Raw genomic sequence first — 144179 nt, 5'->3', positions numbered from 1 at the left:
CCAGCCTTTCCTGAGTCTGGCCTCTACAAAGGCCTGGGAAAGAGATCTTGCAGGATTGTCCAAGTAGGGCAAGGACCCGGAAGTTCTTGGAGGTGAGACAGAAGCAGCTGGCTGGCCCTGGAGAAGGGGAGAGAGTGCTGAAACAGGCACTTAAAGGACACTTAAGAAAGAAAAGTACCTGCTCTTGCCCACGTCCCTGGGACAAAGAATGTTTTGGGGGTTTCTCTTGGGGATGGATCCCAAGCCCCTGGGACAAAGAATGTTTTGGGGGTTTCTCTTGGGGATGGATCCCAAGCCCCTGGGCTCCAGCCTGGCAAAGATACCTGGTGTTCAACACTGATGCAGATGCATGTTAGACGTCTTCTGAGGCAACCTGAGGAATTCAGAAGGAGAAGTACAAAGGAACCATAAGAGCAGAGGCTGGGGGCTGGGGCTCTTGCTCATCAGAGAATAAGACCCAGCTCCATTGTTGGTGATCTTTAGGATGGAGGAAGCATTTTACAATCTGAATGAAGTTGAATGTCTCTCCATCATTGAAGACAGAGTTTCAGAGTCAAAAATAAGTTTACTTAGAAAGTTTAAGTAATATATATATGTTTTTTGCACCCAAATGCGGTAAATTAATGTCCACATCCATCACATAGGTTTAGAATTCAAATAAAAACAACAAGGAAATACATACACAGGTCTGGTTTAGGGTCACAGATTAACTGAAATAATGGTTCCTGGTTGTCAGTTGGGTGCCGATTATGATTATTTTCTTTAGTTCAAATCTCACAGACCCATTTTGGGTTTTGTGCAGGGTGCGAGGATTATAAAGCTAAATATATTCCTATTAAGGCACGTTCAGACTAGAGAGGAAGACAGATAATGTAAATAGAAGATTTGAATGTGATGTTATAAGCACAGAAGTAAGACTTCAGAGCTGAGCATTTATCCTTTTTTATTTTAGTTTCTATGGACATCTGAGTTTAAAATTCTCCTATGTGTTAAGTACGTTTGCCCGTTTCCTAGGGATTAGATTCCAGTGTTGTGCTATTTTAAAATAATATTTTTATACCTTTATAAAATATATATTGAAATACTTTCTTTTTGTAAGTTCATCCTACGAAAGCGTATATTAGTTTGCTAGGGCTGCTATAACAAAGTTCCACACACTGGGTGGTTTAAACAACAGAAACCTATGTGTCCCTGTTTTGGAGGCTAGAAGTCCATGATTGGGGCATCAGGAAGACCATGCTGCCTCTGAAGGTTCTAGAAATGGATTTGTCCAGGCTTCTTCCCTAACTTCTGATAATTCCTTGGCTTGTGGCAGCGTATCTCCAATCCTCACAGGGCATTCTCCCTTATTGTGTCTAGATTTCTCCTTTTAATAAAGACACCAGACATATTAGGTTAGGCATTCTGCTCTAGGATGACCCCATTTAACTAATTACATCATCAATGACACTATTTCTAAATAAGGTCATATTCTGACATACTGGGGATTAGGATTTCAACATATGATTTTGGGGGAGGGTGCAATTAAACCCCTAGCATAGGGTATCATTTCTTTTCTGTTTTATTGACAATCTTTTATTCCTCTAGAGAACTCTTATTTGAATTGGTTCACCATTGTCTTAAGCGGGTCCAATATTTATGCTATCTTTCTCTATGAAATGCCTAAGTAGCATGATTTACAACACACTGTGATGCCTATTCTAGAAAAGGTCTATAGGTAAAAAGAGGGTCTATATTTTCCATTTTCTTGCTAGTGACTTCCAAGATACTCATCTACATTTCCTGCAACAACTATGGAGAACTATATGAGATTTGACTAAGTGGTTTTCTTTTCTCTGAGTCTTGTAAATAGTTAAAATTGACTGCTTCCCTCTTGGGGCACTTCCATTGGTTGCTGGTGATGGTCATTGTTGGTGGAGTGTGTCTCTACTCTAGTGGTTCCTCTTGTTCTTTCAATAGCTCTTGGAAATGTGACATATAGGTCCAGTTATTTAACATATGCTTCCTGCCCCCTGTCCCTCTAAGTGCTCCTATTTTAAGCAAAAGCAGACCATTTAGTATTTCTCTCCTTCATGGTGAGCGTACATCTGTTCATTGCAAGCACCTGTCCATCTTTTTAGCTAAATTCAATTCAGACATCTCTATCTTCTTCCACAGCCAGCTTTAGTTTTCTTAGGTTTAAGCCAGGCACGAGATTCTGTGATTCTCCTGAAAGCAGTGAACACATTCACATTAGTCTGGATGTTCTTCTTAACCCGGCCAGAGGTAATGGAGATTGTGAGCCCCATTAACATTGGAGCAGTGGGAGGAAGACTCACAGCAAAGCAAAATCTCTTTCCAATGATAGTCATCTCCACAAATTCTCACTTTCTGACATCTTTTTACAATATGTGCACTTTTTTTGGTATGTTAGCTGTATTGCAATAACAAACATGAAAGCCTTACATAATTGCTACCATTACATATTCTTTATTCACAAAGTATCTTAAAAGTTGTCATATTTTTGAATCTCAATAACTTTATCGATTACATAAGAAGGAAGATAAAAGTATCCACATTTGACAGATGAGGAAGTTGAGGTCCAGAGAGAATAGGTAAGCTTGCCCAAGTATAGATGACAGCTAAGCTAACATGGGCCTGGAAATAGAAATTTGATTTTCTGATCACATGCACACAATAAATGGTTTTCAATAAGAAATACACAGCCCTGGGAAGATGTGGTAGATGTGGGGGAGATTGATAGATTGGAGGAAGGGAAATATGAATTTAAAAAAAGTTCCAATAAGTTGATTTGCTTTTTGTTGCATTCATGATATTTCATGAAATAAGGGGGTTTATGAGATTTTTTTATTTTTCAAAAAAGGGCATGGACAGAAAAAAAGAGTAAGGAAGACAACACTCAAATGCTCTCTTTCACTAGACTCATACTCTTCCTCAGCTCACGTAGCCTGCCAGGGTTGACACACATTTATGGTATGCAATCCACTTTGCCATGATGACATTTATACGGAGATAAAATTTCTTTTTTTTTAAGAGTAAATTTCTTATTATGGTTTAGCTTTTTAAAAACTTATCAGCATGAAAGGTACTTTAAAATTAGAGCTAATAAAGACTTTAAGAATTAAAACCCCATAGACGTTTCCTATTCAAAAAGCTAAAGAGCTAACCAAACAAAAATAAACCATAAACATGAACTCTTCCTCCTCCTGCCCTCCCCCACCTAAGCCCCTCTGATTTTTCTGGTTTATTTTAAGCCCATGGAGAACAAAACCCTTGCTGTTCCTTAACAAGTGAGAATGACTTGCCCAGACACACAATAAAACATTTGTGACAAGCGAGCATGCACGCCCTTAATCCAGATTTTGCTCAGCACAAGGTACTCTGGCTGCCTGATTCAACAAAGGGCCTTCTGTCCCCACTCCTTGCCAAGGCTGAATGCCAGTTGTCTTAAATCTGATTGCTCCTTGAACCCCACTCCTCTCGTGGATGGATGAGAGTACCACCCAGAATACCAGGACCCATTGGACCGAATAAGTGAGGATATTGTTTTAAATCAGGTTTCCTTTGTCCTTCACTCTTTGAAAATGTTAGGTGTGCCCTTGCTTTGCTTCTCTTCCAGAAGTGTTTACTCAACCTCACCCTCCAGCCCCCTTCCCTAAAACAGCTGCTTTTCCATTACCACCTGGTGGGTAATGTTACCTTTGACAAAGATGTCAAGAGGCCAATGCAGACTTGATTCTGTTAGGTATCTTTCCCAGATTCATATTATTGTAGGGTGCAATAAGAAGTGTAGTCAATATGAAATAAGATACCCAGATATCAGCAAATTGAAGGATGCTATGGAGAGAAGGAAGGAAAATAAATCGAGAGAGTAATATGGAGAGGAGTTCCCTTAGAAGAGAGGACATTATATGGCCTTTTGGTAACTGCTTGATATGAAATTCCTCCCAAATCTGAAAATCTGCCTGGGTCATCCACTATTCTTGTCACTCGATTTTTAGAAAACTAGAATAACTTATGCCTAATTATGAAAACAATGTTATTATAATTTTTATTTTTTTATTATTATAATTTTTAAAAAAGACTACACAGGAGAAAAATAAAAACCGGGATCCCCGGGTGGCACAGCGGTTTGGCGCCTGCCTTTGGCCCGGGGCGTGATCCTGGAGACCCGGGATCGAATCCCATATCGGGCTCCCGGTGCATGGAGCCTGCTTCTCCCTCTGCCTGTGTCTCTGCCTCTCTGTCTCTCTCTGTGTGACTATCATGAATAAATAAATAAAATATTTTTAAAAAAAAAACAAAAACCTCCACAATTGGGGGGTATATAATGCAAGATTTCTCTCTCTCTGTCTTACATAGACACAGACACGGACACACAGACACACAGACACACACACAATACAGTTGATTTGGTAAAGTATGTATTTTTAAATAATAATATACAATGGAAATATTTTTTTGAAACAAATACTAATTTAATATCTGGCTGGAATTTTATACCATATATCATACTTTAAACAATTCCCTACAGTTGATCTTTTTTGTCAAACTTTTTTGATACTCTAAATAATATTGCAGCAGAAATCCTTGGAGCTACACTTAATTTTATGGGGGAAATAAGTAGAAGAGAAATTTTCTAAGTAAAAGACAAGATAGCTTTCAAAATTCCATGATGTTTATTGTGATCCAGGAAAATTATTCCTCCTGCATCATATCTCTTTTGAAAACACCCCAACCTCATGTTCTTCATGGAGACTACTTCGAATGGGCAGAGCTGGCCTTATATCCAATTAGCCTTGATGCTTTACTGACCTACCTTTAATTTAAACTATCATGCATAGAATACAAATAAAACATTTGTATTTCATGTGCTTTCATGTGCTTATGCTGGCATATGTCTGTGTATTCAACATGTTTCTGCCTCTGTTTTGTTTCATGGTTAGTTCAGTGTTAAAGTGGGGAGTCTATACCTTATCTGTTGTGAATCCCTACTCATTTGGGAAACAATGTCTAAACTGCTCATGAAGAAAGTCTTGGGCACATTATTTCATTTGAAATTCCTGGTGTTCTGCTTGGAAATGTTTATCTTAAAAGAAGCTAGACATTGTTATCTCCACAGCAATATAACAACAGTTATCATTCTGCTGGGAATGGGTGAAATTGTCTGGTTATTTGTAAGAGAGTACTTGAAATTATATTTTAAGTTATTTAGCTTTAGGGGACCAATGGCCATTTGAAAATTAAGTTTTTCTTTTTTTCGGAGATTTTTTTCCCTGCCAGACACTGTGTTTTGTCATATAATAATCGTCATTGATTTCTTAATTGTGTTCATGATTCTTTCTTAGCAAAATATGGTGGCAAATTTGATTGAAATCATTAGAGCTAGGTTGTCTGTAGGGTTAATGTCAATAGAAGCATTTTCTTCCTTTCCAGTTTGCAGCCCAAGGACAAATAATTCAGCCTCCTGAGATTGTCATTCACAGCTCCTCTCCAACAGGCACATGTATGCACACACACACACAGCATCATAAGGCCTTATCAGGAATGCCTAGCCAATCTTTTGTCTTTTCCTAGTTCAAATAGCTATTTATTTTTCAGTGTATAAAGAAAGAACTGTAGGTAAATATTGTTGTAGATCTGAAACAGATGTCTTAAAGTAATGTTTCTTAGCTTTTACGCCAAATAAACCAAAAAACATAAAGGTAGAGCTTGAAGTTAACTATTAGCTAAGTTTATGTACCAGAAAGCAGGTGTTTTGATTGACTATCAAAAGCATCTGACCCTCAATACTCAACTGCTGCATTAAATAAACACATTTATCAAATTTATTAAACATTTGCACAGTAGTTTGCTAGTTACCCTTGGATTAAGGCATCCAATATGGCAGGATATTGTGGGATCTCACCATAAATGGGACCAAGACAACATGTAACAGCATCATTTGTACCTTTATTTATTTATTTATTTATTTATTTATTTATTTATGATTTTATACACATGACGACATATACCCATGAAAAGAGGATCAGTTCTCACCTCAAAAACCTCAGTTTCAGATTAACCCCAGAATAATGCTAGCATTTTCAGTTTTACTCTTTGTGAACAACTCTGAATCCAAGCCTTTCACCGTTGCTTTATTTTCAAGAAGGAATGGGTTGTTCATGGAGACATTCATTGAGATGTAGCCAAGCCTCTTACTTCTCTACTAAAACAAGTTCTGATCTTTCTTCACTACTTCCCCTACAGGTTGGTAAATATATACACAAAAATCAATCCGGTTTTACGTGATTTACCTTATTTTCAGAAGGTAAAGTGATGCTTTGGTACCTTACTTGTAAATTTTAAATAATAGAAAATTCTGTGTATCCCTGGGGGCTCAACTAAGGAAGCAGAATTACTATGAGTCATGTGCTATAAGAGATTTATTTTAGATCTTACATGATATTGGGAGCTAGTGAAGAAGTGTTATGGAAAGCTGTTGCCTCTGCCCTGGTAGTGGGAATGACATTGCCATAGGTCAGTGGGGCCGGCAGTGGGAGAAAAGCTGGGGTAGATGAAGGATGAACTAGTAAATTTATAAATCTTAAATTTATATAAGAAACTAGACCCTGGGTGTGCATCTCACTGCATCCAATCTTGACAATAAAAGATGCACTTTGCACAAGGAGGGGTAAGTGGGGCTGTGGGAGGGAGCTGCAGACAGAGAGGCTGCCCCAGGCTGATCAGATAGTCAAACAAATCAACAACTTTGTGCTTGAGCTGTAGCAGCTGCCCTGACCTAACCCAACTTCAGAATCTGATGTCCTCCCCTCACTTTGCATTCCAAATCTGCTTATATTTCTCCTGGGTCACCTAAACTCCAGAGAGGGGAATTCCAGCAAATGCTGTTAGTCTCATTCAGCTGATGTAGCATAAAACCACTACAGGCTATGATGATGCTTTGAGACTCATTTCCCACCTTGTCTGAAACTTACTGAGAAGTCACCATCTTGCTTGTTATTCATGCCAATTCATACATTTTTCATATTAACATTTCTTTATAGTTTTGATGACTGCTAATTCAAATGTCCTTCCCTATGTCTTTTCACCTGGTAAATTTCTATTTCTAATATTCTATTTGTTTTAGTTTCACAAAAGCTCAGAGCCAAATTTGGTACTATATTTCAATAATTAACTTAGTTCTGGTTCCTAGAACAGTTACCTCCTTTCTTTTTCATATAACTTTATTTCATTTTATATATTTTATAAACTCATCTCTCTGTATTAATCTGAACTCTGAAATTTCTATATTTTTAAGGAGAAAATATTCTGATATAAAGTCATACAGTAAAGTATTGGCAGTTTCATATAGGAACCATATTGATGGCCATCTTGATTCCCTCTGTAGGCACCAGTCATAAGTTTTAAGAATAGATAGTGACCTTATTGATTTTACTTGTTGTAAACTAGTGTGTGGTACATTGGAATAGAGAAGGACATGATTTTGCGGAAACAAGACAAATAAATAACAAATTTGTTATGAAAACTTTTTTTATTAAAAAAACATGCAATTGATGTAGTCAATTCAAAGAATTCTTTGGCATCCTTGGTTATTAAGTGGAATAAGAAAGATGAAAGCTCATTCACCCTTAGATTTTAATAAAGTTAACAAAGAAAAATGCATTTTTCTCTTTAATTTTGATTTCCTTCTGATGAAACTTGCCATTGTTGCTACCAAAATGCATTTTTCTTCTTGTCAAAGATACAATAACCACACAATGTATATGGGATGCGGTTGTTGAGGTGCCAGAAAGTAAGGAACCATAGCTCACTGGTGTGGTGCAAGCATAAACAATATTAATACCATGCCCCATTACTATTTTTAAAGTATGAAAGGACTAACTTGGTTTCTACCAATGGAAATACCATACATGTTTAAAAAGATGAAGGTGAGCTTAACAGTGTTAAATTGCTGACAAGTTTAGCAAGACTTATTGACTATTTTGGGGTTAATATCTGAATAAGAATTTAATTAAGGAAAAAGTATGCAATTTATGATTAAAATAGAACATTATAGACACCGTGTGATTCTTGGCATGTGAATGACAATATAAGGATAAATATAAGAGTAATGGAATATATTCCATAGCAATATAGGGAATATGGGAGGGCACAATATTATAGAGATGACTGTTTGTATAAATTCCTGGAGTGATTGAATGTAATGTCAATAAATATGCCAGGATTATTTTCTGGAGACAGAAAAGGTAATTGTAAAATTTACCTGGAAGAGCAAACATGCAAATATATCTAAGGGAACCTTTAAAAAGTCGAGCTAAGGGTGGGAGGGGTACTTAGACCTACCAGAGATTAAAACACACAATAAAAAATTTCATATTGGTGCAGGAATAAAGAGGGAAATTATCAGATCAGAATAGAAAATCTAAGTAGCCCTGTTTGTATATGAAATGTAGTATCTTGATTTATAAGTTATATGCTACAGTAAATTCAAAGAAACCAGTGCTTCTTAAAGAAAAGGCTCATTCCAAGGCTGGGACAGAAATGATAGAACATGAGTCGAATATTTAGCATGCCAGAAAGTTTTTTATAATACTCTATTTACTTTGGTGTATGTTTGAAATTTTTAGTAATAAAACATTCTTACAAAGGATGGTCTCAGAAAAAATGATTAAACCTTCTAATAGTTTACTTGGTTTAGCTCTAAAATTATGAATGATTAATATTATTTTGAGATATAGCTTTTCAAGGTTGGCCTTTTGGTAGGAAAAGTTTTTGAGACAAAGATAAAGAATAATAGATTAGCTATGCTCCAAAAATCAGATCCTTTTGATACCCTAAATACAATATTTGATTAAGTGGAAGATTCTAAGGGATTTTCTTCTGATATCGAAGAATACATGCATCTGTAAGAAATTATAGAACTCGATAATGCTCTTTATTTACTATATACTTTTTATAACTTGATTTATAAATATGCTGCAAATTAAAACGATTATGATTTTAACATAGGACTACACTGGTGGAACAGACTAGAATTTAGGAACAGATATTCAACTGTTAAAAATTATGCTGTTCTTTGTAGAATAAAATGCTAATAACACAATATAAGGAGAATATGTATTGTAAATTTATTTTGTGGTAACAGGCATAAGTTTGTGTTGTGTCACCTATTTTTTTTTAATGACATTGTTTGCCAGGGTTTTCAGTGAAGATTTATAAATAATGGAAAGAGATCCACTGATCTCAGAGAATCAAACCCATTTAAAATGCTCTGACATTTCACAGAAACTTATGGTTTCTTTTCACAGAAACTCATGGTTTCTTTACCATAATTGCGGGAAAAAATAATATATTAAGAGAAACACAAGCCATTTTTGAATGTTATAGACAATGACCAAATGTAATCACAGTTATCAGAGTAACTAGGCAAAAAAGAGGCAGATGTTAAATATTTACCTATTCATGGAATTCCTTAAACCATAATAGATGAAGTGACTTAGTCAAACACACACACACACACACACCCATACACACATTCACAAAGTCTTGAGGGGAAAAACTCTGTAAAATTCTTTAAAAACACATTTTGCTAACTAGAGCTTAATTTTTTTGGTAGTGACTTCCATAAAAAAAGGCATCTTTCAGACATGGATGATCACATATCATAAAACTGTTAAAATACTCTACAAGAAAAAGTTTCAGTAACAGAGGAGATACAATGATGCCTTTTTAAGGCTTCCATGCTCAGACTCCTACATTTTTTCTTTTAGCCCTGCCACTGCCTTGTCACTTCTAGCTTGCAATTTGAAGATTTTTAAGCAAGCAGCCTCAGCTAAATAGTAGAATGACAGCTGAACGTGATTGATATGCAGAGAATCCCTGAACTAGATTTTACCTCTGCACATTCCCTCAAGTGACTGCTTGCCTCATAATGGTACAATTCTGCTACTTCCTGAGCTCCTGGTCTGATTGGAATCCCAAATCCCTGGTAATGAAACAACATGGCAATCCCTCAGCAAACAGTCCGTGTTGCAGAATTCAGCACTTCCTCCATATATGCTAAGTCAGTTAAAAGCTGCTCTTTTCAATAGTGGTTCCTTTTTTTCAATGACTTTTCTAAGTTAAGATCCCAGAAAGTAGGTGAAATTAAAACAAGAACAAAGCTGCACAAGATGATTTCCAAAGTGTATTTTATCTCCCAAAGTATTTTCCTTAAGAAATCCAGCTTGCTCAGAGAAACAGGAAGTCTCGTAGTTTTAGTATTTCTCTTTTGTATAATTGGAGGATTTATACCACTTCTTTAGAGTCCTGGACCAGGTAAATAAAAGATCCTAAATTTATATCTGCTTTTGAAGATGCAAATTTATACCTCAGGTAAGAAATCTTACCCCATGAATCTCGGTCCTAGCTCTAAAGATACCTCGAGGCATGGGGTAATAATTCAATTTGTGGAAGTATCAGAATGGGAGCAAAAGGAAACAGTAGTGAATAAGCAAAATTAATAGGAAATAAAGGGAAGTCCGTATGAAAGTGATAGGGAAAAATAGAGGGGAAAGGAGTGCTATCATCAAACATAACATAAGCAAGTATGTCTTGAGGGATGTGGGTAATTTTGTGGATCACATGTAACAGGTTATTTCCTGACTCTGATCCCTGAGAGCCCATCCCCCACAAATATAGCCTGATGAGCTTTGAGAATACTAGGTGTATTGCAGGTGATTGTTACCACATGGCTGTATGTATTGGTTGCCTGGGGCTTCTTGCATGCTGTCCCAACGTAATTACTAATAGCATACATGTCACTCTTAGGAGTGTCTTGATACCAAGTTATATGATTAGACTGTGTATGTGGCTCTGCTTTTTATGTTGTTGAGTGTGTCTGTATGTATGTATAAAAAAACAAATAGAACTTTCTTAACAAATCTCTTAAAATATTGTTTTACCTTATTACTCAATTTCATGGGGTTTCTCATGGTTTCTCATGGTTTTTTCACCCTTTTGTACCTTCAAAAGAAATGATCCAGGTAGGAAAGGGGCTTGAGCCTGTAGAGCCAGCATAACTTTATCTCACCTTGCCTTTTCTTTTTTTCTTTTAACCATCTACCTGGGCTCTGGAGCTGCCCAAGTTTCATCGTGTTCTAGCATGTTAGCAACCATAGGCACATTTTGATCTATTCCCAACCTTGGCTCCAATATAGATACACTTTATCTTTCTCCTTCACAAATGTCTAAGTTAATTTAACAAATATTTATTGACCACCTTGATGATACAGAAGGAACATTTTTCTTTGTAAAGAAACGAACACAAACAAAGCAAATTCAAGCAAGTTACATACCAAATAGGATGGTGGGTAAACCTGAGAGGTAATAATATAGATCCTTGTAACGGTTTTCTGTTATGAATCACAGAAGACTGATCACGAGAGGTATGCATATGGTCATGCTCTTGCATCTGGGTCAGTGGTCAGGGAAATCAAGAGCACATTTAGAATGGAAGCACTGTGTTAGGATGAGTATAAGCAAGAAAGGCAACAATGAAGGATGCCATCAAAGACAAAGAATGCAAAGACTGTGACTACTACCACATCCTCATTGGACCTCACCAATTTGTCTTGAGCAGAATGCACAGCTCTTGGGAGAATTCTAGGGTATTGTTTTAAACTTAAACCATGACTCCAATTCCAGTTGCTAGAAGATCTAGTTTCTTTACTGGAGCAAAGGAATACACCTTGATACCTGGTAGCCAATTATTGATTAGTTGGATTTTTAAATATTTTAGTAAAAGACCACAAAGAACATATTGCTTTCAGTTTACAGAGCCAGAGATATATTTTTTTGCCATTTTATCTTGGGGCTCTCATTACTCCAGCCCTCTGTTATAATCTCATTCACTGGAACATTAATCACCTCTCCATTCAAGAAGACTTCATATGAGGCCCTCCACTCAGGGGCAAGAAGTAGCAGCTACCTTGTATATTTTGGAAGGAAAGAAATGTGTATGCCAGAGGTTGAGAAATACATTCTACTAATATTCAAGGGCCTGGCAGCTTACTGAAATACCTAGAGCATGTTTTAATATCCCTTGCAAGGTCAAGAAAAAGTAACTACAGTTGATCCTCCTAATTACCAAGAAAGAAATATAACACCTAAGGGGCCTTCTTGGGTTTTGAAAGTCACATATACTCATTTTTGGAACAATATGAAAGAACATGAGTTTTAAATGTGACTAGAAGCAAGAGAAGGCTTTGTAATAGGCCCTACTTGCTGTGTAAGATGCTCTGTCACTTGGGCCATATGACCCAGCTAGCTCCATGGCTCCCAGTGTGTCTATTACAGATGGATATGCTTTATGGAGCTTTTATAAAGCCCATCTAGCTGAATCACTTTATAGGCTTCAGGTTTTAGAATAAAATCATATCATTTTCAGCATATAATAATTCTCCTTTTGATAAACAGCTTCTGGCTTATCACCAGGACCTAGAAGAGGAGGAACCCTTGTCCATAGGCTCCTAAGTTTCTCAGTAACACAGCCATTCACAGCAAACTGGGTGTTATATGGGCCCACCAAGCTATAGAGTATAGTTGGGTGTACATAGTAGTTTTCTATCTACTTGAAGTGGCAAATGTGAAACGACTCAAGCAGTCACCAAAGGCACCTACCCATAAGTTGCATGGGAAGTGGCTCAGAGTCTCATGGTACCTAGACTTGCAACTTTGCTTTTTCTCTCTCTCCCAGCAGTCTATATAGTCTCATGGATCATTGTCTGGAATGAGTTGACTGAAAAAGAAAAAAAAAAAGATCCTGATTTAATATGATTTTACATGTTATGCTGGATCCATCCAAAGTAGGCATTTGAAGCAATTTAGCCATTATCCCAGGGAGGCCCTGAAACATGATAAAGAAGATAAGTCCTTCTGATGACAAAATTTTTAGCATTGCATATGTTTTTGGTTTTGTTTTTGACTTTATTTGTAATGGGAGACATCCAGATATACAAATGTACATGAATTCATGGGCATTAGTTGACAATTTGGCTGAATGGTAAAAATGAGGAAGGAAATGATTGGAAAATCAGTAACAAGGAGGTCTAGAAAGGAAGTATTCGACTCTATCTCTTCACATGGGCACTGAGTGTGAAGATATTTGTGTCCACTGTAATTGCTCATAACTAGAAACATCAATAAGAGATGTTTGGACATCTGGAATAAGATGGCTCATTCTGTGGATGTAATCATCCTCCTTCCCCAGTTATTCCTCACCTTGCACAATGAGCTTTGTGAAGACAAGCAGCCATGGAAGCAGGCATGGGGATTATACATGAACTCCACAACATAAACATCCATTCACCAATGCTGTGCTGGCTACAGGCAGTGATGAATTTCCACACTGCCAACAGCAGAGATCCACCCTGATTCCCCAGTATGGCACACAGAGGGTGAGCCCGCCATCTGTTTGCAAGTTGGTTATGTTGGATGATTTCCATCATGGAAGGAGCAGCATTTCTTCTAACTGGAATAGATCCATACTGTGGCTAAGGATTTGCCTTTCCTGTTCAAAATACTGCTTCTAAAGAAACCACCTGTAGACTTATAGAATATCTCATTTTCTGTCATGATATTCCACACAGATTGATTTGGAGCAGCTGCAGCCTTACAATTCCGCAACGGGTCATGCTGATGGAATGTGTCGGTGTTACCACATATTCCATCACCTGCATCAGCTGAATAGTTATAGTGTCAGCTGTTTGGGGGTAATGTCTTCAACACTGCAGGGCATACTCTGAATCAACAGCCTATTCATGCTGCCGTTTCTGCCATAGCCAGTAGGCAGAGGTGTGGGAATCAAGAAATGGAATGTAAGCAACCACTTCCACTATTACTCTTCTTAATCATCCACCAGCAACATTTTGACTCTTGTTTCCATGGTTTAGAGCTTTGCTTAGGCCTCTGTTTTGAGGTTTTTGTTTTCAAGGAAGAAAAGCTTTCACCAGGGTGCACATGCTACTTCCATTAAGCTAGATGCTGAATCTGCCACCTGGCAATTTTGGGGTTCCTCATAACACTAAACCATGAGGCATAAGGCTGGGATAGTTGATCTCATTAAGGGGGTTTCAGTTGCTACTACATTGTAGAAATAGGGAGGGATGTGTTGGCAACAAAGGACAGTAAGTAATAAGAGGTATGCCTCTTACTGCCCTGCCCTGTTTTGTGACAAAAGTTCATTCTAAACTACAATCCAGTTCAGTCAGGACTGCAGATGGGGAGATACTTTAGGAGTCAAGGTTTAGATCATCTCACCCAGCAAGAAAACATGACCAGCTAAGTTGCTTTCTGAGGCCAATGAGAATAGGAATTGGCTATTGGAGGAAGAATATCATATATACTAAATCTCATCGCATGAGCAACTGTAGAAATGATGTCTAAGATATCTTAGCCATTAATATATATTTCATTATGTACTTTACAAGATAGCAAAATTGGCGTGTGACTCAGCTAGAAGACAAATGAACATCACCCAAATAGGGCTAGCCTGTTGTTGTCTATCCTCTTTTGGGTGGAAGGTAAATATGGTTTGGTTGTAGCTAGAGTGGTATATGTCAGATTGATTTTGCTATTCTTTTTATTTGTAAGGTAAATATGATGAAAAAAAGTGTGTATGGCTGTCAGGCTGACAGGAATGGACTGTCCAATTGTGGTATGTCAATGTGGCTAAGCTGCAAACTACATTTTCCAGAATCCTTTTCCCTGCATGGTTAGAAGTGGAAAGGGAATGTTACACAATGTTTGGGAGCAGCAGTTGCTCCAATGAAGCCATTTCACTGAGCTACCATGGTGAGCAGGGGGATGATAGCCAGCTGACGACAGTTTGCCCTTGGACTCCCTGCCTCACATCCAAACCATCCTCCCATCTGCAGGTCCTGGAGTGTCATAGGAGGCCCAAGCCCGAGGCTCACCACTGGATACCTTCTGGATGATCCATACAAATGGAGCCACTGAGCAGGAAAAGCTTTACGTAGATCGTTCTGTGAAACTTCTTTCATGATTTCATTTGGCTATTAGCTAGGCTTCTCTGCTTTCCCCACAAGCTCCACGTTGCTTCACGGATGCGCACACGTACAACCAGATTCTCCGACTTCCAGGTGTTTCCATGAATAGGGCAGTTTCAGGACGTGCCTAGAGCTGAGGTCTTTAGGCTTGACCCCTGGTAGTTCATTCATCTCTACTTCTTGTCATTGCTCATGCCCTCCCTAGCCAGGTCTGGGAGCCACATGGCCAAGAACCTCAAAATTGTTGCTGGGTTGGTTTCTGTTTTAGGGGGTGAGTTGAGGGGCAGCTAAATACCTCTAAAAATCCTCATCATTTTTGTTTCAAAGTCCAACCTTTTCTTTAGCTGTCTGCCGGCTGTTTCCAGCTTGAGACTCACTCTCAGATTTCTGTTCCTTGACCTCAGCAATCAGGTTGAAGCGATGTAACCAATGTCGTCTTGTTCTCCAGCATGCTTCCTGAAGCTTCCTCACTGTGCTCCCAAGGTTGAGATGAATGCTTCACAGAGACTGAATAAAATGGTCATAGTTTATAATATTTAAATATTAAGCATGTCAAATGATTTCTTCTTGAAGAAGATAGAGAGATCATTCTGTCAAAGCTTTTCTTTTCCTTTGGAAAGCACCCATAGTCCATATTTTATATAAGCACAGACAAGCCATGTATTTTGCAAATAGAGAAACCAGAGCTTCTCAGATTGGAGCAGGCTATAGGTACAAATAGGCTAAAATTAATAACGAAATGATAACAGAAATTGCTCTGTCTTTGAGCCCCTCTAGAGTAATTGTTAGAACCAGAAGCCTACCCTCCTGAGAGAATCCTATTGCGACTAGGCCCTTTGTACCAGGTCTCTGACACTTTCTCTCTTACTACTTGAGTTTCCCCTAAGGTTTCTCCAGGCTTTGTGTTGATTGAACTTTCACAGTCCTGGAGGCTGCCCTGTCTTACTGCTTTGAAATTCCACCTTCTGTTCTGTGTGCTATCAGTCTGATGACAGGTAGCCCTGCCCAGCCCCCAGTGATGGTGTCGCTGAAATGCAGAAAGGCCCTCTCCCGTCATTCATGATCAAGTGCTTTGTCAGCCCCTAAACAGATGCCTTTTACCTTGATTGCTGCAGAACTCCAACTAGTTGACGAGCTCTGTCATTTGACTCATTTTTAATCTTATTGCATATGTCCTTCTTAGCATCTTGGTACAAAATTCCCCTGGGACTAATTTGGAAAATGATTTTCATCTTGATAATCTACTCTCCGTCCCCATCTTTTCCCACTGATACCTAATTAGTATCCCCAAGTAGAATCAGCACATCCTACCAGTTTTCTCAGAGTGAATGTTTTCTCCATTCAGTCTGTTGTTTAGAAGGGCAGATGCCCTTAACTTGCTCTAGATTTTTAGAACCAGCTCTTCAAAAGGGGCTATCTTTATTCCATCTCATCAAGAAAGTCTTTTTAATTCTTCAAAGATATATCCTCACTTTCTTAGCATGCCCTGCCATATCCTGAAGTGCCAGTGTGCTAATAATGGGCCCAGATTGAGTCCTTCCCGTGTCCTAAATATATATGCTCATCAAACTGTAAGCCCTAACATTACTAGCATCTAACCATGGCCGTAGAAAGCAACCAGACCCTGTGTTCCCAGATACTTTACAAAGTACTTGATAGCATATAAAGAGAGAAAGACTGTACCTGGCTGCTTATAGGAAATGCATACTTAGACGATAAAATTATTTTATAATTTCATGTATTGAAAATATCAGTCCTTGGATTTCATTTTTCCTGACAGAACAGAAGAATATCAAAACAGATATTTTATTTATATAAATATTCCTGTTACATAGAGTTATACACCACTATGGAATAAATGGCACCCAAGACATGTTGCACAAATAGCTTTCCTCCCTCTGCCTTATTATTACTGTTTGGAATGCTGACATTCAAGTTTTTCTCCAAGGTCTGGGGGTAAAAAAAAAAAAAAAAAAAAAAAGAATTGTTGCCTAGCTTTAAAAATAGGGCTTTCTTCTTCTTTCTGAGGCCCACAAAAAAACTTCCTTCTTTCAGGACTCGTTGAAATAATCTATCAGTTACTATTAAAATTCTTCTCCATTCATTGAGCTTAGAAGCACAGTCATAAGAGCTGAAACCTCCCAGTTCCCCCCTGATTCTCTAAATGCTAGGGAACTGTGGGTGCAAGTAGATTAAAAGTGGCATTATCTTAAAAGTTTCAGTAAATAATGGATCTTAAATGAAGAGTCCAGACAGAGTCACAGTGGCCCAGATGAGTCAGCCGGCGATGGGAAGCCGCCTGGGCGCAGCGGGTGGGTGAGAGCTCCAAGGCTCGTCTCCTTTGTACGGTCCAGGTGTTCTCTGAGTGGAAGAAGGACCTTTTTGTCCATCTTTCTTTCAGAGCGTTCTCCCCCTCCCCCTCCCGTCGAACCGTGGGTCAGACCCTCCAAATTGAGAAAGAAAACCACTTTTCTATGGGATCATAGAATTTGCTGCACAATAGGAATACACTCGCTGAAGGGGTCAAGCCAGAACTGAAAACCCCAATGAAGGGCTTCAGAAGCATAGACTAGAAGTTGCGGTGCTTTGTCACCTGCTGCCGCTCGTCCATCTAATAATAGAGTAATTGCTAATTCATGACGGTAAGCCGAGAGGAGGACGATTATGCATGTGCCTGCACAATCGTAAGAAGTGGCACTTTGTTTCCTGTGGCTGCCACCCAACAAAGGCAGCAGTGAGCAGCGGGTCTGGTTACCCGGGTAGCCGTGGTGCTGAAGCCGGTCATCCTGGCATCGCTCTGACTGGTTGCCTTTGTACTCACAGGCTGCCAGGGCCCTCCCCGTTGAAAGGATGAATATGTGGGCCTTCACACAACATCGAGGCTTAAATTAGTTGGATACATGGGGCCTCTTGGAGCACCTGCTCTCCTACTCAAATTCCAGCCCTGTTGGGATCTATTATCTGTCTCCCTTCTCTCACCCTCCCCCTTCGTAATTATGTTTAATCCCACAGACACCTGCCTTGGCTTTGGGGGACTCCTGATAAAAAGAGATGAAAAGACACCCCCACCCCATGTGTATCCAAATCCACCCAAACCCCCCGCCCTCCACTTCTGTGGGGTCGTCTTCACCTGGCTCCAAATTCAGAGAAATACCTAAACCATATTTTAAACCTTCCATCCCTGAAGCTTCCGCTGGTGGTTCTACTGAGATATTCCACCATGTCTGTATTTGCAGTCCAGTTTCATTCCAAAAGCATTATATTCTTCGCTTTCCTGCCTGGAAGTAAGACAAGTCAATGACAGGCTAGATGGTTTGTTACTGAAACACTGAAGCGAAAAGTTTCGCATCTCACTGTAGGAGAGTTTTCTCTGAACATGTCTTCCACCTCCTTTGTCACCCAGATTTAAAACTAATTTTACTAAAATTACTTTACAATCCCTTTTTTTTGTTACACATTACTTTTACTTTTAAAATGCAGCATACATCTTGGCCTGTCATCCCCTGAACTACCCGTGTTTGAAACATTTAGGAATATTTTAGAGAGCTGCTTAGTTTGTTCTGGATTTTTGTCAGCATGCGGTAGAGGAACAAATAATGGTTTCATTTTTAAACACTTATGAAAGGAAAGTTTCCTGGGACTAGGGGCTTTGGTGAAATTTAACTCAAAAGTTTGAGGGTGAAAAAGGTCTCAAGAGACTGGTTGGGAATGGGAAAAGATTGTAAATGATTTTAAAAAGTATCTTAGTATACAAAATAATTACCTAACAATAGAAATTTCCTTTCTCTTTCTACCTGGAGGATTAATGTAATCAATGTAACCTGACAGAAGTCTGAAGCATGACACTAAGTTGCAGGGTCTGTGGCTCTCTTTTGTATTAAAAGTTTTCCTGGTAACCGGTAGAAGCTGGCTTTTTTTAGTCTCCAAAATGTGTGGACAGAAGCGGGTAGAAAAGAGGATCAGTTTGGATCATCCTCTTGTGTGGCTGAAAGGACATATTTTTTCTTGTTTAGGACCAGAGGCAAAGGAAGAACAATCTGAATATGGAAACAAGTTTTCAGGAAAAAAAATTGTAGGGGCTGAAACCTGTATGGTCATGCTTAAAGAACAAAGATGCTATTGAGGTCCCCTGGTGTATAACCAGTAATTGTCATGTAATTTTTTGAGCTCAAACATAGGTTGAAAAAAGCTTACAAACATATGCAATTTATGAATTGACCTTTCCCTTTTTTGTATGTGGCCAAAATCTTAGTCTACATACATTTACAAAAATACATAAATGGTCAAAATCTACATAAATCAGCCATAACATTGCTCATGCTTTCCTGGAGGCATGTGGTTTCTAATCTGTACAAACTACTTCAGCAAAATGTAATTCAACATTGCGTGAAATTTTGGATTATTTTGGGAGGGGAACTGGAACATGTTGACAAACAAGAATATTTTATTGGAATAGGCAGAGCGTCAGACATGGGGCATTGTATTAAGGACTGTGGATGATGCTTTGAAATAGTTTTATGTCCCATGGTGATATCTTTAAAGTTGAGTGTGAGGGAGAAAAAAAAATAGAACTTTTATGTATATTTATTTTTACCTAAAAATAAGAAATGAATAATATGCGACAAGGGAAATGTATCCAATATATGAACGACTTTTACTCTGGAAGCACTATGCCCCCCATCTGCTGAGCGCGGAGAGTAAGTGAGGTATCAGGAGGAAGGGTCCACCCCACAGTGTCTTCACACATGTGTCGGCTTTCAAAATTACATCATGTATTGTTAATTTGTATGCTCCTAGTTAACTGAGATTTTCAAGGATATTAGCCTGTTTTATAAAATGGGAAAGTGTCTTAAAAAGAGTCCTGAGGAGAAGTCTAGGTCAAAAATAATACAGATCATGTAATTGCAGCAAAGAAGAGGTAGCAGAGCTGACACTTATCTGCTTCATATGAGCTCTTCATCAACTGCTTCAGGAGGCAAAAAGAATGATATAATCAGATCTGACGAGAAATCAGTGCCCTAGAATTAATATTACACAGAAGATTATCTGAAATAGAGATATGTGTCCGTGGTTAATGATGAGACTTGTTTTAACTGTGCATTCTGCCTTGAGATTTTAGCTGAGAATAGTGAAGCTATCAAACTTAGCAAGATATTTTAAAATATCATTCATTTCATTTTTATCTCACCCTTTAAATTTTGATATTCTTGTACATATAATACTACATAAATGTAATAGTACATTACTAGGTATATATGCTATATAATAGTACATAAATGTATGAATACATTATTAGGTCTATACCCTAAATATGTGCATTATTACATTATGTGGTCTATGAGGCTTGCATTTGAGAGTTGGTTCTATTCAATGCTTAGTGTGTTAGGGAATTCCCTGAGTTATATAACCTTCTTGAATATCATTGCTTCAACTAGAAAATATTCCTCAGTTATTATGTCCACGTTAATTGTTTGGGTTGGTGAAAACTTAATGATGCCTAGCCTCAGGAATCTTTTGCCAGGGTTTTAACGAAAAATGAGAAAGTCCCATATGCCCTTTTCCAGAATCCTTAACCAGTAGCCTATCTGTTTGACTTTGCTTTACAAGAATAAATCAATTGGTTGAGAACTTAAAACTTCAAGGAAGCCTGAAGTTATCTCTGGGCTCTGGGTGAAAAAAATATTACATGTATGATTTTCAAGGTAGTGTTGCTACCAAAAACATATGTATATTTAGGAAATCTGCCTGAACTTTGAGTGACCTGAAATCTACCAGCACACATTGTAGGCTGGGACATCTGGTGGTCAATAAACTTATTTATTTATTTATTTATTTTACATGAAGCAGCTGCATTTAAGCAGATGACCAGGGGCTGTGCAATCAGAGTGTGAATAGCTGAATTAGTAAATCATATTAGGCTTCTTAGGCACTTGTTTAAGGGCTACATGTGCCTTTTTAATTTTCCTTTATTAAGGTTGGCCCCAAACATAGCAGTGTTAGCAGTAGGGTTATTAGTGACTTATTTGCTTCATTAAAATTTATGGCACATTTTATATCCACCATCTGGGGCAATGTCTCCCCACCTCACTGTTAAAATGTAACTTAAAACCATGCCTGGCACTGATAATTCCTGAAAAAAAAAAAACACTCTATAGGTGGAATTCCTTTTTTTTTTCTAATGCCATAGTTATCCTGCCAGGAATTCAATACACAAACACCGTAACAGCAAAGTCAGTATTTCCAGTCCAACTACACTCAATCACTGCTGGAACACAAAGTCCTATGTCCAAGTGTTTTGCTGTAAGTTTCTTGTTTATAGGTAAAGGGGAAAAAAAGAAGGGGAGTTATTATTTTAAAAGTTGTGAACCCTGCAGAAAAATGGAAAAAAACTTAAGATGCCTTTGGCAGAATACTGCATATCTTGACCTCCCATGGTTTAATTCAGGGGTATTTGGGTTTAGGAGGCTGCATATATATTAATAACAGGATGGATTTAAAGTAAAACTCTGACATATTTATGAGCTTATGGACTTTTAGGGCCTGTCTGATCCACAAAAATGGTTTAAGTTTTGAGAAAAATATTAGCAATGTGGGAATGTCCACTTCTAAGCTTAACCTCTTGTCTCTTATTCAAACGCCTGAGATGGAAATCTATGAGATTAGAAGAGAAGACTCTTGAATATAAAATCTGAGACATTTCATAGTGGAGTCCATGAGATGGAAAGAAAGATATTTGGTATAGCACTTTGTGAATACACATTCACTTGGGGTATAAATTCTGTCTAGTAAACAGTATTTCTTTTGTTTAACACACTCACACACACATACATACAATTAGAATTCTTCAACTAGATAATAATTTTCTTTGGTTTTCAAAATTTAGCATCAAACTATTAAAGTACTATGGTAAAGAATTGACTCGGTATTGTAGTTTTGTAGTGACCAGCATATTTTGGTCCCATTTGTACCACTTAATGGCTGTGCAATCTCTGTGTTTGTGTTAGTGTATCTGTGAATAGAGAAAAGGAATATCTTCTAAACCTCTTCTGTAGAGTTTGTAATAATCAAATAAGATCATGGATGTTAAAATTTTTGGAATAAGCTAAAAACATCATTAAAAAGCAAGCCATGTGTTATTTTTTACCCTGTAAGTAAATAAAATATTTGAATAGGAAAGATCTTATAATGTTAACTTCCACCTCCCTGGACAATATTTTAAAAAAATTCAAACAGATGAGATATTTTGTTAGTGTTAAAAACTCCAGAAATTGGATTCAAATCTTCTTTGGAGATTCACTGAAAGGTATATAGTAGCCCTTACTGCCAGATTTTTCTTCCTTTTCTTCTTCTTCTCCTTCTCCTTTCCCTACCCCTTCCCCCCTTCTTCTTCTTTCTCCTTCTTTTTTCTCTTCCTTCTCCTCCTCTTCTTCCTCCTTCTCCTTCTTCTTTAAGATTTACTTATTTATTTTAGAGAGAAAGAGAGAGTGGGGGCAGAGAGGGACAGAGGGAGAGGGAGAAAGAAAATCTTAAGCAGATTTCCCGCTGAGCACAGAGCCTGATACTGGGTTTCATCTCATGACCCCAAGATCATGACCTGAGCTGAAATCAAGAGTCTGATGCTTAACTGACTGAGCCAATCAGGTGCCCCTTTCTTACATCTGACCTTAATTTCAGATCCTTTATTGGGAGTCTATTTTATCTTTCCTTAAAGTAAAGTCTCCTTACTGGAAATGGGATGAGTACCGATCCTTCTGATCCTGAAGTGACTTTTACTAAGTCTCACCTCAGTTTTCTCTTTTCCAAATAAAATCATAAATTTAAAATTAAAAATCTCCCCAAAGTACTATTTTTACTACAATTAATGAAATTACTAAACTTAAATAAATCAACTTCTAAGTCTATATCCAGATAAAATATGTTTCATAAGTTAAGATAAAATAAAAAAAAATTTCTAGAGAACAGAGGCTGGAAGAGTTATTGCCAGCAGTCTTGATGTACCAAAAAATGTTAAATAAAGTTACTCAATAGAAAGAAAAATGATATCCAGATAAAAATTTGTGTATAACCAGATAATTGAAGTATACTAGAAATAGTAAAAATGTGGGTAAAAATAAAGGAATTGGTTAGAATTTTCAATCTTTTAAAAAATACAGTAATTCAAAGTAAAATGAGTAACAATGGAATTTTATAAGATATATAGAAATAAGATGTGACAACAATCTCGTAAAGAATGGAAGCCAGTAATGGTTCTGCTTTTATATGTGAAATAATATAAAATAATGTTACTTGAAGATAGATGGTTAAGAAAAAATAAAAGGATATATTGTACACGTCTAGAGCAACTACTGAAGAGAATTAAACAAATTATAATATAGTTTATAAACAAGTAGTAGAGAAAAATAGACTCATAAAAATTCTGTATCCAAGAAGGCATGAAGAGGGGCACAAGGATATAGAGTAAGTGGGACAAAAGAAAAGAGCATATGCTAGATTTAATTCAACTATATTTGTAATTACATTAACTATAAGTGTCCTAAAAAACATAATTAAAGGCAGGAATAGGTGAATAGTAAGGAAAGAATTTACTCTATATTACCTAAACCCAGTTAAAAAAGATAGACTACAAGTAAAATGAAAGAAGACAGACCTTGTATATTGCATTCTTGTGGCTGCTATAGCAAATTACCACAAATTTGGTGGCTTGAAACAATAGAAATTCATTTTCTCATAGTTCTGGAGGCCACGTGTTTGAGGTCAGTATCCCTGAACCAAATTCAATGTCAGCCTGGAGGCCATCCCTCCAGAGGCCCTAGAGGAGAATCTGTTCTCTGCCTTATTCAGCTTTTGGTAATTTACAGTATTTATTGATTTGTTGCTGCATCTCTGTAATCCTTCTCTCTGGATTATAACGCCTTTACCTCTTCTCTCTGTGTCAAATCACCTTCTGTCTCTCTCTCATAAGGACAATTGTGCTGGCATTTAGGACTGACCCAGATAATCCAGGATGATCTTGTTCTCTCAATATTCTTAACTTACTTAAATCTACAAAGTCTTTGTCATATAAAGTGACATTTTTGCTTCCAGAGATTAGTTCATGGTATCTGTGGAAGCTTGTCTTGGGATATCATGTAATTGCAAATAAAAATAAAAACTGGAATGGCTATATTAATATCAGAAAAAGTAGATGTAATAAAAAGGAAAAGCACCATGGTTAATAAAGGACATTAGTTAACGATAAAGAAGTCAATATCAAAAAAAGAAGTCAATATCAAGAAGGTATAATAATTCAAAATGTGTATGCCTCTATTAAAGTGCTTAAAATACACAGAACAAAAACCTAACAAAAATGAAATGAGAGATAGAAAACTATACAAGCACTGTAAGAAATTTCAACAAACTTATCTCAGTAAGTGATAGAATAAATAGTCAGAAAGTCAGCAAGGATATAAACCTTGAAACACTATCAACAAACTTGACCAATTATAAAATACTCTACCCAAAAATAGGTGAATAGGTGAATACAAATTCATTTTTAATACGACGGAATATTTACCAAGTAGCATCATTTTGTTGGAAATAAAATTAATCTCAATAAATTAAAAAAGATTGAGATCATACAAATATATTTTCTGACCCCAGAGAAATAAAGCTAAAGAGCAAAACCATAAGATGTCAAAGCAGTCCATAGGCTACACACACACACACACACACACACACACAATAGAAAACACTTTGAACTAAAAGACAATGAAACATATTCAAATTTGTGAAATGTCACTAAACTTGTGATTAGAGGAAAAAATTTAAGATTAAATGCTTAACTGAGAAAACAAGAAGGATTTTGAACAATTACATAAGGTAATACCTTTAGAAATTAGTGAAGGAAGAGCAATTAAATTCAAATTAAGCAGAAGGAAATCAGTAATAAAAGTAAGAGTTAAAAAAATCAGTGATAAAAAAGTCAATGAAATGGAATACAGAAAAATAATAGAGAAAAATCAAAGCAAATATCAGTTGAAATCCCTTTTAGAGACTAATCAAGAAAAAAGGGAAGAAGACAAAAATATCCAATATCAAGAAAGAAAGGAATAATTACAGAAATTACAAATATTAAAATTGGTGCTGGAGTTTTATAAATAATCTTTTGCCAATACATTGCCCAATTTTGACAGGACAAATTAATTGAAAGACATATACTGTAAGAGTTTACTTATGAAGAAATACATACCTCAAAGAGCCCTGTATCAATTTTATAAACTTGACTTTGTGATTTAACTTACTCATAAAGAAAATTTTAGCCCTATATAATTTCACAATTGAATTCTACATGATATTTAAAGAATAAAGAATTATATTTCTACACAAATTTTTCCACAATATAAAAGATAATGATAGAATTTCCAATTTATTTTATGACTCTAGAATTACCCAGATACCAAGACATTACAAGAAAACTACAGACTACTATCAGAAAAATAAAAAGGTAAAAAAAAAAAGCTATCAAATCATAATGAGCACATATAAAATAATAGCCTTTTATGTCCATGCACATTTACTTCAGAAATGTAAAGTTAGCATAACATGTGAATATCAGTTTAATTCATCCTATTCATAGACTAAAAGAGGAAAAAAATACTTTTTTAAAAATACTTTTAGCAATAGAGCCAAAAAAGTATTTTTAAAAATTTAATATACATCTGTGACTTTAAAAGTAATAACTCTCAGCATACAAGAAATAGAAGGAAATTCCTTAACCTCATAAAGTGCATCTGTGAAAAATATAGAGCTGAGCACCTGACTGGCTTATTGGTTGAGCATCTGCTTTTGGCTCAGGTGGATCCCAGGGTCCTGGGATCCAGTCCTGCGTCAGGCTCCCTCCAGGAAGCCTGCTTCTCCCTCTGCCTATGTATCTGTCTCTCTCTCTCTTATCTCTCAAATAACTAAATAAAATCTTTTTTAAAAAAGAAAGAGAAATCTAGAGCTAACATTATATTTAACAGTAAAAGACAGATGCCTTCATCCTCATACCAGGAACAAAGCAAGAATATTCCACTCACCACTTTCCTTCAACATTGTATTGGAGATACTACCTAGTTCTATAGAGCAAGAAAAAAAAAATAATAAAAGAGGCATCCAATTTGGAAAGAAGAAATAAAAAATTTTGTTTGTACAATATTATTCTCTACTTAGAAAAATCAAAAGAATCTACAAAAAACTTGCCAGAGGTAATATGTGATTTTAGCAAGGTGACAGGATACCAGTTGAGCACGTAAAAGTTAATCATATGTTGATATGCTAGTATGTCCAATTGGAAGTTGAAATGAAAATGAAGACATTTAAATATATAAAAAATATGACATATTTAGGACTACATTTAACAAAACACAGAAAATATCTATACACTGAAAACTGCCGAGGAAAAAGAAAAAAAATCGGAATTAATGAAATTAAGTACTTTTTTCATGCCCTGAGAGTTTCAAAATTGTTATAGTCTCAGTCTTCTGTAAAAATTCAAAGTAACTCCAATCAAAATCAAGGCAATTTTTTAAGATAGAAGTTGATAGAATTATTTTAAATGTTATTTGAAAATCCAACAGTTTGACCATAAAGTGTCCAAGAGAGATTTTCTTGTGTTAATTCTGATTGGTGTTTACTGAGCTTTTTTAATCTGTAATTTTGTGTTTTTCATTAAATTTGGTAAATTTCCAGCCACTATTTCTTCTAATGTATTTTTTTCTCCATCATTTCTCTTATCCTCCGGCACTCCAATTACATCCTTAGTAGATCTCATGAGTCATTTCACAAGTTCGTGAGGGGTTGCTCATTCTTAGACTTTTTTTTACGTTCGTCATTTCCACTGAACAGTTCAAACTCATGAAATTTTTCCTATGTCATCTCCTTTTTGCTGTTAATCACATCCACTGAATTTTTTTATTTTAAATATTTCTCAGTTCTATAATTTTTATTAGATCTTTTTTTTAAAAGTTTCTATTTTTATGCTGAGATTTTCTCAATAGGAGCTGATTTTCTTTTACAATCTTGAGCATACAATAATAGCTGCTTATGTGCTAATTCCAATATCTCTCAATAGAGTTGGTCTCTACTCATTGCTTTTTCTATATAGAAGAGTGTATGTTTTTCCATTTCTTTTTTTTTTTTTTAAGATTTTATTAGCGAGAGAGAGAAAGGAAAAAAAACAAGTGGGGGGAGGGGAGAGGGAGAGGGAGAAGCTAAGCAGGGAGCTGAGCAGGGAGACTGACATGGGGCTCGATCCCAGGACCCGGGGATCATAACCTGATCTGAAGGCAGACACTTAACTGACTGAGCCACCCAGGTGCCCCTGTTTTCCTTTTATTATTATTATTATTTCTCAGCTTACTATTGAGTCATTTTGTATTGTATCCTCAACATTGTAAATGACATTTCACAAAATTCTGGGCCAGTTATGTGCCTCCAAGGAGTTCTGTGTTTGTTTTTGTAGGCTGTTAAGTGGGCTTAATTCAAACTGAAAATTCTATTTTTTTTTCCTTGCAGTTCAGTTGTTTTAGTCTTTCTAGGGATGCTTGTTGTTTGCATAATGCATGTATTTGAATCATACATATGTCATAGAAGGGTCAGCCAGAGACTTAGGGAGAGTGTATACATGAAATCCAAGGCTCCCTTCTCTGATTCTTCTGTTTCTGGAATCCCACTTTCCAAGGGATGTGATTGTCCCAAATTCTGTTCTGACTTATCAATCCAGTAATGTTGAGGTTTTTCTACTGAAGTTATAATTCTCCTGCACCGAATATTGGGGCATTCTCAGGGTAAAAGCTGTGAAGTGGGAAACTCAGTGACATTGCTGTGCTTGTTTCCTAGTATTGCCATACAAAATTACCTTAAAGATGTGGCTTAAAAAATAAACTTATTCTTTCACAGTTTTAGTGGTTGGCAGTCCAAAATTTAGGGCTAGCAGGGCCTTACTCTCTGTGAAGGCTTTAGGGGAGGATACTTCTTTGCCTTTTCCTAGCTTCTGGTGGTTACCAGCAATCCTTGATGCCCTTTGGTGTATAGACCTATCATTCCAATCTCTGTCTCCATCATCACATGCCATTCTCCCTTTGTGTCTTCATGTCCAATATCCCTCTTCATTCAAGGAACTTAATCATGCAGTACAATCGCATCTTAACTCAATTACATCTGCAAAGACCTTATTTCCAAATAAGGTCACATTTGCAAGTATGGAGATTGGAACTTGCACATATCTTTTGGGAAATATAATTCTACTCACTACAGTTCTCTTCTTGCAAATGTTCCTTCTGAAAGAGAGTGTTTGTCTCTTTCCATTCACTCTCTGGTACCTTCATGCAGTTGCTTTCTGTTTTTTTTTTTTTTTTTTCCAGAATTTATATTTGTTCTCTCCAGCAGGATTGGTTTTATAGGAGCTACTGTGCCATACTTGAAGTAGAACTTCCTTCCCTCGTAGCTATTTCTGTTTATCTATGTTTCTCTATCTATCTATCATCTATCTGTTATCTATATATCATCTATCTATCTATGTTATCATCTATTTATCTATGATTCTATCATTCTTTTTTTCTATCTCAGTTCCTCTGTAAGTGTGTCTTTCCACCATACAGATACAAAACCCAGCCCTGGAAGCTTTAGATAGAAGATTTGAGATCCCAGAGGAATTAAGTCCTCCAAATTGTTAGCTGCCTATTAAATACTTCCTCCTCAATCACAATTTCGCTTCATTCCTCATTTCTTTAAAAAAACTAAATTTAAAAAGTGGTCAAAAGATAAAGAGAAGTAGGAGACTTTCCTGTTTGTCTTACATATTTTTTGCATCACTTTTACTTCGAATTTTAAAGAGGACAGGATATAATTTAAAAACATGCATATTTCTTAATGACCACATGCCCTGACCACATGATACCCCTTCCCCTAAAATCTCCAAACTCTGAAAGCTTCATGTTTGGTTTGGAAGATAGAAAGAAACTGGGTAAAAACCTTCTTCGTATACAAATACTCATGATTTCCATGGAATTATCTATTTGAACCTCAATTTCTATCACTACATGAGGGTTATTGTAAGGATAAAAATACATCATTTGAGTTTCAGTGTGTGGCACATCCAAGCAAAAATAGACCCTGTTTACCGGAATATGGCCGTATATTGTCTTTCATGTCTTTTTCATACTTTCACTTTCCCTTAATACATATTGATGGGACTTTTAAAATGACAACCTATATACAATAAAATAACTAGTTGAGGTAAATGGAATTCATACCATACATAACTTGAAAGATCCATTGGTTTTGATTGGGTTTTTCCCTGAAAGCTGTGTTCACAATTGCCCTTAGATCTTTTGCTACATATAGCAAGCCAGTGCCATGTCCATGATTCTACACAGTTGTCCCAAAAACTGTCTTTTCTCTTTTCCTTTCTAAGATCTCAGATTTTGTGCAACTACTTTCTCTGTAAACTCTGCCTTATTAAAAGCATAGCAAGTCTTTTTCTTAATTTGAGTATTCAAGCTTTATAAGTATAGGTTCACTCATTTTTTTTTAATCCCTAGGCACTCAACTTTGCTGTGCCTACAATGTAGATAATAACATATACCTTATTCATGCTTCTGAGAAATGCAAGGAAAGTTAATTAGAAAATGTCAAGAAAGCTCTCCCAGATCCTTAGAGGAAAGAGCATCATGTGACTACGATGTATCATTAGTATAAAAATAAGACCATTCCCAATCCCATAGCTCTTAAAGGGTCTTTACACATTGCTAGTGCATTTAAGAAATAAAATTATAGACTCAATGAACTGGAAAGAATCTCAAGTAGTCATATGGTCCATTCTCTGCTTCAAGAGAGACCACGGTTCTACCTTCCCATATGACTTCCTAACCTATTTTTAAGACTTCTAAAGAAAAACTTCTGAAGTTCCAAAACTCCATTTGATAATTTGTTTCTACTCTTTAATATCTCTCAGCTGTATAAAATACTTTTTAACCTACTTTTTTAGGAAACGTCCTGCAATCTAATATTATTCAAGATACAGACTGGAATTTCTTGGTCAAGAATTACTGACCTTGGGGGCGTCTGGATGGCTCAGTGCTTGAGGGTCTGCCTTTGGCTCAGGTCATGATCCTGGGATCCTGGGGTTGGGACCCACATCAGGCTCCTCGCAGGAAGCCTGCTTTTCCCTCTGCCTATGTCTTTGCCTCTCTCTCTCTGCCTCTCTCATGAATAAATAAAATAAAATAAAATGAAATAAAATAAAATAAAATAAAATAAAAAAGAATTACTGACCTCAACTATTTTACACAGCCAACTAAAGTAAGCACAGGATGTAAGAGAGAGGGCAGAGATGGGATTTGATCCTGAAGTCAGGTCAATGTCTTGATTATGAATCTTTTATTTAAAAGAATATTCCTACAACAAATTTTAAGAATCTACTTGATACATGAATTTGCAAAAGATGACCATTTCCTCCATTCAGTATAATTTATTTATTTATTATTTGTTGAAAATCAGATTTTAAAAGGAAGTCATAATTGGACTTCATTTAAAATATTAGGAAAAAACACTTGAGAGAGAACCTAATATAATTACAACTTCCTCAATATTTTCCTTAGTATAATCAGAGTTACCATATAATCAGAAATATTTATAGAAGGCTCCTTAGGCCATGCTATATTGTAGCTTGGGATTCAAAATAATATAGGCAGTTAAAAATGGATTTATTAAAAAATGGATTTATTTAAGGAAAGGACAGGTTAACGCAGAGCTTAACTTAGAGGTATACGATGTTTCAGTTGACGTATATCTGTGAACCATTTACGATTTGCATATTTTTAATTTCCGTATATTTGGAAGAAATCAGTGTTGTTCAGTAATCCAGGAACTTATTTGAACATTTCTACCAAGCAGATAATGACCTTCTTCCCTTTATAAGAGTCTTGATATTCCCTTGCACTATGTATGACCAGCTCTCTTGGATCTGGTCCTTATCCTACCACTTTGTATTTCTCTTTTCTTTGGCCAGTTTCACAGAATGCCTCCGAATTCTGTTTGCCCTTAGATCTGTTGAGCTTGAGAGGTCCATAATTTAAACAAGGAGAGATGTGAAGCAGATAGTTGCAAAGCTCTTCAAAATTCATTCAACCAAATTTAATTCAACTAAAATTATGGACTCACTTGCAGTCTTATGCCAGTAATTTGCACTTTGGGCTCTCAGAATCTGGTTATAAAAAAATGCCATCATATGTACTTATACAACAAACTATATTCAAGACTTAGTAATAGCTATTGCTTTTGGATAATTTGATATAAAAAACTACAATGCTACAATAGTCTGCAAAAGAGAGAAGATTCTTGGAGTTTACATTAACATTTATATCACATATTAAATAGAACATGTGATCCCAACTCTTTAGTTCTACATCTACTTTGGATTATAAGGGCATTTAGTTAGAGGATCTGGATATTTATTTGATCATTTCCATGCCTCCTGATCCTTTGGACGAAGCACACATTGCAGAAAAAAGAAGTCAAATAATTAAAAGTAGGAGAGCAACAGTAATGAGTGTGATTTCTTTTTGACAATCTGGAACTAAATTTTTGCTCAAAAGGACATCAAAACTCAGGTCAAGCTTTTTCCAGTAGCAGTGACTTAAACAAACATGTGCTGGAACTTATTTTTAGACATAAAGGTACACAGCCAGAGGTTTTATTCAGGATTGCTATTAAATAAACTCCCCTCAGGGCCTTGTAAAAGATGGTATTTGAATTAAAAGTAGACACATCCCATTTTCCACATTCTGCAAGTCCCTGAAGATTTCTCATTGCCCGGATTGTGGCAAGGGGAGTGCCCTCTTCGAAATCTCCATTGAGCCCTGTCTCTATAGTAATTATGAGTTTGGAGATCATTAAAAGTCTTAAAATTTTGGGAGGGTACATAAGACGGCTTTTGAAGCTCTGTGGCTGATCAACAACATGTTCTAAAAAGCTTTTGATATATACATGGCTCATTAAGTAAAGGTCAAAATTGGACAATGTCCTGTTAATTTCCTTTTGCCAGACAAATCAATATCTGCATCAACATTCATTAAATTTGACAGAAGCTAAGAAAGTTAGATGTGAAATGTAAATCAATACTTATTCCTGATAGGATTAACTTGCTGTACAGAGAGTATAAAACATCAATTCTTTATACATATTGTTCAACCCAATACTCCACTTTAGCCTTAGGGAAGCTGCTTCCCACTCCCCCCCTTTATAGCCTTCACCTCTAATCTGGCTTTGGGTTTTTGTTGGCTAGAGCTGAGTATTCCATCCTTGAGCAAATTTTATATCTTGTGCATATATATGCAATGTAATATTTCCTTTTGTGTTATTACGTTTGCAACTCTTTAAGACCAAATCATGCCCCACCAGCACCACCCCAAAAATCTAGACATTTGAAAGTTTCAGAACATATTTCATTTCCCTATGAAATGTGCAAATTAAAGAGTTTCATTTTCTCCCCCTTGCAGTTATCAGCACAGCTTGTGATATCCTATGAATCCCAGAAGGTTAAGTTTGGAAAAGTTCAGTTTATTGATACAAATATCTAGGAGTTGTTTGGTTCCTTGTTGGTATTGCTATCTCTGAGACTCTAAACTCTGCAACTATGTAATTTCATGAACCTAGGCTTATTTTAGTTGACATTGATGCTTATTGCTCTTGCTATTGCAAGATTCTAGAACAACTTTTCAACTGAAGAATATTAAATAATGTACATTATAGTTGTGATGCTCAGTGGATCTTGTTACATTTTTGTTTTTTAGGAGATTTTACTTATTTATTTGAGAGAGAGAAAGAAAGAGAAGAGGGGAAGGAGCAGAGGGAGAGGGACAAGCAAACTTTGGGCTGAGCATGGAGCCCGATGTGGGGCTCAATCTCATGACCCTGAAATCATAACCTGAGCTGAAATCAAGAGTTAAATGCTTAACCAACTGAGCCCAGAATGGGGCCTATTGGCAATAGGAAAGAATCCAAACCAGAGAGAACTGGACTCCATGGGCTGAGTGGCTTCATCAGGAGGTGATGAAAGAGGTCGTCCAGAAGGATCATAACAGAAACCAAGGAGAAACACCCAGAAATGGAAATAGAGAGAGGGATGTTGATGTTTTTCATGTGGAAATGAGAGCAATCATCTTGCAGAATAAATAGGTTTCCATCACTTTCCTGCTTTAATACAATCAATAACTTTCTGGACAATTAAAATAAAGTACCTCCTTCTTAACTTGGTCTCTAAAGTTCTAGGTAATTGGAGGCCGCCTCCTTCTCTATATTTTTCTTCTGTCACTTTGCACATCATTCTCCATATAGTTAAGTCTTCTTTTTGTTGCTGAACATGCCAAGGGCCACAGGTTTTGTATTCATTGTTTCTGCTAACACTCTCTCCCCCTAGACTGCCCCTCTCATTACTCTGGTCTTCGCTTGTATGACACCTCCTCATGGGCATCTTTCCTGATCATCCCTAGAGAAAGTGACTCCCCCACTGGACATGTGCCTTATGCTGTTGGTGTTATTTTTTCCATAGCATATTTAGTCTATTCATATTTCTATGCCTTTTCACTAGATTATACACTCCACGTGTTGGGGATTCTGTAACTAGAACAGAGCCTGGTGTAACCAGCATTTAAATACATCTGTACTGATCAATGAATAAATTCACAGAAAAAAAGGCACAATCCTTGTCTGGTGGAGCTGTGGAAATGGAATGCTAGCTACCTGGGCCGCTAAGGCGGAGTCGTGGACTTGAGGGCCTCAAATAGGGAGCTAGTGACCAAACTTGGGGTAAAATTGGTTCATTCGCTTGTAATTCCAGTTCTACTCACAGGTCCTACCTACTTGTCTTGAGAGGAAATTCTTTGGGGACCAGAGGTCACACTTGTTTCCTGATTCCAATTCTTTGTTCTCCTAGGAGACTCACCTGACTCCATGCTCTGTTGTGCTACCCAAACACTGACAACTCACTCACAGACCCTCTCAGACCTCCTGATGCCAGTCCAGCTTCCAGAACTTCTGCCTACTGGTACCTTCTCAGTGCTAGCGAGCCCCCACCAGCAAGCAATGCCTCCTCTGTACCTCTTGCTTGACTTTCCCACAAGATACCCCAGAAGATCTATCTACTTTTAATGGTTACAGGTCAGTTTGGTTTTGTCCATGTGGTAAGTCAGATACACGCTTCCCAAGTTCCCCAATAGGTTGGAACTGGCCTGATAAATCCATTTCTTTTAGAGCATTGGCATCATTTCAATTTTTGAGATGAGAAATAAGCACTTATCAACAAGACTGCCTGGCATACTAGAAAAGTCAGCAGATCTGTCACATTTGGATTACAGTTTCTGGAATGACCTTAGTAGAGAAGTTCCAAGTATATGATAAAATAAGAAGAAATCTGCTATAAAATTAAGAAGCTTAAACTTTGGGTCCTTCTCTTAAGGCCCTTCCGTGGCCTTAAGAAGGAGCCTGCAAGTTTAACCTAGTCACGCATTCATATGAAACTTGACAAAGTATAATATTCCATTCTGAACCCCCTTCCATCCCATTATCTCCCATATTGGCTGGTGTTGGGGTAGCTATAGGATTTCCAGGGTAAACTAACTAAGGAGGAGTTAATTTAGGGATATATTTATAAAGGTGAATTTATTGGGATATATTCCTGTGGTTTGCCATCATTTTCATGTATGCTGAAGTTATTACTAGCCATCCTGACATAGCCACTGGGTTTATTTCACACAATATACTCTTGTTGGTAACTAAATACTAAACCAATGCTTTTCACTCTAAGGAAACAACGGTGATGCCAAATCTGGTATTGTTTTGGAAAGATGGCTGCTGCTGCTGCTGTGTATGGATTTGCTGGTGGCATGATCCACACTGTAGTGGATTGATGATCAGTGTTTGACTTCTCAGTGACATTCCATGGAAATTCAGAGGTAGAGGTATGAGATGAAGGGCTTTTAATACATTTTCTGTAAAAATTAATCATTTTTCATAGACTATGGCCCAATGTGTGAACTAAGAAACCATTGGGACTTGGTTTTTTAAATAATCTTTGCAAAATCATATCATTTATAGAGAAAACTGTCTCCTTCAAAAACTAAATTTGAACTATGAAGTAAAAGAGGATAAGAAGTTTTATTTTCTTTTCTTTTTTTTTTTTTTTTCTTTTTTTGCTTGATCAAAACAGCATACTGGGCAGACCTGATTTGTGGTTTCATTATTGATGTTGGGCAAAGAGATGACAAAGAAGGAAGTAATGTGCTGCTGGGTGGATCTTTGATTGGAGCTTGATTAGGGAGGTAGCACACAGAGATTTTTGGCCTGATGGCACTTTGTGGCAGCAGGCTGGGGGTTCGGCTCAGCTTTGAGTTGGAGCATCTCTCCATCAAGAGGCCAGCCCTCACAGCTGGTCCTAATTGGGGCTGTTCTGCTTAGGCTCCGCAGATGGTGATGAGACAGACCGCATTTTCCCTTGGCCAGCTTGCCCCTAGCCAAAAGTCAGGCTGGTGTCCTGCTGCTGACCCATGCCTTGCTCACCCTTTGGCTAATCAGAATATCTCTGTCTGTTGAGCTGTCAGGCTCACCTCTCCCAAGACCATTATTTCATTAAAAACATTCTACAAGAAAACATTGTGAGTTTTTCTTTCTACTGCACTGCCTGGCTTAAATGGCTTTGAGCCTTCAGCAAGACATTGACATTCTCAACTCAGTAAGAAAGAGGATCACTCAGAATGAAGGATTTTACAAAATGAAAGTCTTTGTTCTTGATGCTCAGAAATCTTTGACTTCCAGTTGTGCAACACTCCAGAAAAGAAGATTTTATTCTTTAAAGTAAAATAATGGCCTTGTATCTTGGAGGAGAAGTTGGATACAGAGGGAAAAAAGCAAGTGGTGGAGAGAAAGACATTCTATAAAATGAGAGGATGCAAAAGGGCGCACAAGGCTGAAGGGCATTGGGCCAATAGCAGGAGTGGACGGGATTACAGAGTGTTTTTATTACTCAAGTACAGTTGAAACGAAGGTGGAAAGATTACTGACTTTTGCTAACTCCTATGCATATTTAACAGAAACATTGATATCTGGACCATCATTAGGAGATACATCTTTTTAAACAAAATGAAAGAACATCCTTGAAAACATTAAGTGGTTCTGCAGTTGAAATATAAACTGAATGAAACAGAGATCCACGTTCCAGTCCCATTACTGTATGGCTCTTATTTTATTTCCAATGGAAAAACAAAGCATAACTTTTCCCTCTTCTACCTTCTCACCTGATCCTGGGGGTAAAAAAAATGCTTGCAGATTAATGAGTTCTTAATGACCTGGGTAACTCTTAATTATTGAGATAACGTGTGTTAATAATCATCAGCCCTTTTGAATGAACATTTCAAACTTGCACCAAGCAAATATGCATCTTATTCACTGTAACTAATATGGTACCAGCATTAAATAAATGGCGACAATAGAATGTGGCACAACAACTGTAGTGTGCCTGTATTAGAAGGCTTCAAGAAACATGTCTTGTTCCTTTTTGGAAAATTTAGAACACCCAGGGCCAACAGAGTGGATTTTCTCCAACAATTGTGTGTCGTAGGGCTGTGTGTTCCATGGGACAAAGAATAAAATACTATGCATGTTAAAAATGGCAGCACATTAATACACACTGGTTGTGCAGTAACTAACAGTGACCCCCAGAATGATCGTGCTTTTGACATTGAAAAGATAGCGTATACCTTTTTGTGTTTCCAACTTCCAATTCTTTGCTGTAGGGCATCTGAAATTGGATTTGGAGGGGGGAAGTCTTGATGTTCTTTCCATTATTGTAAAATGAATTCTTGGAAAAGCTGGAGGGGTTCTATGAGCAATTGTTAATGAGGCTTTATTAACCTAGGACACCCCCTTATGGAATAATAGCTTAGTAAAATAGATGTTCTCACAGGACCCACTTGTTTTATTAATAGTGCAGCAGGGAAGTATGCAAGGCTCTGGGGAATGAAAACGGCCAGGTGAATGGAGTACATGGCTTTCCCTTCAAGATCAGCAATTCACCTCTTGTTCAAGTCAGACATGGTCTCAATCGTACATCACAGTTATCAGGTCCATTCTCATAGACTGTTTTGTGCCAGAACTGGCAACCTTTCTTTATAACTTACTTAGTTAACTTTAATTCTGTATCTATATATTTATTCATAGATTTTTCATTTGGGAAAAAATGTAGTTTCTACCTCTAGGAACTCAATATTTACAAAAAGGGGGGAGAGGGGCAAATAAGTGCCCATCATGATATGTTTAATCAGTTTTTGTGGGTTTCAATCAGAGACATGGTTTTGTTTGTTATATTATGTCTTTGGAAATGTGTTAAGTTCAGAGAACGTCCAGGGAAAGAGACACGAGTACTAAAAAGTGTTTGAGTGCTGGGGTGAAGACTAGACTCATGCTGGAAGCAAGGAGAGGAAAGTAAACTTGCAGGATGCAGGTAAGTAGAGGTAGGTAGACACCGCTGGGTGGAGAGGTACAGCCATGTGGGGGAGCCAACACAGGGTGCAGGTGCATACTCTCAGTATTGTTGGAGTCCTCATGAGAAAGGTATCAGATCTGGTTTGAAGGTTTCAAGGAAAAGAGACCGCCCCTCCAACCTCTCCCTTGCCACCTCAAAACAGCTAAACTGAAAATGACAAAAATGGCAAGCAGACAGCAACCACTCTGACTCTGTACTGTGTGCTTCTAGACTGAATATTCCATGTGGCTCCATATTGCTGGTGTTCTGCCCTTTTTGGGGTCTGGCTTGGCCTTTGATGACTTGGGTCTTAAAATACAGCTGGTGGCTGTTCTGAGAAGGCAGAGAACCCACTAACTCACAAGTGCTCACTGGTAAACAAACAGACAATGGAGGCGCGTCTAATGACTTGAAGCCACTGCCATCTAGTATGAATTTGAATTGGTGACCAATTTGGATGCAGGGATTTTTTTTTTCTGTGTGTTTAAATATCATTTATCCTGAGAAGCGCACATTACTGCAACGAACAGGAGACCCCATTGGGACTTAATTAGGGAAGGCTGAACTGGGAAGTGATAGTTTCCATGTTGTTTTGGAGCTGTGCTCCCAGTCCTTGTTTCTATCTCCTGTAGTAATACAATTAATATCCTGTATCTAGTTTTAATAGAGGCAGTAACTCTAGTAAGACACATTATTGCTTCTTGGCCCAAAGAGAAATGTTCATATATTTCTCTTCTTGCTGTTACCTGTCAAGCCGACTGGCTTCATCTGTACCCTGAGACATTACACATTCAGGAAAGCAGTTGTTTCCATATGTCTTGGGGGAAAGCTATCATTTTTCAGCAAGGCATGAGGTGCATGGAACATTTTTCGTACTTGCTTTCCCTCTGCATGTATCAGGTGGTAGCCATTATAGCATTCCCAGTACATACCACTGATGTGAGAACTGGAACTTCTATAGCCTACAGTTTGTATTTATTTCATTGGGAGACAGAGTTTTAAAGCTGCTTCCTGATATAGGGCAACAGCTGGGAAGCATCTGTTCACCGTCTTATGAAAGAATTCAATGGGAGCAAGAAAATATTGGTTAAGGACTGCTACTAGGACACTAAACAATCATCTGGGAAGTAAATCAATGACAATATTTTCAGTATCCTGTCATTAATTTATTTACCAAGAGTAGAGAATAAGGATTATATCACACTTATTTTTAACCAATTTTTAAATTTTACTTGTTCTCTATAGACTACTTCCACATCTATCATTCATGATCCTGGCTCAATATGCTACTAATTTATGAGGCCGTATTTATTTCACTTGTTTTTGTTTTGGGGGGATTTTTTCTGTTTGTTTTGTTTTTTGGTTATTTCTGTTTGTTTCTGTTTTTGTTTTGTTTTGTTTTTGAGAGAGAGAGAGAGAGAGAGAGAGAGAACACGATCACCTATGATTGGGGGAAGGGAGGGGCACAGGAGTAGGGAGAGAGAGAATCCCAAGCAGGTTCCATGCCCAGTGCAGAGCCCAATATGGGGCTTGATTTCACTACCCTGAAATCAAGACCTATACTGAAATCAAGAGTCAGACACTTAACCTACTGAACCACCCAGGGGCCCCAAGGCCCACTTGGCGTACAATGATCTTGGTGCTAAGGGGTAAAGAATTTCTTTGTTTTATCCTATGTTAACAACAGACTAAAAATATGAGTGTTTCCTGCATCTTTTTTAATAGGAAACTTTTTTAGAAATTTTAGGTTTATAGAAAAACTGAGCCAGGAATGGAAAGTCCTGTATACCTTCTCACTACCACCCCAACCCATGCTTTCTCTTATAATTAATATCTAGATGGTACATTTATTGCAACTGATGAGTAAATACTGATAAGTTATTGTTAACTAAAGTTCATAATTTACACAACGGTTTATTCAGTGCTGTACATTTTGTAGGTTTTTGACAAATGTATAATGGCAAATATCTACAATTACAATATCATACAGAATAATTTCACCACCCTAAAATCCCCCTTCACCTCTCCTATGCTTTATTCCTCTTCCTATTCCTGAGAACCCCAGTGACCACTGTTTTTTTTTTTTTTTACTGTCTGCATGGCTTTATCTTTGTTAAGATGTTATATAATTGTAATCATACAGTACAAAGCTTTTCTAGATTGGCTTCTTTCACATAGCGATATGTATTTATGTTTCCTCCATTTCTTTCTGTGGCTTGATTGCTTATTTGTTTGTATCACTGTATAATATTCCATTTCACAGATGTACCACAATTTGCTTATCCATTCACTGATTGAAGTTTTCCAACTTTTGGCAATCATGAGTAAATCCACACTAAACTTTTGTGTGCAGGTTTTTGTGTGGACATAAGTTTTCAGCTTATTTGAGTAAATACCAACTAGCAAAATTGCTGGATTATGTGATTAAAAAAAATCTAGTTTCATAAAAAATTGCCAAACTGTCTTCCAAAGTGGCTGTGCCATTTGCATTTTTAACAGCGATGAAATGGGGGAGTTCTTATCATAACTCATCTTTGTCTGTGTTTGCGGTGTCAGTGTTTTCGATTTTGGCCAATGGGTATGTAGCAGTATCTCATTGCTTGTTTTAATTTGCAATCCCCTGAGGACATATGATGTACAGCATCTTTTTATATGCTTATTTTCTATAATACATCTCTCTTGGTGAGGTGTCTGTTCAGATATTTTGCCCATTTTTAAATTAGATTGTTCATTTTCTTACTGTTGGGTTTGAAGACTTCTTTCTATATTATAGATACCAGGCCTTTATTAAGTGTTTTACAAATATTTTTCTCCCAGTGTATGGTTTGTCTTTTGATTCTCTTAGTGATTTACTCTTTCATTTAACTTATGCAATACTGCATCTTCTAAGAATATCATGGACATAAATACTTATGCTTATAATGTTGATTTTAACCTGTAAGTTCTAAGGAAACATATTTATTTATTTATTTATTTATTTAGTTAGTTAGTTAGTTAGTTAGTTATTTTTTAATTTTCTGGAGATAGCATAGAAAAAAACACCCAGGAGTTCCAGACTCTAAATGTGTAAAAAACTAAGAAACATGAAATTTTTGAGAAACAGAAGAAAGATTAGTGTGACTGGAACACAAAATAATACAAAGAGGCACAAGAAAAGACTGTTGAAGTTATTGAAGGGATTTGTGTGTGTATGTGTGTGTGTGTGTGTGTGTGGTCAGTGAGCAGGAGCAGGGAAAATATTCCCATTTGAAAAAATATCAGGGTAGGACTATCTTGATGACTCAGTGGGTTAAGCACTTGATTCTTGGTTTTGGCTCAGGCCATGATATCAGGGTTCTGAGACTGAGTCCTGCATTGGGTTCTGTGCTGGACAGGGAGTCTGCTTAAGATTCTCTCTCTCCCTCTCCTTCTGCACACCACCCCCCATTCATATGTTTGTGTTCTCTCTCAAGAAAGAAAGAAAGAAAGAAAGAAGAAAGAAAGAAAGAAAGAAAGAAAGAAAGAAAGAAAGAAAGAAAGAAAGAAAAATATAAGGGTAAATTATTGATTTGAGTTTAATGGGACAAAGTTCATGTGGGGTTAAATAGTCAGGAAGTTATTGTTATAATGCAGACAAAAGGTGTTGGTAGTTTCCATGTGTGTCTGGAGATTTTAAAAAAGATATTTTAGGGTTAAAATGGATGTAAGTTGTTGACTAACTATATTTTCTTGGGGGTAGTTAAGGAAAAGAAGGTGTTAAAGATACTCCTAGTTGACTGTTGACTGGATCATACAATTTGGTGAATGATGGTGCTATTCATTGAGGTAGAGAATCATGAAGGAAGATGAAATCTGACAAGGAAGATGATGAATTTTGAATATGTTAATGTCGAAGTAGCTGAAAAACTAACTGAAGATGTCAAGTAGACAGCTGTATGTATAGCTCAAGAGTTAGGAAATTCTGAGCTGATGATATAAATATTGAGAGTCACCAGCCATAAATATATGACTAATATAGAAGATTAGATCACTGTTCACAAAACACCTACTTCCTCCCCTGTCTGCTACCATGAAAGACATTTACTTCCCTTTCTCCAGGCCTAGAGCTTGCCATGTGACTTGCTTTGGCCAACGGCATGTTAACAAATATGATATAGTCAGTGGCTTGAAATGTGCTTATGGAACTGGGCTGTCTATATCGTGTTCTAGCCGTTCACCAGCCTTGGTGAGCTCCTGATCTGGGAAGTACAGAAGACATGAGCAGATCTGGGCCTAACCTGCAGCCTGAAGACAAACCAAGTCAAGTTCAGTCCAAATTGGCTGGAGACTAACTGAGCCACAGAGGTATTGGGGAGATGTAGGTCATGGATATTTCATTATGTTTTGTGCCACAGTAGCTATCTGAGACAATGAGCTCATTTAAGGGGTTACTGAAAAGTCAAATGGGGAAGGGACCAGGGTCAGATCTGGAGGAATGCCAACACTAAAGGTTGGGTAGTGAGGAGTGGCCAGAGGAAAAGGGAAAGGTCAAGGATGCTTAATTAGCGCAGAAGTCAAAGAGGTGGAGATTAGTCAACAGGGAAAAATAAAACCTACTGTAAATTCAAAGAGTATTCAACAGCATTGAAATGTAAGAGCCTCCCAGTGGTGGACAATATGCAGGCGAGCTACAGAGTCTTGTGAAATGAAAATATAGAAGCAGGTGGAGAGAGAGAAAAAACAAGAGCACAGGAAGAAAGGGCTTAATCACCAGCACAAAGCATCTGAGGATTTTGTAGAGGATGAGATGCGGACCACAGGCTGCAAAATTGGCCTTATGTAGTTGGAAGAACTCCCCTTTATTAAGCAGGTGGGAAAAAGGTTTAACTACACGAAGGTGAAGAAATTCCAGTTGGTAGCCTCAATTTTTACTTTAGAAGTGCTATGTAGAATTGAGTCCACCTTCTGAGAGGGAGTATGGAAATAGGGGATTCAGAGGCTTTGGAGTGAGTGGGAAGACAGAAGCCCCCTCACATTGTGCAAGAGGGTTAACTTGCAATGACTAAGAAAACCCCATTTGTACTGTATAGTTTTCTCTTGAAGTCTTGACAGTTTTTGTTTTGTTTGTGTGTGTTTTAATCAAAGAAGCATGATAAGCACACTTTTGTATGAGTGAAAAATACCTGTATTAAATCTAAACGGAATACTTTTGTTTTTCTCGTCATTTCTCTGTCTTCCATTATCAGTTATTTTGCATTGCAAATAAGCACATACTCAACCTTGAGTCGAAAACTTGGCTCCTCTTCCCCTTTCATTATGGAGTACTCATTCCAAATTCCAAAATTCAAACTCACAGAACAGACATATGAAGCTTACTTAGATTTGCAAAGAATAAAAGGTGATGGAAGAGGAAGAAGGAAATTCCACCATTAATACTCTGGGTCATCTTTGTAGCACTGAGTTTTAACCTTGAAACTCTTCCAAGATTTCCTTTTCATGAGCTTTATGGCCAATTGCCTCCAGATAGGCACACTTCTTTCTACAAATATCCTTTTAAATTTGACACCCGGGCCATATGTTATGCTGTTTCGCTCTGATTTTCAGGCAGAATTCTTCCCAATCTACATTTAATTATGTGGAGCATTTGGCTTTGCTAAAGTCTAACAAGTCTACTAGAATCCCCTGGAATTCATTCTGTCTCCCAGATCAGAGGAAGCATGGATGTTAATTAAGTGGGACTGCAGTCTACCAGGTAGTTACTCATAGTGTATAAAGACATGTTCAGGAACATTGTTGGGAGGTAATTTACCCCATTCTGACTCCAATTACTATGGAAGAACTTTGCTACAGAAGAAAATACGCCCTGCTCTGGCAAGTTATTGGCAACTTTTCTTCTTTGAGAAGGTGAAGGTCAAGGCAGCTCTGCCTGATTGATTGGCTAAGAGGGATGTCATCCAGGATTTGCGTGTGAAAGTTATTTTGGGCTACAGCCATCTGAGGCACAGAGCAGATTACCTGGTTTTTGATGTGGGAAACAAAGGCAGAAGAAATATTATTAAATTTTCTTACTACCTACAGACCATTGACAAGTCCTTGAAACAGGCAGAGTGACATTCCTCCAGGGACTCAACTGCTTCGATATTAATAATATTCTAAGGGCAACAGGCAATCTTAGCCCAATCCCCAGGATCCTATAAGCCTACTTTAATGTATAAAAATTCCTTTTTTTATCTCTACCCTGCAAGATACGTGTTGGCAATCATCCCCCAAGCATATGGCCTATTGATATACACCTGAAGGGTCTCATGACTAAGGTTTTATTAGATGGTAATAAATGACCTTTTCCCAACAAAAGCTAGCACCCTCAAGGTCCTGGTAACCTTGCTTCCAGATTCCTTATAGGCTTACGCTCTTCCTAACTCCCTCCCAATTTGAAAGTATATAATGCGTCACTCCTCATGATTCCAGTGCAGCTCTTTCTACCCATGGGTCCTATCCTTGTGCTTTAATAAAATCACCTTTTTGCACCAAAGATGTCTCAAGAATTCTTTTTTGGTCATGGGCTTTGAACCCTAATGTTTTTCCCTACATCAGTTTTCTTTATTGCTAGATGTTTCCTGTTGCTTTGATATCATAGTGGATACTCTGCTGTGCTACCAAGATCCACTTTTGAGATATGAGGTAATCATTTCCCCAGTGGCTGAAGAATGGTGCCTGTTGACAGTTCATAGCTGACTCCTACCCCCAAGAATTTCCCTCAGCCAAAATAAGCAGTTTTGCCTAATATTATACCCTCACTCAGGACACAGGCCACATTCAATAACTGGTCAATTTAGGACTATAATTCTGGGCCCCCTTGTCTCTATTAGGAACATCTCTGTGGGACCATCCCCACTTCAGAGCTTCCTGTGAGATCACCTGAGGCCTCTGTTATAAGTACACCTAAGTGCAACTCCTCTCCCTGGGCAATCCAGCTTCCCTCTTTTTGTTACAAGTGTTTCTGAGAGCATACCCTAGTAAGCCATCTAAACGTAAATCTCCATTTTAGTGTTTGTTTCTCAAGAAACCAATGTAAGGCACTTAGTGCTAGGGGTGGTCCTAAGAAACAGACTCTAAAAGACATCTTGGAGCTGGATCATTTGCCAGCCCCCCTACACCAGGGACTGCATTGCTCTAGGTCAACAAAATACTGATAACTCCTGGAAAGTAGTGTCATATTACAAGAATTTCCACCCATGGGGAACTGGGGAACTGGAATGAGGTAGCAGTGGAAGGGATGTATGAACATGTAAAGTACCCCAGGCATTTGAGAGGTTCCAGAAAAATAGAAATGATAAGATCAGATGGCTGTGATGGGTGGCTAGCAATGCAGTGGAGAAGCAAAGATGAGGGAGATTAGTTAGTTTAAAGCAAAGAGTGATACACACTGATGTGTGTGTGTATATGTCTGTGTGTGTGTATGACACTCCCTAAAATTGACTTCTATGAGAAAAGAAATAAAGCAAAAAAGTAATAGCTAGAGTACTTCCTTGCAAATATAAAAAAAATTATCATCTTATGAAGAAAGAGGAAGGGAAATCTAGAATGCAGTTGTAAAAGTGTGTCCTAGAGAAAGTTGAATTCTAAGTCCCAAAAAGACTTCTGTGCTAAGGTGAGGGCCCTGATGGAAGGAAGAGCAATCTGAGGGAGACTGGGGATAGGATATATGGGTCAATGCACTCAAACTCCTGAATCTTTAGATCCTTCTGAATCCTCTGGGCTGGCAAAAGTGGTCCATTCCTTCTCACTCAAGACTAGTCCCTCTCCTTCTTTGCTTTACGACATTGCAAAGATCTCCTCTTCAAGACAAAGTGTGCCCCACTCAGGATATGCCCACACAGCTCTTCCTGGACAACAGACCATTAACTAGGGTTAAGTGAAACATTATCTGTCTGACGAAATGCTGACCTGCTGTGTTCTATACTCTGAAGGAACTATAAGATGGAAGCAGCACATACCAATATGAGCTAGGAAAAAGTATATGGGATTCTAATATGAGAATACTTGGTCAAAGTGAGCACTATCCCTTGAGATAGGAGTCCCAGAGGCAGTGCTAACATGCTGCCAGAATGGCTTTGGGACATTTTAGGAAAGTGATGGCCTAAGGAAGTAAAATGAAAGTACAGAACTGCAATGGCAGGGAATAGAAAAAATCAAAAGGCCACTCAGTAGAAGGCATTCCAGAATGTGCATACCACAATATAGACCAGAAATCCCATTGGCTGACTATGTTCCATGGAATTCTCCATGATATACTCCATTTCCACAGCAACAGGCAATGAGCTTCTTGAGAGAAGCATCAACATCATTGAGAAGCCCAATGGTGGCTGTCCAAGGGGCTGATATAATAGGAGGTATTGTTCAAAAACTAAGGTTCCCTGATAGCAATGGAGATGGGAAGGTCCTGCAGTGAGAACCCAGGTGGCAACATTTAACTGTTATAAGTGAGGCGGGCACAATTATCATAAAGAGCAATGAGGTTGGAATGACAGCCATGGGAAATTGACCTGCAGAAAACTACAGAGATGTTGGTTGAACATAGGCTTTCTGAGGGCAAAATAGATGGTCAGCCAGCCTGAGTATTGTTCAGCAGACACAGAAGAAATTTTAAAAGGGTGGTCAGGAGATGGAGGGCAACCATCTGGTAAGAAGCCAAGCTCCCTTGCCTTCTGTAACTTAGCCAGCTTCTAAACCCAGAGTTCATAGACTGAAGCAGAGACAAGATTCCCAGGAGGAGAGAGCCCCATAAAAATCTCAGTTTGTAAATATAGCACTGGTTGCTCCAGATCTTCCCCTAAGGGTACCTGTGGCCATATCCTCAAGTAACCATACACTGAGGAAAGGAAAATACCTCAACATTTTGAGAAATGGCAGACTTTGAGTGGGGTTAGATAATGAGTGGAGTCCTTGGTTCCAGTTCCGGTTCAGGTCACAGGAAGTTCATTGTCCCATGTTTATGTTCCCAGCACCCAAATTTATAATAGGCATGTTCATATTTGGGAACCATCATGTTGATTTCTTGGTCTATGGGGTTAGAGCTGCCACAGTGGGGAAGCCAAGCTGAAGTTCTAAAACCATCCTTTCATGCCTACCCAAGTCAAGGTAGTAAATATAAAACTGCATTGCACATTGACAGAGTTTTGCCACACTTACTGACCTAAGGGATTGGAAGGTTGTTGCTTCCCTTACATTCACATTTAATACTCTACTCTGGTCTTTACAAAAATCCAAAAGATCTTGGAAGATCACAGTCAACTACCACCATTCAAACAGTTGGCCCATTTGCAGCTGGCCAGATATAAGTATATTTATTAGCTGTGTATTACACCTGTTACCACCAGGAAGGAAAGGTAATGCTTGATAGGCCTCTTCAAGACCTTTCAACTTTAGGTGACTTCTCCAACCAATTTACCAAATGGCACAGAAGGTTCCCAACTTGTGTGGACCCTTGAGTAGGATAAGGTTCTGTATCAGGCCCAAGCTGTGGTATAGAGAGCCTTCCGTGTGGGCAATAGAACCCAGGAAACCTCATTGCATTAGAGATATCTTTGCTGGGAAGAATAGAAAAACATGTGGAGTTTATATCCAAACACGTAGAGTTTCCAAAAAGCCCATTTAGGAAAATCACAATGTGGACCTCTAGATCTACCAAATCATAAGATTAAATGGGCCCAGCAGCAATCTGTCTTCACATGGGAGATGTTAAGCTCTCCTCACACTGATATCTCTAATTCAAGACTGGGCATAAGCAAACAAAGGGGGATAGGTAAGCTGTACCAGCAGGTAACACATACTCCCTGTCATGCCCCAGGATCTTGTGGGCACCCCCCCCTCAGCTAGGGCCACATGTACAGTCCCTGACACATCATCCTATTTTCAAGTCTGAGGAAGCCAACCTAAAACAAATACTGAATCTTCATAGGTCACTAATGATTCATTTATTCTGGTTGCTCTTTTTATCTTGTGATTTATACTGTGGTTTTCCTATAATAATCGTTTGCTCTGGATGGGTAAAGACACAGTTTTTTTTTTTACAGCCTTTTTTTCAGTAAATATTTCTTTTTAAAAAAGATTTTATTTATTTATTCATGAGACACACACACACACAGAGAGAGAGAGAGAGAGAGAGAGAGAGAGAGAGAGGCACAGACACAGGCAGAGGGAGAAGCAGGGAGCCTGATGTGGGACTCGATCCTGGGACTCCAGGATCATGCCCTGGGCCAAAGGCCAGCACTAAACCACTGAGCGACACAGGGGTACCCAGTAAATATTTCTAATAATAATTTCTATTGGTTGAGTGCTAGTGTATAACTCTTGAAATAGAGATCTTTTCATATAGTTCTTGTTATTTCTTCCTGAAAATCTGTACCTAAAGTTTGGAAACCATCACGAGGTAGTATTGGTAGCAGGGGCTTCAGCAAAGTGGGGAATTAACTAAGAAGCAAATAACCGGGGGGATAGAGATAAAAAGAAATTAACAAAATCCAAACCATAAAAATTTTGAAAAAAAAATCTCACAACCCATTTCTACACATCAATTTTGTTTTTGATTTTGCTCAACACTATGCTGCCAAAGGCTAATAGAAATATTAGAACACTTCTCTGGATTGCTTACCGCAGTGAAGAAAAGACTGATTAGCTCCCTGCTAATGAAGAGCTATAAAATAATACATTAACAAGGCACCAAATAAATACCATTTATTTCCCTTGTCATCAATTACCATTTGAGTCAATTTAATCCTGATTTTCATTTTCATATCTAAATAGTTTGTTTCTAAGCTTGAAGAGCTAGGACAATTCTGTTAAGTCAGTTTTTTGGTAGCTCTGTGATTTTAAATATTAGCCTTTCTAAATGTCTTCAGCACTTTGCATCAAAACTGACAACTGAAAGCTGGCTAAACACACCGAGATTGTGTCTTTTCTATCTTAGAGTGTCTTTTCTAGGGAGTTCAATATTCAACATTTCTTTTTCCTTGTTTGATGATCAGAAGGGGAAAATAGCAGATATTTTGGAGGCCAACATCATATTTTTTTCGCCCTGCTCTGTTCTGTCCAGTACTGGTCAGACAGGACCTCAGCAACCCATTTCCACAATGTTCTCAGAGGGCCTAAATTGTGAGCCTAACAAATGGCTTTGTGTTCAAACTTCTTTTTCCTTTTCTATTTCTTATATCACTCACTACTGTGCTTTTTTTTTTATAAAGAGCTAATAAATGTTCTTCCCATTGCATATGTGAAGGGTATATTTAAACACCTATGAGCATCTTCTTCTTAAGTCAGTTAAACCTTTCTCTTCTTTAAATTTATATTTTTAATATTTTTTTTTCCATGGATTTCTAAAATGAGATTTTCAGATTTGTTATTTCCCGTGGCAGGAGAAAACCTGGTGTGCAGAATGAAGTCATGACAGATGGAACGGGGCCAGGCTATAGTAAGCATGTATGATGTGAAGAGCCTTTCAGTGAGTTGACCTTTGGTTCTTGGGCGTCAGGGTCACCTAGCCATTGTTCCCTATTTTAGTAATGGCAGCTTACTTTATTTACGAAGGCAGACTGTTGTTTTGATGTGAATGGCTCCTGTTCTGTGCTCATATGCTCCTCTACTCATAAACTCAATAGTTAGAAATTAAAATAAAAAAAAAAATAAGACAAAAGCCACAGTGTGCCTGGCCATCTATAAAGGGTATAATTTATTCTTACCAGGATTGACCCCTTCTTTGGTGTAAATCATCCATTTCTCTGCCCCCATCATCCTTACTCTTTGGGGTGGTATTAATTAAGAGCCATTGATTTTCTCCTGATGTCAACCCACCCATTCTTCCAGCTACCCTGCTAATCCGCTCATTCGTATTTAGCAAAGGCATTCACTGCAGATGCTACTTCTTTCTATTCATCTCTCTTCCTCTTCCCGAGTCTTTCTTCTCCATTCAGAAGAGTCTGTCCTTGACCCCTTGGCTTCCTTCCTTCTCCCCACATCTCTTTGTGGCCTCTTTTGGCTGAATGCGTTAGTGACAATGACTACATTGACAATTCTGAAACTTCTCTGTCTACCTCTAACCTCTGTCCCAATATATAGCTTCTCTGTCAATCAGAGGCCTCCTCTGGGCATTCACATGCATGCCCAATCTATTTGAGAATGAAAGAATCTTTCATTTTGTCCCTCTTCCATTCCATCATTTAGAATCACCTCAGGCACATGCTTCTAAAGCCTGAATATGCATTTTGATGCATGTCAAGATCAAGATGTATCTTTACAGACAGACAGTTCTGTGGTCAGAGGCTCTTGGCTGAGAGGCATTGCAGCTCATAGATGTCAAATTGTAGGAGGGAGCCTGGATGCATGGCGACAAGGCCTGGGAGGTGACATAGGAGGGAAGCTTCCTCTCCATGAGCCCAGAATCTCCACTGAGCAGCTCCCTGAGAGGTGATTAGACTTTGGAGCACAAATTCAGGCCAAAGGAACTCACCAAAGTGGATTTGGAAACCAGAATATCAGGGAGTGAATTTAAAGTGGATGACAGGTCTCTCAAGTGAGCCAGATCAGTAATTTCCTCTGGTTGAGAAGAAACTACTGGGTATGTGAGTTCAGGAGAAATCAAGTCAAAGCTCTGAAGGTTACCTGATTGAATGAGGACTCGAAGACTGCCTCTTGGTATATAGTTTCTCCCTGGGAAGAACTTAGATCCACCCGGAGTTGGGTTTGAATCCGGGTCTCACGCTGCAAGCTTACCCCTTATAGCAAGTCATTCTCCAGGTGGTCATTTATGTAGATTTTGTTCTAATTTCCATTTTGGGGAGTGCTATTGCCTTCACTTTGGTCCCTTTTCATGAAATAGAGAGCAACATACTGTAAACTCCTCGCACTAATCACGGTGGGTTTCTTTCATTCTGGCCCAGAGAACTTTTGGATAATCTACCTTCCGCTGAAGAAGAGGATCGATTGTATGGGAAAAGCACCTACAACAAGTAGTTACACTCTCCTATTGAAATGAGACCCTTGATACTGAGGTATTTTGATGACTGTGGTGACCAAGATCATTGTGGGTTTAACTGATACAACCCAGGAGGAGTTAATGCTTCAGAACACCAGACATTAGCTAAAAAGTAATATTAGCTCATGTAAAATATACTTAAAGCTAAAACTTAAAAAAATGCAATCAGTTCTAAATGAAGGAAAAGATCAGTCAGGTTTAGGGAAATGCAGCTTAGAAACAATATAATTATTTTTTTTATTTTTTTCAAGTTTTTATCTAAATTTTAGTTTACATATAGTGTAATATTAGTTTCAGAAGTAGAATTAAGTGATTCATCATTTACATATTAAAAGCAATATTATTTTAATTTCCACTTTGTGTGTGCATCTTTAAGAATTATTTTTTATTTCTTTTCTTTATACATGGCACATACCTTGTGAGGCATCATAGCATACAGGTGAAGAATTTGGTTTCTGGGGGCACTTGGGTGGCATAGTCCGTTGAGCAACTAACTCTTGGTTTCAAGTCCAGTCATGATCTTGGGCACGGTGGGATTGAGCCCCACGAGGGCTCCATGCTCAGCGTGGAGTCTGCTTGAAATATTCTTTTTCCTCCTCTGCTTCTCCCCACTGCACTCAAGCTCACACTTTCTCTCTCTCTCTCTCTCTTAAATGAATAAATAAATCTTTAAAAAAAGAGAAAAGAATATGGTCTCTGGAGCCAGATTGTCTGGATTCAAATTCAAACCATTACTTTCCAGCTGTGTGACTTGACTTTAGCTTGTCCTTAATTTCCCTGTGTCTCAGTTTCATTGTCTGTGAAAAGGGGGTTTCTGATAGTAACTACCTCATATTGCTGGTGGAAGATTAAATGATTTAGTCTATTTGACAGTAAAACAATACTGGGCATAAAGTAAGAACCATCTGAGTGCTTGCTATTATTTATATAGAAATGGATGAATGTGAAAATTTATGTGCTTTTTAAGAAGTAGTCTTTTTTGAAAGAGAGAAGACTTGGTTTCCATCTTTCTCTCTCCCCTTCCACTAACATCAATACCACTCTTCTCACTTCTATCCATACTCAGGGCACACATGCATCAATATTTACATCTCATAAGGATTTATCTGTATTTGTCTCTGTACTCATGTGTTCTTTTTTTAAAAAGATTTTTTTTACTTATTTGACAGAGAGAAAGCGCACACATGCAGGTAGAGGGACAGAGAGAGAGGGAGAAGCAGACTCTCCACTGAGCAGGGAGCCCAATATGGGGCTCAATCCCAGGACCCCACAATCATGACCTGAGCCAAAGGCAGACACTTAACAGACTGAGCCACCCAGGCACCCCCCTGTACTCATGTAATTCTACAAAGAATATGCATATATATATGGAAAAGTTGGTAATTGTTTCATTTTATAGTGATATCATCATATGCAAGCTTTTCTACAGTCTGCTTCTCTCATTCAAGAATCCCTTCAGTAATCTGCTGTTGCATGAATTCACGGTTGCATTATGATGAGGATACACATTGTTTATTAAATCGTTTGTCCTTTATTTGCATCTATTTCCAGTTTTCTAAACTATTATAAGCAATCCAGTAATAAATGGCCTTTTATATAGAAATTGCCTCTTTTTTTTTTTTTCCCTATGGTAGAGATTCTCACAGTTGAACCTCTGGTTTGAGAGTCTGTGTATTTTAATTGGTGCTGTCAGATTGTTTTCCAGAGCTGTAACACTATGCATTTCCACCAGCAATGCAAGCAAACACCCACTTCCTGACATCACCAGTAGCAACAGGTGCTATACTTCCTAATTATTTCCAGTCTTATTGACAGAGCAACAGCATTTAAAGGAGTTAGAGGACCTCTCAGGTTGAAGCTGTCTATCTGAACAGAGGAAACAAAAGTAGAAGTGAAATGAGGAAGGAAAATCAGCCAAAAGCTAACAGATGCCTAGTGAAATGCAGGATGGGTGCTTCTTTCCCTTAGGAGCAGGTTGAAAACAGAAGCAAAATTCAAACAGAAATACGGCAGATTTACTTTAGTCCACTCACTTCTTTATTTACTCATTTAAAACTACCTGTTTAGCATCTCCGAATGCAGAGATGCAAAGCAGATAGAGCCATAAATAAGATAGACAAGTTCCATGTGCTTAGGGTACATGCAGCTGGAGGTTCAGTTGTGTATAGATATCCACAATCAAAGGGATCCAGTCTGGGGAAATACTGAGCAAACCTAGAACCAGTGAGGCAATCAGTGCCATGCTGCTGCATGTAGCAGTGGAATCCACTTAACATGAAAGAGGAGAAGGAGAGTAGAACCCAGTTCCACAGCAAACAGGGGCAACAGAAACAAAGCAGGAAGCAGACCCAAGTAGCAAGGATACAAGATGGAGGGCTTACGACCCAACATCAGGGTTTGTAGGATAGGAGCAGAGAACTCCAAGCACCCTAAAGATTCAAAATGGAAGAGTCAATTAGATCAATCTTCACCACAGCGCTATTTAATTAGAAATGGGAAAGTTGCTGCCCATAGAGTTTCATTCAAGTACCTGACATTTGTCCTTTGGGGTATAATGGCAGAAAAGAACTATTTCCAACTTCCAGGGATTTATGGGACAAATAGTTTTGATACACTGATTAACTAGATTCATAGCTATCTCTCTGCTGAGCAGGGACCTTGATGTGGGGCTTGATCCCAGGACCCTGAGGTCATGACCTGAGCTGAAGGCAGATGCTTTACCCACTGAGCCACCCAGGTGCCCCTACACCACAATATTGATAGTGGTCACTTCGGGGGAGTCAGTTTCATTCAGTAAATATTTAATGCCTGCTCATGTCAGGTGCTGTCGAGTCCAGTGCTGAGAATATAACTGTAAACAAGTCCTAGCCCTTGTAGAATTCATCTTCTAGGAAGGAGGCAAAGAAAATACAGTATCTGTAATGAATACTATTAGGAAAACATTACAGATGATAAGAGAATCTGGAGGGACAGGGACTGCTATTTTAGATAAGCTGGCCTCCAAGCAGGGATCTGAATGCAGAGGAGGACAAGCAAGTATCTGGGGAAAGTCTCCCAGGTAAGGTGTCAGCCAGGGCAGATTCTGGCCAGGAGGGTGTCTGGGAACTCGAGGAGTAGTGAGTGTGAAGGGAGGAAGGCAAGAAAGGAGACAGCTGTTTACATGGGGATTGGTTGGCAAAAAGAAGAACTTCAGAGTCCATCTCAAGGCAGGGGAAGCCACCAGAATGTTGCAAGCATCAAAGGAGCATAGTCTGACCTGGCTTTGATGGCTATGGCCTGAGAAACAGAAAGCTCACATCTGAGAAGGCAGGGAGAGGGCAGGAAGCTATGCCGCAGTCCCTGGGCAAGATGGAGGTATTGCTAGTAGGGGTGAAAAGGATTCAAGTCAGCATAGCTAAGATTTGCTGTTTGTGAGGCAGGTAGAAAAGGGAAATGTTGGGGCACTGTAGGAGAAACAAAAGATGGGGAACTGATCCTGACAACTGAGTAAACCCTGTCATGGTCCTGCGGAGTCTTATGGCCATAAGCATCCGGTTGCTGCTCAAGCCCATGAAACACATGAGCACCAAGACCCAGTTATTTTGCAAGCGACTGGAAACGGCCCCTCCACTGGGGGGGGCGCTAGAGGCACCCAAAAGATCTTGATTGTACATGGGGTATTCTCAAGGCAAAAGTCAGACTGCGCCTGGACATAGCAGCTAGCATAGAGCATGAGCAATATCTTGCAGAGTTATTGGAAATCCCTGCCTATTCCTAGAACTTGACACAAATATTCTGTGTCCAATTATAACCACCCAGAAGAGTCAGAGCCCCACATCCACTGGCACACCTGAGATCCTCCTTCTGAATGCGCCCACACTCTCTCCTTGAGTGTGCACTTTCACTTTGCAATAAAGCTCCTGCTGCTACATTTTCTCCTCTGATTGGTCCTTGAATTCTTCCTCGCACTGAAATAAAAAACCTGGCACTGGCTTGGGGCTGAGTCTCTCAGGGAGGGCCTAAGAATTCCATTCGGTTTCCAGTTATCAATTGGGGGTTTGACTTTTCTGTATGGTTAGATTATTTTCTGCACAATGGGAATGTATTGTTTTTATAATTCAGATCATGAAACCTAAGCAGTATCATAACATGGCTAAACCAAACAGACCACTAGCGAAGTCAGGTGAAGAGCATGGTAACAACAGAGCAACAAAAACAAGGAAGCCAAAACACAATGCTATTAATGAAATGATGGGAAAAGGTAAAGTGCTCTTCATTAGAATTCAAACTGAAAGTTCAGTCAAATTCTAGCAACTATCCTGGTCTCAGGATAAGAAAGCTGTTTTCATTGTAATTCTCCCAAAGTGTTACATTGCATTTAGGGCTATATTTTCCAGAGAACCTGCATCCAGGCCCATGAATCTTAAGGAAATTAGGTGGGTAGCTACAAAGTTATCTTTATGCAAACAATTATGGGCAAATCACTTGGGTTGTTCTCCAATTTTGAAGTCATTGGAATCAACATCTGGGTAGTCATTGCTAGTGATTTTCCTGGGGTCCAAACGTACATTTAGTTTCCCTGTTTTTGGCATATTTTGAGACCAGGGAGAGAGAAAAGGCACATTAAAAAAACATGAAATGTCTAATGTTACTGACATGGAGAAAAAAGTTACGTGGTCAACAAAACAAACAAAGCTGTCTGCTGACCAATCAGGAAAAAAAAAAAAAAAAAGGCAAAACAAATTTACTTTTTTTTTTTTTTTTTGTCCTGACTTAAACTTTTGCACTTGAAGATTCCTAAGGGATTGATTTTCTCCTTGCTTGCGAGATGAAACCAGGGAGTGTTCACCCTTGACAGGCCAACTGCTGCTTCAACTGCAGTCTGACCTTTGGCTTGCTGGTGGAATAATATTTCCCTGACACGGCTTTGTCAAACTGTCCTTTCGCTTTTGCAAACCTCAAGATAGGACATAGCGGGCCAGCAAACTCTTCCAGAAATCTTGCAGAGAATAAGCTGGCAACTTTTCTAGTAATTTGTGGTTGTGAAAGATGAATTGTAGACATTTCAGGGGCAGGCAGCTTCCCAGGGAATTGGGTTGTGTAGATATTCACTTCTGAAATGGAAATCTCTTTCTTGAGGTGTGTGAGGATTTTGTTCAAATCTTAGTTTGATGACTTGAGCTCAGAAATTAGTAATTTAAGGTGGAATGGTTTAGATGCCTTTCATACTTCTGTTTATAGCATGAAAAATGGATATTCTTATGCCCCATGCCAATGATAGAGATGTGTGCTATCATTAATTACTTATCTGAATCTGCCACCAAATAAGAATGCTAATACTACAGCTAAACCTTAAGATGACTTTAAAAATATCTGTCTTTACCACTGTCAGTCCACACTCCTTCCCCTAACTTTAAAGAAAAAAAAATCATTTTATGGTTAGGACTTCTTTTTGCATTTCCCAATGCATTTTATAGAGTCTGGACCTACATTTATTTTTAAACAGCAGGGACTATGCTGCCTTGCATGTCAGAGATGAGCGTGGCTCACACTCCACCCTCTTGTAAATGGGGATATTTTAATTCTGGGCTTTTTCCAGTATCTTCCTGTCCTCTCTGTTCTTTCTTTTCTTTGACCCTGTCTTGGCAATTAGCATTACCGAATGTGTTTATATGATCCAGACGGTGAAAATGGCATTATTTGCATCATCTTATTTAAACCTTACAACAACCTGAGGACAGCTCGTGGAGGTATAATTATCCTCAGTTTATCAGTAAAGAAATTGAAGAGATGCTGGTGAGCTAGCAGGGTAGGAATTTACTCTCAACCTGTTTCTAATGCTACTTTTCCATTACTCAACACATCCACTTGGATTCAGCACATTTTTTTCCTCAGAGTTAATTTTGTTAGGTTATTCTAAGGGGGTGATCTCCTGATCTCCCCGATGAGATTTTTGTTTTGTTTTGTTTTTTGTTATTCTGTCATTTAAAAGATAATCAAGCAGTTTGAGCAATTATCCTATTTTCCTTTATGTGTTTCATTGAACATACTAAAGTCCTGTTATGTCATTTATACCACTCTACTTAAACTTGAAATTGCAGTTTAATCTCTGACCCAACATATATGAAAGGATAATGGCTCTCCAAACCACACCTCTAATTTTATCTCCCTCCCATGTAATTTTCGTTACATTTGGTTTGACCAAAACAAAAACAAAAACAAAAACAAAAACAAAAACGAAAACAAAAAAACATTCATCTTTCGTTGGACACCGAGGCTCCTTCCACAGTTTGGCTATTGTGGACATTGCTGCTATAAACATCGGGGTGCAGGTGTCCCGGCGTTTCACTGCATCTGTATCTTTGGGGTAAATCCCCAGCAGTGCAATTGCTGGGTCGTAGGGCAGGTCTATTTTTAACTCTTTGAGGAACCTCCACACAGTTTTCCAGAGTGGCTGCACCAGTTCACATTCCCACCAACAGTGTAAGAGGGTTCCCTTTTCTCCGCATCCTCTCCAACATTGGTTGTTTCCTGCCTTGTTAATTTGCCCCATTCTCACTGGTGTGAGGTGGTATCTCATTGTGGTTTTGATTTGTATTTCCCTGATGGCAAGTGATGCAGAGCATTTTCTCATGTGCATGTTGGCCATGTTTATGTCTTCCTCTGTGAGATTTCTGTTCATGTCTTTTGCCCATTTCATGATTGGATTGTTTGTTTCTTTGGTGTTGAGTTTAATAATTTCTTTATAGAACTTGGAAACTAGCCCTTTATCTGATATGTCATTTGCAAATATCTTCTCCCATTCTGTAGGTTGTCTTTTAGTTTTGTTGACTGTAAATAAAAGAGAGAGAGAGAGAGAGAGAGAGAGAGAGAGAGAGAAAGAAAGAAAGAAAGAAAGAAAGAAAGAAAGAAAGAAAGAAAGAAAGAAAGAAAAGAAAGAAAAAAGAAACTGGTAATGAAATCTATGTAACAATGTAGAATGTTTGATATGGAAGCTATTACTCAGTGGAAGGGGTGGACAGTGTGCATGCATAAGCAAACACACTCCCCCCCCCCCCACACACACACTTACACACGCCTTCTTTTCCTGTCTAGTCTGGGGGATCATGAAGTGCTATTTAATGGGCTGCTGTGTTTTTCTAGCCTCCTGTACAAGGTGATCAACCTTGAGGAGGGGTAGAGACAACTTTGCATACTCTGAAGTATTCTGTAAGCTCAGTATTTATATTCAGATAAATAAAAATGTCAACAGAGATGCATAATAATAATGTGCACCATCTAAAAAGGAATTAATGAAGTATGTCAGGACTTTAGTTTCTGAGATTTTAAAATATATGTCCATAGGACATATTTAATGAATTTTAGTTTAATTCTAAATGGTTTGCTATAAAAACTCTTTCTGGGCTCTACTGTAATAAAAATAATTATAGAAGACTGGTCAGATGTTCATGGTGTAGCCTCTTATGCAATCAGAAAGATTCCAACCTTACTGACTTGGTCAGACAATAGTTAAGCCATATTTAAAATGATATGCTGTTCTACAACAGAAAGGAGACATTTCCAACTTTGTGGCAATCTGGTTTAACATTACTCTTTCCTTATAACTAGTCATATTTCTGTCTCTTTTCTGGTATAATTCTTCATTCTTTCTTTCTGACAACCATTGTTCTATGAATTTCAGATCATGTGAGTTGGTTCCTAGATTCAACCTTCCATATTTAGATCCCATAATCTTCCAAGATTGTGGGAAGTCTGCCATTCTCCATTTCATTAGGTAAGTGGAGATATTTTTACACTTTGAATCAATAAGTGCATAAAAAACTGGCTTTGGGGCTTTTCAAAATATCATAATTTCATAAAGAAGATTTAATTTAAGTTGGTAGGGATGCCTAGGTGACTCAGCGGTTGGGGGACTGGCTGCCCTCAGCTCAGGTCATGATCCTGGGATCCAGGATCGAGTCCCACATCAGGCTCCTGTGAAAAGCCTGCTTTTCCCTCTGCCTATTTCTCTGCCTCTCTCTCTTTCTGTGTCTCTCACAAATAAATTAATATTTAAAAATAATTTAAGTTGGCATTTGTCTGATATTATAGACTATAAACCATATGCCATTAGTGAAATGTTATGTTTTTTTTAGTCAATAAATATTGCAGGGACAGAACTATGTCCCCAGTACCATTCTAGATATCCAGGGAATAAAAAAGAGTAATATTCTAGATACCATTCTAGATATCCGGGGGCCTGCCTTCCAGGAGCACAATATGTATGTATATAATGGAAATGTTCAGGGTTCTGGTTCCAGGTAAGATGGAGTAAACACACTTTTTTCTGCCTGAGTACAGCTACGAAACATGGACAACATGCATGGAACAGCTGTTTGAAGACTGTGCCAAGTAAATGGCAACAGGCAAATTGAGAAAAACATCAGAATTTGAAGGTAAAACCAATTTTTTTTTCCTTCTGGCATCTCCTGACCTACAGGTAAAACAATTAGGAAAGCAGAAATTAATAGTGGTGTAGACAGAGCTCAAGGAGAAACCTCTAGCTGTGGCTTAAGAAATGAGAAGATTCCTTTTTAGAGAGTCAAGAAATGCACTTCTTTATTCTTTCCTCTGTTATGTGTGTCAGAAATGGCAGGGATAGTTACAGGATGCCCTAAGAGTCAGAACGCTGGGGAAAGTGAGCCCTCCTTTCTGTTGGGTCAAGTTGTGGCTTCAAGAGGGTGAGGTTGTGTCCACTTATACTTCTCCCACTCTACTACCAGAGCTAAAGGGAGAAATTGTACCATACACAGCTGGAGACTTCAACAGTCCTTTCTCTGGAGCATACAGAACCAGTAGATAGAAAATCGTCAAAGATTTAGAACAACTAAATACGATCAACCTATTGGATATAACGGACGTTTACAAACACTACTTAGGACTATCAGAATACACATTTTTTGTGTGTGTGTATGTAAAGCATACACCAGCATAGACCATAACTTAGGTCACAAAATAAAACTTAAGAAATGTGAGAAAAATTTAGATCAGGCTAACTATCTTCTTGACTCAAATGGAATTAAAACTAGAAAGCAATACAGAAAGGTAACAGAGAAATGTCAAAACATGAAAATTAAGTAATATACCAGAATAATCCAAGGATGAAAGAAATCTCAAGGGAAAATTATAGAACTTTGTAAACAGAATTAAAATGAAAATACTGAGCACCTGGGTGGCTCAGTCAGCAAAGCATCTCACTCTTGATTTCGGCTCAGGTCATGATCGCAGGGTCCTGAGGTCGGTCCCCATGTTGGACTCTGTGCACGGTGTGGAGCCTGCTTGGGTTTCTGTCTTTCCTTCTGCCCCTCCCTCTCAACCCTACTTGTGCTCTGTTTCTCTCTCTCTTAAAAAAAAAAAAGTACTGAAATCTGTGGGATGTAGCTAAAACAGTGCTGAAGGGAAATTTTAGAACATTAAAGTTGAGAACACCAAAGAAAGAAGAATGAATTAAATACAAAAATATTTTTCATAGTTCTAAATGATTCTAAAATTCATAAGGAAAGGCAAACAATTGTGAAAAAGGAGAGTTTAGTTGTAGAATCCTATCTCCCAATTTCAACTCTTACTACGAGGCTACTGTAGTGAAGATAGGATGGTATTGCTGAAAGTACAGACACAACTGATGGTAGGGAATAGAATTCAGGTACAAACCCACGCAAATACAACTTCTGGTTTTTGACAAAAGTGCAAAGGAATTTCAATAGAGAAAGCATAGTCATTTTAATAAAATAATGTTGGAATTGGGCAGCCATATGCCCAAAAATTAGCTTAGCCTTATACCTTATAAAAATACCTAGAAGAGATTCATAGATCTAAATGTAGAATGTAACACTAAATGGTTCTAGATAAAAACATAAGAGAAAACCTTTGTGACCTGGGATAAGTCAGCCAAACACTAATTCATGAAAAAAAAGGTGATAAATTGGACTACATTAGAATTAAATAATTTTTCCTTTTAAAAGACACTCCTAGGAGAATTAAGGACAACAAGTTACAGATGGGGAGAAAATATTTCCAAATAGCATTTCTGACAAAGGACTAATATTAATAATATATAATTAACACTCAATATTCAATAATAAGAAAACAAAAAACTCAATTTTACAGTGGGCAGATTTGAAAAGATACTACAGACATGAACATTTATGTTGATACAAAAATATATACACAATGTTTACAGCCATTCTATAGCACAATTGCCTAAAACTGGAAATATCACAAATGCCCTTTAGTGGTGGCCTAGGTAAACAAAATGTTAGATGTCCACCTGGGGGAGACAGATAGAGAAAGAGAGAAAAAATATATGCTCAAAGGAATCTTTGTGAATAAAGGAACTATACAGATGATCATTATAATAATAGCAAAACACTTTCACAGTGCTATGACTAATCAGTGTTTTAAACAGTGCGTGTATAGCAATTCATTTAACTTTATAGCAGCACTCCCTCAGTTCTCCAGACTTTTCTTTTTCATTTTTTTTATTTTAGATTTTTTCCATTTATTTGAGAAAGAGAGAGAGAGCATGAGCATGAACAGGAGGAGAGGCAGAGGAAGAGGGAGAAGCAGACTCCCCACTGAGCAAGGAGCAGGTTGGAGAACTCCATCCCAGGACCCTGAGATCATGACATGAGCTGAAGGCGGTTGCTTAACCCTCTGAGCCACACAAGGGCCTCAGTTCTCCAGTCTTTTAAAAATATATTTCCATTCATCTTTCGTTGGACACCGAGGCTCCTTCCACAGTTTGGCTATCGTGGCCATTGCTGCTAGAAACATCGGGGTGCAGGTGTCCCGGCGTTTCATTGCATTTGTCTCTTTGGGGTAAATCCCCAACAGTGCAATTGCTGGGTCGTAGGGCAGGTATATTTTTAATATAATATAAATTATACCTGTAATATAATATAAATTAATTATACCTGTAATATAATATAATTTAATATAATATAAATTATACCTGTAATATACCTGTTTGAGGAACCTCCACACAGTTTTCCAGAGTGGCTGCACCAGTTCACATTCCCACCAACAGTGTATGAGGGTTCCCTTTTCTCCGCATCCTCTCCAACATTGGTTGTTTCCTGTCTTGTTAATTTTCCCCATTCTCACTGGTGTGAGGTGGTATCTCATTGTGGTTTTGATTTGTATTTCCCTGATGGCAAGTGATGCAGAGCATTTTCTCATGTGCATGTTGGCCATGTCTATGTCGTCTTCTGTGAGATTTCTGTTCATGTCTTTTGCCCATTTCATGATTGGATTGTTTGTTTCTTTGGTGTTGAGTTTGATAAGTTCTTTATAGATCTTGGAAACTAGCCCTTTATCTGATATGTCATTTGCAAATATCTTCTCCCATTCTGTAGGTTGTCTTTGAGTTTTTGCTTCAACGTGGATGGAACTGGAGGGTATTATGCTGAGTGAAGTAAGCCAGTCGGAGAAGGACAAACATTATATGTTCTCATTCATTTGGGGAATATAAATAATAGTGAAAGGGAATATAAGGGAAGGGGGAAGAAATGGGTGGGAAATATCAGAAAGGGAGACAGAATGTAAAGACTGCTAACTCTGGGAAACGAACTAGGGGTGGTAGAAGGGGAGGAGGGCGGGGGGTGGGAGTGAATGGGTGACGGGCACTGGGTGTTATTCTGTATGTTAGTAAATTGAACACCAATAAAAAATAAATAAAAAAAAATATATTTCCATTAGATCTATTCCTGAAAATCTAAATATACAAGGTTACATAATCATGACTCAGGTAGTATTGTAATATTAAAGGTCACCTAAAAGTCTTGTGGATTCAAATTCATTGAGGAATAATTGAGAAACCCTGTAGCATGCACTAAAGCACTAAAGTTCGTTCAAGGTCAGTGATTCTAGGAATATTTTCAAAATTTCCTGGATATAAATTAGATAATAGTTTAAAAATACAATAAATCATCCCAATAAACTTAGATTGGAAGTTAGTAGGCTAAGTAAATCATATAGAGAAAAAATATGTATAAATCTATAAAACATCAAACCCAAGCCTCTAACTTCTTGAAAAATAAGAATGTAGTTGACCAAAAAATTCAAAAACATTATTCAGTCTTTCTGTGGAATAATCGTGCTCCTTATATGAAAACTTTTGGAAAAAAATAAAACAAAGAATTAATGAAGCATTAGTAATTACGTATGTATGAAATTTTGAATTTTCTCTTTAACTCCAGGAAATATCTGAATTATTTTTTTAATTGTAGGCCAATATCCTGAGGTTTCACTATCTTATTGTTTGTTCCTTTTCTTTTTTTCTTTTTTTTTTTTTTTTTAAGATTTATCAATTACCACCACCACCACCAACAACAAAATAAACCTATAAAACTCAGTTAGGAGAAGATGATGTATAGGACAAACAATCCTAGTCCATGGTTCAATAAAATAATGTACAGAAGATTATTTTATAAACTGCAACAGTATTGAAGTGCTATAATTATTAGGAAGACATGAAGTACAGTGAAGAGGACAGCAGAATGTCCATTTGAAAGTCACCCTCAGGGATGCCTGGGAGGCTTGGTTGAGCATCTGACTCTTGATTTCGGCTCAGGTCATGATCTCACAGTTGTGGGATCGAGCCTCAAGTCAGGCTTGCTGCTCAGCATGGAGTGTGCTTGAGAGTCTTTCTCTTCCTCTGCCCTTTCACCCTGCTCTCTCCCTTTCTTAAATAAAAAAAATAAAATAAAATAAAAATATAAATAAATAAATACATAAAATCTTAATAATTTCTTCCTGCAAGAGCTAATAGGTCACAGAAACTCTCAGGTCCTCAACTTATTCATCTGTAAAATGGGCCACTGCTCACACCAGTGCACAGATGGCTGGGAAAATTAAAGAGGACAATAAAAACCAATGCAGAGAGTGAATTATTACATACAAAATACATACTTTCATACAAATTTTATTTTTTAATTTTTTTTCATACAAATTTTATTATGACTTTATATTCTCTGTGGGGATATTCGATGACTTTTTAAACAGAGGAAGGGAAAAAGGGGGGCAAAAGATGACTTCAGAGTCATCTGAAGTAATAAAGCATGTTGCTGGGTCATGAGTGAGATGGCCCTAAGCATGAGGACACTAACATTTTTAAAGAAATAAAAGTTATGGTCATTGTTGGACTGGAAGAGGAATTTGGGAAAACAAATTGTAGCCCAGGAAAAGTGTTCTGTGCTTTTTCAGTTAGAATTTCTCTTTCTGGAGCTGCCATGCATAGTTGTTCAGATGTTAACCGAACAAGAGGATCTAGACAAATGTATGGAATGGAGCTAAGATCCAGCCTATATTTTACTTGGGAAGCCACAGAATTTAGGATTGTATTTGTCTGAGGAAGGGGTGCCTTATTCAAATGAGCATGGAGACCCTGTGGGCTACCTGCAGCACTTCACCTGTAGCCCAGTTACCTTCTGATAAGGTCGGCCTTAGCCATCTCCCCTCATATGAAAGCATAGAGCTCTTAAGACCTACACTGCTTATGAAAAACAGTCATATGTTGCATTTTATTGTTGGTATTAATTTATTACTGTCATTATCTGTCAATAAAATTTTTATTATGCAATGACATTTATTGCACATCTGTGTTGTGTGGGCTGGGATGTGTTTATGACTTATCGCTCAAAGAACCTAAAATACATCTTGAGTGTAGGAGTAGTTAGAGTTTCTTGGATCTGTTTGACCTCGTGACATGCCCTGTTTAGCTGCTGAGATTTTCTTTGAAGACATTTACTGATTGATTGATTGATTGATTGATTGATTGATTGATTTACTAGCTGGGGTCAAAATAGTCTGAGGAACGCCAAATGGTAATGATAGCAGATAGTAGAAAAATAAGAATGTAAAATAATTACTAAAATTGGAAGTGTAAATGTGTAGCAGGTGAAAACCTAAAGTCAAATCACGAAAGCTTAGGATGTGTTACTTCCACCTCTTCATCTGCTGATCATCATATTTTTAGTTTCAGTATTTTTATCTTCTGACTTTTTCTGGGATGTTAACATTTAATTTTAAAATTAGGTTTGCATTAGAAATATACTTAGAATGACTTTGACATATTATTGAATATTATTTTTTTCAAATAAGTGAAAAGAAAAATGAGGGTAGAGTATTCTAGTTTAGTTTAGAGACTGTTTTTGAGGAATACATTTACTTTATATACAGAGAGATTCCTGTTAAGGCTCTTCATCAATATAAAACACTTAGGACTAAGTTATTGTATTCCAAGGTCAACTTTTGCAACTTCTGCCTGGCAGCTGCAATTTTAAGATGCCACCCACTGTAAGGCAAATTTGATTTCAGATATTTTTAAATGAGAAAAGTGGATATCTTAGACTTGATGAAGTATGGTGGTAGGTGAGCAGCAGGGTTGGTTGTGTGCTAGGAGTGGTGGATGGAAAGATGTTCTGTTCTGCAGGTGTTGAAATTAGGGTAGTTGGGGAGACTAGCTTTGAGTGAGAGTGATACAAGGTCAGGAACCTCAAAGGCATGACTTTAGTTCAAAGATGTACCAGTTGACAGAAGGCAGCCCCAGTGGCAAGCAGAGGGAAGTGAGCACTGTTCCCAGGGGTCCATGTGAGTCAGGGACATGAGATCCAGCATCACATACGTGTGGCTGAGACCCCTGGCCACTAAAGTCAAGTCTGTTATTCTCCTTCACAAAACCTGCACAGGAACTTAACCATGTCTCCCTGAAGGACAAAACAATTCAAGGTTACAGCCAACATTCCCTATGCCAGTAGGTGAAAAGAAGGATAAAGATGGAAATCATATGGTGCCTTAATAAAAATAAGGGAGAATCAGCCCATCTTCTACTGCAACCCTCTTCTCTAAATAGATAAAGATGGAGATGCATCAAAACAAAAACACCTTGATGGCTATACTGCTGAGCATTTATCTTAATTCTTTGGCTTTTCACCTCATTCTTGGGTTTTCTACAGTACAATTTGCTCGTGCCTTCACAGTCCTGGCAAGAGCAGTGGTCATATATTATTTGCAATAGCCCTGGGGAAATACAGTAAAATAGTTTTTGTGAGAGTACAGCTAGGAGAACAGTATTTACAAAGGATACTTGCTGCGTTGGTTATGATTACCAGCCTTGAATTGATGTAACAAAAAGAATATGCTTTACCAAGGAGTGATACTGCTGAGATTTTATAGAGACATTATAATTCACAGTGAATCTCCAGCACAACTGGGTTTACCCCTACCTCTACCTGGAGTCAAATTATCTGGGCTCTCCTTGAACAGGAAAAAGTACAGAGCTGTAAATGAGAACATATGCAGATTTCCTCTCACATGGGCCAGATGAGAAGATGATTTACCTTTGGGGTATTGACCAATGATAGGTAGGAGATCTGAAGAATGACATTCTAGGCTGGGGAGGGAGGTGAAAGAAAGAAATTGCCTTCCCTTCCAGGATGGAGGCTGTCTGGGCTGTTTGCCTCCCCATGGTCTTCAGGTTAAATCTGGACTGCAGAGTTAGAGGTCATAGGTACTGTTAGGTCCCTTATAATCTAGCTGCTCAGTCTCATGGCATTCCATTTCCCCATGCTCTCTACAGTCTACAAGTTCATCTCTCAAACAAAATTTTATGTGCAGTCATATGATTCTCTGATTTTCCTGCAGTGCCATTCCCTGTCTTGTCTTCAGGTTTTCATGTGGACTGAGTTCTTTCCTCCAACCCTTGATTCCCCTCTCTTCCCCAAAGCAGGAAAACAATTATTCATCCTTTAGGACTTCTTTTATATATTCTTCTAAGAAGAATTCTGGATCCCTAAAGGTCAGATTGGATTCATTACTTTGTTCTTAACATCATGTTGTGTTTATAGTCATCATACCCTTTATTTTTTTAAAAGATTTTATTTATTTATTCATGTGAGACAGAATGAGAGAGGCAGAGACACAAGCAGAGAAAGAAGCAGGCTCCATGCAGGGAGCTTGATGTGGGACTCAATCCTGGGACTCGAGGATCACACCCTGGGTTGAAGGCTGACGCTAAACTGCTGAGCCACCCAGGGATCCCCAGTTGTCATAGTCTTTAACAGACTATTTATATATAATACATTTATTAATCTTGTGTGTTTCTCCAATAAGACTGTAAACTATAAGGGAAAGGAACATGCTTTAGCAGAAGCTGAAAATTGCCCACGAGAGCCTATTCTGTCTTTGTTTCATAGCAATAGATGGTTAACTACTCCCACAGACCCTGTCTTCTCTTCTTCCACAATGGTAGCATTCTAGCTGGAATGCAATTGTCTAGGCTGGGACATCCTTTGAAGCTCTGGGCCACCATATGCCTAAGTTTTGGAGATTGACTAGAATTAAATATGATGTTTCATTTTATAGGCCTGCTCTTCAATATTTTGTATGCCTTTTCCTCTCCCCATGAACTGGAATATGGACATGCCTGAGACTCAGCTTTGCCACACATTTTTGCACATGCAGAGAAACAAGATGGAAAGGACCCAGGTCTTTGACTGACTGGGAAGAACTGACCTAACTGCCCCTAGACTTTTTCTTTTCACTCTTGTGAGAGAAATGAATTTCTAACTTCTTTATGCTGTTGATTTAACCTGGCATCTCTTAGGCCAACAAAGAACAGAGAAGCTTGAATAATACCACAAGACTCAAATACATGTCCTTAGCTAAGCTGTCAGGCTATGTGGGGCAGACACATGTTGCAGCCTGCAGAGCTGGTCATCTTTCTTATGCAATGAAAAATATTTAGTAGAACTACCCTTGGAACAACCTGGAAGGTGGACAATGTACGTAAACATCCTTGGCTTTAAAGGAAGCACTTGGCGTCATATTATAAGAGTGAATTCGCTTTTTTTCTTTTAAGATTTTATTTATTTATTCATGAGAGAGAGAGAGAGAGAGAGAGAGGGAGGCAGAGACACAGGCAGAGGGAGAAGCAGGTTCCATGCAGGAAGCCCAACGTGGGACTCGATCCCGGGTCTCTGTGGATCACGCCCTGGGCGGAAGGCGGTGCTAAACTGCTGAGCCAGCACGGCTGCCCATGAATTTGCTTCTTGAGGATTATATTGAGGAATTATAAGAATGATGAACTCAGGCAATGACTGGCTGGTTTTCAAGAAGAAATACAATATAATAGAGAGCATGTAAAATACAATATAATAGAGAGCACGTAAAATTAGAAATACAATATAATAGAAAACATGTAAAACTGGATATAATTATTGTTTTTCAGAATCTTCCTTCAAGGTTAACTGTATAGGCCAGCATGGAAGTAAGTCATCACTCCCAGATCAGGAATTCTTTGCACTTCCTACCTCATCTACTGTTTTTGTTCAGTTTTCTAAATGGTAGTTTTTATGAATCAGTTTTTGTGTACAGGGAGCCATGTCCCAACCTGATGGAGGACAGAAAATCACCCACAAAATATGAAATTTGCGTAGGATAAAGTAACTGGGTGGAATTTTTTATTTCCCTTGAGTAGAATTGATAGTGTTTTACATATAAGGAGAAGTTTATGTAGAAATTTGGTGACATGACGGGTAGCCTGTAGTGGAGAATGCTATCTCCTGTCAAAAAATATACTTCCTATGTAGTGATAGAACTGAATTATAGCTGGGACATAGCCTTCAAGCTTGAGGCTAAGCATTCAGCCCTCACCGACACTCTCTGCAACCCTGTGATCTCACCAGCAGAACATGGTGGGCGTTGAGGGTGCCTCTTCTAGGTGTCTATTCCATGCACACCATTCATCTGTCAATACAGACATCTACTAAGCCATTCATTGCTGTATGTTGCCTTCTTTAAATTATCTATGCTGTTATAATTCTTGATGACCCTACTATGATATCCTGACCCACAGGAGGCAGTGACAATCCCAACACACTGAGTAAGGACCATTCCACATAGACACAGTTGGGAGCATTTCTTCTCTCTGGGTTCTTACCATTTCTCAGGATTCTATCCAGGAAACAAGAGTTATCTCCTTTCTTCTCTTATATCCCCAAACCGATCTGAGACTGTATTGCCTCCTCAAGGTTCCACCTTGGAAGCAGTAAAACACCAATCCCCTTTCTTGAGTGCCCACCAACCTCACACTCTGTTCACTTCCAGTTTGAGTGTCCTCCCTCTTCTTAGCCTAAAAAAGTTATTTTCTACAGGCACCTCGGTGGCTCAGTGATTGAGTGTCTGCCTTTGGCTCAGGTCGTGATCCTGAGGTCCTGGGATCGAGTCTCACATTGGGTTCCTGAAGGGTGCCTGCTTCTCCCTCTGCCTATCTCTCTACTTCTCTCTCTGTCTCTCATGAAAAAATAAATAATCTTTAAAAAAAAAGAAAAAGGAAAAAAGTTATTTCCTTGCCCTTGGAAGGGTATGGTGAAAAGAAAAAATCTGACTCTTTTTGTCCCACAAAAATCTATGTTAGGCCACAAGTCTTTTAAATTACTCTATGAGTGGAATATTTTAAAATTCACCCAGAGGAAAATTTTTTTCTCTCTTTTCTTCTGTTCCACTGTCACACATACCTTTCTTGACACAATAAGCATAAAAAAAACTTTACTATCAAAGTTGAGGTAAGGGCCAGACAGGAAAGGAAATGCCAAGAAAAATAGAATTGGTTAATATTTCATGTTTAAATAGGGCAAATTATATGGTGCATACTTATTTGAGAATCTGAAGTTGATTCTAATCAAACCTATCCTAATATAAGAAGAAACGATCCAGTTTTGATTATAAATGGCTTGATTTCAAACTGCAAAATAGATCTTGAAAAATTTGTGGAGGATCATAATTTTATCAACTATAGCATCTCTGGCATTTATACCATCAAAAATTCTATTTGTCTGAAGACTTGGCTGGTCTCCTAGGACAAGATGATTTTAGAAATAATTGTCAAAGTCGAGGACCCAAGACAAAGACTCCAATTGAAACGTTAGGGAGGAAGGTGAAGGAATTAGGATGCCGATAGGCAGAAGAGATTCGAGATGTTCAAGCCAGGTCTTAGATGCTAGTTATCACCCTGAGAAGTGTCCTCCAACCCAGGTTCAGGTACATTGGTACAATCTATTTCCTTTCTCTGGAAGGTGAAGAAGAATATCAGGGAGGCTCTGTCCAGGAATGTGAATAGCCCTCAGTATCTTAGAAGGAAAGGAAATAGTTGTTTTGAGAGGTTAAAGGAAAGACACCGTGTATTATAGATGCTGTTCCTATTCCCTAGTGCTAGCTATCAACTCCCCTTGACAGAAAACAGGATCAACCGGTGGTGGTGAACTGATTACTGTGATTTTTGAGAATGTTTTAATGACCTAAATGTGGCCTCTTGGTCTGAGAGATGCCCAGGATAGCGTAAATAAAATAGCTGCTCTTTAAAAGATGCCCCCACACAACACCAGTGCCCACCTGCATGCAAATCTAAGCCCTTGTCTGTGATGTTATCTTATTGGAATTTTCCATACCATGTGAGGTTGAGTTGATCTCCTGAAACTCTCTCCACCCTGATCACTGAAATACCCTGCCTCTTGATTCTTCCTGTACCTCTCTGACTGTATTTTTTTCACTATTTTTTTCTGTCCTCTTCCACCAGTTTCTTAAAATCTAAGTTTTCCACCATATTCTGCACTCCATTTTCCTATCTTCCAGCTTTGCGTTGTTTTCCTGGGATATGTCACCTACTTGGTTATTATGGATATATGGAGGATACTCATACAAATTTGTGAATCCTTTCAGGTTTCTCTAAGTAGAACAATGCATCCTCCTTTATGCTGTTGTTGACATTTGCTCGGAGCTTCATGAAGCCAGGGGAAGCTTTTGTTCGCTTACTTTTCCATAACTAGCTCCTAGCATAGTGCCTGCCACATACTGTATATCCTGCATGTATGAATAATGCATGCATGTGTGTAGATGACTGTTTATCTACACACATGTGTTATAAATTAGCTTTTAGTGCCGGTCTTACACTGAACACCTCTAAGGACAATGCAGGAAACAGCTAAATACAAAAGCAGCTTTCAAGAAAGAGTAATCAAACTAATAACAGTGCCTTTTAATAGATTAAGTTTAAATACTTGGCACATTATAGGGTAAGGGAGAAGTCATCAGTCTAGCGTAATGTTTTGCTTCTAGAAACCGCTGTATTTTTCATCTTATATGCTGACATATCACAAAAAGTTACAACTAAAACTGAACTCAAAATTGAAGAAGAGTGATTGATTGAGACACAAGATACAAAAATCTCAGAATGAAGGCTGCCCTTTGCTAACTTGCCTCACAGTGGTAATTTGTTTACCATCAATGAATACACCAGTAGCCCATTTATGTTAATACTAACATTTTGAAATATCATAGGATTATTACCATGTCATTCGCAAGTGTCATCTGTTGACTTTTCCCCAAGAATCATAGATATTTTCATCCTACAGGGAAATCAAGAGATTATCTTGTCCAGCTCTTTACTTTTAGGCAGGTAAGTCATTAATATTCTTATCTCAGGAAAAAATAGTTGCAGGAGCCATGAAAAAGGAAGGACTTGACCAAAGTACACAGTTAGTTAGCAGTGGTTTCCTAGGCTCGACGTTGAGCAACTGTGTGCACTTGTTACTATTCTGAACTGCTGATTTGTCCGCAGCATTTATTACCCTGAATTAACTTCATAGAATGCTTGTATGATAAGGCATATTCAGAGATGCATGTGGAGAATCAAGAAGGGAGGGCACATGATGACTTCTCAGGAGCAAGACAAAGAAAAGGAGCAGTCATCTTTAGGCTCATCCTTTGAGTTACAAAGATTTTGCACACAAAACAAGCAAATGAACCTCTAATTTTCAAAGAAAAGCCTAACAATGATCTTAAACAGCCATATCTGAAGAGTACAATATGGATCAATAAGGTTATGAGGAACTCTACTTTCTCTCTTTATCCTTTTCCCACCCAGAATGTGGTGAATGACCTGTAGAACCTTATTGTTATTCAATTTGAGTTATGTTCCATAGGGAAAGAGAGATGTAAGGAGAAATGTGAATGTTTTGGTACTTGCCATCCACTACTGATACATTTGAGCTAGAGATTTGCAGAAAGCATCTGTAAATTATGGCATTTGTGGACTAAAAAACACTGCATCTCTTTCTAAAACTCAACTCAAAGCAACCATTTCCCTTTCCTCAGCCGCAGACTGATATATCAGTCTGGTACTACAGAACTCCCATCCTGGAATACAGCTGTGTCTATCCTCTTCTGGTACTCTCCCGGTTCTGAACTTACGTTCTCTTTTCCCATGTTCTATCAGCATGACAATTTCCATTTGTTCACATCTAGCATAGTACACTCTGCAGTGACTGTCCCAGCAAATGCCCGTTTTCTGCCCCCATGCAGTTGCAAATTCTAGACATTGACCACAATCAGCCCTAGCCAATCAGAATAGTCCATCCTCTTGGATGCAGTGATTGGTGTAGGGAAAGACATCTACTGGAATGTGGTCCGACAAGAGTGAATCCCATGACTTTATTTAAGGATAGAACAGGGGACAAGGTGATGTCTCCTGCTATGAATGGTGTGACATGTAGAGTGGCCCTGGCCATTCTGATGGAAAAGCCATCCTGAGGATGTAGCCAAAATGACAAACAGGGGGAAGATGTGAGAATCTCACTTGAAGCTTGCTTACCCTCTTCATCGTTTGGCTACAAAGGCAAAATCGGAGATGAATACAGAGGCAAAAAAGCCAGTTTGAGTTAGCTATCCTTTGACTTATAACTGAAATAATTTTAAAAGCTCTCTGGGGAAGGAGAGTGTGTTACAACATGTACACAATGTGGAACTTTGCTGGTCTAGGGATGTCCTCCTGTCAGAGAAACAAATAGCCCACTCCACCAGGGAGGGGGTTGGCAATGTCATTTTGCACCATGTCCTTAAAGGTAAGTGCGTTAGGTTATGAATTTGATGGTATAATTATATGCTCTTATGATACAACTCTTCCAACTATTTGTACTTTGAAGACCAGACTTTTAAGCCCAAAGGAGTGATTTTCTCATGCTGAAATTTGCCTAAGTTTGTTTGTGGGCCAGCAGAGTTTATTTGCCTCTCAGATGTGTACAGACTACTCCACCTGTGTGTGCTACACTTTGGGTGAATTAAAAACGATATAGCTTTACTATTAATTCTGATAACCAAGGGAATGCCATTCTTTAACAATTCTTTGTCATGCTCTTCTGTACCACGATTCCTTTTTTTCCCAAATGCCCCACTGTGTTCCAGATTGTACTTATTTTATAATGAAGGAACATCTACCATGGTTTAAATAACATCTTTAAGTTTTTGTCAGGGTTGTTATTTTGTTCTGTCTTTTTAAATTTGCTTTTGGTGGGGATGAAGCACAACCGAATTATTGCATAGGAAGCGGCCTCACAGAGTTTTGGGCTCAGCTGCATAGCCAAGGCAGATGGGAAGACGTAGCATCTGCTACACATTCTGGGTAAACGTTTTGTAGCCTCTTGAGCAAATATAAATTCAAGGTGCCCTGTCCTTCTCCCTGGACCTTTGGCTGGCATCCAGGAAACCTGGTGAACCATCTGTCCATCCCTGTTTATGGTCCATTGTCGAAGACATTCTTAATTTTGCCTCATTTTGTCTTGTTTATAAGTGGGGTCCGTACTGTGCACAGAGAAGAGCCTTGGGCTCGAGGTAAAGACTTATTGGTTCTAATCTTTGTTTGGTGTCTGACCTGTAGCATAACCTCAGGTAGAACATTTCATCTTTCATGGCTCCTTTCCACATCTGTAAATCATGGAGTTGAACTGGATGTTCTCTGAGATGCCTTCCAGATCCCATGAAGAGCTTGTCTTTGTGGGAAAATATGATGTCCCTTCCCTGAGTACTGAGTACAGGTCCCAAGTACTCTGCTTTCACAGAGTCCTTCGAAACCTGAAGAAATGAGTTTGTTGTTATAAGGATGCCATGTGGACTAAATAAATTGTGGTAGTGACTTTAACAAAGTACCAATTTCATAGACATGTTCTCTGGGCACAGCTGGGCATGCACTCATCCATCCATCCATCCATCCATCCATCCATCCATCCAACAGGGCTTGGGCTCTTCCAGTGATGGGGGCTCCTATATGTGCTGTGTCAGAGGCGAGAAATGTCAGGGAGAGGCAAGTACCGTGCATGAAGGGTTATTTCTCTGTGCTCAAGAATGGAGCTCATCCTCTAAGAGGGAGAAAGACATAAATAAATGATTAGTTTACTAACTTCCTTTGTGGATTGAGGACCAAGGACAAAAACCGAAGGAGGGTAATGAGGCCAAAGGAAAGAAGACTCAAAAGAAGCATATACACTGGATGCTAGGGAAAGATCATTTTCAGTTGCTTACTTTCCCCCACCACAGTTAGAAAACTATCCAAAATAAACTCATCCCGTGATTGCAAGAGCCCAATTAAGAAACCTAGATGATTAAATATGCACTGTATAAATCAATGTATTGGATGTATGTGAGCTTGCTGAGTATGTAACTATGACTGTTTTGTTCACTGCTGCATCCCCTACAATTAGCACAGAGTCTACATGTAGCTGACACTCAATAAATACTTTCCAAGTGACTGGTGGAAGAATGTATTCATATTAATTCTAATTGAGGTGATGTGATGTTTTCTTTATCAATTATTAAATAAAAGACCCTATATGTCAATGTGTAGGAAAGGAAATAGGCTGATTTGCCAACAGCAAAACATTGCAACTTCACTTTCATGAAATTAGGAAGGGAATGATGATGTGAACATATTTTTAAATAATCTTAATACTGAAAATTAATAGAGAAGGTGGAAGTAAGAATTTTGTGTGATCACGGAGCTCTAACAATCTCACCTAACGCAGAATTTGCTAATTCTTCATTACTATTACATTTACTAAAAAACCCCTGATATACTGTAAAAGCCCAGAGCAGTTGGAGGAGCGCTGTCAGTGAATGGCCATCAGAGCCAAGGTGATCAATTCTGAGCAAAGGTTTAACAGCCTGAGAAACAAAGATGTAGCATTTCACCCAATAGTAAGCCTTGGAAATTGCGGGGGGGCCACAGACCAAAGTGTGAGTGTATGGCTCTGTGACTGTCCCAGCAATGAGCCTTCTATCACCCAGAGAGTGACAGCAGTAATGCCATCAAGATTGTAGCAATTACTATAGTGCTCATGCTCTCTCTCTCTCTCTCTCTCTCCTTTTTTAACAAGGGAGACCAATATACATTAGAAGTCCTTACATCTTATTTATATACAGTAAGACATTTTGGATGCAAACCTTTGCTTTTATGTAATTTTTACTTATGGGCCTTATTCCTTTGGCAAAGGAAATCACAGGCCTGAGCCTTCTCAAGTGAAAATAATTTTAGCTTTTATAGGAACGATAGAGTCGTTTGAAGCAGTAGGAACATCTTAATGATTAAAGACATATTTTTCAGCGTGAGGCTGATGGACTGGGGCTTGGTCAGATCTGGGTGGGATAGAATACAGTCAAGTGATCAGAAGCTTTCAGGACATTTTGTGGCTTGAAGGAAAAAGCTTTCAAATCTTTTAAAATTGCTCTGCACTAAGGCATTTCAGGGCCCACTTCCTTTTCAGATTCAACCATTAGAAAAATGGGAAGCGTTGCAATCATTGCAAATGGGCTCAGTGGGCAGAGGCAAGAGCAGAATTAGGGGTATTGGTGCACATTATGCTGATAGGTGCTCCCCCAGTCACTCAGCTAATCTCCTGGCAATGATTCTAAAACTCTAAAGTTGCATGGTGTGAGATCTCTTCATAGAGGAAAAAAATATGAAGGAAACGGCATTTGAGGATGACAGTAGAGTGCAAACATATCCCCTGTCCCCCTGGTGGTATAGCCAGTTCACTCATGACATCTTGGAATGAAGTTTGCCCAGGAAAGTGGGAGTCTGGCCATAAGGAGCCACATTTTCATCATACCTGCTCCTATGTAAACTGACACTTGCTAAAGTTATTGAATATGAACCTTTTCTTTCCTTCAAAGAATGGAGCAGTCAGACAGATCAGGTGTCAGGAGTTTACCTTGGTGTGTTTCCGTAGCTGACACTGCTAGCTGCCAGTGCAGAGCTTCATCACTTGCGTGGACAGAACTCAGATCCCCTCAGGGGTGGACAGAACCTGGGTGGCTGCAGTACCTGCATCAGCATCCAGTGTGCCCCAGAAAGAACATCATTTTCATGTTCACATGATACTAACATTTTTAGGAAATACTGACCTGCCAGATATCTCTTCTTTCCTTTCGTATTGTAAGAGAATTCTGATTTTGTTTGGGGCAGTACTATGCTCAATAAAAGTATTTAATATTCTGATTCGCTTGTGGCTAGTGATGTTCAGGTGACATAGTCATTGCCGATAAAATGTGAGCAGGAGTGTGCTTAGGTGGACCTTCTGGATAACCTAGAGTTTCCTAGAGTATTGGGTCTCAAAGTCTCTGGGCCAGCAGCAGTATTCACAAATCCTGGGCACTTGTTAGAAATGCAAATTCTTTACCTAGACTACATAATCAGAAACTGGGGGTAAAGCCCAGCAATTTTTGTATTGACAAGTGTCTATGTGATTCTGGTGCATGATAAAGTTTGAGAACTAATGTCTTAGGCCTAGTGTAATTCTTCTTAAATTTGATGGAAATTGGAGTCACTGGGGTGATGATGCTTCTTGGATACTGCCCCCCCCCCCCCCAGAAAGTCTTGTTTCATTGCTCTGGGAGATGGGTTAAGTCCATGCCCATCTGTATGGTTGTAATACGAACAGAGATGCCAGATGTCACCTTCTTGCTCGCCAGGTGATTCTAGCTCGGAAACGTGGGAAGAGCCTGGTCCTCTCATGGCATATGCCATACTGTTCTTCTCAGTGATGGAGATGACTGTACTGCGTCTGCATTTCTGCTTCTGTTTCCTTATTTGCTGTAAGCTCCCTTTACAAGTAACAAAGATGGCAATGCCAAAAATCTGGAGTGCTTCTTCCTATCCATCTCCCCACCCTGAGTTGTCCTTTAAAATGAAAAGTGGGTTAGATCCCAAAGGTAGTGAAGAACTTTTTAAGTATGGTAGCAATGATTATATAGTTATGGAGCAATAAAGGAAATATTGCTTTATGTTCATAGCTGGATCTCTGAATAGGGGAGACCATGTGTTTTTTAGAGATGTTAAGCAGTGCGTTCCTGGCATTCTCAGGACGTTCATTGGCCTCCAGCTAAGGCTGGCCATGGGTTTGCCCCAGCTTGAGGTATACTAAATAAGCAAACTCAGTAATTTAGACTTGGGGCACTGTGGTTTGTGGCTGTTTAAGTTTACTTGTTCATTGGCCTCCAGACTTTTCCTAAATTGTTGGAGGACCCAGCCAACATGGGCACAAATGGTCGAAGCAGGAATCTGAGTGGTGTTTAAAAAAACTGGGTTGTGGTGAATGAGCAAGACTGGGTGGAGCTGGTTCATTTAGCAAAACACACATTAGCAGTTGATGGTGGTTTAGTTTTATAGCAGGAGTGAGTATGCACAAGTGGGAATTATGTTTGGAGAAAGAATTCACCATGCTGCCTGGGTTAACCTCTGGAGGTAAGGTAGCTGAACTGAAAAAAATGATTGATTTGGAGTCAGTTTGATAGAACTCACCTAAACACAGAAAATCAACAACTCGACACTACAATGATTATCAATTTAAAATGATTAATGATGTGCGTTGAAGAAAACAATATCATTTTTCAGCCACCAAGCTTATAGTGTTTTGGGGGACCCATGTGTTAGCCTAGGTCTTCTGAGAAACAGAGGCCATAATAAACATGGGAGACTTTCATTAAGAGAAACTTAGATGAGAAACAATAGGGAGAGGACCAGGAAGTCTGATAGAAGTCTGAGCCCGTGGAGGACTGACAGAAAGAAAGTTGACTGGAAGTGTTCTAGATTAGGGGAAGCAGCTTAAGGAAGGCTTGTAAGGCCACCAGGGAGTTATCAAGCCAAGGTTAGTCATCAGAGAAACCTTATGTTTCAGAAGAGAACCTGCTTCCATGTCCTAGCTAGTATCTTCAGTCTACACCATTGCACTTACTAGCAACAGATTATTACACATTAGCACAGATGGGATACATTCAGTTAGGTCTTACCCACCACTAGCAAACAGCATCTTTTGACATGGAGTTGTCTATGTGACTATACGATGTTCGAGGAGTCAATTCTACTACTTTCATGTATCGTGAGATATTCTTGATGTAACAAGTTCAAAGATCATTTGGCTCTCCCTTGCCAAAATTTCATTTTCATATTCAATCTATCTTTCTTCTTTTCTCAGATGCCAGAAACAATTGATGAGCAATTGATGTATTTTATGCTGTTCTTTTGATTGCAAGTCTCATTTTTTTAAAAAGTCATTTGTTAAACCCCAGTGTTGTTTCTGTGAAGATATGTTTTAGTTGTGAATGACTAGTGCAAAGAGGGTTGTTTTCACGACTGGAAACGTAATTCAGCAGGAGTAAATGGCTGCCTTTGTACAATTGTCATTCTGATAATAGAGCACAGCAGCCTAATGACAGCCAGTTATACTTACCAATGCATGAAACGTTAAATACCATCATGTTACTAGATGGTTTGTCACAAATAGAAGTATGTGTACAAATGCAGCAATGCATTCATGCGGTGGTGTGGGATTTTTAGGTAATCACCTCCTTGGTGTGGATCTACCCACCTGCCGGATAGAATCAGAGAACTTCTAAAACATTCAGAAATTGTGATCCTGTTGATTTTGAGTGGAGCTGGGTGTTTACATGTTTTAAATTCACAGGTTTTAAAAAAGAGCCACCTGCAAATTTATAGTGAGTTTTTAAGTTATCCTAAGAATTAGAAAATGATTTTCATAGAGACCTTTGGATCTTTTTTTTTTTTTTTCCTTTGGATCTTTTAAAATACGATCATGGGTAGTAAAGTCACTTTGGAAGACAGTCTTATCCAGGAGTAGTCCACCTTGGTATTTACTCCAATGAGTTGAAAACTTATGTCTGTACAAAATCCCATGCAAAGGTGTTCTTACAAATTTATATGTGTAAATGCCAAAACTTGGAGGCAACCAAGATGCCCTTCAGTAGGTAAGTGGATAAATAAACTGTGGTAAATCCTGGCAATGGCTTATTATGATTCAGTGCTAAAAAGAAAGGAGCTATCGAGCCACGAAAGGACATGGAAAGATGTTTTAAATAAATATTACTAAGTGAAAGAAACCAATCTGAAAAGGCTGCATACTGCATGACTCCAACTATTTGACATTCTAGAAAAGGCAAAACTATGGAGACAGTTAAAAGGTTAGTGGTTATTAGTAGTTGAGATGAGAGATGCATAGGCATAGGAGAGAGGATTTTTAGGATAGTGCTAGATATGTGCCATTATACATTTGTCCAAATTCCTAGAACTACAATGTGAAGAGTGAGCCCTAACATAAGCTATGGACTTAGAAGATAATGATGCATTAATGTGGGTTCATCGATGAATGTATCATTGTGGTGCAGGGTGTTGATAGTTGGGGACATTGCACACGTGTGGGGGCAGGAGATATATGAGAAATATCTATACTTTCCATTCGATTGTGCTGTGAACCTAAAACTACTCTAAAAAATAAAGTTTATTACTTAAAGAAGGTGATCATGAGTTTAACACTGGATTAGGGTAAATAAATACTGGATTGTTTTAAGAATAGGAACTGATGGTAAATACTTATTTCTAGTTTTTCTCTTTCCTTGCATCTACCATCTAGTCATTTTTTTTTCAAAATTTAGAACATTTTCATAGTGTATATTTGAAGGCAATTTACTATAAGCAAAACTTTATCATGATGCAGCAAGATGAATTATTTGAATTCAGGAACCCTGTACTGCCTAGGCAAAAGAATTTCAGTGACATTGGCAATTATCAGTGTGTCCACAAGCAGATTAGTAGCTAATCTCAAGTGATCACATCAAGAGAATTTGTACAACAGAAAAATTGGGGTAGCAAAGGATTTTATTATCATTTCAGATGAGGAAGCTGGAAAATGTATAATAATGCATATTGGTTCATTTCTTTCCAAAGTAGCTGCTGAAATACGTTTGCTGTATTTACAGCTAATCCGGCAAATAGACAACTTCTCCAAATTTACTAGAACCATTAAAAAATAAAATTTTTATAGTATTAAGTGGGTTTTAACAATTTACATAGATTTGCAGTAAAGTATTAGGTTGCAATGAATAGCTTAATGCAATTTAAAAGTCAGGGGCATAGGAATCTTATAGACCTGGATACTAATTTGAGCTTTACTTCTTATTAGCTTTGTAGTCCAGGAAAGAAACTAACCTCTTTTGGCCTTGGGTTTTCAATCTGCAAAACAGATGGTTATCACTTGTATCACTTTTCCTGAAAGCCAGGTGAACTAATGTTGTAAAGCACATGGCAAGTGGTGCATGGTTGTGGTCAAATTATAGTGAGTTATTACTATTACTGACAAAAATAAAGGAGGTAGTGCCAGCACCTCTTGTTCCTGTTTCAACCAGGGGATGGTTCACATGGTTTTTCCTTTTTTTTTTTTTTTTGGCTCACTGAAAATCTAGAGACGCTATAAATCAAAGTGTAGAAACATGGGCAAACTCCCATATACAAAATTGTGTATAAAATACTCGAGATATCCAGACCTGCCCCCAAATCTAACCATAAGCCTTTAGTTTTAGGCCATTGTATCTCAGAGTGTATTCTGGAGATGATGTCAAGAAAATGCATATTTGGGAGCACCTGGGTGGCTCAGTGGTTGAGCATCTGCCTTTGGGTCAGGTTGTGATCCAGGGGTCCTTGGGACTGAGTCCCACATCAGGCTCCACACAGGGAGCCTGCTTCTCCCTCTGCCTGTGTCTCTGCCTCTCTCTCATGAATAAATAAATAAAATCTTAAAAAAAGAGAAAATATATGTTTAGGAGGATCCTGAGAGATTCTTTTTTACAGAGTACAAGGGAGAAAGGGGAATGCACATCTCCAATAGATGCATATGCATGCCGGTGCAGCTTTCTCTGGTTATCTTTGGACTCTCCCTACCCAGACCTCTGGTTTCTGTGCATTCTTCCTTTTTTTCCCCCAGCCTCTCTGGTTTTGACTTTTATTCTGCCCAGATCCAGTATACCAAATTCACATCATTTTGAGCAAACTAAATATCAGATCCTGAGGCTCACTGCAAAACATTCTTCTTCCATGTAAGTCTTCCAGCACAAGAATTAGTGATAGACATGGCCGCTGTGTTTTCTTCCACACACAGTCACAACCTATGGACTCTGTCTCCTTCAACTCACACATGCACTCAACTGACGTGATTGTTTCAGCAGCTCTGGACAGGAAACGGGTTAGGAGGCCTGTGCCTTCTGCCCCCAGCACCCACTCTGGGTTCCATAAGAGGTGGAGCTCTTGCTGATCACTGATTCTTATAAACCTCAGTGTGATTGTCAAGGACTTCCCACACCGTATTCCTCTCCAATGGTTTTGTTATGCTAGGGGCACTTTCTCTAGCTCTCTCTTTTTTTTAAGATTTTATTTATTTATTTGAGAGAGAGGGTGAGAGAGCAAAAGAATGAGAGAGAGAGAGAGAGAGAGAGCATGAATGAGCAGGGGGAGGAGCAGAGGGAGAAGCAGGCTCTGCTCATCAGGGAGCCCGATTCAAGGTTCGATCCCAGGATCCCAGGATCATGACCTGAGCTAAAGGCAGACGGTTAACCAACTGAACCACCCAAGTGCCCCCACCTTCTCAATTCTGTTTATGTCGACTTCTCAGTATTTCATGACCTTAGCACTTTTGAAGAGCACTAAGTTATTTTTTCAAGTGTTCCCCAATTTGGCTAAATATGTTTTCTTATGATTAGACTGAGTTTATGCATTTTTATCAAAAATACTACAAAATGACATTGTGTCTTTCATAGTACATCATATCAAGGGACACAAAATGTCATGATCTCAGGGTCATGAGACTGGCTCCATGCTCACTGTGGAGTCTACTTAAGACTCTCTCTCCCTCTCTCCCTCCAACTCATGCTTGTGCTTGTGCTCTTTCTCTTTCTTTCTCTCAAATAAATAAATATATCTTTGAAAAAAATAAAATTAAATTAAAAATAAATAAAAAAGAGTTTGGGGGCATTTGAGTGGCTCAGTTGAGCGTCTGTCTTTAGCTCAGGTCATGATCCTAGGGTCCTGGGATAGAGTCCTGCATCAGGGTCCCTGAAGGGAGGGAGTCTCCTTCTCCCTCTTCCTATGTCTCAGCCTTTTTCACTGTGTCTCTCATGAATGAAAAAAAATAAAATCTTTTAAAAAAATAAAAATAAATAAAAAAGAGTTTGATACATAACTGAACATAGTCCTTTCTCATCTCTTCTAAAACTAAAAATGGATTACAGTAGGAATTTCTTTTTCAGTTCTGCAAGTATACTGAGATTACTTGTTTAGAGTTCAGTGCTATGACAGTTTCTGTCTATATGGCTGTCCTCCAAATGAACTAAAAAATAACTTTAAACATTTCATCTCCTTTTTCCCAAAATCCTCTTAGAGTTTTTCTTTTGTAATATAACTCTGGACCAATTCAATTACATCTAAAATCAGAAGAGGTTCAGGCAAATAGTGGAAGATTAAATCGCTTTTTTTTTTTTTTAAGGCAGCTGGAGTTTATTAAGTTGAAAGATTCCAAAGGCTTGCCTCAGAGTGTTTTTAAAGATTTGCATTTGAAAACAACTTAGGAAAAAGTGAATATTATTTGTTTCAAAAATGTGTTGCTCTCAATATTAAAACAAATGTTAAAAATAGACAAAGAATCTTGTTTACCATTTGTGGGTTGTTGTGGCTTTTTTTAAATTTTGGTGCTATTACTAAGTTTGTGTTGCTGCTTTTTATATGAACTATTTGAATCAAAGCAGCTGTTTTTTGCTGGGACAATATGCCAATTTTGCTAGAAATTTTGAGGACATGGTTTAAATGGTACATCCATCCAAGAAGTTGTAGGAGAGCTATCTAGGCTGAATTAAATAAGTCCCACAGTATCCACTATCACCCTAGAGCTTCAATAAATGCCAATTATGGGTAGAGAGCATCAGCATTTGTGTATCCAAAATGAGGTCCTGTCCATGTGGGTAAGTGTGTTGGGAAAGCCCTAAACAAGAAGCCTGAGGTTTTGTTCTTTCTGTTTTCTCTTATTACACAGCTATACTTACTTTTCTTATTTTTTTTCAATCCAGACTTCAGTCATTTTTGAGTTTTTAAAGAGCATATCATTATGTTATCTCTAGAATTGTCCTTTTTATTTCTTTGATATTGGATTCATTATGATTCTCATCATTCATTGCTTCATCCAAAAATTATTCATTGAGTGCCAATTATTGTTCAGACTTTTCTGGAGGATTCTTTCTAAAATGGAAAGATTGTTCATGCATTTCTTGTTAATATCTTTCAATCAGTCTGTAACTTATAGGAGAAAGTCCCAGGTCTGACATAGCAGATAAGGCACCATCATGACTTCGTGTCAATAAAGCCAGCATCACCATCCCCAAAATCTATGATTCTAGATATATCCACTTGTTTCATAAACTTACCATGTCTTTGCATATGACTGTCTTCTGTATGAAACGCTTCATTACAAAATCCAGTTGCCTTTTACACATTCTTCAAAAGTCAGCGGAAAGGTCACCTTTTCAGGGAAGTGCTGCCTAATGAATACTTGTAGAATAAAAGAAGAGGTAAAGTAATTAATGAATTCCTACTTGCATTTCCAGTCTGGTCTGGAGGGCTTTCCAAAGACTTGATCCCAAGAGGAATATCTAGAGTAAGAAGAATAGACAGAGAAGTCTTTTGAAACATCTGGTTTATATCATTAATCTGGCAGTCTGTATACTACCAAGAGATGTGTCTTGTTGTTGTTGCTGTGTTCTCTCTTTGGGGTAGTGAAGTTGATGGTCCTTCTCAAATTCAGGTAAGCGGCTAACAGATCTACCCACATTGGACTTGCTCTGAGGTATCCTGGACTTCTTTTCAGTCAAGAATCTATTCCCTATTGCTACCTTGCCAAAATAATTCCACCAAGTACAGAAAAATCCTTGAAGAAGTAGAATACTCAGTCCAATCAGGGATCTTCTTTCCAAGGAAGGAATCTGAGAAATTTCTCAACCAAGAGCTCAGAAGAATTCCTGACCATTGAGATAGTTTATATTGAGACTGTCAGTGAAGAGAGTCCTTCTCCAACATCATATGCTGGGTTTCAAATGAAGACCACTGGTGGCCAGTGGTGATTCTCTCAAGCTACCAGAGCTTGGCAGGGAACGTCAGACACCCTCTTACTTAACTGAATGCATTGCTGTAGAGTAAGCTTCATTCTCTCTCAAATTTATTTCTCTGCAAAGGTTCTTCTTTTTTTTCTTTCTCTTTTTTTTTTTTTTTTAAGTTAACAACTCGGGGATTCCTGGGTGGTGCAGCCGTTTAGCGCCTGCCTTTGGCCCAGGGCGCGATCCTGGAGACCCAGGATCGAATCCCACGTCGGGCTCCCGGTGCATGGAGCCTGCTTCTCCCTCTGCCTATGTCTCTGCCTCTCTCTCTCTCTCTGTGTGTGTGTGACTATCATAAATAAATAAAAAATTTATAAAAAAATTAAAGGTAACAACTCCCTCTCCCCAACCTAAAGTTAGCTTGATAGAAAACTCTTAGTAGCTCCCCGGGGGAAAACATTGTGTACTCAGGATGTGATAGCTCTTGGCAGCTTTGTAGCATTGTTTTTACCATTGATTTGTTACTGTTTACACAGTAATGGAGCCCCAAGAATACTTGCATTTTAATTTACATATATTTTTTATCTCTGCTATTAATCTCTAAATATCTTGAAGGAAATATTTATATTTGAGTCATCAATTTATCTTCCACAGCACGTGGCACTATATTATACAGATAAAATAAGTATGGTTTAAGTCACTGATGAAATGAAATGAAACTCAAATTTGGGACTTCAGAGAAGAGAGAGCACAGTGTGGCTTTCCGTAGCTTATTTATATAGTAAATCTTCACTCCATGTTAGTATCATCATTTGATCAACTTGGAGCAAAATGTTAGCTCTATTACTTGGCCATTGCCTTAAACTATAACAGAATAATGAAAACAATCTCAGATTCCATAGGGCAAACATTAATATAATGTAAATTAATGCCCTCATTACAAAATAATTTTTTTTCAGAGGGGTTCCTGGGTGGCTCAGAAGGTTGGTCTGACTCTTAATTTGTTTCTATTCAGGTCATGATCTCAGGGTGGTGAGATCCAGCCCCTCATCTGCAGGCATGGAGTCTGCCTAATATTCTCTCTCTCCATCTCTCTTTGCTCCTTCCCCTCTCTCTCACACACACTTTCTCTCTCAAAAAAGAGTTCAGCATTCAGAATTATTTTGATTTCAATAATTTTGTGCAAGTATTTGGGGAATGCAGTATTTGGGAACATTTTCATGTTGAAGTTGGTCCTCCAAACTTGTGTTCACTTTCAAATGTGTTGGAAAACACTGTGTAAAGTTAACCTCTGTTGCCTTTTATAATTTGGTCATTTAATTCAAATTAATACCTTTCACTTGGTATGTGGAAAAATGAGATTTCTCATTGTGTAGTAGAATGTATAGAGTAGTTGCCATTTATCCAACATTTTAAAACACCAATTAGCATCCTAAACAGTTTTTTTGAAAACGAATAATGCAAGTCTCCAAAATTAATGGAAGTGATATGTTTATATGGAGGAGATAACTGCTCTGTTTGAATCAGAGGTATTTGAAGGATTCACTGAAAGCAAAATGTTTTTTTCTGCATTGCTTTCAAAAGGTGGTAGTGTAGTTTAAGATAGTAAAAGTACACCAAACCCTACTAAATAACATTCCATTGAAAGCTTTGGATTTTAAAAAGTCTCTTTTTCTTATAATCAAATCTAATTAAATTTTATGATTCTTCAGATGCTACCACTCATTCATTGAGTTAGCCACTTTCCTTCTGGAGAAAGTGCTTGATTTGAATTACCCCCAGATCTGAATTCTCAGCCCATCTCTGTGTTATTCTGTGAATTTATCTTTTACTTTTTCCATGTATTCATACATATATGATCATGTGGCTGGCGTGTAAATGAAGCTTAGCCAATGTTTCTTGAATGGATTAAGTGATGTTTACTATGGACTTTGGTTAAGATTTCCTTATCACTAAAATTAAATAGAGTCTGATGTTCAAGTTCTCTTCTAGCCTTGCACTTCTAAAATAAGCCCTCTTTCAAATTCCTCCACATAGAAATCTCAAAGTATTTCAGAGTAGAGCAATGTAGGCTAAATTTTTTGTTATTATTTAAGATGAATATTCACCCTTCATCAGTGGCTATTCATCTTTGGAGAAATTGGGGTATGCACATGACTTGTGTTTTCCATACTGGTAACGGTAATGGCCTTTTCTCTATGAACTGTTTTGCCATAAGTCTCAGGTTGGGAAAAGGTTGAATGTCAGGTAGAATCAGAGCCCTCATAATTATGTTGCTTTCTGTACTGAATTTCTTATTTTTAAAACATAATCCCCAAAATGATGTTTCTGTTTTGTTAGAGTTCTACTAACTTGTTCATTTACCACTACCACATGTGTTTCAAAATTAGTCACCAAAATCAAATTGTTCTTTAAAATCAGTCACTGACTCCCCACAGTAAGGACATACTGTCCTGTTATAGCTCTTTTAAAATCTGTTGAGGCTCAAGAAGTTCTCCTTTTGACTAGGGTGAATAAATCAGTAGACTGATGTTTGTGTAAAGTAAGATCATGATGATGGAGGTAATCCCAAAAATAAGTACTTTCTGATTTTCCCTTTAACTCTTGACGAGCTCTTTATCCCATTCCATTAAGGAAATACACACATGCACAGACCTCTATTTCCCTAACTTCTTGTCTCAATTTACAGTGTTCTCAGTGTTCTTATGCTCTGAGAGGGGAAATCTTTTATATCATCAAATTGTGCTGGAAACAATGTGAGCCAAACTTCCTTTCCTGCAGTTAGATATTGAATCACCTCTAAGAATCACCTCTAAACTGATGGTTAAATACAAATCCTGTACATATAGCTAGGGTACCTGAGTACCACTCTCTACTGCCGTACTATCTGGTGATCTTGGGACGCTCTATACTTTAGTGTTCTCATCTCTAAAATTGAGTCAATAATAGTATATACATGTTCGTGTGGTTTTTTTTAAAATGGATTCAATAAATTGATACATTTAAAGCATTTAGAACACTACTTGAAAAATTAAAGGATATAATAAGACTTAGTTATTCTATTAAAGTATATAATGACAGTAATTATCATAGTTATAATTATTTTGAAAAGAAAGCTTTGAAATAATTTTCATTAGGCACAATACCAAGCAATACACTTTCTTACCCAACATGCTCCAATATTCAGTTTTAAATATTTATTTTGGGGCAGCCCAGGTGGCTTGGTGGTTTAGTGCTGCCTTCATCCCTGGGCCTGATCCTGGAGACCTGGGATTGAGTCCTATGTCAGTCCTATGCATGGAGCCTACTTCTTCCTTTGTCTAGGTCTCTACACCTCTCTCTCTCTCTCTCTGTCTCTCATAAATAAACAAATAAAATCTTTAAAAATATATTTATTTTGAGGGGATGTAGCTTGAGAATATTATGCTATAATATTGACAGCATGGAAAATATCAATAGAGTGTTTTTATGTAGGAAGTAACCAGATAGCATCTATTGGGCCAATGCTCTGGCAGATAATTTCAAGGATACCCCAAAGAGCAAATATTTAAAACTCAATACTGGATAATGCTAAACAGAGTAGTGTTTTGGTAGAATAGGTATTGGTAAGTTGACAGACATAAATTTAAACATTCAAGAAGTTCGGCAAAGCTGAAGCAGGATGAATCCCCCCAAAATATACCTAGGTAATCCCGGTCCACTGCTAAAGACCAAAGATAGAGGGAAAATCTTGAAAGTATCCAGAAAAAATCAAATTTAATAAAAGTAAAAAATGATTCAAATGATCTCTGATTTATCCTCAAAACAACGGAGTCCTACAGCTAGTGGAATACTACCCTTAGTGTGTGAATATCTCTAAAGAATGAAAACAAAATAGAGGCACTTAATAAAAGAAACTATAAGAATTTGTTACTAGAGAATCTGTACTAGATGAAACTCTAAAGGGTTTTGTAGAACCAGATACAAAACCAAAACTTTCTAATGTTCTTTTCTCACTGTTTTTAATCATGCTTAGAAAAATCTACCCTATTGACTGTAAGATGTCTCTGCCAACCTCCATGGCTTTTCCATCTCAAGAGTTAAAAATGTTCTAAATTCTTAAAATTCTTAATTTTACATCCAATTAACACTCACTGTTGCCCTTCCACTGCTACCAGTGAAATTTTAGTTGACAACTAGGAGTGGGTGGATGAGTGGCCTGTTATATTACTCTGGTCTTCTTTCTTTTTTCTGTGTCCCTTTCTTTTAAGTTATTGGACTGAAAGGGAAAGATTAAACAAGAGCATCAAATATCTTTTCATTAGCAAGTGCCACTATGATCTTTTTGGGTTGCTTATGACACAGGTATGCAGCCTCTGGGGATATCATAGGGCTTTTTTTTTTTTTTTTTTTTTTTTTTTTTTGCAGGTATTCAGACTGTGGACTTGTCTTGGGGCCAATGTCGCTGGTATTTAAGGCAGAGTATTTCCTGGGGCCTGTGAACCATCTCATGGTGCATCTCATGGACTGGTTCTGTCATGAGCTCTTGGGAAAACTCTTCATTTTTGATATTCAGTAATACCTCCTCAACTGCTTTTTCTAGCTAGGTACTCCACAACCACATACCTCTTTTCCCAGGTTTTGTATAATACATGACTGCCCCCAATAGTACAAGACTGTCTTCTTTCTTCTATGTCTATCTAAGCCACAGAAGATCTCTCTGCCTTACTACTCAAAACTTACACTATTGCACATTATTTCACTGTGCTCTCCTTTCTTTGCTTAGCCATTTATCCTCACTTCCTACCCCCTTCTCCATTCAAGAGGACAGGAGGCAGATCAGAGAGCTCTTCTTAAGAAGTTGAGGGGGGGAGGGGCAAGACGGTGGAAGAGTAGGGTCCCCAAATCACCTGTCTCCACCAAATTACCTAGAAAACCTTCCAATCATCCTGAAAATCTATGAATTCGGCCTGAGAATTAAAGAGAGAACACCTGGAATGCAACAGTGAGAAGAGTTCGCGCTTCTATCAAGGTAGGAAGACGGGGAAAAAGAAGTAAAGAAACAAAAGGCCTCCAAGGGGGAGGGGCCGCGAGGAGCCGGGCTGAGGCCGGGGCGAGTGTCCCCAGGACAGGAGAGCCCCGTCCCGGAGGAGCAGGAGCTGCACCGACCTTCCCGGGCGGAGAGGGGCTCTCGGGGAGGTGGAGCAGGACCCAGGAGGGCGGGGATGCCCTCGGGCTCCCGGGGACACTGACAGACACCTGCGCCCCGGGACAGTGCGCCGAGCTCCCTAAGGGCTGCAGCGCGCGGCGGGACCCGGCGGGACCAGGAGCAGCTCGGGGGGCTCGGGCGGCGGCTCCGCGGAGGGGGCTGCGGGGCGGGAGCGCGAATCCACCAGCGCAGGCTCCGGAGCACAGGGCGCCGGGACACAGCCCAGGATCCCGCCTCCCCCGGGACAGGCAGAGGCCGGGAGGGCCCAGGACAGCGAGGACGCTCCTGCCCCAGCTGAGCAGATCCGCGGCCCCGCCCGGAGCCTCCAGGCCCTGCAGACGGAGTTCCTGCCGGAGCTGAATCCAGGTTTCCAGAGCTGCCCCGCCACTGGGGCTGTTCCTCCTGCGGCCTCACGGGGTAAACAACCCCCACTGAGCCCTGCACCAGGCAGGGGCACGGCAGCTCCCCCAAGTGCTCACACCTGAAAATCAGCACAACAGGCCCCTCCCCCAGAAGACCAGCTAGACTGACAAGTTCCAGGAGAAGCCAAGGGACTTTTAAGGATCAGAAGATATTCCCCGGTGGTTCCTTTTTTTTTTTTTTTTTTTGTTTTGTTTTGTTTTGTTTTGTTTTGCTTTTTGATTTGTTTCCTTCCCCCTCCCCCTTTTTTTTCTCCTTTCTTTTTCTTTCTCTTTTTCTTTTTTTTTCCCGTTTTTTTTTTTCTTCCCCTTTTTTTCTCTTTCTCTTTTCTTTCCTTCTTTCTCTCCTCTCTTTTTCTCTTTTTCCCAATACAACTTGCTTTTGGCCACTCTGCACTGAGCAAAATGACTAAAAGGAAAACCTCACCTCAAAAGAAAGAATCAGAAACAGTCCTCTCTCCCACAGAGTTACAAAATCTGGATTACAATTCAATGTCAGAAAGCCAATTCAGAAGCACTATTATACAGCTACTGGTGGCTCTAGAAAAAAGTATAAAGGACTCAAGAGACTTCATGACTGCAGAATTTAGAGCTAATCAGGCAGAAATTAAAAATCAATTGAATGAGATGCAATCCAAACTAGAAGTCCTAACGACGAGGGTTAACGAGGTGGAAGAACGAGTGAGTGACATAGAAGACAAGTTGATAGCAAAGAGGGAAACTGAGGAAAAAAGAGACAAACAATTAAAAGACCATGAGGATAGATTAAGGGAAATAAACGACAGCCTGAGAAAGAAAAACCTACGTTTAATTGGGGTTCCCGAAGGCGCCGAAAGGGACAGAGGGCCAGAATATGTATTTGAACAAATTCTAGCTGAAAACTTTCCTAATCTGCGAAGGGAAACAGGCATTCAGATCCAGGAAATAGAGAGATCGCCCCCTAAAATGAATAAAAACCGTTCAACACCTCGACATTTAATAGTGAAGCTTGCAAATTCCAAAGATAAGGAGAAGATCCTTAAAGCAGCAAGAGACAAGAAATCCCTGACTTTTATGGGGAGGAGTATTAGGGTAACAGCAGACCTCTCCACAGAGACCTGGCAGGCCAGAAAGGGCTGGCAGGATATATTCAGGGTCCTAAATGAGAAGAACATGCAACCAAGAATCCTTTATCCAGCAAGGCTCTCATTCAAAATGGAAGGAGAGATAAAGAGCTTCCAAGACAGGCAGCAACTAAAAGAATATGTGACCTCCAAACGAGCTCTGCAAGAAATTTTAAGAGGGACTCTTAAAATTCCCCTTTAAGAAGAAGTTCAGTGGAACAGTCCACAAAAACAAGGACTGAATAGATATCATGATGACACTAAACTCATATCTCTCAATAGTAACTCTGAATGTGAACGGGCTTAATGACCCCATCAAAAGGCGCAGGGTTTCAGACTGGATAAAAAAAGCAGGACCCATCTATTTGCTGTCTACAAGAGACTCATTTTAGACAGAAGGACACCTACAGCCTGAAAATAAAAGGTTGGAGAACCATTTACCATTCGAATGGTCCTCAAAAGGAAGCAGGGGTAGCCATCCTTATATCAGATAAACTAAAATTTACCCCAAAGACTGTAGTGAGAGATGAAGAGGGACACTATATCATACCTAAAGGATCTATTCAACAAGAGGACTTAACAATCCTCAATATATATGCCCCGAATGTGGGAGCTGCCAAATATATCAATCAATTATTAACCAAAGTGAAGAAATACTTAGATAATAATACACTTATACTTGGTGACTTCAATCTAGCTCTTTCTATACTCAATAGGTCTTCTAAGCACAACATCTCCAAAGAAACGAGAGCTTTAAATGATACACTGGACCAGATGGATTTCACAGATATCTACAGAACTTTACATCCAAACTCAACTGAATACACATTCTTCTCAAGCGCACATGGAACTTTCTCCAGAATAGACCACATATTGGGTCACAAATCGGGTCTGAACCGATACCAAAAGATTGGGATTGTCCCCTGCATATTCTCAGACCATAATGCCTTGAAATTAGAACTAAATCACAACAAGAAGTTTGGAAGGACCTCAAACACGTGGAGGTTAAGGACCGTCCTGATAAAAGATAAAAGGGTCAACCAGGAAATTAAGGAAGAATTAAAAAGATTCATGGAAACTAATGAGAATGAAGATACAACCGTTCAAAATCTTTGGGATGCAGCAAAAGCAGTCCTAAGGGGGAAATACATCGCAATACAAGCATCCATTCAAAAACTGGAAAGAACTCAAATACAAAAGCTAACCTTACACATAAAGGAGCTAGAGAAAAAACAGCAAATAGATCCTACACCCAAGAGAAGAAGGGAGTTAATAAAGATTCGAGCAGAACTCAACGAAATCGAGACCAGAAGAACTGTGGAACAGATCAACAGAACCAGGAGTTGGTTCTTTGAAAGAATTAATAAGATAGATAAACCTTTAGCCAGCCTTATTAAAAATGAGAAAGGAGAGATCACTACCAACACCAAGGAAATACAAACGATTTTAAAAACATATTATGAACAGCTATACGCCAATAAATTAGGCAATCTAGAAGAAATGGACGCATTCCTGGAAAGCCACAAACTACCAAAACTGGAACAGGAAGAAATAGAAAACCTGAACAGGCCAATAACCAGGGAGGAAATTGAAGCAGTCATCAAAAACCTCCCAAGACACAAGAGTCCAGGGCCAGATGGCTTCCCAGGGGAATTTTATCAAACGTTTAAAGAAGAAACCATACCTATTCTCCTAAAGCTGTTTGGAAAGATAGAAAGAGATGGAGTACTTCCAAATTGTTCTATGAGGCCAGCATCACCTTAATTCCAAAACCAGACAAAGACCCCACCAAAAAGGAGAATTACAGACCAATATCCCTGATGAACATGGATGCAAAAATTCTCAACAAGATACTGGCCAATAGGATCCAATAGTACATTAAAAAAATTATTCACCATGACCAAGTAGGATTTATCCCTGGGACACAAGGCTGGTTCAACACCCGTAAAACAATCAATGTGATTCATCATATCAGCAAGAGAAAAACCAAGAACCATATGATTCTCTCATTGGATGCAGAGAAAGCATTTGACAAAATACAGCATCCATTCCTGATCAAAACTCTTCAGAGTGTAGGGATAGAGGGAACATTCCTCGACATCTTAAAAGCGATCTATGAAAAGCCCACAGCAAATATCATTCTCAATGGGGAAGCACTGGGAGCCTTTCCCGTAAGATCAGTAACAAGACAGGGATGTCCACTCTCACCACTGCTGTTCAACATAGTACTGGAAGTCCTAGCCTCAGCAATCAGACAACAAAAAGACATTAAAGGCATTCAAATTGGCAAAGAAGAAGTCAAACTCTCCCTTTTCGCCAATGACATGATACTCTACATAGAAAACCCAAAAGTCTCCACCCCAAGATTGCTAGAACTCATACAGCAATTCAGTCGCGTGGCAGGATACAAAATCAATGCCCAGAAGTCAGTGGCATTTCTATACACTAACAATGAGACTGAAGAAAGAGAAATTAAGGAGTCAATCCCATTTACAATTGCACCCAAAAGCATAAGATACCTGGGAATAAACCTAACCAAAGATGTAAAGGATCTATACCCTCAAAACTATAGAACACTTCTGAAAGAAATTGAGGAAGACACAAAGAGATGGAAAAATATTCCATGCTCATGGATTGGCAGAATTAATATTGTGAAAATGTCAATGTTACCCAGGGCAATATACACGTTTAATGCAATCCCTATCAAAATACCATGGACTTTCTTCAGAGAGTTAGAACAAATTATTTTAAGATTTGTGCGGAATCAGAAAAGACCCCGAATAGCCAGGGGAATTTTAAAAAAGAAAACCATATCTGGGGGCATCACAATGCCAGATTTCAGGTTGTACTACAAAGCTGTGGTCATCAAGACAGTGTGGTACTGGCACAAAAACAGACACATAGATCAGTGGAACAGAATAGAGAATCCAGAAGTGGACCCTGAACTTTATGGGCAACTAATATTCGATAAAGGAGGAAAGACTATCCATTGGAAGAAAGACAGTCTCTTCAATAAATGGTGCTGGGAAAATTGGACATCCACATGCAGAAGAATGAAACTTGACCACTCTCTTTCACCATACACAAAGATAAACTCAAAATGGATGAAAGATCTAAATGTGAGACAAGATTCCATCAAAATCCTAGAGAAGAACACAGGCAACACCCTTTTTGAGCTCGGCCACAGTAACTTCTTGCAAGATACATCCACGAAGGCAAAAGAAACAAAAGCAAAAATGAACTATTGGGACTTCATCAAGATAAGAAGCTTTTGCACAGCAAAGGATACAGTCAACAAAACTCAAAGACAACCTACAGAATGGGAGAAGATATTTGCAAATGACATATCAGATAAAGGGCTAGTTTCCAAGATCTATAAAGAACTTATTAAACTCAACACCAAAGAAACAAACAATCCAATCATGAAATGGGCAAAAGACATGAACAGAAATCTCACAGAGGAAGACATAGACATGGCCAACACGCACATGAGAAAATGCTCTGCATCACTTGCCATCAGGGAAATACAAATCAAAACCACAATGAGATACCACCTCACACCAGTGAGAATGGGGAAAATTAACAAGGCAGGAAACCACAAATGTTGGAGAGGATGCGGAGAAAAGGGAACCCTCATACACTGTTGGTGGGAATGTGAACTGGTGCAGCCACTCTGGAAAACTGTGTGGAGGTTCCTCAAACAGTTAAAAATAGACCTGCCCTACGACCCAGCAATTGCACTGTTGGGGATTTACCCCAAAGATACAAATGCAATGAAACGCCGGGACACCTGCACCCCGATGTTTATAGCAGCAATGGCCACGATAGCCAAACTGTGGAAGGAGCCTCGGTGTCCAACGAAAGATGAATGGATAAAGAAGATGTGGTTTATGTATACAATGGAATATTACCCAGCTATTAGAAATGACAAATACCCACCATTTGCTTCAACGTGGATGGAACTGGAGGGTATTATGCTGAGTGAAGTAAGTCAGTCGGAGAAGGACAAACATTATATGTTCTCATTCATTTGGGGAATATAAATAATAGTGAAAGGGAATATAAGGGAAGGGGGAAGAAATGTGTGGGAAATATCAGAAAGGGAGACAGAACGTAAAGACTGCTAACTCTGGGAAACGAACTAGGGGTGGTAGAAGGGGAGGAGGGCGGGGGGTGGGAGTGAATGGGTGACGGGCACTGGGGGTTATTCTGTATGTTAGTAAATTGAACACCAATAAAAAATAAATTAAAAAAAAAAAAAGAAGTTGAATGGTCAGGAATGAGATGCCACTCTTTTGAGACTTCTTACTTGGTTATAAAAAAGATGACAAAAACATGTCCCCATTCTACTACCACACAGGAAAATAGAGAAGGGTCCCAGAACTCTCTACTCTATGCCAATGACCCACCATTCCATGTATAGCCTTGAATCTTCTCCTACTTTATAACTTTTGCTCGAAGAGATTAATGGGAAAATGGCTGAGGAAGCAGACCATTTTTGATTGCCTGATTTAAGTTCTGGGGAGCTATCTGGACTTTTCAATGTTGACTCCTTTTAATGTAGTAGTAATCATCACTTCTTGTGTTCATTTTTGGACCTCATTCACTAATTCTGGAGCAACAGCAAAGGATCTACTGAACATTCTGTTACAATTGCAAAGATTGAAATCTCCTAAATATAAGATATAATTCTTCTTTTATCTTAAAAAAATCTTTTTTTTTAAATTTGGAAAGTGGGACATCATAAGACTCTACTTGTTTAGAATTTGGGGAAATGCTCAATTTCTAGGTGTTGATACTAGACTTTAACAAGATATGCATTTTATGAGATTCAACATAAATGACCTCAGGAACTCTTGACTATGGGTCCCATAGCCTCTATACTTCTCAATGGCCAAGTTAATTGGCATGTCCACAAGAGGAGTCACACTGCCTAGAGTCAGTGCCAAAATCTATAATTATTTAATTTTGAGCCAATGGTTTTATCAATGACAAACTATGTATTTTATGTCCATGTTTGTGACTTTACTGTGACATATGTTAATGACTTATAAATCTGTATGCAGCTAGTCCTCTCCTGAGCTCCAGAAAAAAAACATATGCAATGCTCATGTCTAATTCAACATGATCAATACTAAACCTATCATCTTCTTTCCAAAGTGTTCTATTTCTATATTCATTCTTTTTTTTTTTAAATTTTTTTTTTTTTTTTATGATAGTCACAGAGAGAGAGAGGCAGAGACACAGGCAGAGGGAGAAGCAGGCTCCATGCACCGGGAGCCTGATGTGGGATTCGATCCCGGGTCTCCAGGATCACGCCCTGGGCCAAAAGGCAGGCACTAAACTGCTGCGCCACCCAGGGATCCCTCTATATTCATTCTTACAAAAGATATATTTTGAGCATTACTCTCACGGATTGGTTAGTCTCATGGAGGTAGATGGATAACAAACAAATACCCTGTGAGATAATAAGTAGTATGGAAAAGAATAAAGCAGGGAACAGAGGGTGAAAGGAGTGCTATTTGACATAAGCTGGTCAGTAAAGTCCTTTATGATAAGATAATACCCAGCTTAAGGCATGAAGGAACTATAGCAGTAAATCATATGGATATCTGGAAGAACCCTTTAGAGACAGGAGCGGGGCTGGAGCATTTAGGGAAAGTCAAGGTGGCAGGTGTGTCTGGAGCATAGTGATCAAGGAAAAAACTGGTAGGGAGTGAGGTCAAAAGAAGTTCTTTGGGTCAGATCACATATGGTCCTACAAGCTTATATAAGAGCATGGCTTTTACTCAGGGTATTATGTAAGGCCATTCAGGATTTTAAGCAGAGAGATAATATGAACTTTACTTGATAATGTAAAAAGAGTCATGTGAAAGAAGAGACATAGTGAAGCAAAAGGAATCAGTTTAGCAGAAGACATTATAACAGAATTATCAAAGTCAAAAACAAAGCAAGACATTTGAAAACAGCAGGAGAAAAGTGTCTTGTCATTGCAAGAGTAAACCCATAAGACAATCAGTGGATTTTCAACTGTAGTGGATTCTCTTGACAGGTCAGGGGAGAGGAGGATGGTATATTCAAAATATTGAAAGAAAAAAAAAAAACCTTGTGAACCAAAAATACTATACTTGGCCAAAGTATCATTCAGCAGTAAGGGGAGATAAAGACCTGGAACAAACAAAACCTAAGAAAGTTCACTACCACTAAACTTGACTTACGAGACTTGTTAAAGAACATTCTTCAAGCTAAAAAATGTTACTATTTAACATTGTAAAAACACATAAACATGTAAAACCCACTGATAAGGGAAATATGTAGTGAAAGTTAGATTCTCTGATTTTGTAATAGTACTGCATAAATCACAACTCTGGTTTAAAAGTTAAAAAAACAGGGGCACCTTGGTGGCTCGGTGATTGAGCAACTGCCTTCTGCTCAGGTCATGATCTTGTGGTCCTGGGATGGAGTTCCACAATGGGCTCCCTGCAAGGAGCCTGCTTCTCCCTCGGCCTATGTCTCTGCCTCTCTCATGAATAAATAAATAAAATGTTTTAAAAAATAAGTAAAAGTTAAAAAAGCATATTCAAAACAACCATAATTATAATAATTTGTTATTGGCTATGTAATACCAAAAATGTAAATTTTAACATTAATAACCTAAAAGGTAACAAGGGGAGGAAAAAGTAAAGGTGTTTGTGTGCTACTGAAGTTATCAGCATAAAATAGGATTTTTAAGTATAAGGTTTTTTATAGAAACATCATGATACACAAAAGAAAAACCTGTGGTAAGCCCACAAAGATTATGATAAAGTATATTACCACAAGGTATGATATGGAAAGGGAAAGCAAAGCAAAATAGAAAAGAGAAAACAACAAAATAGCAATAGTAAATCCTTACCTATAAATAATTATTTTAAATATAAACGTATAAATTCTGTAATCAAAAGACGGAATGATTGAATGAATAATAATAAGAAAAAAAAGCCAGATCCAATGATGTGCTACCTACAAGAGACTCAATCTGACTTTAAGGACTGATATGGAGGCTGAGTGTGAAGTGATGGAAAAATATTTCAGGCAATGATAACCCAAAGAAACAGAGGTAATGAGGCTTACATCAGGCAAAATGGACTTTAAGCCAAAAATGGTCTCAAGAAACAAAAAATTCATTATATAATGATAAATGGATCAATTCCTTAAGAAGATATAACAATTGTAAATATTTGTACACCCAACATCAGAGCATTTAACTACATAAAACAAATAATAACCAGTATGGAATGTATAATGGTAGGAATGTAAAATAGTGCAGCTGATGTGCAAGACAGTTTTTAAGATCCTCAGTAAGTTAAATACAAAATTACAATACGACCTACCAATTCCATGCCTTAGTCATGAAAAAGGATGGACATTTTTTCAATTAAAAATATATAATTATAGAATTTTTCTCTGGAGTTACATGTTTTATGGAAGAAGAAGCTGAGATTGTAGTTATATTGCACGCGTTCAATAGCACACAACTATAAATGATGGAGCCTGAGAAAGAAGTCACATTTCCAGATTCAGTTTTCACAGATGGCTAGTGATTGAGTATAAACTCTCCTAGAACATCAGTGTAGCTCCAGGTAGCTGTGATGTGTTACTAGGTAGCAATTCAAACTGTGCTGAATGAAAATAAGTGCATCTGTGCATAAGCCCTGATAAACTCTAGGTGCTTAAAAAGGAACAGATCCCAACTCAGAGATGATTTAATATCTTCTGATCACCGTAAGTAAGTGTTATAGTTACAACATGCCTTTTCTGGCCATATGCCTGAGTAGTCACCCTAAAAATAGCTCCTGACTCAAAACATATACCAAAATATATCAAGTATCATATATAATATATTGCTGAGGTCGTAGGAATAATGAACCTTGAGACTCCTGATTTGAAGGAAAATGGGAATGGAACCACAGCATTAACATTTTGGAAGCCAGGAAGCTTTATACTCATGATAATGGAATGAACAGCCCCTAAAAAAAAAAAAAAAAAAAAAAAGCTGGATTCTAAGCTGGAAGCAGGAAAAGCCAAGAAATGACCTTATTTATACAACACAGTCCTGCCCCCAACTCCCAAAAGGCTCAGGACTTTGTAGCATTGGGTATCTAGTAATTGGGGTAAATTTGGGGATAAATATACAGAAATTTGTTGAAATTTGTATGAGAAGCCCCAAACTGCTTCTCCCACTGGCAGCAGGCAGGAGGCTACCCCTGTGGAGAGGTGGTAACAGAGTCTCTGGCTTGGGTAACACCAGGCTCAGCTGTTAGTTAAAATTTTACTGGAAGGAAACACACACTCCATGTTAAGAACTCAGCATTCTTCCTTCCATCAGCTCTCAGAATGCTGGCAGCCGGGTCCATGAGTTCCCAGCAGAACTTCACAGAGCCTAACCAGCCAGGACAGTGCGAGGTACCAATACACAAGGCTTCCCGATGGTACTGCTTTCTCACGCCACAGGAACACAGTGCCACAAACTGGGTTGCTTAAACAACAGAAATTAAGTGTCTCATATTTCTGGAGTCTAGAAGTCTGAATCCAAGGTGTTGGCAGCATTGCTTCCTTCTGGGGGCTGTGAGAAAAGAATCTGTCCCAGACAGACCTCCTTCCACGGCTCGTACATGGCCGGCTTCTCCTTGCACATCTGTGTCTCCATATTTGCCCTGTTTATGAGGAAAGCAGTCATGTATGATAAGGCCCTGCAATAATAACCTCATTTTAACTTTATGATAAATATCCTGTCTCCAAGTAAGGTCACATTGTGAGGTAAGGTCCTGGGTGTCAGGACTCCAACATGTCCATTTGAGGGTAGACACAATCCAACTCATTAGACCAACAAAACCGCCAAGCTCCATGAATGTAGACAAAGCTTCTGGTCTTCCTATTTATGCTTTACTGTTAAATCTATGTAGACAAAAAGATTGAGAAGATAACCAAAGAAGTTGATATGTAGGATGAAGGAAATGAAGAAACGAGTCTTTGGACAGATATGACAAGACATTTGCAAACAAAAACAGTTGTTCTGATTGAGTCAGGGGTCAGCATCAGTTCTATTCCTACATGGGGGTTTTTCCCCCATTTTTTATAGATATAAGAGCTGAGAAACTTTGTTCACATAAAAAAGTAGATGAGAATGGAGGAAATTTCCTTGTAGCTCTTAACTGCATGAACACTTATTATCAAAAACCACATAGAGATCTATCCCTAAAATTTTTAAAACACACATTAATTAACAAAAAGATGAGATCCTATGAACATCTTGTTGAGAGCAAAGTGTTATGAACCACAAACCCCACGTAAAATTATGTTGTATAGTCAGGAGATTCATTTATCCTTCTAAATAAACTGCAAATAAATAAATAAATAAATAAATAAATAAATAAATAAATAAACTGCAATGTTTTAAGCTGTCCTTCGGTACTCAAGGAACTTTAATATTTTGGAGCAATGTTCCATGGTGTAATTCTGAATGGATATGCAAATTTTTATTTGTTTTTCTTTTTATTTTGCTTTAAATAAAGATTATTTTATATGTATTTTAGTTTGGATGTATTCTTATTTTTCTGTACGTATAGCTCTGTGGATCTCTACCACAGGCACGTGAACCCCGTGCCAGGGAGGAAACAGAAAGTTGTATCGGCCCCTTCTCCCAAAAAGTTTCTTTGCACTCCCCTGATGCTTTGTATTCAGGCTCTCTTCCCACACCTCCTTTTGCTCTTGGCAAACACTATTCTGCTTTTTATCACCACATATGTGTTTTTCCAGAATGTTGTAATGATGCATTCATATACTATGTAACCTTTTGAGACTTTTTTTTTTTTACATTTAGCATTACGCCTTTAAGATTCCTATAAGTTACTATGGCCGAGTTCAAAAAGGGTGTTGCCTGTGTTCTTCTCTAGGATTTTGATGGAATCTTGTCTCACATTTAGATCTTTCATCCATTTTGAGTTTATCTTTGTGTATGGTGAAAGAGAGTGGTCTAGTTTCATTCTTCTGCATGTGGATGTCCAATTTTCCCAGCACCATTTATTGAAGAGACTGTCTTTCTTCCAATGGATAGTCTTTCCTCCTTTATCGAATATTAGTTGACCATAAAGTTCAGGGTCCACTTCTGGATTCTCTATTCTGTTCCACTGATCTATGTGTCTGTTTTTGTGCCAGTACCACACTGTCTTGATGACCACAGCTTTGTAGTACAACCTGAAATCTGGCATTGTGATGCCCCCAGATATGGTTTTCTTTTTTAAAATTCCCCTGGCTATTCGGGGTCTTTTCTGATTCCACACAAATCTTAAAATAATTTGTTCTAACTCTCTGAAGAAAGTCCATGGTATTTTGATAGGGATTGTAACTTCTTGCAAGATACATCCACGAAGACAAAAGAAACAAAAGCAAAAATGAACTATTGGGACTTCATCAAGATAAGAAGCTTTTGCACAGCAAAGGATACAGTCAACAAAACTCAAAGACAACCTACAGAATGGGAGAAGATATTTGCAAATGACATATCAGATAAAGGGCTAGTTTCCAAGATCTATAAAGAACTTATTAAACTCAACACCAAAGAAACAAACAATCCAATCATGAAATGGGCAAAAGACATGAACAGAAATCTCACAGAGGAAGACATAGACATGGCCAACACGCACATGAGAAAATGCTCTGCATCACTTGCCATCAGGGAAATACAAATCAAAACCACAATGAGATACCACCTCACACCAGTGAGAATGGGGAAAATTAACAAGGCAGGAAACCACAAATGTTGGAGAGGATGCGGAGAAAAGGGAACCCTCATACACTGTTGGTGGGAATGTGAACTGGTGCAGCCACTCTGGAAAACTGTGTGGAGGTTCCTCAAACAGTTAAAAATAGACCTGCCCTACGACCCAGCAATTGCACTGTTGGGGATTTACCCCAAAGATACAAATGCAATGAAACGCCGGGACACCTGCACCCCGATGTTTATAGCAGCAATGGCCACGATAGCCAAACTGTGGAAGGAGCCTCGGTGTCCAACGAAAGATGAATGGATAAAGAAGATGTGGTTTATGTATACAATGGAATATTACCCAGCTATTAGAAATGACAAATACCCACCATTTGCTTCAACGTGGATGGAACTGGAGGGTATTATGCTGAGTGAAGTAAGTCAGTCGGAGAAGGACAAACATTATATGTTCTCATTCATTTGGGGAATATAAATAATAGTGAAAGGGAATATAAGGGAAGGGGGAAGAAATGTGTGGGAAATATCAGAAAGGGAGACAGAACGTAAAGACTGCTAACTCTGGGAAACGAACTAGGGGTGGTAGAAGGGGAGGAGGGCGGGGGGTGGGAGTGAATGGGTGACGGGCACTGGGGGTTATTCTGTATGTTAGTAAATTGAACACCAATAAAAAATAAATTAAAAAAAAAAAAGAAGTTGAATGGTCAGGAATGAGATGCCACTCTTTTGAGACTTCTTACTTGGTTATAAAAAAGATGACAAAAACATGTCCCCATTCTACTACCACACAGGAAAATAGAGAAGGGTCCCAGAACTCTCTACTCTATGCCAATGACCCACCATTCCATGTATAGCCTTGAATCTTCTCCTACTTTATAACTTTTGCTCGAAGAGATTAATGGGAAAATGGCTGAGGAAGCAGACCATTTTTGATTGCCTGATTTAAGTTCTGGGGAGCTATCTGGACTTTTCAATGTTGACTCCTTTTAATGTAGTAGTAATCATCACTTCTTGTGTTCATTTTTGGACCTCATTCACTAATTCTGGAGCAACAGCAAAGGATCTACTGAACATTCTGTTACAATTGCAAAGATTGAAATCTCCTAAATATAAGATATAATTCTTCTTTTATCTTAAAAAAATCTTTTTTTTTAAATTTGGAAAGTGGGACATCATAAGACTCTACTTGTTTAGAATTTGGGGAAATGCTCAATTTCTAGGTGTTGATACTAGACTTTAACAAGATATGCATTTTATGAGATTCAACATAAATGACCTCAGGAACTCTTGACTATGGGTCCCATAGCCTCTATACTTCTCAATGGCCAAGTTAATTGGCATGTCCACAAGAGGAGTCACACTGCCTAGAGTCAGTGCCAAAATCTATAATTATTTAATTTTGAGCCAATGGTTTTATCAATGACAAACTATGTATTTTATGTCCATGTTTGTGACTTTACTGTGACATATGTTAATGACTTATAAATCTGTATGCAGCTAGTCCTCTCCTGAGCTCCAGAAAAAAAACATATGCAATGCTCATGTCTAATTCAACATGATCAATACTAAACCTATCATCTTCTTTCCAAAGTGTTCTATTTCTATATTCATTCTTTTTTTTTTTAAATTTTTTTTTTTTTTTTATGATAGTCACAGAGAGAGAGAGGCAGAGACACAGGCAGAGGGAGAAGCAGGCTCCATGCACCGGGAGCCTGATGTGGGATTCGATCCCGGGTCTCCAGGATCACGCCCTGGGCCAAAAGGCAGGCACTAAACTGCTGCGCCACCCAGGGATCCCTCTATATTCATTCTTACAAAAGATATATTTTGAGCATTACTCTCACGGATTGGTTAGTCTCATGGAGGTAGATGGATAACAAACAAATACCCTGTGAGATAATAAGTAGTATGGAAAAGAATAAAGCAGGGAACAGAGGGTGAAAGGAGTGCTATTTGACATAAGCTGGTCAGTAAAGTCCTTTATGATAAGATAATACCCAGCTTAAGGCATGAAGGAACTATAGCAGTAAATCATATGGATATCTGGAAGAACCCTTTAGAGACAGGAGCGGGGCTGGAGCATTTAGGGAAAGTCAAGGTGGCAGGTGTGTCTGGAGCATAGTGATCAAGGAAAAAACTGGTAGGGAGTGAGGTCAAAAGAAGTTCTTTGGGTCAGATCACATATGGTCCTACAAGCTTATATAAGAGCATGGCTTTTACTCAGGGTATTATGTAAGGCCATTCAGGATTTTAAGCAGAGAGATAATATGAACTTTACTTGATAATGTAAAAAGAGTCATGTGAAAGAAGAGACATAGTGAAGCAAAAGGAATCAGTTTAGCAGAAGACATTATAACAGAATTATCAAAGTCAAAAACAAAGCAAGACATTTGAAAACAGCAGGAGAAAAGTGTCTTGTCATTGCAAGAGTAAACCCATAAGACAATCAGTGGATTTTCAACTGTAGTGGATTCTCTTGACAGGTCAGGGGAGAGGAGGATGGTATATTCAAAATATTGAAAGAAAAAAAAAAAACCTTGTGAACCAAAAATACTATACTTGGCCAAAGTATCATTCAGCAGTAAGGGGAGATAAAGACCTGGAACAAACAAAACCTAAGAAAGTTCACTACCACTAAACTTGACTTACGAGACTTGTTAAAGAACATTCTTCAAGCTAAAAAATGTTACTATTTAACATTGTAAAAACACATAAACATGTAAAACCCACTGATAAGGGAAATATGTAGTGAAAGTTAGATTCTCTGATTTTGTAATAGTACTGCATAAATCACAACTCTGGTTTAAAAGTTAAAAAAACAGGGGCACCTTGGTGGCTCGGTGATTGAGCAACTGCCTTCTGCTCAGGTCATGATCTTGTGGTCCTGGGATGGAGTTCCACAATGGGCTCCCTGCAAGGAGCCTGCTTCTCCCTCGGCCTATGTCTCTGCCTCTCTCATGAATAAATAAATAAAATGTTTTAAAAAATAAGTAAAAGTTAAAAAAGCATATTCAAAACAACCATAATTATAATAATTTGTTATTGGCTATGTAATACCAAAAATGTAAATTTTAACATTAATAACCTAAAAGGTAACAAGGGGAGGAAAAAGTAAAGGTGTTTGTGTGCTACTGAAGTTATCAGCATAAAATAGGATTTTTAAGTATAAGGTTTTTTATAGAAACATCATGATACACAAAAGAAAAACCTGTGGTAAGCCCACAAAGATTATGATAAAGTATATTACCACAAGGTATGATATGGAAAGGGAAAGCAAAGCAAAATAGAAAAGAGAAAACAACAAAATAGCAATAGTAAATCCTTACCTATAAATAATTATTTTAAATATAAACGTATAAATTCTGTAATCAAAAGACGGAATGATTGAATGAATAATAATAAGAAAAAAAAGCCAGATCCAATGATGTGCTACCTACAAGAGACTCAATCTGACTTTAAGGACTGATATGGAGGCTGAGTGTGAAGTGATGGAAAAATATTTCAGGCAATGATAACCCAAAGAAACAGAGGTAATGAGGCTTACATCAGGCAAAATGGACTTTAAGCCAAAAATGGTCTCAAGAAACAAAAAATTCATTATATAATGATAAATGGATCAATTCCTTAAGAAGATATAACAATTGTAAATATTTGTACACCCAACATCAGAGCATTTAACTACATAAAACAAATAATAACCAGTATGGAATGTATAATGGTAGGAATGTAAAATAGTGCAGCTGATGTGCAAGACAGTTTTTAAGATCCTCAGTAAGTTAAATACAAAATTACAATACGACCTACCAATTCCATGCCTTAGTCATGAAAAAGGATGGACATTTTTTCAATTAAAAATATATAATTATAGAATTTTTCTCTGGAGTTACATGTTTTATGGAAGAAGAAGCTGAGATTGTAGTTATATTGCACGCGTTCAATAGCACACAACTATAAATGATGGAGCCTGAGAAAGAAGTCACATTTCCAGATTCAGTTTTCACAGATGGCTAGTGATTGAGTATAAACTCTCCTAGAACATCAGTGTAGCTCCAGGTAGCTGTGATGTGTTACTAGGTAGCAATTCAAACTGTGCTGAATGAAAATAAGTGCATCTGTGCATAAGCCCTGATAAACTCTAGGTGCTTAAAAAGGAACAGATCCCAACTCAGAGATGATTTAATATCTTCTGATCACCGTAAGTAAGTGTTATAGTTACAACATGCCTTTTCTGGCCATATGCCTGAGTAGTCACCCTAAAAATAGCTCCTGACTCAAAACATATACCAAAATATATCAAGTATCATATATAATATATTGCTGAGGTCGTAGGAATAATGAACCTTGAGACTCCTGATTTGAAGGAAAATGGGAATGGAACCACAGCATTAACATTTTGGAAGCCAGGAAGCTTTATACTCATGATAATGGAATGAACAGCCCCTAAAAAAAAAAAAAAAAAAAAAAAAGCTGGATTCTAAGCTGGAAGCAGGAAAAGCCAAGAAATGACCTTATTTATACAACACAGTCCTGCCCCCAACTCCCAAAAGGCTCAGGACTTTGTAGCATTGGGTATCTAGTAATTGGGGTAAATTTGGGGATAAATATACAGAAATTTGTTGAAATTTGTATGAGAAGCCCCAAACTGCTTCTCCCACTGGCAGCAGGCAGGAGGCTACCCCTGTGGAGAGGTGGTAACAGAGTCTCTGGCTTGGGTAACACCAGGCTCAGCTGTTAGTTAAAATTTTACTGGAAGGAAACACACACTCCATGTTAAGAACTCAGCATTCTTCCTTCCATCAGCTCTCAGAATGCTGGCAGCCGGGTCCATGAGTTCCCAGCAGAACTTCACAGAGCCTAACCAGCCAGGACAGTGCGAGGTACCAATACACAAGGCTTCCCGATGGTACTGCTTTCTCACGCCACAGGAACACAGTGCCACAAACTGGGTTGCTTAAACAACAGAAATTAAGTGTCTCATATTTCTGGAGTCTAGAAGTCTGAATCCAAGGTGTTGGCAGCATTGCTTCCTTCTGGGGGCTGTGAGAAAAGAATCTGTCCCAGACAGACCTCCTTCCACGGCTCGTACATGGCCGGCTTCTCCTTGCACATCTGTGTCTCCATATTTGCCCTGTTTATGAGGAAAGCAGTCATGTATGATAAGGCCCTGCAATAATAACCTCATTTTAACTTTATGATAAATATCCTGTCTCCAAGTAAGGTCACATTGTGAGGTAAGGTCCTGGGTGTCAGGACTCCAACATGTCCATTTGAGGGTAGACACAATCCAACTCATTAGACCAACAAAACCGCCAAGCTCCATGAATGTAGACAAAGCTTCTGGTCTTCCTATTTATGCTTTACTGTTAAATCTATGTAGACAAAAAGATTGAGAAGATAACCAAAGAAGTTGATATGTAGGATGAAGGAAATGAAGAAACGAGTCTTTGGACAGATATGACAAGACATTTGCAAACAAAAACAGTTGTTCTGATTGAGTCAGGGGTCAGCATCAGTTCTATTCCTACATGGGGGTTTTTCCCCCATTTTTTATAGATATAAGAGCTGAGAAACTTTGTTCACATAAAAAAGTAGATGAGAATGGAGGAAATTTCCTTGTAGCTCTTAACTGCATGAACACTTATTATCAAAAACCACATAGAGATCTATCCCTAAAATTTTTAAAACACACATTAATTAACAAAAAGATGAGATCCTATGAACATCTTGTTGAGAGCAAAGTGTTATGAACCACAAACCCCACGTAAAATTATGTTGTATAGTCAGGAGATTCATTTATCCTTCTAAATAAACTGCAAATAAATAAATAAATAAATAAATAAATAAATAAATAAATAAATAAACTGCAATGTTTTAAGCTGTCCTTCGGTACTCAAGGAACTTTAATATTTTGGAGCAATGTTCCATGGTGTAATTCTGAATGGATATGCAAATTTTTATTTGTTTTTCTTTTTATTTTGCTTTAAATAAAGATTATTTTATATGTATTTTAGTTTGGATGTATTCTTATTTTTCTGTACGTATAGCTCTGTGGATCTCTACCACAGGCACGTGAACCCCGTGCCAGGGAGGAAACAGAAAGTTGTATCGGCCCCTTCTCCCAAAAAGTTTCTTTGCACTCCCCTGATGCTTTGTATTCAGGCTCTCTTCCCACACCTCCTTTTGCTCTTGGCAAACACTATTCTGCTTTTTATCACCACATATGTGTTTTTCCAGAATGTTGTAATGATGCATTCATATACTATGTAACCTTTTGAGACTTTTTTTTTTTTTACATTTAGCATTACGCCTTTAAGATTCCTATAAGTTACTATGGCCGAGTTCAAAAAGGGTGTTGCCTGTGTTCTTCTCTAGGATTTTGATGGAATCTTGTCTCACATTTAGATCTTTCATCCATTTTGAGTTTATCTTTGTGTATGGTGAAAGAGAGTGGTCTAGTTTCATTCTTCTGCATGTGGATGTCCAATTTTCCCAGCACCATTTATTGAAGAGACTGTCTTTCTTCCAATGGATAGTCTTTCCTCCTTTATCGAATATTAGTTGACCATAAAGTTCAGGGTCCACTTCTGGATTCTCTATTCTGTTCCACTGATCTATGTGTCTGTTTTTGTGCCAGTACCACACTGTCTTGATGACCACAGCTTTGTAGTACAACCTGAAATCTGGCATTGTGATGCCCCCAGATATGGTTTTCTTTTTTAAAATTCCCCTGGCTATTCGGGGTCTTTTCTGATTCCACACAAATCTTAAAATAATTTGTTCTAACTCTCTGAAGAAAGTCCATGGTATTTTGATAGGGATTGTAACTTCTTGCAAGATACATCCACGAAGACAAAAGAAACAAAAGCAAAAATGAACTATTGGGACTTCATCAAGATAAGAAGCTTTTGCACAGCAAAGGATACAGTCAACAAAACTCAAAGACAACCTACAGAATGGGAGAAGATATTTGCAAATGACATATCAGATAAAGGGCTAGTTTCCAAGATCTATAAAGAACTTATTAAACTCAACACCAAAGAAACAAACAATCCAATCATGAAATGGGCAAAAGACATGAACAGAAATCTCACAGAGGAAGACATAGACATGGCCAACATGCATATGAGAAAATGTTCTGCATCACTTGCCATCAGGGAAATATAAATCAAAACTACAATGAGATACCACCTCACACCAGTGAGAATGGGGAAAATTAACAAGGCAGGAAACAACAAATGTTGGAGAGGATGCGGAGAAAAGGGAACCCTCTTACACTGTTGGTGGGAATGTGAACTGGTGCAGCCACTCTGGAAAACTGTGTGGAGGTTCCTCAAACAGTTAAAAATATACCTGCCCTACGACCCAGCAATTGCACTGTTGGGGATTTACCCCAAAGATACAAATGCAATGAAACGCCGGGACACCTGCACCCCGATGTTTATAGCAGCAATGGCCACGATAGCCAAACTGTGGAAGGAGCCTCGGTGTCCAACGAAAGATGAATGGATAAAGAAGATGTGGTTTATGTATACAATGGAATATTACTCAGCTATTAGAAATGACAAATACCCACCATTTGCTTCAACGTGGATGGAACTGGAGGGTATTATGCTGAGTGAAGTAAGTCAGTCGGAGAAGGACAAACATTATATGTTCTCATTCATTTGGGGAATATAAATAATAGTGAAAGGGAATATAAGGGAAGGGAGAAGAAATGTGTGGGAAATATCAGAAAGGGAGACAGAACGTAAAGACTGCTAACTCTGGGAAACGAACTAGGGGTGGTAGAAGGGGAGGAGGGCGGGGGGTGGGAGTGAATGGGTGACGGGCACTGGGTGTTATTCTGTATGTTAGTAAATTGAACACCAATAAAAAATAAATTAAAAAAAAAAGATTCCTATAAGTTCATTCCTTCTAATTGCTGAGTAGTATTCAGTTGTATGGATATAACACAGTTGTTTATTCATACATGCATCTAAAGACATTTAGGTTGTTTCTAATTTGGGGCAATTATGAACAGATCTGTTATAAACGGTTGTGTGATTTTTGTGTGAACATAGGTTTTCATTTCTGTAAGATAAATATGCAGTATTGGGTTTGCTGGGTCTTATGTTAAGTATGTATTTAACGTAGGAACTGCCAAACCAATTTCCAGTGTGGCTATGCAATTTTGCATCTATTGGCTTTCTATGAAAATTACCATTTTTCTATCACTTTACTATCACCTGATATTGATATTGTCAGTATTGTTTATCTTAGCTATTGTGATAGGTTTATGTAAAATGAGAAGGAGGCATAGGAAAGGAAGAATAATAGCCTGACACCCTAACTGTAGGCACCTTTTCAAGAAGATCATGTGAGGAGAAAAAGTTTTGTGGAAGATGGAATTAATTGCTTCCATCTAAAGCACTATGCTCAGGGCACCTGCATCCTCAGTCAGTTAAGTGTTTGCTGGGGTCCTGGAATTGGGCCCCATGTCAAGGTCCCTGCTCAGCGGGGAGTCTGCTTCTCCCTCTCCCCCATCCTTCCCTTGGCTTATGCTCTCTCTCTCTCAAATAAATAGTAAAATCTTTAAAAACAAAAACAAAGGCATTATGCTCACACCCCTATGGAGACATTACATGTTAACTTTACCAAAGTTTGAAGACCTGCTTTCTTTATGTCCACTAAACAATGCAATTCACTTCACCTCTTCTGTTCATATTCTCCATTCCAGTTTCTAAATTTTAGACTTGGTTGGGAAAAAAAGAAATATTAAAAACTGATTATAATTTCCAAGATTGCTGATATTCTTTATCTCCAGAAACTCAGTTTTTGATTTAGAAGGCAACACACAAAAATACTAAGAAACCAACTTTTGAAGTTAATCTTGATGGCTCTTAAATAATAAATCCAGTATGAAAAATAAATTTTCAATGACTAACTGGTCAGCAAGTTCATGTAAATATGCCAAAATTTTTGGTTAGCTAGTTCTTTATTACAAATGGGCTAAGCTACTAAAACAGTTGCTAGAATTAACTCAAAACAATGTTATAAAGAACTAATTGCAGGAGTGATAGTGTTCTTGTTTTGTTCTTTATCTGTATACTAGACTTTCTATGGACTTCGTTTCTTTGAGCATCATCACTTAATACAAAAGTTAATTTAAGTAATTATCTATGAAAGAAGTGAAATTCCATTTTACCCTAGATGTATCGATTGCTATTATTCTGCCTTCTTAAAAAAATGTATTTACCCAGTAGCTAATCTTTGAGCTAAGGATAGACCATCTGGTTCAACCATGTAGTGTCCAGCACTCTTCAGAGTACCCCTCTTTCCCCAAAGCAAGCAGATGTTTGTTGAATGACTGAATGAATGAGCAAATGAGTAAAACTTACTAAAGCATACTTTTAAAAAATGTAGTGTTTTTTATAGCACTATAATTAGGTCTTACGTATATTATTTGATTATATATTTGAGCGCTTGTTTCTAAATTCCACTGTTAGATGATCTTTCTCACTTATATTTCTTAATTGACTAACTTTTTTTTTTTAAAGATTTTATTTATTTATTCATGATAGTCACACAGAGAGAGACAGAGAGGCAGAGACACAGGCAGAGGGAGAAGCAGGCTCCATGCACCGGGAGCCCGACGTGGGATTCGATCCTGGGTCTCCAGGATCGTGCCCCGGGCCAAAGGCAGGCGCCAAACCGCTGCGCCACCCAGGGATCCCATTGACTAACTTTTTAACAATAATATTAGAGTCCTGATATCAGTCTACCGATTTGAGACATTTCTAGACGTAGGTGACTTCTAGGGCTTTGACAATCAGCTACAGAAAAGGCCTGAGGCACCGCTTCATAGTGTAAATGCCAATGAAATTATTCTAGTTTCACAGATGTTTAGATTTATCTGTATCAACTCTGACTATGAATATGTGTCTCCATATATAATGATCTAGAGCAAAAGGATGAAAGCTGTTCTTAAAAGAAAACAAGGCATTCTGAATCTTTACTGTAAATTATACACTATACAAAATCAGTCCAAATTGTTCAAACCCTTGGACACTCACAGTGTTATTATGCTCACTGCTCGGAGTGCTGTATAATTATCCCAGTTAACAGCAGTTTGCTAGTGCTGATCCCCTAAGAAGAGATGCAAGACTCACAGAACTAAAATAAGTACAGATGTGGGTCTCTGCTTTTGTTCTCTGACTCTGCATGTGAAAAACAACCACTTAATTCCAGGCTTTTTTCATTTTCCTAGTTAAGATGTTAAGCTAGACAGATCAAGTGGTCGCTTGGTAAATAAGAATCTCAACAGTGAGCTGAAAGGCAAAATGCCGTATGCATCTCAAAAGCTAAACTCACTTAATGGGAATAGACACGAATTTCCCTTACCTAATGAGGGGAATGCACTTATCCCATTGTGTTTTTGCTTTTTTTTTTTTTTCCTTTCTAAGCATGGGGAAATAATTTCGAAAATATTTTGGCTTTCGGTGATACTTTATCATTATATATTGCAGTATCAGGAAATAAGTGAGGAAAAGACAAATGGATGGGCAAATGGAATAGAACCCTAAAAGGAAACCAGAACCAGGAAAGGGTATTTGATTTAAGTAAATAAAACTAGAATGAGTGAGAGCAGTTTCAGGAACAGTATTACTGTGGGTTCCCCCACCCTAGCTCTTGCACTTGGAGAAGAACTGGGATGTCAGGAAGGAAGTCAATATAGAGTATATAAAACCTTCTCCCGAGAACATAAACCTCACTCTCCTAGGGCTCCTCTGGGTCCTGTAAATCAGTCTTCACTCTTAATTGTGTCAATTAACAGTGCCCTGAGTAAGCCACAGGGGCAAAGCCGAGGAGCCAGAGAAGGAGGTGAGTCTGTGGCAATTCTCCCGACATGATGGAGTCTAACCTAAATTACACACTTTATTATAATGGCATTACTAACCTAAATATCATTGCGGATGATTCATTCCCATCATAATCATGAGGGAATCCTGCAAGTCAGCCTGAGAGAGAATTGGATCTTCATTTTTTATAGCTTGATTTGACGCATTCTGCACTCCGCAATATAGCAGGTGGAGAGTGTGTGGCATCTGCAATCCACCTCCAAGGGTTGCTCTTTTAAATCCAGCCTAGATCAATATGACCAAAATTTATGGACATTTAAATATAGTTAAATGGAGATTGGTAGGAATGAGGATGTTTTTATCCTGCGTGTTTTTTTTTTTTTTTTTTGAGTTAGTTACTGTGGTAACTGGAGCTAATAGGACAGCTCTCCACGGGCAAAATGAATCTGAGAGTTTGCAGCAGTGACCTAGATAATCCAGACAAACTGCCCACTTTTGTCTGGAGTGTCAGGGAAATTGCTCTAATTCCCCACTTCACTTTGATAGTGGGAGCCTACTCTGTTTTCTTCAGCGTCCTATTAAAGCTGAGCTCCTCTCCTTGGTCCATAGGATGGGGCTGAGTGTGTCACTTGGAGCTCATTCTCTGTAGCTCTGGCTTTGATTGCTATTGAACTGAATGGGACTGAAATAATAATTCGGTTGAACCCACGGGAGCCATATGGCCCGCTGTATAGTGCAATCATTCTTGTGTCATTTAAAGTGATGCTGTGTGAATGGCAATAACTGAGTGCTCCAATCCTGGTCACTCTTTGTTATTTTCGTCCATCCTACAGATACTTATTAAGTGTCTATTACATGCCTGCAATGGTTCCAGGGAGCAGGATGTACGTGGATGTAGTGGAATTGGTCCTTTCTTTTGGCCACTGAGACCCAGAAACTATTTCTTATGTTTGGGAAATCCCCCAAATTGTTTGCTCCCTACTCCTTCCTCTCTCAGGACATCGTGTTCACTTCTTCAGCTTTGCTTTTCAGTTATGGTACAGGCTAGATTTTAAAGAGGAAGCTAGTGAAAGAAAGTCTCAGGCTTGTGTGGGTGGTGACAGCTCTGAGTTCCAGAGCAGCAGAGGGAGAGGAGCCCCTTTAATAAAATGCCTAACACTGTCATGCTGGTGGTAGAAGCTGAAAGGTCCATGCTCAGGATAGTAACAGTGAAATCTCTATTGAAACAGCTCTATGATGTGCTTGTGAGCATTCAGTGCATCTATGTGAGATTCAGTGCATCTATGATTATTCTGTGTCCTACCAAAGGATTGATAAGTTACCCAATATATATTAATAAATATTTTTTTTCTGGATAAACTAGCTAGAGTTGGTTTCTTGTGTTTGAGATTAAATAGTTCAGTGGGGAGACCAAGACAGATGGTCAGCTCTTCTCAGGGAAGAAGCGTGTCAGGAACAGAGTCATACATGAGGCCATCTCTGAGCTGAGACTTGAAAGGCGAACACAGACCTCTTCTCCATCCCTCCCCAGACCTCCCCATCCCTCATCAGTTTGACCAGGATTGCATGGACACGGTAGTAATTCAGAAGGGTTTGATTGAAACAGATACACGAAATGGGCAGATAGATGACAGCTGTCAAACCCTCTAATTTAAATTATGAATTATTATTTTTTGCTATGCTTGAAAAAATAGGGGATTTCAAATTACACATATGAGGTTTGAGTCCTCTCATTATATTAGCGAGGGTAATTAATACAACACACAGGTTCTCAAATCTCCATGGTGTAACAGAAAATGAACTCTCAATCATGTCAATATCTGTGGCTGGTGATGCCACTCCTTAGAAGAGTTCTTCTAAACAGTGGGATTCAGGCTACATCTAGTGGAACATGAAGCCTCCAAAGTCCCCTCACTATGGCACAGGCAGATAGGGAGGATGGGACACAGTGTTTCTGAACTCCCTGAGATCAGAAATGACTTCCTTCCCTCCTATTGCCTTGGTCAGGTTACTTTCATATCTCCCACCCAACTTCCAGAAAGGCTGAGGAATAGAGAGAAGCACAGAGATATTTGTTATGCCTTAACAACCTCTGCCTGTTAATCCTTGGGTCACTCAATATCCTATTCAATTCTTCCAGCACAGAAATCACACCCCCCTCCCTCCTCAAGGGAGATGACACCGAGTCCCATCTAGTTACCACAGTTAGCTCAAATCCAAGATTTCTGGGTAGGCCATATCTTCTTCACCCAAATGTTGTTCCTTTTGCTCCAGAGGCCCATGGGTGAAACATGGCAAATTATCTGTGCTCCTCCCCCTCTACATATATCCGCTACATATAATGTTGAAGCAGGAGTGAGAGATGCAATAGAATCCCCAGTGGGGAGGAAGAGGAATGGGATAGAGCTGTAAATGTCCTGTGGCAGTGATGAAATCACAGAGAGCAGAAGCTGCAAAACCCCCTTCCCTGTATTGTGGGAGGCACTTGGACTACATTTTTGTTCCTCTCCCTGAGACATTTCTTCTGTGTTCCATTTCTTTCTGGGAACTCCAGCTGTACCCTCCTGGCTGTTTTGCCCTTTCCATCATCATCATCTTTGGCAACATCTGAAAAAGATGTTGAGGAATGTGACCACTTGGCAAGTTGCACGACTTTCTTGCGATCTGCTTCCCACATATATTCCATATATATGGAAAATAAGGAGCTTACAGAGCATGTCAATTTTCAAAGTGTGAAAGGGATTTTATTTATTTACCTATTTATTTTGATTAAGGCTTGGAATTCATTTGGAAAAATAGTGTATCAATTACCCCCACCAACAAAAATTAGTAGGCTTCCAGTCTCTTTGCATCCCATCTGTTCTATGGGCCAGTAAGTCTACTCAAAATTCTCTTTGAAACATGGTTCTTAATCTGATTTCCCTCCTCCTTTCTGTTCTGCTTAGATGCTTACTTCTGTCAACTCAGCTGTGTTTCTACTGGCCCCCTCATGTGCATCATGCCCAAGCCTGGGTGCCATATTTTGATTTCTCTGTTGTTGCTCACCCAGGCCCACGTGGGTTTTGATCACTTTCCTCCAAGCATAATCAAGCAGTACATTTCTACAGACTGGAGTCAAGTATCTTTTCCTTCTTCTTCCAGGGTTCTTTGATGTCATATTGGATGTGACCTCCTCAGGGACCCTTCACATGCATACACCAGAAGTAGAATTGCTGAAGAAATGAATCTAAATGTATCCACTCTTGGATTTTGGGGAATGGGACACAATGGATAAAGTCTCTCACCTTCTATTCCTTGGTATACAGCTCTGAGATGAACTCTGCAAATCTCACAATACTGTGCAAAACTTAATGGCATTGTCTAGAGCAGTGGCCAACTCCGAAAGCATTTCCCTATTGGTTTTCCTTTTCCTTGACTCACTTCATATCCCTCATTCTATCTTCCCAAATAAGATTTTTGCATACAAGCCTTTTGCTTAGGCCCCACTTCTGATGAATACCTAGGTAGGGTAAGCTAGTGGATGGGTGGGAGCTGGCTGCGGGGTGGTGGTGGTGGTGGTGGTGGTGGTGGTGGTGGAAGGACTCCCTTAGTGTGATCTTGACTTCTTTCATACACTTGAGCTCAGGCATTTCCTATATAGTCGAAGTTTTATGGGACTCTTGCCACTTAAAGCCTTCTTGACCTCATAGTTCCCCTGTCCAACCTTGGATTTCCATTTGTTTGTATGCTGGCCTGCCCACCTGCTTGGAGTTTATAAGCACTCAGTTTCTCAATATATCTGGTCCCTGAATTTTTGAACATCATCTATTTCTTTAAATTTCTACTTGCCTCTCATTTCCTCACCTCACATCTATAGCATCTTACCAAATATTACCAATAGTGGGCAATTTACAAAACACTTTTCTACTTCTTAAGCCTTTTCACTAAGTTGCAAAAGCAATAGGCCTGTGGCTCACCTCCCATAGGAGCATGAGTGGCACCATCCTGGGATGTTTCGTGTCTTCCTAACCTAAATCACCAGTGTGCCAGTCCATCCTCTGTACAGTTTCTACATTAGTCAGAATACTTATCTCTTGGGGCTACCAGTGTGAACCCTAAAATCCAGTGGATAATATCATATAGATATATTTCTCCTGCTCGTGCTATCCACTGTATGTTGGGCAGCCTCCTCCACTGTGCAGAGAGGCCATCTGGAACACACAGACTTTGTGTGTGTTCCAGAACCCTCAGGGCAAGGGAAAGACTGGGAGGAGGCTCACTGCCCCAGCTCAGAATGACACCATCATTTCTGCTTCTGGTCTGTTGGCCACTCAAATCAAAAGGCTCTACCTTCAGGGCAAGAGCATCTGCAAAATAGATGGGGAGCATGTGGATAGCTGATCAGCAGTGTTTCTGCCACCTTCATTTTGATTGAGTGTTAAATTTCTCATCTGTGGAACAGGAATTATAAAACATGCCCTAGTTTTAAGAGTCATCATGAAGTTCCGATCCAATATGCTTTTCCTGCACTTCTAATGAAATATAAAGTTTAGACACACAGTAATCCTTCATGAAAAAGAAGAATAACTCCTGTTTTAGCATTTTGTTACACTTTCTTATTCATTCCTGGAAAATCTTCAAAAAGAGAGGTTGGCTTCCATATTTCGAGGAGGACATGATAACCATGGTTGGTTTCCTTGGCTAGTTATTCCTCCCAGGACAGGTTGGTATTAACTTGGGCTGCTTTGCTCTATATCATCAACTACAAATAAAACAAAACACATAAAAAAGCGTGTCTTAAACTGATAGGCTTGCTATTTGCACTGTAATCTCATATTCCCATTCTATTCCAGATCGGTTTCTGATGGCTTCTGGTTTGCAAATCTCTCCCACAAGAGATTCATCCCAGTAAAGTGACCTGATCTGACCTATTACATCTGCTCATCTCTGCAATAAATCCTATCTAGCTTCCTCCTCAAATACTTGCATCCGCCCTCCCCAGGCCAGAGAGTTCAGCTCTTGCAGACTCACTGATCAGAAGGCCATCCTGCATTTGTATCAATCTCTCAGAATTTCAGGATACTCCTTTGATAATATGTAACTGCCTTTCCTCAAAATTATTGCCAAAAATCTCTCCCCTTCCTGAAGAACTTTCATCTGGTGGGTATTTACTACTGCAGTTCTGCTCTGTGTGGTCCGGAGGATGTTGGAGGAAAATCATCTGTACAGACTAAAGAAGTGGAGCTTTTAAAGGCTAAATGTGGTCTTTGTGGACAGCTAATAAAGATTATTGTTATTATTTTACTTCCTTAAAATATTCCAGACTCAGGATGATTTCTCCACAATTCTACCACACCATTTTGATTAGCTGATATAGTCTGCAAAATATTAATATTTTACTAATCTTTTATTTCAAATATAAGCTAAAATTCTTAATGGTGCATATTTTTTTCTTTCAACTGAAGATTTTATACACACACACACACACATATATATACATATATATATATATATATACTGTAAGATACTTTTTTTTTTTTTTTAAGATTGTATTTATTTATTCATGAGAGGCAGAGACACAGGCAGAGGGAGAAGCAGGCTCCATGGAGGGAACCTGATATGGGACTGGGTCCTGGACTCCAGGATCATGCCCTGGGCCAAAGGCAGGTGCTAAACCGCTGAGCCACTCAGGCATCCTTTATACGATACTTTCAACTTACTATTTTTTTTTTAAATGATAGTTCTTTATGCAACAGTGGTTCATTTCTCAGAGTTCTTGTTGCAGTCACATCACTTATTGTACAACAAATGTCTTTATGTACAAAGAAGCAGATGCATTCTAATTTGCACAGCAGTAAGATTCACACCTCCAACTAGATATACAAACAATTCCTTCTGTATGCCTTTAACTTATTTTATTCTGAGCTGCACAATAACTTATGGTCAAGACACCACTTCCGATATCCTTCCTCATTGGGTCAACCCCGAATCACTAAGATGTTCCTGTCCTCAGTTTACCATGATCCCCTGAGCTGTACGGACATTAACATAATGAGTAGCATTTGTGTTGGTGGCAATATTTAGTGTAGGCTAATTCTGCCCATTTGCTTAAAGTACTTTGTGTGTAGTCTTTGAACATCAACAGGCTGGCTGGATGAATGCTAAAAATATAGGAAAAAAAAGAAAAGCTGCCCGGTCCCATTCTTTGATTTCCAACTTCAAATTAAGGTATGTTGACAACACACAAAAGGAAAGTTTTCAGATAAAAACACTTTTTGAGCTGTATAAAATGCCATTAATTGTGATGCTTTTGTAACACAGCAAATCTCTACTCTTTGCAGCTATACTGCTCCTGGAATATGTCTACGTTGGGATTGTTTTGTGATAAAAAGAGGTGGGGGTGGGAGAGAGTATGTTTTCACTCAGTCCCACATACACATATCCGTAGATGAATGCAGGGGACCACACACAGTACATACAAAGAAATTGATGTGGCACAGGATATTTACTTCTGAGCACAGCAATTAATCACTCAGGACAGCCGAATTAACCTTGCTAGGGGCTGTGAAGAATAAACTGGACCTTAAAAAAAAAAAAAAAAAAAAGAAAAAAGAAAAAAATGAAAAAAGAAAAGGCAGAGGAAAGAAACTGGAAACTTTGTGACTCCTTGGCATTGGACAAAATACTCTAATCCAAAGTAGGCCCTAAATAGAATGTTAGGAAGGCCGCTTTTCCCTCACAGATCTTTCCACCTTGACACAGGTTTGTACTCCTGCATGGCTAGTGAACAGTTTTTCAGTGAATAGGCGCAAGATGCAGGATTACACATTCTAGAATTTATCAAAATATTGAGTCCTTTGATCTATGGTCTTTATTGATTTTCATGTGTTTTAGAACTCCCCAAATAACAAAACATCCAAGCCTACAGTTGAGAGAAATTTAGTGTAAATGTAATTTTAAAGAGAAATAATACATATTTTTAATTTATATGCAATCACCAATTTTTTGGGAATCTGCTCACTGTTCACATACCAGATGATCTTTGTTCTAGAATTACCTATTTACTTTTAAAACAGAAAGCAATCTAGGTACATAGATTTTGTTAAATCCAGAGAGAATTTGACTCTTGAGAAGCTTATTTTACAGGCTAAAATTAAAGTCCAGAGTGTCTTCAGGAAAATCAACGCTCTGTTAAAAGCAGGACAGATTCATAAGACCTCAATATTACATATTTTCTAAGTGTCAACTGTTGTCGTCTGAATAACCCAAATTGCTTCTGAGTTAGTAGGATTCTTCTTTTTTCTCCTGCCACTCTGAGTCTTATCTCCTTGCCTGTTTCCCAGTGCATACACATAAAGGTAATTTGAGGTTAAATCTGATCAAATGAATACCCATCTTTCCCTTAATTCAAAGCTACTTTTTGCTTTTATTTGAAAAATTGATATGTTCATCCTCGTTTCATAGAAATGCAGAGAAAACACGTGTTTCTAATTCCAACTATAAATCTACTATAACTTTTGGATCCCTCTTCTGCTGAACTGAAATAAAGAATCGAGCTGTTTTGAAAAAGTGACTAGCATAACATAGTGGAGGCACAAAGAAAACTGGAAAAGAAGGTAAAGTGATGTCCTCTTAAATTTTTTAGCAGCCAGGTCTCTTGACTGGATTTACTTGAGGAAGTATGAGAATAACAAGAGTCACTCCATGTTGAGCAAACAAGTATGCCTGCTGGAATGGCAGTTTCTATAGATTTTTCCTTCTGGCTTCATAGGATGTCAAACCCTAGGGCACTTGGCAGCGGCTGTCTCCCCGTGTCCAGGAGGCTGCTGGGGTCATGCAGTGGTTCTCCTGCACAAACAGTTCCCAGGATTCCAGAGAGTCATAGCACTTTGCACTGCGGTCACCACTGCCCTGCTGCCACACTTCACTTCCCCAAACGTGTCCACTTGGCACGGGCTGGTACGCACCTGGCTGGGCTCCCTGAAGGAGCGGGCTCCTCCTCAGCAAGGAAGCCAGGAGCTGTCCCTGTTCCTGTGGACCAAGAGATGCTGCTCATGCATCCCTACCTGGTGGCCTCTCTCTGAGGCAATCTCACCTGTTTTGGACCCCCCTGCAAGATCTTGGTGCTTCCTTTCTGACCCTTTGTCCCTCAAGAAACGGGGTCCTCCCAAACTATGGAGAACAGTTACCCCATGTCCACATGGATGACGTGTTTCCTTCCCTTCCCTTGAGAGGCATACCATCCATCTGCCAACAGTCAGGCTGCCCTTTAGAAACAACTGCTGTTTTTATTTCCCACCTGACTCCATGTGTTGTTAGAGTCTGTTTATCTGAATCTTGATTTTAAAAAATGTTCTCTCAATAACGGATGGTTCTGTGATGACTTTGAGTTTTTTGTTTCCTTTTCCCTAAAACATTTGCTTCATGTAAGTATGACTTCTAAGAGTCTCTGAAATAGTTCTAATTTCATTTTCAACTATTAATCAATGCTAATGAATTTTTAATGATTATTTTATAAAGATGATCTGCATTTGTGTAAGACTTTGTTTTTTTACCTAAAGAGTCAGATTCAACAATACTTATTTACTTCAGGTTATTTTTTCTTTTGGTCATTCATAATAATAGTTTTTATCATGTGGGAATCCTTATTGTCTTTCTTTTACACTTCCTCAAAGATTTCGTTGAGAATGTAATAAATCATAATACATTTTTTAAAATTAAAATACACTTTAAATAAAATAATTCTGTCTGATAAAGTCTCATAAGAAAATCATCTTGGTTTTCTCTCTTAAAGTTCTGGGTATGAAACCAAGCAGGCAAAATAAACATAAAAACTAAACAAAAAAAAACAAAGGAACAAAATAAAAAGTAATAATAAAATTACTTATAACTTGGGCATTACAGAACTTACATTTGATTTGGGCATTGTCACTCGCTAGGTATGCAACCTTAGCCATTCTGTGATTCAGTAACTTCTTGATTTCCATTTCCTAAGTAGTCAAATAAGGATGATGGACTATCTTATTTGTATAGTCTCTCCCGATTCCTAAAATACTGTTAATTTGGTAACTTTTTCTGTTTGGGTCAGATAATTTGGGTAAGTAGTCAGTATCTGAGAAAAATTCTGTATAACTATGAGTAGATTAAAATCCACTGGAGATCTAAACATAAGCCAAATATAAACCCGCTAACATTTGTGTTTGTTCTAGTAATTTCATCATTAAAATATTATTAAGGATTTTTAGACAGGTTTTCATGGTAATTATTCATTTGTAAAATATAAGCCTAAATTTAGGTTTAAAAAAGAAATGTTTAAGGATAAGACCGTTGCATAGAAAATAACAATTGTTATTAAGCAAGAATAGTAGTTACCATTTGAAACTAACTATAAAGAGCATTAAGAGCTACTACTGCTTGTATGATCTAGGAGATGTGGACCAAAAAAGTCAAAGGGGAGGGCTTGACGTGACACGTGTTTGAAGTTTTTAGTTCATATATTTTAAATGCCATTTGTGTTAGAAAATGGAGCTCTCTCAAATAATTGGCAAACATCAGAACTAGTCCTGTCAGCATTTTGCTGAGTTGAAATTTGCTGCGTTATCAAAGCACAGATTTTTTTTTTTTAACAAGTGAAGAACACTTATTCATGTAGCTGACATGAAATTAATCTAGCTGGGAGGCCTAGGATATTTCCATCACCAACAACAGCATCTACAGTTTCCTCCTCTAGTTCAGGATCACAAGTGTATTTTTTCGGGTCCTTCATTTGTCCTCTTTGCTCAGGGGAAGTGAAGTCAGGTCTACCCTTCATGATGTGTTGGAGGAATTCTATCATCTTGTGCTCAGAACGTGAAGCCCTTGACACCCGGTTTTCTGGGACAGGCACTTTAACCAGAAGACAGAGATCATTATCTGTGCTTGGCCATCACTGGGTCTCTGATTCCCTCCTTATCCAACTTGATGACTTTTGAGCTCTTGATTCAAAGTTATTGGAATTTGCCTGAAAAGGTGAATTTCTGAAAATAAAGTGGGAAACGTGATGATATTGGTTCTGCTAGCTTTTCTAACCATCATCTCAGCAAGTGTGGAGTAATTTTTTTTAAAAGATTTATTTATTTGAGGGGTGGGGAAAGGGTGGGGGGATGGAAGGAGAGGGAGAGAGAATCTTAAGCAGTATCCCTGATGAAGTCTCAAGACCCTGAGGTCATGGCCTGAGCTGAAATCAAGAGTTAGACTCTTAATGGACTCAGCCACCCAGATGCTCCCAAATATGAAATGTTTTTTATGTATCTCTCTTTAGGATATAATGCGTGGGTTTAGTAATGTAGGCAAATCCAATTAGTTCTGTACTGAGATCTCAAAACTTTCCTCCTTTGGATGCTCTGATGTAGAGAAAATTCTATTTTCTGTACAGAACTATGAAATGATAACCCAGATAATTTTTTTCTACCTTCGTTTAAATGATAGCTACCAAAATCAGGTATCCAAATATTTTTCTTTTAGCTAAATGTTCAGTTCCTTATGGGAATACAAACCTCTATATTATAAATTTCTTTAATGTTTAATCATGTTAATATGTACAGATACCATAATGTATGTAAAATGATCACATCTTCTTGTATGATTTACCTTACCCATAAGTTTAACATTGTCTAACAAGCTCTTGAATAGCATGTCACTGCAGAAAATGTGATGATTTTCACATAAACAATGAGAAAGAAAGTTCCTTCTCAAACTTTCTTTTTTTTTTTTTTTTAGGGTTTCAGAATATAAGCATATTGCTTTGGTTTTATTCTAAGAAATACTCATAGTTTCACTTAATTTTATTTTACAATACATTGGTTCTCTTTCTAACAAGCACTTTATGTGATCCTTCTAAGTATTTGATTAAGTTATTTAAAGCCAAGGAAGAACTGGGGACAACAAATATGTACAATAATTTTTCTTAGCAATGAGCTTAAAATTACATAATCAATAAGCATTTAATTTTAATTGTATTACTAAAGATTAATCTTATAAAGTAGGTCAGCTATGTAGTAATTTAACATAACTCAGGATAAGTAGATATTAATTATTTAGGTGTGGAGAAGCACTGAGACATACCACACAAATTGAATGCAATTTAAAGTGATTAGCTTTACACATTTTTGATATAGTGTCATTGAATCTGAGAACTTGAAGCAGAAGAGAAGTATGAAGCCAAAGAGCTTTTGTGACTTCCAGACCACCCGTGAGAATGAGCTTCTGATGTTGGATTTTCTTCCTCTTCCTCACATGGTTAGTCTTCACATTCTTTTAGAGACACTTCAAGTCACACCAGTATACAGGACATTATGAAATTCCCTGAGATGAATTCATTTGTATTGGTTTGTTTTAAGGATATCTGTTGAGTAGCTGTTCTTCTCACAGGGAGAAAATGTGGACGTGCAGACACAGACGTGATCATGGAAGTGGGAGAGCAACATGAAGGTTACCTGATGGAAACTAGCATTAGGAGGGGTGCAGAGAGAGCCAGTGGGAGTAGAAGCAGGAGGCAGACTACTCAGCAGTGGGAAGAATGTGCGTCTCCCCATGAAAGTGCTGAGCAAGCAAGCTGATTATGCCATCTCTGCCGAGGAGGATGACAGTGTCTGAGATGAATCATTTATGACCATGAGACCTGCTGCTGAGATCCCTACATCACCAAATCGGGCTACACAAACGGGGCGGGGGGGGCAGATAATTTGAATAACAATCTCAACTGCAAAGATGAAAACAGAATCGAAATTCACCAAATATTAATGAGAAGCTAGAACAAAAAAAATGAATGTCAAACTCACTAAAAACAATGACTTACACCTGAGGAAAATAAATACACACTTTTAAAACAGCTAGTACACCTTCAATGGAGACGGGATAAGGAATGAATGGCACTAGACACACACTGGATAATCCTCAGTTCATACTTTGCATCACATACGAATGATGAACTCACAGTGGATTATAGGGTTAAATGTAAAGTCGAAAGCTATAAGACTTCTAGGAGAATATAGAAGAGAAAATCATGTGATCTGGGCTACACACAAATTTCCTAGGTGTGACACCAAAAGCAGAACTCATAAAGAAAATGAGCTGCTAATTGGGACTTTATCAATTATATGAATATCTGCTTTCTGAAGGACTCTGCTAAGGTAATTAAAATAAGTCATAGAAAAGACCAATCACCGATATACAAATTACATATTGATTAAAGGACTAATATTCAGAATATATACAGGATTGTCAGAAGTCAAAAATAATGCAAAAAAAAAAAACAATTCAACAATACAATGGACAAAATAATTGAGCAGTTACTTGCTAAAAAAAGATCTGTGGATGATAAGTAAACATGTAAAAAGATGCTCACTATCATTAGTCATTAGGAAAATGCAAATTAAAACCACAATAAGACACCAATACATACATATTAGAATGGCAAACAAAACAGAACGAAACAAAACTGCCATTACCAAGAACTAACAAGGCTGTGGAAAACTACAGCTCCCATGTATTGTGAATGGCAATGCAAAATGGTTAAAACACTCTGGAAAAACATTTGATGTTTCCTATAAAGTTAAACATGCACTTACTGTATGCTCCAGCAATCCCAGTCCTACGCATTTATCTAAGAGAAATTAAGATGTATGCACATACAGACACCTGCAGCTGGGGACTGGGTAAACAAATTGTGGTATATCCATTCAATGAACTGCTACTCAGTGATAAAAAGCAACACATCCCCGACGCACTCAAAAGCATGGGTGGATTGCTAATGCATTATGCTAAGCAAAAGAAGCCAGACTCCAAGAGCCACATATTTTATGATTTCATTTTTATGACATTCTTGCAAAGCCAAGCTATCAGTGGTCACTAGGAAACAAGAGTGAAGCCAGGGGTTAGTTTCAAAGAAACAAGGAAGACTTTTTTTCAGGTGAGGAGTATCTTCACTGAGGCAGTAGGTACTTATATGATTATGTGTTTGTCAAAACTTGCAGAACTGAGTGCTGTACTGTTTTTAATGCATTTACATTATACTTTAATGAAAACAAAATTAAACACAAACCTTAGATAAGGGAGAAAACTGGAAATATAGTAAAGCATATAAATAAATGAATACAATTCAGTAAACAAAGTTATGAAAAAAGAACAAATAGTTCTCAGAGATCTTAGAATAAAAAATAATTATAGATTTGTAAAATCAGTATATGGAATGAATAGGAGAAGGATAAAGGTAAAAGAAAATTCATATCAGGTATAATTCAAGTTAGTCATCAGATGCTATATCATATTTATACAAATATATTCTTGACAACAAAATGATTCAATAACTATAAAAATGAAAAGGTGGAAAAAGTTATTTCAGTACAGATTAAATTAAATCAGATTACACTATTGGAATTATGAAAAAATACTTAAATGTCACATAGAACATTCAGGTACATAATACACGGACTGAAGTTATGTGTGATGCATGTGTTGGAAAGAAGTGATAGGTACCATAAGTCCCATTGGCTTGTTGACTCATATTTCTGTCTCCATCAAGATAAGGCTTTTTTCCTTTTATTTATTTATTTAAATATTTTATTTATTTATTCATGGGAGACACAGAGAGAGAAAGAGGCAGAGACACAGTCAGAGGGAGAAGCAGGCTCCACACAGGAAGCCTGATGTGGGACTCGATCTGCAGACTCCAGAATCACGCTCTGGGCCAAAGGCAGATGCTTAACCGCTGAGCCACCCAGGCGTCCCAGGCATTTCCTTTTAATGACCTGGCCAGAACCAGTCTGCATCAAGATGGGTGTCCTATACCTTGACTCTTGATGGGTAGTTACTTGGTATCGAGATCTCTGCTAAGGCTGCCAGGAAAAACCAAAGGCCTCCACGATTTGGCTCCTCAGCAGCAAATGCAAAAGCGTAAAAGCAGCACCATTGCCCCGTTTTCTTTTTGGAAATCTCACAGCACTGTATCATTGTAGCAGGGAATACAACACATCTGGAATCCTAGTTATAAGGAATTCTAGAGAATATAGGCTTTTGCACATCTGCATGTCGGAAGTTTAAAAATAGGTTTTGAATACAATCTGCCACACCATCAAAAACATCATCTAGTGTGTGTTGGGGTGGGGGGGAGGTACACATATATGTGCATATTATACTAGGCTTAAACAATGTTTCTGTGCCTTCACAGATACAGACTGGGCATCTGGTATGGAAGGGATATTTACTTTTCATTGTAAAACTTGTTCATATTGTTTATACATATGCAGGTACTTTTTACTATATATAGGTACTCTTTATTAAGAGACTGGGTTTTGGAATAAGAGCTCTTACAACATGCAGAGTGTTCTATTTGGTCTTTATAGCAATGCTGAGAGAAAGACTTGGCAAACATTGTTAATAACATTTTCTAATAGTGGATCATGAACTGCCACATTTTTAGTGCTGAAATTCACCAGCCTTGAAGCATGCTAAAATTTATTTAAAAGTGTAATGTTAGTGGGACTGGATAGTCTTTACTTGAGGGCAATTCAGCAATATTTATAAAAATTAAACATGTTTATACCCTTATATTTAGCACTTCTACTTGGATTTTATTCTGCATAAACATTTCCACAAATGTTTGAGAGGACATCTACAAGAAAGTTTCTTGTAGCTTCCTTCATAAAGCAACCGAAAAGAATCTCAGGGGTGCCTGAGTGGCTCAGTTGGTTAAATGTCTGCTTTCTGCTCAAGTCATAATCCCAGGGTCCTGCAATTGAGCTACATGTCAGGCTCCCTGCTTAGCAGGTAGTCTGCTTCTCCCTCTCCCTCTGCCCCTCCCTCCCGCTTATGCCTGAGATCTTTCTCTCTCTCATAAATAAATAAAATCTTAAAGAAAAAGAATAATCTCAATGCACACCAATATGAAACTGGTTAGATAATGAAAACCTACGTAGCCCTTGAAAATAAAGAAGTAGGTAATATATGGACGAGCAAACTGTGTCCTAGACATATGAACTGAAAAAAATCAAGTTGAAAAATATTGAATATATTCTTATTCATGTGTAAAGACAGTATTAATATTTATGGAGAATATATTAAGACTCATGAAAAGCATTGTAGTTACATGCATGGAATTACTCAGAGTGTTACAACTGATGGGTGAACATTTCAGAGGCTCTTGTTTTCAAGTTTTGTTTATATGAGGTCTGCATTGAATTAACTATATGTAATATCTGCAATATGAAAGTAAAATTATAAAAATAAGACAATAAAAACACGAGATGATTAAAAGAGATGATTTCTATGATTCCCATAATATAATATTGTATGAGTTTGGCTTGTGAATCTGCTAAAAGCCCAAGGGGACTGACGCAATGGTTTCTTATCCCCACCCTTAAGGGAGTAGGCTGGTAGAAGGGAATTGCTGAGTAACTGAATGTTAGAAGTCCTACTGCATTTGAATCAAAGCTCTGTCATTTCTTTAGCAACTTGTATAATGTAGCTGAGCCACATTTTTCTGATTTGTAAAATGAGAGTAATAAAAATACATAGAATGCTGCTCAGAAAATTAGATAAGATGATTTAAAGAACCACTGATTAAAATCCAGTGTATTGTTAACAAGATACATAAAAACTACTTTATGAAGAGCTGTGACCATACATATTCAGGAACTATCTTTGAAAATATTATAAAAAATAACAATGCGTAGATACTCTGAGATACCCAATATAGGATGATGCCACCGGCCAGGTTGGCCACCAGCTCCAAGGATGGAGATCCACGTCGTAGAAGAAGAATGTGGAGCTCCTGACTGAAATCCAAATTCAGGCTCGTGAAGGGACTAGCAGCACAATAACTTTCACAATTGCCTGTCCAATGAGGTTTATTATGATTATATAATAATCATAAACCACGTTTCTGGTTTATCAACTTGAGTTTTGGGATATAGGTGGTTTGTTTGTTGGCTCAGCCCACTGTGACAATTGGGTTTTGTCTGGTGTAATGTAAGCTGTGGGTATATTATTAATTTGCATGTTGATGTTCCTACATCAAGTTAGTGGAATTTTCCTCCTAAAAACAAAATAACCCTGTACTAATGTAGTTCAAATTTACACAATGCATTTCCATATGCAATATTTAGGAATTGGACAGGCACAGTGCAATTTAGATACTTTAACATTTAATAATATAAAATGCATTCTATTTTATTGTGATACTAATTCAAGTTATTTTATATTTTTAACCTTTTTGCCTTTTGATATTAGGAGATATTTCATATGTATGCAAAGCATAAAGCATAACAAAATGATACCAATGTACCCACTACCCAGATCTATCAAATCCTAATGTTTTGCCATTGTTGCTTCTGATACTTTTTTTTAATAAATTTATTTTTTATTGGTGTTTAATTTACCAACATACAGAATAACACCCAGTGCTCATCCCGTCAAGTGCCCCCCTCAGTGCCCGTCACCCATTCACCCCCACCCCCTGCCCTCCTCCCCTTCCACCACCCCTAGTTCATTTCCCAGAGTTAGCAGTCTTTACTTTCTGTCTCCCTTTCTGATATTTCCCACACATTTCTTTTCCCTTCCCTTATATTCCCTTTCACTATTATTTATATTCCCCAAATGAATGAGAACATATAATGTTTGTCCTTCTCCGATTGACTTACTTAATACCCTCCAGTTCCATCCACATCGAAGCAAATGGTGGGTATTTGTCGTTTCTAATGGCTGAGGAATATTCCATTGGATACATAGACCACATCTTCTTTATCCATTCATCTTTTGATGGACACTGAGGCTCCTTCCACAGTTTGGCTACTGTGGCCATTGCTGCTATAAACATTGGAGTGCAAGTGTCCCTGGGTTTCATTGCATCTGTATCTTTGGGGTAAATCCCAAACAGTGCAATTGCTGGGTCGTAGGGCAGGTCTATTTTTAACTCTTTGAGGAACCTCCACACAGTTTTCCAGAGTGGCTGCACCAGTTCACATTCCCACCAACAGTGTAAGAGGGTTCCCTTTTCTCCGCATCCTCTCCAATATTTGTGGTTTCCTGCCTTTTTAATTTTCCCCATTCTCACTGGTGTGAGGTGGTATCTCATTGTGGTTTTGATTTGTATTTCCCTGATGGCAAGTGATGCAGAGCATTTTCTCATGTGCATGTTGGTCATGTCTATGTCTTCCTCTGTGAGATTTCTCTTCATGTCTTTTGGCCATTTTATGATTGGATTGTTTGTTTCTTTGGTGTTGAGTTTAATAAGTTCTTTATAGATCTTGGAAACTAGCCCTTTATCTGATACGTCATTTGCCAATATCTTCTCCCATTCTGTAGGCTGTCTTTTAGTTTTGTTGACTGTATTCTTTGCTGTGCAAAAGCTTCTTATCTTGATGAAGCCCCAATAGTTCATTTTTGCTTTTGTTTCTTTTGCCTTCGTGGATGTATCTTGCAAGAAGTTACTGTGGCCGAGTTCAAAAAGGGTGTTGCCTGTGTTCACCTCTAGGATTTTGATGGAGTCTTGTCTCACATTTAGATCTTTCATCCATTTTGAGTTTATCTTTGTGTATGGTGCAAGAGAGTGGTCTAGTTTCATTCTTCTGCATGTGGATGTCCAATTTTCCCAGCACCGTTTATTGAAGAGACTGTCTTTCCTCCAATGGATAGTCTTTCCTCCTTTATCGAATATTAGTTGCCCATAAAGTTCAGGGTCCACCTCTGGGTTCTCTATTCTGTTCCACTGATCTATGTGTCTGTTTTTGTGCCAGTACCACACTGTCTTGATGACCACAGCTTTGTAGTACAACCTGAAATCTAGCATTGTGATGCCCCCAGATATGGTTTTCTTTTTTAAAATTCCCCTGGCTATTCGGGGTCTTTTCTGATTCCACACAAATCTTAAAATAATTTGTTCTAACTCTCTGAGAAAGTCCATGGTATTTTGATAGGGATTGCATTAAACGTGTACATTGCCCTGGGTAACATTGATATTTTCACAATATTAATTCTGCCAATCCATGAGCATGTAATATTTTTCCATCTCTTTGTGTCTTCCTCAATTTCTTTCAGAAGTGTTCTATAGTTTTTAGGGTATAGATCCTTTACCTCTTTGGTTAGGTTTATTCCTAGGTATCTTATGCTTTTGGGTGCAATTGTAAATGGGATTGACTCCTTAATTTCTCTTTCTTCAGTCTCATTGTTAGTGTATAGAAATGCCACTGGTTTCTGGGCATTGATTTTGTATCCTGCCACACTACCAAATTGCTCTATGAGTTCTAGCAATCTTGGGGTGGAGGCTTTTGGGTTTTCTATGTAGAGTATCATGTCATCAGCGAAGAGGGAGAGTTTGACTTCTTCTTTGCCAATTTGAATGCCTTTAATGTCTTTTTGTTGTCTGATTGCTGAGGCTAGGACTTCCAGTACTATGTTGAATAGCAGGGGTGAGAGTGGACATCCCTGTCTTGTTCCTGATCTTAGGGGAAAGGCTCCCAGTGCTTCCCCATTGAGAATGATATTTGCTGTGGGCTTTTTGTAGATGGTTTTTAAGATGTTGAGGAAAGTTCCCTCTATTCCTACACTCTGAAGAGTTTTGATCAGGAATGGATGCTGTATTTTGTCAAATGCTTTCTCTGCATCTAATGAGAGGATCATAAGGTTCTTGGTTTTTCTCTTGCTGATATGATGCATCACATTGATTGTTTTATGAGTGTCGAACCAGCCTTGTGTCCCGGGGATAAATCCTACTTGGTCATGGTGAATAATTTTCTTAATGTATTGTTGGATCCTATTGGCTAGTATCTTGTTGAGACTTTTTGCATCCATTTTCATGAGGGATATTGGTCTGTAATTCTTCTTTTTGGTGGGGTCTTTGTCCGGTTTTGGAATTAAGGTGATGCTGGCCTCATAGAATGAATTTGGAAGTACTCCATCTCTTTCTATCTTTCCAAACAGCTTTAGTAGAATAGATATGGTTTCTTCTTTAAACGTTTGATAGAATTCCCCTGGGAAGCCATCTGGCCCTGGACTCTTGTGTCTTGGGAGGTTTTTGATGACTGCTTCAATTTCCTCCCTGGTTATTGGCCTGTTCAGGTTTTCTATTTCTTCCTGTTCCAGTTTTGGTAGTTTGTGGCTTTCCAGGAATGCGTCCATTTCTTCTAGATTGCCTAATTTATTGGCGTATAGCTGCTCATAATATGTTTTTAAAATCGTTTGTATTTCCTTGGTGTTGGTAGTGATCTCTCTTTTCTCATTAATGATTTTATTAATTTGAGTCTTCTCTCTCTTCTTTTTAATAAGGCTGGCTAATGGTTTATCTATCTTATTAATTCTTTCAAAGAACCAACTCCTGGTTCTGTTGATCTGTTCCACAGTTCTACTGGTCTCGATTACGTTGAGTTCTGCTTGAATCTTTATTAACTCTCTTCTTCTCCTGGGTGTAGGATCTATTTGCTGTTTTTTCTCTAGCTCCTTTATGTGTAAGGTTAGCTTTTGTATTTGAGTTCTTTCCAGTTTTTGAATGGATGCTTGTATTGCGATGTATTTCCCCCTTAGGACTGCTTTTGCTGCATCCCAAAGATTTTGAACGGTTGCATCTTCATTCTCATTAGTTTCCATGAATCTTTTTAATTCTTCCTTAATTTCCTGGTTGACCCTTTCATCTTTAGCAGGATGGTCCTAAACCTCCATGTGTTTGAGGTCCTTCCAAACTTCTTGTTGTGATTTAGTTCTGATTTCAAGGCATTATGGTCTGAGAATATGCAGGGACGATCCCAATCTTTTGGTATCGGTTCAGACCCGATTTGTGACCCAGTATGTGGTCTATTCTGGAGAAAGTTTCATGTGCATTTGAGAAGAATGTGTATTCAGTTGAGTTTGGATGTAAAGTTCTGTAGATATCTGTGAAATCCATCTGGTCCAGTGTATCATTTAAAGCTCTCGTTTCTTTGGAGATGTTGTGCTTAGAAGACCTATCGAGTATAGAAGGAGCTAGATTGAAGTCACCAAGTATAAGTGTATTATTATCTAAGTATTTCTTCACTTTGGTTATTAATTGACTTATATATTTGGCAGCTCCCACATTCGGGGCATATATATTGAGGATTGTTAAGTCCTTTTGTTGGATAGATCCTTTAAGTATGATATAGTGTCCCTCTTCATCTCTCACTACAGTCTTCGGGGTAAATTTTAGTTTATCTGATATAAGGATGGCTACCCCTGCTTTCTTTTGAGGACCATTTGAATGGTAAATGGTTCTCCAACCTTTTATTTTCAGGTTGTAGGTGTCCTTCAGTCTAAAATGAGTCTCTTGTAGACAGAAAATTGATGGGTCCTGCTTTTTTATCCAGTCTGAAACCCTGCGCCTTTTGATGGGGTCATTAAGCCCGTTCACGTTCAGAGTTACTCTTGAAAGATATGAGTTTAGTGTCATCATGATATCTATTCAGTCCTTGTTTTTGTGGATTGTTCCACTGAACTTCTTCTTAAAGGGGAATTTTAAGAGTCCCCCTTAAAATTTCTTGCAGAGCTGGTTTGGAGGTCACATATTCTTTCAGTTCCTGCCTGTCTTGGAAGCTCTTTACCTCTCCTTCCATTCTGAATGAGAGCCTTGCTGGATAAAGTATTCTTGGTTGCATGTTCTTCTCATTTAGGACCCTGAATATATCCTGCCAGCCCTTTCTGGCCTGCCAGGTCTCTGTGGAGAGGTCTGCTGTTACCCTAATACTCCTCCCCATAAAAGTCAGGGATTTCTTGACTCTTGCTGCTTTAAGGATCTTCTCTTTATCTTTGGAATTTTCAAGCTTAACTATTAGATGTCGAGGTGTTGAACAGTTTTTATTGATTTTTGGGGGGGGGGGAATCTCTCTATTTCCTGGATCTGAATGCCTGTTTCCCTTCCCAGATTAGGAAAGTTTTCAGCTATGATTTGTTCAAATACATATTCTGGCCCTCTGTCCCTTTCAGCGCCCTCGGGAACCCCAATTAAATGTAGGTTTTTCTTCCTCAGGCTGTCGTTTATTTCCCTTAATCTATCTTCATGGTCTTTTAATTGTTGTCTTTTTTCCCTCAGTTTCCCTCTTTGCCATCAACTTCTTTTATGTCACTCACTCGTTCTTCCACCTCGTTAACCTTCGTCGTTAGGACTTCTAGTTTGGATTGCATCTCATTCAATTGATTTTTAATTTCTGCCTGATTAGCTCTAAATTCTGCAGTCATGAGGTCTCTTGAGTCCTTTATGCTTTTTTCTAGAGCCACCAGTAGCTGTATAATAGTGCTTCTGAATTGGCTTTCTGACATTGAATTGTAATCCAGATTTTGTAACTCTGTGGGAGAGAGGGCTGTTTCTGATTCTTTCTTTTGAGGTGAGGGTTTCCTTCTAGTCATTTTGCTCAGTGCAGAGTGGCCAAAAACAAGTTGTATTGGGAAAAGGAGAAAAAGAGAGAGAGAAGGAAAGAAAAGAGAAAAAGAAAAAAGAAAAAGGGAAGAAAAAAAGGAAAAAAGAGAAGAAAAAGAGAAAGAAAAAGAAAGAAAGGTGAAAAAAAGGGTGGCGGAAGCAATCAAAAATTAAAAATCAAAAAAAAAAAAAAAAAAAAAAACACGGGGGAGTATCTTCTGATTCTGTATACTTTAAGTCCCTTGACGTCCCCTGGAACTGGTCCGTCTCGCTGGTGTTCTGGGGGAGGGGCCTGTTGTGCTGATTTTCAGGTGTTAGCACTTGGGGGAGCTGCTCTGCCCCCTTCCTGGTGCAGGGCTCAGTGGGGGTTGTTTACCCCGTGAGGCCCCAGGAGGAACAACCACTGTGGCGGCGGCAGCTCTGGAGCCCTGGAGTCAGCCCCCGCAGTAGCTCCGGAGCTCTCCGTCTGCAGGGCCTGGAGGCTCCGGGGCAGGGCCGCTGATCTGGTCAGCTGGGGCAGGAGCGTCCTTGCTGTCCTGGGCCCTCCCGGCCTCTGCCTGTCCCTGGGGAGGCCGGATCCCGGGATGTGTCCGGCGCCCTGTGCTCCGGAGCCTGCGCTGTTGGATTCACGCTCCCGCCCCGCAGCCCCCTCCGCGGAGCCGCCCCCGAGCCCCCAGAGCTGCTCCGGGTCCCGCCGCCCGCGCTGCAGCCCTTAGGGAGCTCGGCGCACTCTCCCGGGGCGCAGGTGTCTGTTAGTGTCCCCGGGAGCCCGAGGGCATCCCCGCCCTCCTGGGTCCTGCTCCAGCTCCCTGCGAGCCCCTTTCCCCCGGGAAGGTCGGTGCAGCTCCTGCTCCTCCGGGACGGGGCTCTCCTGTCCTGGGGACACTCGCCCCGGCCTCAGCCCAGCTCCTCGCGGGCCCCTCCCCCTCGGAGGCCTTTTGTTTCTTTATTACTTTTTCCCCGTCTTCCTACCTTGATAGATGCGCGAACTCTTCTCACTGTAGCGTTCCAGCTGGTCTCTCTTTAAATCTCAGGCCGAATTCGTAGATTTTCAGGATGATTTGAAGGTGATATAGGTAATTTGGTGGGGACAGGTGACTTGGGGACCCTACTCTTCCACCGTCTTGCCCCTCCTCCTGCTTCTGATACTTTTAAGAAACAAAATGTTTCAGAAGCATTTGAAGACCCCTACGTATCCAAGTAAAAATTTGCTTCTTCTCTACACAGAGATAATAACCATCTTGAATTTAGTATTCACTGTTGTCATGAATATCTCCAAATAGGTATGTAAATAGGTATCTACATATAATATGTAACCCTGCTTGGCAAATTTTAAAATTTATAAAAATGACGATACTGTGTATGTTGTGCAGTTTGTTTTTCTTACTCAACATTATATACTTTTTAAGATTATATTTATTTGTCAGCAAGAGTGAAAGAGAGAGAGAGAGAGAGAGCACAAGCAGGGGGAGAGGCAGGCAGATGGAGAGGCAGGCTCCCCGCTGAGCAGGGAGACTGCGGGGCTCAATCCCAGGACCCTGGGAGATCCTGACCTGAGCTGAAGGCAGAAGCTTAACCAACTGAGCCTCTCAGGTGTCCCTCAACATTATATTTTGATATATTCATATTAATAATGCAGTTCTGTTTCAATCATTTTAACTTCATTTAGCATTCTAGTGTGTATATGCCAAGATTTTCAAATTATCGCTGAGTACTGAAATTATTTCTATTACTTTTACTATTATAAGATGCTGCTGTAGATGTTTTTATACATGATTCCTGATGCATATTGTTTTTTTAAGATATATACAAAGATGGAGAATTATAGGATCAGAGCTCATTCATATCTTTAACTTTACCAACTGTTGTTGTAATTGCTCTCCCAAGAAGTTTAATTAATACTGACTTCCACTATCTCAGTATGAGACTTCTTTCTCTATATCTTCTCAACACATTTTTAATTTCTGCCTCTCTGATAGATGCTAAATTATGTTTTAGTATTTCAACTAGTGTTTCTCTGCTTGTGGATGTAATTGAGCATGTTTTTGTTTCTTTTGGACATTTGAATTTCCTTACTTGGGAGTTCCTTATACTTAATGATTTTCCATTTGGAGTGATTGTTTATCACAGATTTGGAGAAGATAATTTTATAATTTGAAGGCTAATCCTTTGTTGATTAAGTATTTGCAGATATATTCTTCCAAATGGCAGCTTGTGTTTTCTACTCTTTAAAATGCACCTGTTGTTTTACTTTTAATGTGGTCAAGCGTATTTTTTTTTCCTAGTATCTAATTTTTAAGTCTTAAGCAGAAAATGATTTCCTGGCCAGATATATATACAATATTCTATTTTCTGATAAAAGCCAATTGACTTTGCTTTTCACATTTAAGTTTTAGCTCCAGCTATAGTTCTATTTCTTTATGGTGTGAGGTAGGGATCAAACTTTAATTGTTCCAACTAACTGTGTGACCTACGATCTCAGCAGCAAGCGGCTGTTGTCTACTCTTTCTAACTTCACCTCCGTCATATATTGTTTTCAAATAATGTGTGGGTATATTTCTCTGCTTCTTGTTTTGTTTCACTTGCAGTTTTTTTGTCCCTGCACTTCAAGTATGGATTATTATTATTATTTAAAGATTTATTTATTATTTTTTTAGAGAAGAGAGAGAGAAATAAAGTGTGTAAGAGAGAAGGGCAGAGAGAGAGGGGAGGTAGACTCCCCACAAAGTGCGGAGCTCCATGTGGGGCTGGATCTCAAGACTCTGAGATCATGACCTGAATGGAAACCAAGAGTCAGATGCTTAAGTGACTGAGTCACCTAGGTGTCCCTAATTTATTGTTATGTGTATTAATCTTGTTATCTGAATAGAGCCAAAAATATGTCAGGAAACACCATTCTCAGGTTGACTCTTTGTACTTTCATGGGTATTTGAAGGTAGGTATTGAAGGTATTATGCTGCATCCCCAATTCCTCCTTGCTTCAGAAGGGCAACCTCTTCAAAGAGAGGATCAGTTAGAACAGAAAAAGAGAAGTCACTTGGAGTCAGACTATGTTGGTCTTGGTTTTGGACATGTCTTTCTGTTACTTTTGTTATAAAAGATGTATAAAATCAGTGGTGATTTTATACATCACTGCAAATAAGGTGATGATTATACTGAAAACCATTATGCTAATATTAGTTATTATAATTATCTTAAAAATGCCTTTTTAGAAAGTGGAAGTGAAAAATACCATTACTTATATACACACAGATACATCTGTGTGTAAGTGTGTGTGTTTGTGTGTGTATATCACCCTGATGCATACATGGCAACACATGGTGGCTGTAGTATTAGTATAGAAGCAGCAGCAGCATTAGTGGCAGTGCTGTAGTAGTATAGTAGTGGTAGAGGTAGTAACACTTAATAACATTTCAGCTGCTAAGTCATTTGCTCCTTAGAATAAAACAAAAGCATTCTTAAGAACTGGCTTCAATGAAAGATTAATTTGCTATACTGAAATGGGGTAGGGGAAATATCAGGTACAATATTCTCTTGGTTCTCTTTTTTTTTTCAGATTTTATTTATTTACTCATGAGAGACAGAGAGAGAGGCAGAGACACAGGCAGAAGGAGAAGCAGGCTCCATACAGGGAGCTGGATGTGGGACTCGATCCCCAAACCAGGATCACTTCCTGAGCCAAAGGCAGATGCTCAACTGCTGAGCCACCAAGGCATCCCTGGTTCCCAGTTTTAACAAGGATTGGAAATGACCCCATGGATGGAGGAGTTTTTGACAGTCTTTAATGATTAATTCCGTGACAGTCTTTTGAAATGGTGTAATACCTTTGCTTTAATTCCCTTCTGAGAACTAACCACTGCTCTATCCTTGTTATTCGCCATCTCTGCATGCAGGATTTCTGCTCCATAGGAAACGTGTGTGGGTGGGCATTGTTGGAGTCACCCTGGGACCCTCTGTTCTACTCCTTAGGAGTGGCTCTGCTTTGTTTTAAAGGACTAGCATCTTGATTCCTTTTTGATTTATCACTGTTAATGAAACAGAATGAGAATCCCTGACACTTTTCAACTGGGTGTGCAATTTAGTTTGACTAAGCAAGAGAAAAAAATATGAAATGAGAGGTTTGCTTTGGAAATGTGTTTAAAATTATTTTCTTCATAACAACGAATGTGGCATTTAATAATGAAAATAAGAACACCCCCCTCCCACATGGACAATTTATATAAAGCAAAGGAAATGAAGTTATATAAAAATGCATTATAGCTTTTTCTGTGTCATATGATTCTAATACTGGTTAAATAAAAGTATTGTACTTTTATTTTTTTAAAGATTTTATTCACTCATGAGACACAGAGAGAGGCAAAAACATAGGCAAAGGGAGAAGTAGGCTCGCTGCAGGGAGCCCAATGTGGGACTCAATCCTAAGACCCTGGGATCATGACCTGAGCCAAAGGCAGACGCTCAACCACTGAGTCACCCAGGCTCCCCTGATTAAATAGAAGTATTTAAAAATAAAAAGTATTTACAGAAAGTCACAGTGTGCTGTGAACTGACTCAGAGAAAAAGGAGATATTCTATACCCTTTAGAATAAAAACAAATGTGATATGAAACCCCATTTTTCTTGTTTATTTTTGTGACTTTTTGAGAGTTTTATATATACACACATTCCTCTTTGTCTGTCTTTCTGTCTGTCTCTCTCTCTCTCCCCACAAACACAGACACACAGAGGTACTTATGCATATTTACATTCCTGAACAGGAAAAATATTCAGTAAAGTACATAAAAACAGTAAAGTACACCAAACATATTTGTAGTGGTTTTGGAATGATAATCTAATGCCAAACATGAAGAAGTGACTGAGACCAAAGTGCTAATAACTGGATGCCTGGAATATGCTTTGTCCAAAACTCAGTAAAATGTCTTTTTTTTTTTTTCTTTCCTTGGCCTACATAATATGCTCAGGCACTCAGAGACTGCAGTAATCCTTTTGGACCACAAAATTAGAGCTAAGTGTTTCCCTGTATTATACTCCTGTGACCTGCCAGTGGGCTCATTGATGTGGCATACATTTGTGGAAGCCTGCATCCTGCCAGTCACTGTACTCGGCATTGGTGGTGCAGAGAGTGGGGTAAGAGTTTGTTACACCAAAGGACCAGCAAGAAACAGAAGGAAAACAGATGTGCCTCATTGAAAGAGAGTGTCAAGACGAGATAGGGGCTGCCTATCATGAAGAGATGTATTTAGGGTTTTGTGTATTTTCCAAGTACAATAGAAAATGAATGAAGGGTCCCATGTAATGAAATGTCATATTTGAAGTCAGTTTTCGTACAGATAGCTGCCATTTCTTGAGTGTGCATCATCTGTTAGGCATTGGGCTAAGGGTTTTTTCTCTACTTGATTCATATTCCCAACAACCCGAGAATCACTTCCTAAATGGGGAAAAGTCAATCTGAGAACTTGACGCTATTTTAACTGAAATCAGGTGGCCAGAAGTTGGCAGGGCTGAAGTTAGAACTCAAGTCTCAATCTCTGAAGCCCACTCATGCCCCTGACCATTCTGCTAACTGACTTTCTAGTGTATATAACTGGGCCAGTAGCTCACATATTCCAGGAGGTAGAAGAATCAGGCACTATCTAACTTCTACCTAGGAATTTTCTAGAACAGGTGGCTAGTTATTATTTCTTGAGCTATCTTCTGTGGTTGTGTTTAAAGAGTAAGTAAAGGGATCTCTCCTCTATGATAGTTACCTTCCAGCTGTGCCCATTGTTTGGATTGGTTAGCATGAGAAAAAAAATGAAATGGTAAGCTCCCTCCAGTTAGCATTTATTTGTGTAATTATCTGTAAGGAAATGGCACCTCAAAGGCTACCCTGAAATGGGACTGCCTAGCTGGTTCTCAGCTGGTTGGCTTATTTTGGCCCATGTTTTACAGACAACATCTCTCTTCCCCCAAATTAAAACAAAAAACGAAAGACAAAAAAACCTATCCTAATTTAAAAACTGCTCCTCATGGCTTTTTCCTTCTTAATTGGCAAACTTCCTACACATTATTCACTGTTGTTCTGCTCATCTGGGAGCACAACTACTTTTATATAAGGTAGAGATCTTATCCTAGGTAACTCACTCACAACATGATATATCATTTGGGCTAGAGTTAGGCAGATTCAGTAAATGCTTAAAATGTTAACCCCTCTGGGAAACCTGGGGAGCTCATTTGGTTAGACATCTGCCTTCAGCTGAGGTCATGGTCTCAGAGTCCTGGGATTGAGTCCCACGTCGAGCTCCTTGCTTGGTGGGGACACTGCTTCTCCATCTCCCTCTGACCCTCCCCTGCTCTTGCTTGCTTGCTCTCTCTGTCAAATAAATAAAATCTTAAAAAAAACCATTAACCCTCTAGATTGGGCCCTACATCATTTACTCCACTCTTAATCTCGGTCTTAATTTGTTTACTCCACTCTTTTACCTCAACTCTTTCTCTTCCCTTACCTCATCCCTTCCTAAACCCATGTCACATCCCCAAACTTTCTTTTCCTTCCCTAAGAAAGCATCAAGAGGGGCAGTGCCTGGGTGCTCAGTGGTTGAGGTCTGCCTTTGACTCGGGTTGTGATCTCTCAGTCCTGGGATCGGGTCTTGCATGGGACTCCCCATGGGGAGCCTGCTTCTCCCTCTGCCTATGTCTGTGCCTCTCCTCCTGTGTCTCTCATGAATGAATAAATAAAATATTTAAGGAAAAAAAAAAAAAAGAAAGCATCAAGAAGGCCCAACAGCTACCATCTATAATGAAAACTTCCCTGACCTATTACAATGACCACAGCTTAACGATATTTTTCTGGTTCCTAAAATAGAGATGTTAGGACTACTTATTGCCAACCACCCTAGACAAACTCTTCATTTCAACTAATGATGGTCAGAGAGAAGTGTTGGTCTTATAACTGAAGGATAGGTGTATTCCCTCTCAATGCTAACATTGTCTGAAATGAACTGTGGAGAGTTAAGAGTTATCATGCTCCTTCTTGTTGATTGTCCTCCCCCCTTGTGCACTTTGGAGAGTGCCTGAACCTCTTTTAAATTCATACATAACTGGAGTTCACTCAAAATAAGAAGAGCGAGCACATAATTTGTCAACCAAACTGATAAAGTCCTAATTAAGTGGGATATTATAAATAACTATTCCAAGGTCATGTACATAAAAGTACTTTCCTAAGGGCAAAGAAAATATAGTCCACCTAAAAATATGTCAAGAGTTCACAGAGTAAAATGACATGTAATTAACATTTTCTTTTTCTTTCTTTTATCCTTTATTCTGCTGTTTCTCCTTTTCCATGCTTTGCTGTTCTTTTCCCTAAACACCACTTAAAAATTCAGGTGTTTGGGGCATCTCATGACTCGGTAGGTTAAGCATCTGCTTTCATGTCATGACTCAGGGTCCCAGGATCAAGCTGCGATCAGGCTCCTTGATCAGTGGGGAGTCTGCTTTTCCCTCTGTCTCTGATCCTCCCCCCTACTCATACTCTCTCTCAAATTAATAAATAAAACCTTAAGATTAATAATAAATAAAAATCGAGTGTTTGCTGTGATGAGCACTGGGTGTTATATGTATGTGAAGAATCACTAAATTCTATTCCTGAACCAATATTATACTATATGTTAACTAACTAGAATTAAAATAAAAAACTTGAAACAAAAAAATCAAAAAACACATTCTACTTTCAAAATAAATAAAAATTCAGATGTTAACCCATACTAGTTTTACCTATCTGCTTATGGGATATGTTTTTCTTTTTTTAAGTTAATTTGTATTTTGTTTTCTCCCAAGAAGCTGTGTGGACCCCTACTTTTGGGGAAGATGGACAAGAATATTTTCTGTAATTGGGCTTCTGCTTCAAAGGGAATAGGTGTTGTGACCTTTATAATTTCCTCCTCTGGTCCAGATGTTATTAATCACATCATCCGAGCATAATTTAGTTTTCTCACTTGAGGCAAATTCACTAGGCAGTTCTCACTATTTTTAATTAAAAATATTAAACATCAAACTAGCAAAATGTATCTCAATTTTATAACTTGTTTAATTTATCTCTTCTGGGAAAAGACATCTTGGTTTTAGTGTGATTTATTTAATAAATACAGATAATCATAAAAACTATTATTAATTGAATGGAGAGAGGCAAACATCTCTGTTGGAATGTAAAGGTGATTTTGACAAAGGGAGCCTTACAACACTGTTGTACTCTGTAATTTTAGACTGAAAAACTGGCAAAATAGAGAGAGAGAGAGTGAGAGAGGGAACATGAGAAATATTTCTAAAACAGCATTTTGAGTCAGAATAAAAACAATGGAAATGATGTTAGGTTGGAAACCCTGCAGTTAATACTATGTTCATGGCCCGGTCTATATGACATGGACAATTAAACTCTTTGGGCCTTTTCTTTCTTATAAAAGAGGTTACATTGTATGTCATTGCCAAAGGTCTCTAAAATTTTCTTAATTAGTATTAGTTAGTAAATCTGTAAACTCTAGCATGATTTGACAAGGAGAATCTCACTTGTGTCTGGCTCCGTACCTTTGATAGAGCTCCCAAAAGTCAACCCACAGTGTGGCAGTATATGGCAGGTAAGCATAGGGGCTTGCTCTTTGTGTGATCCTGGTTTATTTTTTATTTATTTATTTATTTATTTATTTTGATCCTGGTTTAGATGTTAATTTGTGACCCTTAGTTTCCTCAACTGTAAAATACTGTGTTAGTACAATCTTTTACCATTGGTGTGAAGATTGGCAAAGAGTATATTGCAATTTATTACTATTATCATCATTTTTGGTTTTGTTCATCCCTATCATTATAACTGATGGTGCATTAACATAGTTAAAATAATTCTAGAATCATAGGTCCCCATTATATTGATGAAAAAGGAATCTACCAGTCCACAAAAATGGACATCTCACTGATCACCAAATGTGCTACACTCATTCCCATTTCTCTGTGTCTCCCTGTGCAGATCAACTTACTTGGAGTCCTCTTGACTTTTTTTCTTCCTATCCATCCTTTAAATCAAATCCTACCTCTTGAAGTCAGTCCCTACTATGTCAGACTACACTGATTGTTTTCTGTGAATCATTGTACAAAGTAATATCATACCTACTGAGAGGATACCTCATGTCACTATAAGTGACTATTAAGGGAAAGAATGTAAGCTGTAGAGTTTATACACTTAAGTTTCCATCCAGGATTTTTATAACTAGGAAATGAACTAAGTGATTTTGGAAAATTATTTAACTTCTCTGGTTCTGTTTCCTAATTTGTAAAATGGAAACCATGTTACATACCACCAAGGGTTGTTTTGAATTGTAAGTGAAATAAACATGCCAAGTACCTGATGTACAACAGGAGCTTAGTCAATGTTTATTTCTCCCTGTTGCCTATTACAGAAATCTATAATAAATGCATGTTGAGCTGAGTATATATATATATATAGAGAGAGAGAGAATACATAGAAATGTATAAAAATCTTATTTTCCTAAGAAACAATATAAGCCATTTAAAACAGAATGATTCCTTTTAATTTTTCATTACAAAATATAACTTTTGAGTACATAATAATCAGTAAGTAAAATATTCATTAAAATATTTGTCAGACAAAGATTTTTATTTGCATATAGAACAATCAAAATAGAGCAAAGTCTTGGGTGAATAAGAGTACTTATTTCCTTAATCATATTAAAAAAAGATATGAGTAGCTTTATAAGAATGCTCATATAATATGATAGAACAGCATAAGTAAAGAGACTTATGTAAAGGCAAAAGGATTATAAAATAAAATAATAAACCTGACAATCAAAACGAATGCCAGGAATTCCTATCTAATTGTTTTTTTTTTTCTACCTAATTGTTAAAGATGAGTTGAAAATTTGATCCTGAGCCTACTCATAGAAATGGGTGGATATCCTTCACTTATATTTCTGCCTATAACTTTTCTATTGGTTCTGGAAGACTTCCTTGAGGTACCAGAAAAAAAAAAAAAGTCTTGGCATTTCAAAATCAATGATTTTTGCCCAGGTCTACCTAGGTGTAATGAACAACATCTATCACGTCCCTCTGGAGTTTATCTATCTGCTCTACTTTACAAGATTAGATAAGTCAGTAGCATTCAAGTGTGCAAAGTTTCAATGAAAGTGGCTCCAGGGATACACATGGAGTTTTCTGAAATATTGTTTCTGAACCCTCACGGAGAAGAATCAAGGAACTAAACTTGTGTGAAGACAGGTAATTTCAGAAGGAGACAACTTAACTTTCTGCCAGGCTATACTGGAGAAAAATCATCAATGCCCAATTATTACTTGTCTCATTGACTGTCGTTGAAATAAGCAGTGATAAAATGACTATAGAATGTTCTTTGCTTTATGAATAATACTTGTCTCTGACTTTTTCTTCCATTATGGCAATCTTTCCTTGGAGATCTATAAATATACTTCACTTTCCTTATGCATTTTTTCATCCTAAAGGCACTGTTTTGTACACATATTAATAGATCTCTTTACGTATCCTGTGGCTGAATGCTGAGACATAAAAAGAACAATGTTAGTTAATCGGAATGAAATTATTACCCTAATAAATTAATTTAATAATTTAATTTTAATAGAATGAGCAATCTCTTAAAGTAC

At 38.4% G+C, this 144179-nt stretch overlaps 1 long non-coding RNA gene across 1 annotated transcript; it reads left to right on the top strand.

Annotated features, from left to right (window-relative positions):
* Positions 1-45839: 45839 nt before the first annotated feature.
* LOC112657272 (uncharacterized) lies at positions 45840-117435 on the top strand. The gene is made up of 5 exons (XR_003134940.3): positions 45840-45938; positions 50481-50591; positions 58236-58328; positions 58895-58989; positions 116985-117435. It is a non-coding gene; the product is annotated as an uncharacterized LOC112657272 (long non-coding RNA).
* Positions 117436-144179: the final 26744 nt, after the last annotated feature.

Source organism: Canis lupus, chromosome 35, assembly GCF_003254725.2.
Source record: "Canis lupus dingo isolate Sandy chromosome 35, ASM325472v2, whole genome shotgun sequence".
Taxonomy (NCBI): domain Eukaryota; kingdom Metazoa; phylum Chordata; class Mammalia; order Carnivora; family Canidae; genus Canis; species Canis lupus.
The sequence above is the reverse complement of the archived record's forward strand: the minus strand, read 5'-3'. Positions and strand labels throughout refer to the sequence as shown.